The 144179-nt window shown below is 39.3% G+C and overlaps 6 protein-coding genes across 11 annotated transcripts in view; 2 read left to right on the top strand and 4 right to left on the bottom strand.

The window, feature by feature from the left end:
• The window catches only part of LOC308703324 (uncharacterized protein), a 40041-nt gene extending 8033 nt beyond the window's left edge, over window positions 1-32008 (top strand). Inside the window, exons 1-4 of one of the 4 annotated variants that reach the window (XM_081386713.1) lie at window positions 18176-18283; window positions 19576-19937; window positions 26807-27552; window positions 31296-32008. In XM_081386713.1, the coding sequence (XP_081242839.1) occupies window positions 19880-19937; window positions 26807-27552; window positions 31296-31415 (924 nt within the window). In that variant the 5' untranslated portion in view covers window positions 18176-18283; window positions 19576-19879 and the 3' untranslated portion in view covers window positions 31416-32008. Of the gene's footprint in view, window positions 1-13036; window positions 13247-18175; window positions 18303-19575; window positions 19938-26806; window positions 27553-31295 lie in introns of those variants that run through there. The other 3 variants (XM_081386714.1, XM_081386715.1, XR_014031700.1) reach the window with 3 other exon arrangements.
• LOC308703298 (uncharacterized protein) overlaps window positions 1-35393 on the bottom strand; it is a 320767-nt gene extending 285374 nt beyond the window's left edge. Inside the window, exon 1 of the mRNA XM_081386646.1 lies at window positions 35374-35393. The gene's annotated coding sequence lies outside the window, so the exon portion shown is untranslated. The remainder of the gene's footprint in view (window positions 1-35373) is intronic.
• A 28824-nt stretch (window positions 35394-64217) lies between these two features.
• LOC308703136 (uncharacterized protein) lies at window positions 64218-85939 on the top strand. The gene is made up of 4 exons (XM_081386444.1): window positions 64218-64533; window positions 73479-75057; window positions 84521-84615; window positions 84738-85939. The coding sequence occupies exons 1-3, from the start codon at window positions 64476-64478 to the stop codon at window positions 84567-84569; spliced, it is 1686 nt and encodes a 561-aa protein (XP_081242570.1). The 5' UTR covers window positions 64218-64475; the 3' UTR covers window positions 84570-84615; window positions 84738-85939.
• A 2786-nt stretch (window positions 85940-88725) lies between these two features.
• Window positions 88726-91256, bottom strand: LOC308694882 (piggyBac transposable element-derived protein 4-like; the record flags this gene model as incomplete). Its single annotated transcript, XM_081372692.1, has 2 exons — window positions 88726-90114; window positions 90700-91256. The coding sequence occupies 2 exons, from the start codon at window positions 91254-91256 to the stop codon at window positions 88989-88991; spliced, it is 1683 nt and encodes a 560-aa protein (XP_081228818.1). The 3' UTR covers window positions 88726-88988.
• Window positions 91257-97005: 5749 nt separating this feature from the next.
• On the bottom strand, window positions 97006-114009 carry LOC308688854 (uncharacterized protein). Of its 3 annotated transcripts, none has more exons than XM_081362289.1 (3): window positions 113881-113950; window positions 112702-112833; window positions 97006-98580 (listed from the first exon to the last, which is right to left on the bottom strand). In XM_081362289.1, exons 2-3 carry the CDS (start codon window positions 112757-112759, stop codon window positions 97436-97438), a joined length of 1203 nt encoding a protein of 400 aa, XP_081218415.1. In that variant the 5' UTR covers window positions 112760-112833; window positions 113881-113950; the 3' UTR covers window positions 97006-97435. The 3 variants fall into 3 exon arrangements, with proteins under 3 accessions (XP_081218415.1, XP_081218416.1, XP_081218417.1); XM_081362290.1 differs by having other exon boundaries at window positions 97129-98580; window positions 113895-114009; XM_081362291.1 differs by having other exon boundaries at window positions 97129-98580; window positions 113858-113900.
• Window positions 114010-128124: 14115 nt separating this feature from the next.
• On the bottom strand, window positions 128125-143917 carry LOC308703181 (uncharacterized protein). Its single transcript, XM_081386502.1, has 3 exons — window positions 143668-143917; window positions 141258-141543; window positions 128125-130657 (listed from the first exon to the last, which is right to left on the bottom strand). Exons 2-3 carry the CDS (start codon window positions 141313-141315, stop codon window positions 129327-129329), a joined length of 1389 nt encoding a protein of 462 aa, XP_081242628.1. The 5' UTR covers window positions 141316-141543; window positions 143668-143917; the 3' UTR covers window positions 128125-129326.
• Window positions 143918-144179: the final 262 nt, after the last annotated feature.

Raw genomic sequence — 144179 nt, 5'->3', positions numbered from 1 at the left:
CTGCAGCAATGAGCAATTAAAGACATTTAAAGACGATTATAGGCGAAATGGCTGAAAAATCATAGAAACGGTAATTTAAAAATATGATTTAATTGATTATCACTTTTGACCAATTGGTGGCGCAGTTACAAAACTGATGTGATGTGGTCATAGTGAAGTGACAATGACACATACAAAGTTTGGTGTCAATATGTCAAGGCATTGCAGAGATAAAGCCTGAATAGTGCTTTTGGCATCATGCCTCAACTTTGCTGCTGCGCTATACGAAAACGGTTTTGTGTATCGACACAAAATCCATAACTTTTAGTCGGCAAAGTCTGGAGATGATACGATTCGATTTTTGTGAAAATCGGACAAACGGTCTAGGAGGAGTTCGAAAAAGTAGGTTTTGAATGAAAATCAAGATGGCGGACAGGAAGTTCGGCCTAACAAGGCAAACTTGGTTTCTATGTTCTCAGCTTGACCCAAGGAATCTATTAAGACCAGTGGCATTTCAATAGGCAGATATATTCAAAAGTTATTAGCCTTTTTAGAAATTTTGTTATAACTTTTGACCAAAAGGTGGCGCTGTCTCGAAATTTGTTTGGTACTTTCAGGGGATGGTGCTGATGGCACATTCTGAGTTTCGTAATATTACACCAATGCATTTGTTTAGTATAGCATTTTATTTCACAAAACTTTATTGAAGTCAATGGGAATTTCATGTTTTGTTCTATTATAGCGCCACCAAGAGGCTCAGTCCCACCATTTTTTTTATGCGTCCTCAGAGTGAGCCCATACATAGGTGTGTCAATTTTGGTGAAAATATCTCAATTTGCTTCGGAGTTAGATATTTATGTGAAAAACACGTAAAAAAATGACTGACACATGACTTTGATTGGATGTTACTACCCCTTACTATCAATATTTTTGCATTTGGGCATTGGTGTTTAGCTATCGACCTATGTTTCCAAACTTCTGACGGTGGTTTCGTCTCGATTGGACTAGCGGTTTCGAAGATATAGCCAAATGTTTAAGCGCTAAATCACAACGCTACACAAATCATAAGGCGAAACCTAGCATGTTTGGTATCGTAGGACTCAGCAAGTATTCAGGAGTCTAATTAGATGAGTCTTGTGAAAATAAGTCAACCACACCCAAAGTTATAAGCATTTGGAGAAAAAAAATTCACCACTAGGTGGCGCTGTTTCGAAACTTCTCACGCTCCTTCAGGACATCATATTAATGACCCATACCAAGTTTCGTAACAATCCATTCATGTGTTCTTAAAATACAGCATTTTTGCACAAAATTAAAAATGGCCGATGGTCAAAATGGCCGATATGGTAAAATTGGATATCAGTCGACTCGGTATGTTGCCTTGAATCAAACAAGACCAATTTTATGATTTTTGGACAAACTGTTCAGAAGTTGTAAGCAAAAAAATAGCCATTTTTCATATCTCCGGACCAGTAGATGGCGCTGCGCCCAAACGCAGCATGTTGCCTCAGGTCATGCTTGTGATGACATGTACCAAGTTTGGTCTGAATATGATAAAGCGTTGCGGAGATAGATACAGCCTTATGACTGTTTTCGTAAGCGCTACGCAAAATTTGTTCGAGCGTTTATCAAAAACGGTTTGACGAATCAACTTGAATTTAATAAGTTTTTGTCACCACTGCCTGCAGATGATCTGGTTCAATTTTCGTGCAAATCGGACAAACCGTCTAGGACGCGTTTGAAAAAGTAGCTTTTTTGGAAGCTTCAAAATGGCGGCCATGTTTTATGACGGAAAATGACGACATATGGTGCAGTCGAATCGGAATGAGCTCTGGAATCAGAGGGAAAAAAATAATTTTGTTGATCGCCTTACGGTTCAAAAGTTATTAGCGAAGTAAAAGTGAAACTTTGGACTGGTGGTGGCGCTAGAGGGAATGACTTAGACACACCAAAATTGGTGTATTTAAAGCTGCCGTCGGCAAAAATTTTTTGTTCATATTCAGTGAAATCGACACTATAATCTGACAGAACAACATAGATAAGGTGGTTTTAGAAAAAAACTGAGCTTCTAACTCCACCTGGAGCGAAATATTTGTTTTGCAAAAATCCACCGCTCTCGGATCATCGGGTCCAATCAGCGCAGGGGGGTGTGAGATCTGACTGTCAATCACAGTTTGTGCACACGCCGCAGATCCCACTCCCCCCTCGCTCACGTTACAATCACATGCACACGCCTGAAGTTCGTGCAGTAACTGACGAGCACGAACTCGATGGGAGGGTATTCGTTGATAGTGGGGGAGGGGCATGAGAGTTGTAAATATTCAAAAGTCACCTCAATCTTCCAGGGTTGCCGACGGCAGCTTTAAAGGAGCCGTATGTAAGATTGTGGCCAAAACTGGTACTGCAATCACTTTCAAATTACTGTATAGAGCGGTGTATCCTCCCCCTGACTCCAGGTTGCCAGATCGGCTGCAGGATCCAGCAGGAACGTAGGCTGCCGTTTGTAGCTGCAGCTGTGGTAACTAGAGCAGAGCTGGCAACCCGGATGCCGAAACACTACTGACTTTGTGATTGGTAGATAGGTGGAGGGTGGCGCTTCAAGCCAAAACACAAGATGACAACATCAACATCAGTTGAGGGCTGCAAACACTTTTTAAATGACAATATCCTGGTCGGACTACTGTTGTCAGTGATATAAGTATTTGAAATGAACATGATTTCTTAATGGCTAGTGTCATATTAGGGCAATTTTATGATTAATTGAAATACATTTCTTACATACAGCTCCTTTAATGTTGGGAGTGGCATCTGTCAGAATGTCAAACCATTACAACTTTCCCACAATTGGTTCTATGGGCTGCCATAGACGCCCAGTCAGAAGAAATAACAGAATAATAATAAGAAGAACCGGAACAAATGCAATAGGTGCCTCCGCACCTTCGGTGCTTGTCCCCTAATTAAATTAATAAACAAAAAATTGAATAAGATTAAAAAAAAAAATTCTGCCCTTTTCAATTATTTAATCAATACATTAATTTAAACAAAAAACTAGTAATAAAGTGTACAATAAAAGTACAATCACAACCTTATATTATGATCACATTGCACTTCATTACTCTGTCTTCTTACGATGCACTTGGGGATTTACGATTACTCCAGAGCACTCGTAGATCTATGATGATTTTCAAGTGCTACTTATGTCACGATGCTTTTGGGAAACAGACCGTAATATTAAGAGCAGTCGTACGATCGTTTTTACGAACTTACAAATCGATGAGTGCCGGCTGGTGAAAACTATCTTAGGTGGGGCTGTGCCATATTCAGTAGGGGTGCACGATTCTGAAAATGTCACGATTCGATTCGATACCGATTTTTAGGCTCAAGATTCGATTCAAAATCGATTTTCGATTCAAAAACGATTCTCGATTCAAATAAACGATTCACAGTATGTAAATGTTAGGGGTGGGAATCTTTAGTCACCTCACGATCCGATTCCAGAACGATTCTTTATCTACTCCTCCCCCCTCCCCTCCCTATTAATTAATTAGTTTACATAGGTAATTAAGTATTTTCTTTAAAAAATTACAAATAAAAAAAAATAAAACAGTTGTATGTTAAGAATTTTAAACTAATATAACTTCAAAACATACAAGTAAGTAGCAAATAATAAAGAGGAGCATAGAAACTTCACAAACAAACAAATAGTGCTTTCAGTAGCCTATAGATTATCTGAACGTTTTCCATTCAAACGAGTGATCTTTACTGTTGTTTTTTACTATGACATCATAGACTGCGGGAGATCTATTAAGCTGAATCCACGCACTGATCTCTTTTGAAATATAAGAAGTAAAGTGGTTTGTCCTGTCCGTTTAATCCCTTAAAGTGTAAGTTGCAGGTTAACCACCACAGCCAATTAATGTGTAAATTAAAGTGCTCTATATGTATATATATTTAATTATTTCTGTCTTAAAATGTGTTGAAATAACATTTATTGGGGTTTCTTTGAAGGTAGCGTGTTTTTTCAGTTACTGGGTGATGACGTCACAAGAGGAACTCGCAACCCATACTCTGCTAGATTACTACTGTATTATGGCTATTTGGAGAACGACTGAGGAAGTGGGAAACCATAAAATTAACCGGTCAGGCGTGAGAGAGGGGAGCCATGGCACTCAAATAGTTATTAATGCTTGGTGTGAGGAGAATGAGTGGAGGGTTGGCCACGTTAGAGCTAGTCTAAGCTGGTGCAAACTTAACCCGGATAATATAACGGAACAAGCAAGTCTTTTCAAAATATTGCAATAATATTAAATAATAGCAAGGAGGGACAACGACTGAACACATTTACTTACAGTAAGTCAGTCCAAATCAGAGCTGTAACGTTAGAGATGCACACACTGCACAGGCATCAATCGCTAGTCTCATCGACGCCTTAAACGTCATGTAATACCCTTCCTCAATCCACGCGTTATCAATTTCTCACGATTTAATTAGCGATGTTTATTGTCAGAAAAGAAAAAGAGAGATCGATGTCCCCATCACTGTGTTTGTGTGGGCTATGCCACCCAATTGAATCAGCAGTGGAGAGTGTGTGCTGCCGTGAGGTGAACGCGTTTAGGCGTTTTAGTGGAACAGCTCGACCCGCGACCGGCTGGTCTGACGTGCCTGAACCCGTTTGTTTTGCGAATAGCTTATTATTCTCATTTCAGGCATGATCACGGTACCCTTGAAGTCAGCACACACGAGTATGTTTACAATTGAGTTATTTTATCCATATTTTTTTTATCAAATAAAACATACAACCAACTTTTCTGAAGTTATGTAAGGCGAATATAGCTGCTAGCGTACGGCAACTCTACTAGTGAGTTCCTCATATGACGTCACGCCCCATCTAGTGGAAGGGAGCGGGAGCGGTTAAAACCACTGTTAAAAGTGCCAATTTTTCATATTATATCAGCATTTTGGTATAAAAAAACAATGGTGGGCGGTTCTTATCTTTATGTTTAATAAACACATTGCATTATCTTCGTGAAAATTTTAACCTGCGACTTACACTTGTAAGGACCACCCATTGGCCCAACGACGGAATCCAACGGCCTGGCGAAGGTTTAAAGCGTGTATGTCTTTTCAGCGCTCCAGTGAAGTTCACTTAATCTATTGGAACTTAGTTTTAGTATTACTTTAGCTCTACGTTTGATCTGACTCCAATTTCAAATGATAATCAAATTTAGATCGTATTTCTGATTAGAAATTAATCATAAACATCGATTATGAATTAATTTAGATCTTTGATTATCCTGATTATCCCATACTTTCAGTTATTAATACGTTATGGACCCGAATGCCGCACAGAGATCACGTCGGCCAATTCGTGTTTCTCACGGACACAAACTTGTTAATTCTGATTTGAGTCAGAGGATGTAGGGTTTGCTAATATACCCCTAAAGTCAGTCGCCTACTGCTTACGGACTAGAGAGTGTAGTTTATTTTAGCCATTTCCATACAACTTGCTAAACCAGTGATAGACAGAAATCAACAGGTCTCCAAGATGACGTGCCTACTGCTCCGTTCATTCATGTGCCTGTAGTTTGACCTACCTTAACTAAGTTTGCGGTAGCACCAGCCTCCTTAAATATATTAAAATAATGATTTCAGAATACTTCAGAATAAATCAAGATGTAACATTTATTTGTCAGGTAAAAATGTATTATGCCAATTACAGAAGTAATTTATTAAAAGCCAATTCAAATATACATTTACTCAAAGATGAATCTAAAAGTAAGCAATGTTCTCCTGACAAAGACACACAGTAATGTGTCAGGATTTTCCAACAGGAAAATACTGCCATGCATTACTGTGTGGGGGATGATCCCGGTAAAAGATTCCCAATGATTGCTCTGTCCCCTCACCTTAAATACCAGACCAGAACAAAAGGGGTTAAACAAATGTTGTTTAGAGTTGGTTGGGCCAATCCATGTACCCCAGGGGGGTAGCACCTGGTTTCTTGAGATATCGTAAAGAGATATCAGCCAGAGAGGAGATACAGGATTCTCCTAAGTTCTTCAATCTTTTTCATTAAACCAATGACTGCAATGAAATTAAGACCATTTTACCAATCGCACTGAGACACTTAAAATGATACCAAACATGAAAAGAAAAAAAAACAACACATTCACAAGATACACCATATGCGATATATAGACATTCTTAATTTAACTTTCAGTGACTTGAGGAGGGAGAAGAGGAGGGAGAGGGGGGATGAGTTGAAGTCAAACAAAGCGACAAGGAGATAAGTTTGGGCAGGACAAGGTTCTGTGCTCTGTCTTTGCTATCTGCTGTCCAGAAAATCAGTTCTTACAGACGGCCCCTGGCCCCTTGGGACAGATTTAGATCAGGCCAAAGGGGACATTTTTTGGACATTTTCCTGTTTCCACATTTTCAGTGTTATTCTCTGAGTGTTCATAGGGCTGACCACTGTAGTTTGCAGCGTTCGTCGATTGGTGCAGGAATCCAGTCGTCACCTGAAATAACAGCATTAAGACAGGTTGAATATTAAAATGAAAGCATGGCAGAATGCGGGGATTCTGCAGCAGCTGGACAGGGTGTCACATGACCCTCTTGGCCGGGTTTGCTTCCACCTGCACTTGGCTGCGTTGGTGTTCAGTCTGTAGAATGATCACGTTGTATCAAGTCTGTTTGCTTTGGTCAGCATGATCAGAAAGTGTCAGTGGAAAGTGTCATTATAACGCTTTGCGGAAACATCTTTGTCCTCCCTAGGATGTTTTAACTGACCCTTTGAGAAGTCCTCGGTCACCTTCAAGCAGAAGGTTTCATTTGCCGGGTAGATCAGAACTCCATTGTTGAAGGAATCATTTCACTGATGACGCTCCACTGCGTGTAAGACACCTGAACAACTTTTGAATGACCATGCAATAATTGAACACTGATGTATTTGTGGTTATTGTAAGATGAGGAAAAGTTATTGGATAAACACAAGAACACAAGATAACAAAACATGATGTACTCAAAAATATGAAACCCAAAAGTCAAAGGTGCGAGTGGTAAATATGGTCTCTTTTTCAAAATCATATATTTAATGAACGTGTAATTTGATCACCAAATTCTTCACTACCGCAGTGATCTGGTAGTGGGATTTAGACTTGGTCTGGATGAATCAAGGACGGGTAGCAGAAAGTCACCATAACTAGTATATTTACTAGTTGTATGCATAATTAGAGTAATTAGAGTATATCACATAATTAACCATGGAAATACACAATTTCATAATTATAAAATTGTCTACATTAGTTGTTATAAGTGCAAATCATCAATGAAACTTAATGTTTTAATAGATTCAATTAGAGAATGAAATGTATAGAAACAGAGATTTAAATTCTCTGGTTTAACTTTTGTAATTATCCTCTGTGCATTTGATGTACAGACTAGGTCACACTCAATAGTGCAGGTCTGACTGGGAATCGTTTAGTTGACAGATATAAATGCCTGCATTTTAGATTTAGCTGTTTAGATTGTCATTAGTCATTTGTTGGAAACTAGGGGGCCCTCCTGGTTTTCAACAATTGCCAACGACTGGACATAATAAATATTTTGTCCAAAGACCAGCTGTATTAATGGGTCTCAATTAGATTTTTTATGTGGATTTAAATCAATTGATGTGTGACCACAGCCATGCATGTCCTATGCACAGCACAATATTTACATACAGGAAGTTGACAAGAATGTAATGCTGAAAAGAAATTATTAAAATAATTTCCCTTGTCCTATATGTATGAAGGTGAATGATGTATTGCATGATGTGAATAATTTTGGCCTGGATAGTCTTATGATCTATGCCAGGTAGAGATGTTCTAAGATTGTCATAGTGATGGTGTGTATTGTGTATGTTTGTGTATAGGAGATGGGTGGTGTTTTATCCTACCATAATTTGTGTTGCATAATTTAGTTCCAGTGCTACACCGGGAGGCCACATACAGGAGCTGCTTCTGTAGTGTTGTGAGGTGTGAGCGGCCCCTTGAAGTTTCTCCACCCCCATCTCCTAATGTAAAGTTGTGTGTCCTGCTTAAGGCAGGCAGAACCAGACCCTTGTGGAATCTGGTTCTAAAGAAAGTCATTTGTCAGCCTGTAAGGAAATAGACCTAGAGAGGAAAACACAGTTAAATATTGAGCCTTTATACAAATTGCATTAAGATAGATGGTCGATCTCATTATTTATTTGATGGCCTTAGCCAGACAGTTGTTACTGATGGCTTTGATCTGTTAAGATTTTATGCCATTAGAAGAAAATTTGTTTTTGTTTACAAAGACATGTATCATTCTCATGATCATGTGTTTGCAAAGAAAAGGTCAATTAAACAGTGATAATGGTCAGATCTTACTGCTATTGCATCTAAACTCACACAGTCTGCTGTGTTGTGAGCATTAAGACCCTCAGGTCTGCCAGGGAAATCTCTTTACATGTTGCTGTTTATTTACACTAGCCAGATCTGTGTTTAGAGCAATTAGATCACCAGGTGTGGTGCTGTGCTTGTTTGTTTTAGCCTTTGGAATTTATGGTGCCATTCAACTCTTGACCATTTGGATCTCTGTGGTCCATAAAGACTGTAGATTTTCTGCCTGATGTTTACATTTCACACAACTGTTCTTACATGTCCAGTAAAATACCTTCCCTGATCAGATTCCATGTGAGCTGAAGCTCCCAGAGAGGAGTTTTTTTTTTAACACTTGCACCACTTCGTTTGTGGTTTTGTTGCAAGAGAAAATTTAAATTTGTACCTCCCCTTGTTACTGGGTTAAAGATCTGTTAGATCAAAATTAAATCATCCTGTGGCTTTGGATGAATATTTAAGACATGGTAATCAGGTTGATCATTTTAGTTGGTATATACTGGGCATTGTAATTTCTCTCATTAAAGATTTTTGCACAAATAGAAGGTAAAGAAGTTCTTTCTGATTAATTCTTCCTTTCAGTTTCCTTTCTTACCAATACTTTCTCTAACCATTTATTATCTCATTCCTCCCAACACTAGTAGTGTTCCTCCTTCTTGTTCCCTACATACACGTACCATCTTTCTACATTCTGATTCTTTTAATTCTCATTAAACATTCTTTTTTCTTCTAACCCAATGCTGAATCATCACGAGATTAAAGCCATTCTTGGCCATTACAATATAATATATATTACAATCTGGTCATAATATAAATTATATTTTATAAAATTGTATAAATCAAACCAATTTTATTTACTGGTCTCGGGGGTTTCTACTGAGTAATTTGTCCAAACTGACTTGTTATCTTCTCACTGATCTTTTAGAAGGTGATTGGCCCTGCAGCTCCAGCTGTGCTGGCATTAGCATTGTGTACACAGCAACAACCCAAACTGGAAACCAGTTACAGCTGCTTCGATGCTGTGAACATTCAATGGACTGCAGGCATTGAGAAACATGGGTCAAATCATTGCTCAATTTAAAGATTTTTGTGACTACAATTTAGAATTGGACACAATTATCTTGTTTTAGGCTGAGATGTTATCAGTTGCATTCTTTTAAGAATCTTATTTGAATATGAAAGAAAGGTTGGACAAACAGGTCTCATGGAGGGCGCCAAGATTGTTTTATGGTTTGTTACTTTTGTCAGTCTCTTTTGAGACCTCAAAAACATACAAGAAATCAGTGATTGCAAAGTCTTATATAAGCTATGCTTTATAAGACTGAGCCTTAAATGGTGTTGTTTAAACCATATATGGGGCATCAGTCATGAACTTTTTGACACTATTAAAAGATTTTCAAAGAACCATGATTACTTTGATGTAATTCATATAGGTCTTTGTCTAAATTATCTCATAAGATAAGGACAAGCTGTGCATGTCCTCTGACACTATCAGGCCTGGTTACAAGCCTCTAGTAACACAATAATTGTCATTATATGCATCAGTTTTAAAATTTAGCGTATTTTTCCAAATTTCAGCCTAGGACTCCTGCATAGCAGCTGTTCTCTAGGACTGGAATCATTTTCCCAGATAATTTCTTTTGAAATATTCTAATTGCATTGCACTGTTTTGTCCAACTTTACACTTCACACACAAAGGATTCAAGTGAGACAATTTTACTTGTTATCTTTTAGCTCATCAAATCACAAGATTTTTTCACAAGTTAGCGTGACCATTTTCTTATTTCCAGTGTTGCAATGTTGTTGCAACAAAGCAAATAATTAAATGTAACAACATTATTTACCTCAGAATTTAAGTTTTTAGTTTTCAACCCTCTGTTGAGTACCAGAATAAAATTTGGATGATGTTATTCCAATTTAGGTTTCATCACTTGTTGCTTTGGCAAACAAGGAGGTAAAGTTAAAGCAAGGGATATCTTTTCTCATCTACACTGCCGCTATCATGTCCCTGATATGTGGTTTTATCTAATTCTCAAGCCCCACCGGATTTTGCGTTCTCCGGTCTAACTGGGTATGCCGACCCATTCTACAAATGTGTCTATATGAGGTGCGTCTGAATTTTCCCTCAACACTTCTAAAAGGCAAAAGAGAATTGACTTACCAAACGGCTGAAGAAAGAGAAGGACATCTTATTTCTCTTACTTGTTGCAAGTCCCAATATTTCGCTGAAAAGACACTCGCAACCTGGAGAATCACGGAGGGACTGTCACCACTTTGTAAGGACCACCCATTGGCCCAACGACGGAATCCAACGGCCTGGCGAAGGTTTAAAGCGTGTATGTCTTTTCAGCGCTCCAGTGAAGTTCACTTAATCTATTGGAACTTAGTTTTAGTATTACTTTAGCTCTACGTTTGATCTGACTCCAATTTCAAATGATAATCAAATTTAGATCGTATTTCTGATTAGAAATTAATCATAAACATCGATTATGAATTAATTTAGATCTTTGATTATCCTGATTATCCCATACTTTCAGTTATTAATACGTTATGGACCCGAATGCCGCACAGAGATCACGTCGGCCAATTCGTGTTTCTCACGGACACAAACTTGTTAATTCTGATTTGAGTCAGAGGATGTAGGGTTTGCTAATATACCCCTAAAGTCAGTCGCCTACTGCTTACGGACTAGAGAGTGTAGTTTATTTTAGCCATTTCCATACAACTTGCTAAACCAGTGATAGACAGAAATCAACAGGTCTCCAAGATGACGTGCCTACTGCTCCGTTCATTCATGTGCCTGTAGTTTGACCTACCTTAACTAAGTTTGCGGTAGCACCAGCCTCCTTAAATATATTAAAATAATGATTTCAGAATACTTCAGAATAAATCAAGATGTAACATTTATTTGTCAGGTAAAAATGTATTATGCCAATTACAGAAGTAATTTATTAAAAGCCAATTCAAATATACATTTACTCAAAGATGAATCTAAAAGTAAGCAATGTTCTCCTGACAAAGACACACAGTAATGTGTCAGGATTTTCCAACAGGAAAATACTGCCATGCATTACTGTGTGGGGGATGATCCCGGTAAAAGATTCCCAATGATTGCTCTGTCCCCTCACCTTAAATACCAGACCAGAACAAAAGGGGTTAAACAAATGTTGTTTAGAGTTGGTTGGGCCAATCCATGTACCCCAGGGGGGTAGCACCTGGTTTCTTGAGATATCGTAAAGAGATATCAGCCAGAGAGGAGATACAGGATTCTCCTAAGTTCTTCAATCTTTTTCATTAAACCAATGACTGCAATGAAATTAAGACCATTTTACCAATCGCACTGAGACACTTAAAATGATACCAAACATGAAAAGAAAAAAAAACAACACATTCACAAGATACACCATATGCGATATATAGACATTCTTAATTTAACTTTCAGTGACTTGAGGAGGGAGAAGAGGAGGGAGAGGGGGGATGAGTTGAAGTCAAACAAAGCGACAAGGAGATAAGTTTGGGCAGGACAAGGTTCTGTGCTCTGTCTTTGCTATCTGCTGTCCAGAAAATCAGTTCTTACACACTTTAAGACATAACTGGCTGTGTTTACGTTAATTTTGCATGGAGTCGCGCAGCCGAAAGCGCGAGCATTCTACACAAACAAAGCGCGCGTCAGCATTTAAAATTGAAAGCAGCCTTCTGTTAGTGAGGTTCATATTTTAAATATACAAGTCCACCGCATTCCTAGCCACATAAATGATGACTTCGTAGAGCATTTGTAAGGAAAATAGCCTACCGAAAGGCGAGACAGCACACTTCAAGTGTAACGTAACATCAAACAAAGCGCGCGTCTCTCACAGCGCATCCTGTGCAATGAAGCCTGTGTGAATGTCCTTGTAATTCGCTTCTACCTTTCCGAATTTCTGAAAGATTATTTTACGGATAGTTTGATTGGTGTATGTATGTGTGTGAGGAATTGGAAGAAAGCATATTAGGGGTGTTTCTGAAGCAAACTCAGCGTCATCGCATATCTGGTTAAAAACTAAGCTCAGAATCGATTCTGAAATTCTCAGAATCGATCCAGAATCGTTGGAGAGAGAATCGCGATTCATTGATGAATCGATTTTTTCTCCCACCCCTAATATTCAGTCAGTTTCAATAGTCTGGTAAACATAGGAGCCATCAGGTCTTTTAGCATTGTGGCTCTTCCTCATCCGTCAAGCATCCACCCTTCTCTCATTCAAAAACCTCTTCAAAAACACATTTTCTTCTCTGAATATTACTCTTCAGCTCACAGTCTGTACATTCTACCTTATTATATGTTGTTTGTTTGAATCCCTCTTTGTTTGTATCTTTAACCTAACGTTGACCTCTGTATTACTTTCTGCAGTCACTCCTTTTTCAGTAAGGGGCAATATTTGTCCCCTTAAATCGATATAGTTCCAGTGCATTTTTTTACCTTAACAAATACCTTTATAAAATAAATAATGCTAATTAAATAAATAACACTCTAGCGCCCTCTATTGGCCAGCCGCCCCTGCTGAGCTGATGAATATATAATGCACTGAAGATATTCACGAATGATATCCCGGAGAATACAATACAGTCGAGTCTGCCTTATTTATATATTCATAATCCATATTTTCTGTCTCTTTCAGAGATGTTAAGAAGAAACAAGAAGCTTAAGTGGATTCTCCAGATCTACTGGATCCATATCTGAATCTGGAGATGATGATGAGAGAACAGCTCGTCTCTCGACACACCTGCACTTATGAATGAACTAATGAACTCAGTAAAGTGGAGATTGTAGCTGAAATAGTAAAGTTTATTATATTCTTGTCTCCTGGACTAAACACTTAAAGTGGATTGAAAAAAAACATACCTATGGACTAAACACTTGATGCGCATGTGCACGGCGTCTGCATTTTCGCGGGGTTTGCGTTTTTGAGGTTTGCGCAGAGATAACTTTTTTTTCAGCATTTTTCAGGGCTTGCAGCTTGAACCTATTTCAGGGTTTGCGTTCTCGATCCTCAGGCACTGTTTGGTGCGGATTACTTCATGTAATTATTGATTAAACTTAGTGCTGGGCGGTTTACCGGTTCAAACCGAATACCGGTGTTTATTTTTGTTACGATATGAATTTTTAATATACCGCAATACCGGTGTATGTCGCTTTAATCGGAACGCGGCGCTGCGCGGAGCGCGACACAGTCTCACCCCTCATTTACAACACACGTCTGCGGCGCATTACAGCTGCGACAAGGTTTTAGCCTATTCCGTCCTCCACGCGGTGCGTCAAAATAGACTAAGCGCCTATATTTAGCGAAGCGGCGCGGAGATACAAGCATTGACTAGAATGGGCACGAGACGTATGGGGGTGAGAGTGTCTTTTTTTCTCGCGGCGCGCGTGTTTTTATACTGTATTAACGTATCTGAAGTGAACTGACGGTCTTTAGAAAAGTTTCTTTGGTATTACGATTGAATCTTTCTTTATCTTTCCTGATAAAGCAGTGTTTATGAGCGTTGCTGCTTTGTGTACAGCCGTTACCGGGGAAACCACTGTTTCTGCCGCTCCTAAAGCGCGTCCTGCTGGCACCTCTTTGTAAACAGCCTTGCAAACCTGTATTATTAATATTAGTGTGGATTTTTTCTATAATATTCACTCATGACAATAAAATAGGGCATTATAAGTAAATCTACTCCAGTATTTCCTCTCTCACTCAGTAGAAAATGTGGTTAACACCCATCATGCTTAAAAAAAAAAAAACCCGGTAAAAACCGTGAAACCGGTATAATTTTGAAAAAAACCGTGATGATGATTTTTGGTCAAACCGCCCAGCACTAATTAAACTCTTTATTTTTATTGATTTTATTAACATCTCATTGTTATTGTCCATTTTCTTATTTTCTGCTGATTCTGCTTTAATTAGGAATAATTTTAGTTCTTAAAGTCATGAAGTATCCTGATATGATTGCTTTTTGAGCTTTCCATGTTTTCATTTTCTCAATAGAGCTTTTAAATGCCTAATAAATGATATTTAACGGGTGAAATGAGAAATGGCGACACCGTCGGCGGATGGAAGAAACACGTGAAAGTGTGTGAAACTGTAGACCGTTGTGTAAAAGAAATGGCAATACTGCCTCTCATAAATAACACGAAGACTTCACAAAGCAAAACTTAAAATTAACAGCCTACACGAACACACGTTTGATCGATCTGCAGTGTAAAACAAACAAAATCAAACGAAAATTACAACAGAAATGCAAATTAACACATATTTGCAAAAAGAAAAGTGAAATATGTTCTGCAATAATATTGGCATGTTATGCAATTCATCCTCATAACACATCTGTAGCTTGTCAGATGCAGTCAAATGGATGGTAATAAAATGCCATGATGCCGTCACAATGCGTAATGACGTGAGTGAAGTTACGTTTCTTGGTTTTCCTCTGTGTTTGCCATGATTTCGCAATCGATGAATATTAACTTGTGGGCATTTCACAGACTATTTATGGGCAACTATGGGCGTGACATGAAGCCGCAAAAGCTGCGCTACATTTAGAACTGATTGTAATTTATTAAAGGTGCCATAGAATGAATTATTTTATTATTTTATAATGTTTCCTGGGGTGCCCTTATAATGTTAGTATGTTTTTTAGATCAAAATGTGTTATAATTTAGAAATAAAAGGCATATTTCCTAGCCTGATTTCATCCATTGATTTGAACACTCTGTTTGAAGGGGCGTGTCTGCTGTGAGACTTCAGTGTTGTTGCCCACTGCTGTGATTGGCTGCTGTGAGACTTCAGTGTTGTTGCCCACTGCTGTGATTGGCTGACATGCTTGCATATGAAATATCTGGCATTACATGTAGAGCTATCTGGAAAACTTTTACTATCGGGATTAGCTATCGGGATTAACGAATCATGAGAAGTTTTTTTTAAGTATTTAGATCTATTCCCATCACATAAAAGGTTTCAGTGATGAGCACTGAGCAGATGACAGCATGTTGATCGCGTGAATGAAGATCTTATCACTGCAACGCGATTTACTGATGCATAAACAGTGTTGAACGACTTTGAAAGAAAGATTATCTGTCTGAATTTGAACAATTACACATCAGAAATTCACATAACCCACTGGTTCTCCAGAGGCTCGGATGAAGAAGCTAAAAAAATATTTTTGTGTTCATTTGTACAACCAAACACTGAGCAACTGCCATGCTTCGTTCGCTCGTTTGCAAGCCATGATGTCTCTCGAGGAAAAAACAATATCGCGCTGGATCTAGATAACACAATGTAAATTATCGTTAATAAAATCACTACTTACCGCTTGCGGGAATATAACGTTAGTTGAAATTGCCCCCTTCGTCCGTTTGAGACGCCGAGAGAAGCCTGGCTGCTTGATATTGTTGAACAGTCCAACAACTTCGAATTAAACTGTAGCGGTATCCGATTATAGATAGATAGATAGATTATGGATAGATCTGCCATTTTCCCTATGATCCTCCTCCTGCTTGTTTCTTCACCTGCAGAACTTCTGATGATTCGGCTGTGCAGTTTCGCCTGGCACTGAGCATGGGCTGGCATATGCAAATTTAGAGGCGTACATATTAATGATCCCGACTGTTGCGTCACAGTCGGTGTTATGTAGAGATTCGCCTGTTTTTCAGGGGTGTTTTTCAAAAACGAGATTTAAATAAGAAAGAGAAAACAATGGTGTTTGAGACTCACTGTATGTCATGTCCATGTACTGAACTCTTGTTATTTAACTATGCTAAGATAAATTCAATTTCACATTCTATGGCACCTTTAAAGGTGCCATGTGTAAAAATTGAGGTAAAAATATCCCAAAAATGAGCTACACGCATCAAAAGAATGAGAAGAAATAAGGGCGATGATGTCATTAAAAAAATGTCAAGTTATAGTGCTGCAGAGATATCAACCTTAATTAGCATTAGCATTAATAGCCACGGCCCGACAGGTGTCGTAATACCAGTTTCAGCCATGGGAGGCGGTATACGGGCAACATAACCACCAGCCAAACATGCAATACACGAATAACTTGCACGGCTTGTGGGCGTACTTGAACCTGATGTCAATCGTGTGGACAGTACAGCCCACTACTACATTTCAGTTCAGGGAAGAGAGCGGAAGGATGGCTGAAGCCCTTGGCAAGAGACCCCTACCACCACCCGCTGCAGGGAAAAAAACGCGCTCTGAAGCACAAATAAAATCTCAAAAGGCTATCCGCCACACTGGCGGGTGAACGACCATACCAAAATATGACATTTTAAGCGAGCACGCTCTCTTCTGCCTCTAAGAACTAGCAGAGAGAGAGAGAGCGAGAGCGAGCCCCGGCCGCGCGCGTGCACTCACTCACTATATTCAGAGCGGTTAAGTTTCCCCGTACTTTTTGACAAGCGTCCTTGACAGGGCGGCCAGAGCTTCTTTGCAGCTCAAGTCGGCGGCGGTGTATACAGTTTTAGTAACGCTCTATCTGTTGACGGCGCTGAGGAAAAAGCTCCCGCCACTGGAAGAAGCTGTCGCCGCCCATTTGTGTCCTCCTGCGCACCCATCAAAGCCGTGCAGAATGTCTTCAGCACTCACGGATCGCGCATACTCCGCCGCTGGCCAGGCTGCTTCTGCTTTACACACCCTGGACGCACGAAACGTAACGGAAAACATTGTAAGGTGTAATGAGACCGAATGTTTTTTGGTGACTAATGATAACTTAGCTAGAAGTGGTATTGCTAATGAAAATCAAACTTGATATGCTGCTAAATTAGCTTCAGGCGGGCAGCCACGGAGGTATACTTTCTGGAATGTGGAGTATGACTTGATTTTTTTTTGCCAGACATGACACATGGCACCTTTAAGGGAAAACTGCGTAGGATGTGCGTGCGCACGGTTTTAAAAATCCAAATATTTCTGTGCGTACGCATGTCCTATGTTTCATCCGTACGCCACTTCTGACGCAAATCCTACGCAAAGTTTTGTAAATGAGGCCCCAAGTCAGGTCTGGGGCCCCTGGGCTTGAGTTTATGTTCGGGCCCTACATATGCTGCGAATGACCTTAACTGGAACATCATTATAGAGTAGCACAACATACACAACAATTAAATTTTAACCTATTTGAGGTTCCTAGAACAATTAATATGCAACATGCCAAGCCTAGTCAAAGTTTAGAGGTAATATTAAATAGTCTTTAATATACAGTACAAAACAGGATGTGCTCTATCAGCATAATTGCGTAATCAGTGTTGTGTAATACAGTACTAACTAATTAATGAATTACTGTAATTTAATTATTTTTTATTCTAAAATTAAAATAAGGAATTTCTCTTTAAAAATAGTACAGTAATCTTATTACACTGTTGAAGATGTAATTAGTAGCTTTTAATAGAATAAAGTAAAAGTTACGAGAATACAGACTTCTGTAGAAGTGTTTTTATTTCAGTGTTTTTTCTTTAGTAAGGAAATGCGCTAGTTGAACTGCCTCATGGATCTAAACATAATAGAAGCTTTCTACTTTTATCTGGGGTTTCAACAAAAGGAAATTCTACAGGTGCTAATCTACCAACATGCCCTTACTATTTGTCTTAGGACGCTACAGAATAAACTGAGCCGGACTTTACAGGCCAAATCACTTTTCAGACTGGATGGAGGCGATCCTCCTCTGCTTATTCTTAATATTTTGTGCTTCACTTGAAAAAGTTCCTTTCACCTTTAGTAACTGGAGTCACTTCAGTTCTAAAATAATAATAATGGAAGGCTACTAGTAAAGCTGAAAGCCCTGATTGGCTGCGGGGGTGTCCCGTACGCAGGCCGATGACGTCACCGCTCGCTCGCGCCCGACGCGCCGTCTCTTCCTTCATTGAGAGATTCGGCGTCGAGTCTTCTGAGGTGAGGAGAGCAGTTCACGGTATTTCTCATATTTACACAACCATCACACACACTTTATACAGTTTGATTAAGCGACAGGCTCATTTCTGTATTGTTTTCATCGATCACAGCGATACTCGTGCGTCTTTTCTGGCGTCTTCCTTCTGAAATAAACATTTAGTGCAGCAGCAGCGAGCATGAGGAGAATATGTTGAGTTCATTCAGACCTGAGCGAGTTTGTGTTCGTTTGTGTGATTGTCTCGATGTTTGGAGTGAGAACTGTTACTGAATGCCCAAGTTAAAGTTTGAAAGGGGAATCGATCTCAAGTGTTTCTGTTGCCGTTTTCATGTTTACCTTTATTTATTATTGTCGACATTTATCTTTGGCAGATTACATTTTTGATGTAGGTCTATATTGCCCCTGTATGAGTAGCCTAATGGACGTGGGAAATATCAAATCTATACATGCGAATGTGGATATTAAGTTTGACGCAGTAAACGTTACATTTTCTTTATTTTTTTTTTGAGTTTTATGATCATTGTCAGTTTCTGTACATATGTAACATGTTAATGATGGAATTACTTTATTGCAAATATTTATTATAAAGTCAAACTATATTTAGATTCACATATTATGTGTTGTAGTTTTTTGCCTTAAGAGGTTCTTTATTTAATTATTTTGTTTTATTATTGATGATTTATCCATGTTAGCCTATATTGTGAGAAATAACAGTATTGTCTTTCAGTAGAGCAGTTTTACAGGCTTTTATCATGTATCCTGACTCAAATAATGTGTTTAATAACAGCAAACACTCAGAATAAAGTGAGATGATCTGCTGATGACCCTGAATGGCTTGTTGAATGAGTGTTGATAGTCTGAGGGTCATCAATATTAACAGATCTGCTGAAAACACTATTTCATGACAATAGTTCCTGTTTTCACCTCATTTATTATGCTGATGTCTTCAGATCTCCTGTAAATTGTCACTTAAAGCTCATTTCATTGGTGTCAGCAGACTGAGGGAATTTGTTGGCTACTTTATGTACCTTTTATACTGTTTTTATGATTTTAACTGTTTTTCTTACCATTATTTATATTTGGAAGAATTAAAATTATTTATATTATTTTCTATATTTCTAGATACCTGTATTTTAATGAAGAAGCAGAATAATGTAAGGATTAGCAATAAAATAATTAAAATAATGAATTGGCATCAGTTACTGTACGATTAATAGATAGACAGACATAAATGCTTAGAAGTGTCATTTATTCTAAAAACAAACTCAGTGATTTATATTTTTGATTTTGGCAGATAAGCTCCTCCCACTGTAATCACATCATCAGTAAAGCTCCTCCCACTGCAGCACATCAACAGTGAAGCTCCTCCCATAGTAATTCATCATCAGTGAAGCTCCTCCCACTGTAATCCCATCATCAGTGAAGCTCCTCCCAATGCAGCACATCAACAGTGAAGCTCCTCCCATAGTAATTCATCATCAGTGAAGCTCCTCCCACTGTTATCACATCATCAGTGAAGCTCCTCCCACAGTAATTCAGCAATAAATGCTGTAAATTCCCATCAGCTACAAGTGAAGATTAAAGAGGACAGAGAGAACATGAGTGATCCAGAACCCTGCAGAATGAAACACACTGAAGATCCTGAAGAACAAAGAGGTTGGTTTTTATTAGGGATGTCCCGATACCACTTTTTCACTTCCGATACCGATACCGATGCTGCAGCTTTGGCTATTTGCCGATACCGATATCAATCCGATATTTTTATTTTATTCTTGAACTAATACTAATAATAATAAAATATAATGGAAGCACTTTGCTCAATTAGCCACATAAAAACATCTCACTCAAATGGAGAACAAATACTTCTCCAGTATATAGTCCACAACAACAGTTGATAATGAAAGACTGCCAGCCTTTATTCAAAAGACCTTGAGATATGTTTGGTAACCTGAATGAATTTAAAATTCATTTTCTATATTTCAGATCAATATATTTGTTTCCTTAAAATTTTAATTAACTTTAACTTTATTCTCATCTGAATTATAAATAATTTATTTCTGTATAAAATAATACTACTTTTCTTTTTTATTCAAAGTAGAATGTGTAACTTACAAATAAACAGATTAGTGCTCTGTTTTAGGACAAGAAATGAAAACCAATGCAATGATGAATGTCCAAAAGATGAGATAATTTTTGCTTTTAAACAGCGTGTGTGTGTGTGTGTGTGTGTGTGATTTTGGTTGGGTGACAGTTACAGTTTGACGAGAGTTTACACTTTGACAAAAGTACAATGTTATGTTTTACACAAATATAAGTAGGCTAAACACCTTTTGCAGTTTTAATGATGTCCTGTATGAAAATGACGGAGTATGTGTTTATGTTTCCACTGTTCGATCGCGCCCGTGCCTCTCTCTCTCTCTCTGACACACACACACACACACACACACACACACACACACACACACACACACACCAGCTTTGCAATCTTGACATCGCAGCCTGTTCATTTTGCTGTGTTCACACCAAACGCGAATAGAGCTGTATCCATTTGCGCGTCCAAAGCGAATAGGACGCGCCGCGCGCGTATAATGATAAAGTGAGCGTTTGAAGCGATATAGACGCGCGTTCAGAGCTAAGGCGGGCTACAGATTAGGTGTCCCTAAAGAACCCGCATATGCGCGTATATAACAGTAACGTTAGTTCCGTATTACATTAATTAATGTGCACGCGAGATTTATTTATTTTTATACCGTGTATTCTCTGTGTAAATCCATGCACCGAACGTACATTCAGTACGAATACGTACCGTTCCACCCCTAATGGGTATCGGATTATAGGTATTGGATAATTTTTTTTCTCCCCTCCGATATCCGATCTAGCATTTTGGGCCAGTATCGGCACGATACCGATGCCGTGGATCGGATCGGGACATCCCTAGTTTTTATTCTTCATTCATTCATGATGCTGAAGAACATTCATGTTAGAAACATTCAAGCACTTCATCACATTTAGATAAACAGTTCAACTATGAAACGGTTCAGAATGTTCTGGGTTTTCTTCAACAAATGGTCAGTAAAGGGAGGTTTGAGACATTTTTATATTGATTGTCAACATCAGATCAGGCTAAATACTGTTTTAACTGTTTTATTTTACATTCATTTTATATCTGGTTCCCAAGTAGCAACAACGTTACCAGAATTTTTGTCATTTTCAACAAAGTTTACAAAATATATATTTTTAGGAATAGTCAGTACACACCAAGTTACTGATAAAGTTGTATTTGTAAAATATCACACAAGTTATTCATAGTTGTAGAGATTCTTCTTACAGTAACTTTGGGGGTTTTCGAATGCGCTTGCGTCGCGTCTGAGCGCGTTGTTGTCTTTGGAGCTCCATTGATTGATTTATAATTCTTGATTTCTCTTTAAACTCACTTACAACGAACATTTTCTACTTTTCCTCACCTCATAGTTACAACGCGGACTGTTGAGCAGACGCGTCTCAAGCCTAGTGATCCAACGCTGGATACTCTTATAGGTTACGTCCGTGGATCACGGCTGAACGCGTCTTCTCCGCACTCATTTACAAACAAACATTTTTTTTGCCTATCGTGCGTCTACTCTACACCCGTACCACTAAAAAGACGGATTATATCCAAGACTTGAGCCATAAATTAGTATTAATATTGATAGCATCACTGGTAGCGTCGTTGCTAACTTAACTTACTGTCCACCTGTTAAAATGGCGAATATATCAGATGTAAGTAGTCTACCTTTTGGTGCAGGTGAGGACACATTTGAGCTGCACGCGGTGCAGTCTGAGCTGGAGGCTGTTGAGAAACAGATCCACGACCTTTTAGTGAGAAAAGCCGAGCTGATAGACCGGCGGTTAGCTCTTGAAACATCACGCGCCGAGGCACACAAATCAGAGATTAACGTTACTAACCCGCTGACTCCGACCTCGTCTACTCCGTGCGTTCCTCAACATCGGTCCCGAACGTCGAGGTCGCGATCAGCCATGGTCTCGTTCACTCCGGCTCCAACATGCCATCACGAAGCCTGGATTTTTCCGCAGCGGAAGACGCGAGCCAGGTCTACACGCTACGTTAAATAAAAGTAAGGTGCATAGTCACTGCTTTCCTGGTGCTCGTGTTTCTGAAATCGCTGCTCACGTTCCCGAGATTCTGAATGAGCGCGTCGGAACCGTGGTCCTGCACGCGGGAGGGGCCGACATCAGACTGCGCCAGACGGAGGTTCTGAAGAAAGACTTCAGGAATCTGATCGATACGGTACGCAGCACATCGCCTGATATAACGATCATTGTGTCAGGACTGCTTCCCACGTACCGACTAGGTCATGAAAAGTTTAGTAGATTATTCGTGGTTAATGTCATGGTGCAATGAGCAGAAACTGCTCTTTGTAAATAATTGGAATCTGTTTTGGGAGCGTCCTAGGCTTTACCGTGCTGATGGCTTACACCCAAGCAGATTCGGATCGGATCTTCTGTCAGATAACATCTCCAAAATGTTAAATACCTTTTGACTAGTAACCAAAAGTCCAAATCATAGTCTCTGCTGCACCAATTTAACTGATATAAATAGTGTAGAACATTGCATAGAAACTGTGTCTATTCCTCGTTTAGTGAGATCAAATAATAAATCTATTGCAGGATCTAGAAAAAATCTAATTGTTATTAAACCAGAAAATGTTGCTATTAGTGAACAAAAACAATTTCTAAAGCTAGGTCTTCTAAACATTAGATCACTCACACCTAAGGCAGTTATTGTAAATGAAATAGTCACAGATAATAACTTCGATGTACTTTGCCTTACTGAAACCTGGCTTAAACCAAATGATTATTTCGGTCTAAATGAGTCTACTCCATCAGGATACTCCTATAAGGACGAGCCCCGTCTGAATGGTCGTGGCGGCGGTGTTGCAACAATCTATAGAGATTTTCTCAATGTTACTCAGAAAACGGGTTATAAGTTTATTTCATTTGAAGTACTTGTACTAAATGTTACGCTCTTAGATGTTCGAAAAACATCCCTATTATCTTTAGCCTTGGCCACCGTATATAGACCGCCTGGGCCTTACGCTGATTTCCTAAAAGAGTTTGCAGATTTTCTCTCAGACCTATTAGTTAACTTCGATAAAGCATTAATTGTTGGGGACTTTAATATCCATGTAGATAATCAAAATGATGCGTTAGGGGCTGCGTTTACAGATTTATTAAACTCCTTTGGGGTCAAGCAAAACGTTACCGGACCAACTCATCGATTTAATCATACACTAGATTTAATTATATCACATGGAACCGATCCAACCGATATAGATATCATTCCACAAAGTGATGATGTCACTGACCATTATATGGTAACTTGCATATTACGTACTCCTGTAATATATCATGCTGCGCCGCGTTATCGATTAGGCAGAACAATCCTTCCATCCACCATAGATAATTTTTCAAACAGCTTATTGGATCTGTCTCAGCTGCTCAGTGAACCCAAACAAACAGATGAACTTGAGGAATTAACTAGCACTATGAGCACCGTTCTCTCTGGATCATTGGATATTGTTGCGCCCATTAGATTAAAAAAGGTCAGAGAGAAAAGTAAAGCACCATGGTACAACAATACTACGCGTGTTCTAAAGAGAGAAACTCGTAATTTAGAGCGTAAATGGAAACAAACTAACTTAGAGGTCTTTAGAATCGCATGGAAAGACAGTATGTCACGTTATAAAAAGGCCCTAAAAGCTGCCAGGGCTGAGCATCTCCGCAAACTAATAGAAAACAACCATGACAATCCTAAGTTCTTATTTAACACCGTGGCGAGACTAACAAATAAACAGATGTCTCCTGAACAAAATATTCCATTACAGTTTAGTAGTAATGATTTCATGAAGTTCTTCACTGAGAAAATAGAAAACATCAGAACCACAATTGTAAACGTTCAATCCTCAATCGCGCCTTATAATTCAGCCTCAATTATCACCCCGCAAGAACAATTACAGTGCTTTACAACTATAGAACAAAAAGAGTTAAATAAACTTTTTACTTCATCTAAAACAACAACATGTTTACTAGATCCTATACCAACTAAACTATTGAAAGAAGTGTTACCTGTAGTGGAAGAGCCTCTCCTCAATATTATTAACTCGTCTTTATCTTTAGGTTATGTTCCAAAAACATTTAAACTGGCAGTTATAAAACCTCTCATTAAGAAACCACAATTAGATCCGAATAATCTAGTAAATTATAGACCCATTTCAAATCTACCTTTTATGTCTAAAATACTAGAAAAAGTTGTGTCCGCTCAACTGGGCTCTTTCTTACAAGAAAATGACACCTATGAAAAGTTTCAGTCTGGGTTCAGGCCGCATCATAGCACTGAAACTGCGCTCGTTAAAATCACAAATGATTTACTTTTAGCTTCTGACCAAGGCTGTTTCTCAATATTAGTTTTACTTGATCTTAGTGCTGCGTTCGATACTATAGATCATACAATACTCTTAGATCGATTACAAAATTATACTGGTGTTCAAGGACAAGCATTAAGCTGGTTTAGATCGTATTTATCTGACCGCTACCATTTTGTTTATTTAAATGGAGAAAAATCTATCATAACTCCAGTAAACTATGGAGTGCCGCAGGGATCTGTGTTAGGCCCTCTATTATTCTCAATATATATGCTGCCACTTGGAAATATTATAAGGAAACATGGAATTAGTTTCCATTGTTATGCTGATGACACTCAAATCTATATTTCATCACGGCCGGATGAAAACGCTAAATTATCCAAATTGACAGAGTGTGTTAAAGATATAAAAGATTGGATGACGCGTAATTTTCTTTTATTAAATCCAGACAAGACAGAGGTACTACTTATCGGTTCAAAAAACCACCCACAAAACCTCTCACAATACAACTTTAACATAGTAGGATGTCCTGTTACTTCATCCTCTACAGTAAAAGACCTGGGTGTTATATTAGACTGCAACCTGCCTTTTGAAAATCATATTTCATATGTTACAAGAACAGCCTTTTTCCACCTTAGAAACATTGCTAAGCTACGTAATATGCTATCTGTTTCTGATGCAGAAAAGTTAGTTCATGCATTCATGACCTCGAGACTAGATTACTGTAATGCGTTATTAGCCGGTTGTCCTGCATCGTCAATAAACAAGCTACAGTTAGTCCAAAATGCCGCCGCTAGAGTTCTAACTAGATCAAGAAAATATGATCATATAACACCGATTTTATCATCACTACATTGGTTACCTATAAAGTCCCGTATTAATTACAAGGTATTGCTATTGACTTATAAAGCCCTAAACGGCTTAGCTCCAGTCTATTTAACGGATCTTCTATCGCCCTATAATGCATCGCGCTCTTTAAGGTCACTAAATTCGAGGCTTTTGGTCATACCTAGGATATCCAGATCCACCAAAGGAGGGAGAGCATTTTCACATTTAGCACCAAAACTCTGGAATAGTCTTCCGGATACTGTTCGTTGCTCAGACTCGCTCTCCCTGTTTAAAACTAGATTAAAGACGCATCTCTTCAGCCAGGCATTCATATAATACTTTTAATCTTACAGTTAAATCCGACCTCTAGTTCATAAACGCCAGAGGAGAACTGGCCCCCGACTGAGCCCGGGTTCTCCCAAGTTTTTTTTTTCTCCATTAGGTCACCTGATGGAGTTTTTCGGTTCCTTGCCACTGTTGCCTTTGGCTTGCTCAGTTGGGGATATTTGGGGATATTTAATTTAATTAATCAATCAACGATACTATTGATCAGCATTACCAAACGTAGACGTTCCACTAGAAACAAACATTGATGTATTGTTCTAATTTATTACTGTGAAGCTGCTTTGATACAACCTATGTTGTGAAAAGTGCTATATAAATAAACTTGACTTGACTTTGGTAACAGGGTTGATGAACACAGGCAATGCTACAGTTTGTGTAAAAACTGAGAGAATGGATTGAGATTATTTTCTTGTCTTCCCATCATGATGTAGAAAGAGCCCAGATGATGTCACTTCCTGTGTGAATTTTATTTTTAAGAAATACTGTATTTTAAATACAGTCAGTGAAGTCATTGCAAGGAAAAGTCTAGTGTGAACTGCCATTAATTAAAACGTTTTAGTCAAATAAATATCAATCTCAATGTTGGTGTGGAAACATGGCAGTATTGTATATTTTAATGTTAATATCATGTTAGATAATTGTGTCATTGATCAAATATATGCAATAGTTCTCACTACAGAAACATGGGATTCGTGCCTATAATGTTTTAAATAATAATTGGAAGATGAATTTTCCTCATTTATGGAAAGTTTCAAGGACATATAATCAATTTATAAAAAGGCATCAAATTATCATTATATTTTATAACAGTTGTTTACTTTCTACTATTACATCAGAGCTCACTTTCATGCCCTTTCACTTTATATTTCTCTCGGTTAATTATGTTGATGTACTGAAAATTAAATGTGATATTTGTTTCTTTCCTGTCAGACCTGATGGAAGTGAAGGAGGAGAGAGAAGAACTGAGTGAAGTGAAGGAGGAGACTGAAGAACTGAGTGAAGTGAAGGAGGAGACTGAAGAACTGAGTGAAGTGGAGGAACATCATGTCAAACCTGGAGAAAAACCTTTGAGTCGCTCAAAGACTAAAAAGACTTTTTTAAAGAAAAGACGAGCCAAGAAATCTTTCACCTGCACTCAGTGTGGAAAGAGTTTCACAACCAAACAAAGTCTTGATGTTCACATGATGATCCACACCGGAGAGAAGCCGTTCTCATGTGATCAATGTGGAAAGAGTTTCAGTCGATCATCAAATCTTAATGTTCACATGAGGATCCACACTGGAGAGAAGCCATTCTCATGTGATCAGTGTGGCAGAACATTTCTCTGGGCATCAAATCTGAAGTCACACCTGACAGTTCATATGAAGGAGAAGCCACATAAACATCAGAAAATTCACACTGGTGTGAGAGAGTACATGTGCTTTGAGTGTGGGAAGACTTTCACTACAGCGGACGGTTTAAAACTGCACCAGAGAATTCACACTGGAGAAAAACCTTACAAGTGTTCTCACTGTGACAAGAGATTCAGTCGATCAGAACATCTGAAAACACATGAGAGGATCCACAGCACAGAGAAGTCGAACACGTGTGATCAGTGTGGGAAGAGTTTCTCTAATAAAGCTAACCATGAAGATCCATGCAGTGGAGAAACCACATCACCTCAGTCTGAGATCACGGTAAGTAGTTTATTGTCATGTGCTGAGCAACAAAGTCTCTTCTTTGTAAGTTAGACACACATCACCCTAGGCCTAAATTTTTTTTTGTTTGGTTCTGGTTTCTGACCGACCCTGTCAGAGCAGGGTCAGAGTTGCTGTTCGCAATGCGGCGCGCGCTCCGAAACAGACGGAGACAAGCAAATTATACTTTGGGTTTCATGTGCGCATCTAAACGATCAAATGTACACAAAAGTATGTCTAAATGACTGGCTTGGAGATTCACTAAAAACAGTTTTTCTTAAATGGACGTAGTTATGGCAATAGTCGGGAGAATATGGTGCATCAGCAGCCTATTAGATGTGCACTCGGTCTTAAAGGGGCCGCGGTCTAATAAACATGCTCTGACGATTGTGCCATTAGAGAACAAGAGAAAAATCACTCCCAGAATAACTTCAGCTTTAATAAGCATTAATCTATTTATGATAAATTATGTGTTATTTTACATTTGATTTTGCATTTACTTGATTAGATTCTGTTTAGACCATACCAGAACAGTAATGTTGGTTGACCTTCCTGAAATTAAAGCCTATATAATGTGTATCTTTAATTGTTTATCTTTTGTTTATCTATTGTTTATCTTTGTTTATATATACACTCACCTAAAGGATTATTAGGAACACCGTACTAATACTGTGACCTCCTTTCGCCTTCAGAACTGCCTTAATTCTACGTGGCATTGATTCAACAAGGTGCTGAAAGCATTCTTTAGAAATGTTGGCCCATATTGATAGGATAGCATCTTGCAGTTGATGGAGATTTGTGGGATGCACATCCAGGGCACGAAGCTCCCGTTCCACCACATCCCAAAGATGCTCTATTGGGTTGAGATCTGGTGACTGTGGGGGCCATTTTAGTACAGTGAACTCATTGTCATGTTCAAGAAACCAATTTGAAATGATTCGAGCTTTGTGACATGGTGCATTATCCTGCTGGAAGTAGCCATCAGAGGATGGGTACATGGTGGTCATAAAGGGATGGACATGGTCAGAAACAATGCTCAGATAGGCCGTGGCATTTAATCAAGGCCCAATTGGCACTAAGGGGCCTAAAGTGTGCCAAGAAAACATCCCCCACACCATTACACCACCACCACCAGCCTGCACAGTGGTAACAAGGCATGATGGATCCATGTTCTCATTCTGTTTACACCAAATTCTGACTCTACCATCTGAATGTCTCAACAGAAATCGAGACTCATCAGACCAGGCAACATTTTTCCAGTCTTCAACTGTCCAATTTTGGTGAGCTTGTGCAAATTGTAGCCTCTTTTTCCTATTTGTAGTGGAGATGAGTGGTACCCGGTGGGGTCTTCTGCTGTTGTAGCCCATCCGCCTCAAGGTTGAGCGTGTTGTGGCTTTACAAATGCTTTGCTGCATACCTCGGTTGTAACGAGTGGTTATTTCAGTCAAAGTTGCTCTTCTATCAGCTTGAATCAGTCAGCCCATTCTCCTCTGACCTCTAACAAGGCATTTTCGCCCACAGGGCTGCCGCATATTGGATGTTTTTCCCTTTTCACACCATTCTTTGTAAACCCTAGAAATGGTTGTGCGTGAAAATCCCAGGAACTGAGCAGATTGTGAAATACTCAGACCGGCCCGTCTGGCACCAACAACCATGCCACGCTCAAAATTGCTTAAAATCACCTTTCTTTCCCATTCTGACATTCAGTTTGGAGTTCAGGAGATTGTCTTGACCAGGACCACACCCCTAAATGCATTGAAGCAACTGCCATGTGATTGGTTGATTAGATAATTTCATTAATGAGAAATTGAACAGGTGTTCCTAATAATCCTTTAGGTGCATGTATATGTATATATATATATATATATATATATATATATATATATATATATATATATATATATATATATATACCTACACCTTATTCTTGGCGTTACTCATTTGCCCCAGCTGAAAGTTGTACAGACCAAAAAAGACGAGGTGAACAATGTGTGTGTAACATGCTGGGACACACAAGGTGGTAGAGTACATCCATGTGGTACAGGAAGGCTATTTTATGAAAAAAAAAATAGAGAATCCATCGTTACTGTAAAGTACAATTAAAAAATGATAATAATTTTCTACCTAGGGGTTGGCTAACCGTGAGACGTTATAGTTGAACACTGTCATTAGAACTCTCTAACCGACAAAACCGTGTAATTAAAAAAAATAGAATGTTTAAATACTAATTAAAAACAATTGTTAACAGATCTATGTCGTTTCCAACTGAATTTGATTCTTTGCCAAGTACCCCCTGACTGACCACCAATCATTTGAGATTAGCTATGACTAAAAAACTTAAAAGCTATGACTATGATATAGTGATGTGCCATCATTATGAGATTTATTAAAGGAAAACATTTGCAATAATAAACATTAGCAATAAACATTATCGTTCAGTTTAATTACCCCTTGACTGCCCCCCCCCCCCAAGCGAATTTCGTTTTGTACAAATTGTATCTTAATTTTAATAAATGTTTTATCAACCAATTGTATGTATTTAATAAATAAAAAACAAATACAGCAGAAAATATAATAACCGTGACTTGGAGGCGCCGGCGCGCCGCGTTCACTTGCATTGCATTGTGAACTAGAGCGCATCTCATCGTAAATGAATGAAACTCAGCGTAGGCCTAGCCCTCGCGTCAGCAGAGCATTGCATCGTCCATAGGCTGCAAAACAATCAGCGGTTGGCGGGCGGGTGTGGCTTTGAAATTTGGTCAGAAAACGTTGGTGCGGATGATGAGTTTTGTGATGCAGTTGCGTATGAAATAATACCCCATCCGCGGATCTCTATATATAACAACATTGAACACTACACAAATATTAATTTTATTTTTTTAATTTAGGCGATCAAGTAGCTAATCAGTGTCTGCTCGTTTATTCAAATTAAGTTGTCCTATAACAGACGAACGTCACAACGCAATCGTCACATTTGACTCATGTCATAACCGTCATCACCAATTCTGAAACCGGCACACCCCTATTCCTACCAATCCCTTGCTGCCACTGGGGGAAAAAAAAATTATAAATAAAAAAATTCCTTACCGACCCATGACCTCAACTCACAACCAACCGGAACCAAGCTTTTTTTTTTTCTATGCCCTATAGCCAAATCTCTCCTCTCCACCTATAGCCAGTGTGTGGTGATCACAGGACACTTTGTTGATTGATTGATATCTATTAACTCTGTTCAACCATCAGGAATGTCTAATTTGTCAGTTCAGATTGACAAATTCGCTCTCTGACAGTAGGTGGCGCTCATGTAAAGCAGAAATACAGCACTATACAGGGCTCTAGACTTCGAGTAAATGGTCACATTTTGCGACCTTTTTATAAGAGAGAGCTGCCATTTCTGCTGCATACGAGAAACATCACACTGCAAACGAAAGCAGAATGAAACCACACTACTCGTCTGAGCTGCACAGCACAAACAGTTTATCCGCTCGGAGCAATACTAGACAGCGGTTTACTCGTGGGCCGAACTCAATCATGCAACAACATTACTACACAGAGCTGGCAGATCCATTGAGAAAGGCTTTACAATAAGGTTTTATTAATGTTCCTGGGACCAGTTTACTCCACAAAAGAAAGTAGTTCTGGAAATATTTGAAAATGATGAAGCCTGCAGTTGAAATACATTTTACTTTTTTTTATGACTATCAGTGTGCATTGAAACAAATCTTTATGTATTTAATTTGCAGGAAGACCTACACTTCGGGTATTTAAGGAGGAACTGGCAGACATTTGACCAAGCGACCCATGGCCTTGGGCTTGGTTTAATGGGAAGCACATTCAAGTTCAACGTCTCCTGTCTAAAATAAAAAAAAGAAAGCACCTAAAAAACCTCTGAGAATGATGAAATGAACTAGTTAAAAGTACAGCAGTTTAATGATACATCGGTAACACTTTAAAATAATGGTTCATTAGTTAACATTAGTTAACTACCTTAGTTAACATGAACTAAGAATGAACAATACTTATTCAGCATTTATTAATCTTAGTTAATATTAATTTCAACATTTACTAATACGTTATTAAAATCAAAGGTTGTATGTGTTAGCATTAGTTAATGCACTGTGAAATAACATGAACAAACAATGAACAGCTGAATTTCTATTAACTAACATTAACAAAGATTAATAAATACTGCTATAAATGTATTGCTCATTGTTAGTTCATGTTAGTTAATATGTTACCTAATGTTAACTAATGAAGCATTATTTTAAAGTGTTACCGATACATCTTTGCTCTGAATTTTTTGTGATAGGTTGCTGTTTTATAAATTTAATTCACTGGAAATGTTTTGTAATAGTATAAAAAAGGAAAGTCCTAGTTACACTTGAATTGAGTATTTTATTGTAATATTGGACTAATATTAAAAGATTGTTCAATAAAAAATATAGTTTGTGAACTGATTATTTAATCAACGTTTGTTCTTTCATGTCCATACAAAGAATCTCCACAACAGTCATTGAATGAAAAGACAGTAACAGCAAGGTAAAACAGGGTTCCAACTTCCTACGCATTTTTCATTTCAAAATGCCCTACTGTTGTAAGGGTGGATTAGGGTTCAGGCTGTTGGACTACTGAATGACTGAAGAAACACTTCTGTCAGGACCACTGATGCTACACTTGATTATCAGTAAGATAGTAGAAAACTATAAATCTTGTCTATTACCATCCTCTTCTACCAAAGAAGGAAATAAGCACAGTTACAATAGCTAAATATGTGGGAGTGTTGCTATTAGTGTGATGATATTGTATTGCAATAGGTAGCCCGTCAAAATCAATACCAAATCAAAACTAGTTCTCTTTCATCATCTCGTGTTCGAGATCCACCTATGGGAAGGGCATCCGTACCTGACCTCTGCAGAAGCATCCAATTTCACCAAGTCTGGCTAGACAGACAGAAGTGCGCAGCCAATGCCAGATAAGGCTCCGCCCCCTTACCTAGGGGCATATAACAGCTGCAAGCACTGCTGTTCTCCAGTTGACATTTGCTTCTCGCGATCTCTGCACTGACACAGTTAGGTTGTATGTACGCTGCTCACTTACGTGTCTTCAGGAGGACAGTCGTCTTTTCAGCCTTTCTGCTGTGTTCTGCATCCGGAGCCGCCCGCGCTCTCGCCGTTTCTCACCTGCTCCTCCTTCCATGGCTGCCCGCCACGGATTTTTCCTAGTTCTTCAATGGAATGTCGCTGTCTAAATCTGCCGTTTCTCTGGGGAACAGCCTATCACGGGCCTGCCCGGCTGTGTGTGGTGCACTCATTGCCACTAAGGACCTTCACTCAGTCTGCGTGGTCAGGGGACATCAGAGCTCATTCCACGAGGGGCTTAGCCGCCACTTGGGCTTTGTTTAGGGGAGTGTCACTGCAGGACATCTGCTTCGCTGCCCATTGGGCTTCTCCTCATACCTTTGTGCGTTACTACCGGCTGGATGTCACCAGAATCTCGGTTGCACATTCAGTTTTAGGGGTGGGGTTGTAACAATATTACAGGGAACGACAACTGGCGGCCCGCCAGCAATATTTTCTGGCCCGCCGGATTATTTTGGAAGTCCTAAATGCTGCTCAAAACTCTTCCACTACTCGAGAAAAGCCGTAGTCGTGCGGCGATTTCACCGCCGCATACTGTGTGAAACGCCCATAGGGAATCATGCGGCATGGGATTATATTTTAAAATATAACTGTGCGTTCACACCGGACGCGAATAGCGCGTCAAATTTGCGCCTGCCGCGTCTAGTTATCGTTATAGTTATGATGGTAGCGGTCAGAACTCTGGTGTACTTTGGACGGAGCGAGCGGTCTGACTGACAATAGCCCACTCCCGACATCTTTTGATAGCGTATCCGCACTTATTTCTGACCACCTGTACACCTCTGAGGAGCTGTTTGGTACTGAAACCATTGCCAGTCAACAACATTCTTTTTTTGCAAGGATGTTTGAAATAGTTCGGCAGAAAATAGCCTAGGCTACTTCATTTGTCAGTAGGGCAATATGATTTTCGTTTATGTTGCTTAGAAATTTCATAATTGTTTTCTGTGGCATTTTTTTTCTCTGTTGACAGTAGCCTATGTTAAAATAGCCTACTGGTAATATTTATATTGACACGAACACAATTTTTGTATAGCATTTATAATTATTATAGGCTCCTTAATCTCCTTCTTTCCGTTAGAGACATTTGAATGTGAGATTATGGAAACGAGATCTAAATTTTGCGGACCCGTCAGGCCGGGAATTAAAGCGGGTGAACAGAGAGTGTATTTTTAGCGGTTGCTGAATAGAACCTTGTGGGAGCGGGACGGGGAAAAAAAAAGTTTTACAACGCTGTCCCAAGCCCTCTTTTCTGTTCATTAATACTCCGATAGATATAACAAATCCACACTGCATTCTAAGAGAAAGTGATGTACCTCAAAGTGTGAGTCATTAAATGAGGATTATTTAGATAGTAGACATGATACAGGTAAGGTTACATTGACCATTGGTGGTATAATAAAATGCATTGTATCAAAAGATCATAGTATCAACAGATAATAGTATTAAAAGAAACAACACACGACAGTAAATCATTCCCAAAATGTTCTGGAATGCATGATCATTTCATGTTAGTCAGTTCATCAATGAATGAATGCAGGAGAGTCGGTTCTAGTATTGCAGCAGAGGCTCTGTCCACATTGCTAAACGTCATAAAACTCCTTATCTGATCGTTGCTAAGGTCTTCTTGCCCTGTTTTGGGGGGATGGAGTCACATTCCCAGAGTGAGTTCTAGATATCAGTTGTTAAACTATAGCAAAGACTTGTGTCTGACTTGTCTCAGTCAATACAGATTTCCCCCCTTTCGATCGTTGTTGTCCCTGTCAAGGACAACCATGAAAGACGTTGAAAGTGTAGAAAGATCAAAAGTAATTCCATTAACAGGTTACATATTTCTACAGAAACTTACAAAGATTATTAAATCTTTAAAAACGTTTCATGTGTCAAACTTCATTATTAGGAATCTATATTCCCATGCATGTATAGTTTTGATATTTCCCATGTTCATTACTCATACAGGGGAAATATAAAGTGTCTACATCAATTTTAATAAGTAAATGTAATCTGCCAAAGATAAATGTCGACAAAGAAATAAAGGTAAACATGAAAACTGCAACAGAAGGCAAGGCAAGTTTATTTATATAGCACATTTCATACACAATGGCAATTCAAAGTGCTTTACATAGAAGAAATTAAAAATAATAAAAAGAAATAAGAATATTAAAAATACAGTACAGTACAGTCGGACGAACATTGGCACAGTGCTCATTCAGTAACAGTTCTCACTCCAAACATCGAAACAATCACACAAAGGAACACAACATCGCTCAGGTCTGAATGAACTCCACATATTCTCCTCATGCTCGCTGCTGCTGCACTAAATGTTTATTTCAGAAGGAAGACGCCAGAAAAGACGCACAGGTATCGCTGTGATCGATTTTACACAGGTATCGCTGTGATCGACCGAAAACAATACAGAAATGAGCCTGTCGCTTAATCAAACCATATGAAGCAGTGGTTCTCAACTCCAGTCCTCGGGACCCGCTGCTCTGCACATTTTGTATGTCTCTCTTATCTGACACGTTCAGTTCAGTTCATGGAGTCTCTCCTGGCGAGCTGATTATCTGGTTCAGGTGTGTTAAATAAGGGAGACATACAAAATGTACAGAGCAGCGGGTCCCGAGGACTGGAGTTGAGAACCACTGGTATAAAGTGTGTGTGATGGTTGTGTAAATATGATAAATACCGTGAACTGCTCTCCTCACCTCAGAAGACTCTGAAACTCTCAATGAGGGAAGAGACGGCGCGAGCGAGCGGTGACGTCATCGGCTTCCAGCGCACGTGTTCACTCTCACTACACTTCTTGCTTCTGAACTGGTTGCAGTTCCACTCTGATTCCATATGAGGGCGCTCGCAGGCGAGTGCAGAATGAATGGAGGTCTATGGCGCTATACCAATCAATATCCACTTTTCTCAGGATATAATTTTTTTCTAGTAATTTGAATGTTGTATTCGAAAGGAGATGCAAATAAATTACACCCTGCTGGGTGTTAGATTTTTTAGAGTTACTTATTTGCTTTTAAAGTGTCAATGACGTCATACACATGTACGACCAGAGATACTGCTTTACGGCAATCCTTCGGTCACTTTGGTGCTTTCGCACTCTGCACTTTCTTTTCTCTCGAGGCTTCGACAACACAGCTAACACAGGTAAATACACGTGCTAAAAGAGTTTTTGTTTTGTTTGCTTCTGGTCCCGCTTCGGATGCCCACGATGCCATCAAGCGGTATCTCTGGTCGTAATCAGTCCTTCAATGACTACTCAGAGTTCATTAGCAGAATGCTAGCGTGTTATGGGCAACAACAAATCAACCTGTAAGAAATCAAAAGGACATATACTTTTTCATTCAACTTTCGACCTAAAACCCATGTTGAACTTGCAAAACCTACAATCAAATCTGAGATTTCTCAACAGCAATCGGGTGAAAGAGACAAAATTAGCCATCTAGCCCCATTGACTCCCATTCATTTTGCACTCATGGGCGATCGCCCGCAGTGGAACTCTGGTTTTACTACAACCAAAATTCAGTACAATTGGGCTTAATAGGGAGTGGGCGGGCTCTCCGTAGAAGGGCTCTGTTATTATTATTTTAGAACTGAAGTGACTCCAGTTACTAAAGGTGAAAGGAACTTTTTCAAGTGAAGCCCAAAATAGGCAGAATAGGCAGAGGAGGATTATGGGGTTAGGATTGTTGCATTATTCCAGATAAATAGATTAATATTCACAAATAAATGTAAAGAGATTCACAAAAATATATCAAATTCACAAATAAATAGATTAACCTGTTAACCGTTGCCAGAGCGCGGGCGCACTGAAGCGGTTTTATTTATATATAGTTCAAAGTTACTATCAGATTTAATGTTATACCTTGACAAACTATACATCATTAAAAAGATATAAGACTCAAGTTTCAGAATTTGACCACTATTGTATTCTGAGAAACTTATAGCGACAGTTATTTCTTAATTTGTGTCAGGAGTTATGAAATGAAAAAATGAGTCGATACCTTTGATATGAATTATGCGCGTCAGCCGCTTTCATTCATAAAAAAACTCCCGTGCCGTCGTCATGACAGCGATACACAAAACAACGTCATTCTTGGCTTTAGCTCAAAAATGTGCAGATTTGGAGAAATATTGATATATTCTCATAGGTTTACATCAGATTTCTATAGACAGGAATAATATTTATTGAATTTATACCCAAATGCGTCGATGTAATCATTATGAGCGTTTGCACACTGTTAATGTGTTTTCAATTCATACCAATAGCCTGAGGGCGCCCTCGCCGCCCTGTGCACAGTTTCAGTCCATATATAAAACATGAAGGAGTGCCATAATCATGTGACAATCCAGGAAGCCTCGAACACACACACACAGCCATAGACAGTATATAAACTGGACACAGCGACCCCATAGGTTTCAACGGAGAGAAGTTGAAGCACATTAGAAGCAGTTACTTCCTGATTGCCAGGCGTACTGCGCAGACTCAAACTGAGCTTGACGACGGGGATGTGACGTGAGCAGCCTGCCTGACAGTTGTAAGTTGTCTAGCAGCTGTGCCAGACGAAATCGGAACCATTCCCTTCCGAATCTCGCAGAGACGGAGAGTGTGAGAAGGAGCTGTCCATGAGCTAGGAGCAGGAGCAACGTCATGACTCTCTATGGGCTTCTCCTTTGACTTTATCGGACTTTATGCCTCCGAGTACCCCCAATTGCCCACGAGCTTCTCTTCCTGTCTCTACGGTAATTTCCAGAGAGTCGCGTGGTTTTGACGCAATCGTTAGCCTACTTTTACAAAAACTGCTTCTACGGGGCCATAACGTAAGATACAAGGTAATGGAGCCTTTTATACATTGTCGTGTTTCTTTAGAAATAAACCATGGACAAATGGAGTCTTTAAACGCTTCAGATGTAAAGTTATTCGCTGTCAAAGTGACGCCAAAATGAATGGAAGTCAATGGGATGCTAACAGCAGGTGAAGGCTTGTTAGCCAATGGCGGCTCCCGGGGGTACCTTCAAACTAATATGAAACGCTTACCCACTGCACACAGCTAACAAGAGATCGCGCTGTAATTATGGCTGTAACATGCAGATACAGACATTTTAAAGACAATAAACATGTTTGCTATGATATTTGAGTTACCTGTGTTTTTCAATCCATGCCAGGTATTTCCATAATAATAGATCATATTTATAATGTAATGCTAATCTATAGAGAATCGTTGTGCAGAACACTATCCAATAGTATATTTTCTGTCTGATTTTTTATCTGAAGCCAAATTAGATCACAGAAAATTATTTAAAATACTCGATTTGCTTTATAAAGTAAGTTTATAAGCACAAACATGGCTTTAATCTCATAAATTGTCGTGTATTGATGGTGTGCTAAGCTAACATGCTAGCTAGCCCTAGGTGCACCTGCCACCTAGAAGTTATATTTTTATTATTTTTTGAATGCTTACTGAAATGTTTCTTTATTCAAGAAATGCATTTGATACAGTTTAAAATGTAAGGGTGAACTTTGAGAAAAGAAATTAGTGACTGAAACCATATGAATAGCCTGTGAATAGCCAGTCGTTAGTAACTATAATGCAGACAAAAGAAATGCATATTTACAGCCATAACCAGGCTGGAGAGGTGTGAATGTGTGCAGGGGGAGACTGAGACTGAATGGGGCTCGTTTGCACCACAAAACAATAAAGACAATATACTGGATAGATGGTTAGAAGATGACAATAAACATCAGTAGCATTTTAGCGTCAAATCAAAATAAAGTCACATGACATGGTCTTGAAAAACATTTCACTAAATACAGTGTTTTGGACTTATTATCTTAAGATTTTAAACATAAAATGTTTAGACATGTGGCATTAGCTATAGTGCATTTCTAGATTGCTCCAGTGCCAACTTCAATTTTATTTTCATGAGGATATTTCATAAAAAATAATTTCTAATAACTTTACAAAACTTTGAAGCTATTTATAACAATTTTTGTCATTATGACAATAATTAATTCTACATTGACAATAAACTGCCAGGTGTCAGCTTTCAAATGAGATCATACTTGTGCTTTTAGTACAAATGGTTCATGAACTGTATCTGTTTCAGTTTGGGTATGTCATTTCTTGGGATTTTTCAAAAGTGGGGTTGCAGCTTAACAGGTTAAGATCTGCAAATAAATGTAAAGAGATTCACAAAAAATATCAAATTCACAAATAAATATGAGATTTGCAAATAAAAAGATATTTACAAATGTTTTATTATTTAACAAACACAACTTTGCCTGGCATTTATTTGTGAACAGCTTTCTGTGCATTTGTAAATCGCTGCACACATTTGTGAATCTTTTCTTGTGCATTTGTAAATCGCTGCACACAATTGTGAATCTTTTCTTGTGCATTTGTAAATCCCCTCACGCATTTGTGGATTTTGAAACACTTCTAGCGTCGACCTAGCCTGGTCCTACCAGACGCTTGTACATTTCATTTGTACAGAGAGTCTGGCCACTCTCCATTGACAAGTGCTAACTTCCTTGAAGGCGGGTACTCTGTTGAAGTTTAAAACTATTGGATCTGCCCAGAGCCACTCTGGATCTGCCATAACCAATCGCTAATGTTTGGTCGTGACGTATGTCAACTCAAACTAGCACACAACCTCAATGTCATCGTTCTCAGCCACTCCCTCTGTTCGCTGATTGGACCGGTTAAAAATCGACCGGAGAAAACTATGGGTTACTTAACGTAATCACGGGTTCTTTGATAACAGAGTGATGTGTTTCACTATGGGAATCGCTTTGGGCGTGACCAACTACGTAAGCTCCTAAGCCACCACGTCTGTCTTTGACAGACAGGTCGACCTGAGATCAGGCTCCGCCCCCACCTATAACACTCAGGTCGACCCCCAACGAAGTCATTATAGAGAGATTTCTTCCCGTTCCTGTGCAAGGAGGGAAGTGTTGGTGAAACACCTCACTCTGTAATCAAAGAACCCGGGATTACGTTAAGTAACCCATCTGCAGCACAGATCTCCTGGACCGAAACTCCCTTAAGTAAGGCCCATGATGTGGCCATGCCCCTAGTGGAGTGGGCCCTTAAGCCCTCGGGAGGTTGAGAACTTCTGCATTTATATGCTAGAGAAATAGCTTCTACAATCCATTGGGACAGTCACTGACGTGACAATGGCTTCCCTTTGTGAGGAGTAGCCCATGACCTGCTGTCCTTTCCACATACACACGAAGCGCCCGAACAGGACACAAGGAATTCAACCTCCTATCCTCCGGAGAAGAGAACGGAGGAGGGTGAAAAGCTGTGAGTTCTGTAGTTTGACATCTATACGACGAGTCCACTACTTTAGGTACGAAAGCAGGGTTAGGCCTAAAGGAAACCTTTGAAAGCCCTGGAGAAAACTGCAGACAAGACGGGCTGACCGACAGAGCCTGTAAGTCACTCACCCTCTTAGCTGACACCAGCGCTAACAACAGTGCTGTCTTAAGAAAGAGAAACTTTAACCCTACAGCTTCCAATGGCTCAAAATGGTGTTGAGAAAGGGCCTCGAAAACCATAGACAAATCCCACAATGGGACCATCCGCCTGGCTACTGGCCTCTTACGTCATGCACCCTTCATAAAACGACTTATTAAAGGGTGCTGACCTGCTGTCTTGTCACCAAAACCCACATGACAAGCAGATATAGCCACAAAGTATACCTTTAACGTAGAAAAGGCTTTCCCTTTATCTAGCAGATCCTGGAGGAAACATAATATGTACATCACTTGAACAATGAAAAGGGACAATATGACTCCGTCCACACCATTCTTCAAAGACTCGCCATTTATTACTATAAAGTGAGCGAGTGGAAGAGGCCCTTGCACTCTGTATAGTGTGTACGACTGATGGGGGTAGACCTGCTGCACCTAAATTTCACCTCTCACAGGCCAGACCCAAAGAGCTATCCTGTCTGGGTGAGGATGGTAGATTTCTCCCCCCGCTTGTGAAAGGAGGTCCCTCCGGGGAGGGAGGGGCCAAGGCTGACCCGACAGTAGTTGAGCTATCTCGGCCACCCAATGCTGGATGGCCAACATGGAGCTATCAGTATCAGTGACAATCCCATTTCCCTCACCCTGGCCAGAGTGGGTGAAATCCGGCTCAGCGGGGGGAATGCATACAGCAGAACATTTGGCCATGGGTGGGCTAAAGCATCCACACCCAATGGTGCATTTTCGTCCGCCAGAGAAAAATACAGAGGACATTGAACGTTTTTCTACGGCCGCCTGGCCGTATTTCTGCCATATCTGCTTCACCACCTGGGGATGAAGCTTCCACTCTCCGTACAGGGGATTTCCCCTGGACAATAATCCGCCCCCCTGTTCAGTATCCCTGGAACATGGGTTGCCCTGATGGATAAAAGCCTTGTGTCGCACCACACAATCAGCTCCTTTGTTAACTGGTGTAGTTGAAGAGAGCGTGTGCCTCCCTGTCGGTTGATATAAGCAACCACTGTGGAATTGTCTGTTTTCACTAAAACGTGCTGGCCCCTGATGAAGCTCAGAAAATGTTTCAGTGCTAGAAACACTGCCAACAATTCCAGGTAATTTATGTGCTTGTGAATCAGCTGTGGAGGCCACACACCGTTCACAATTCTGGCCATCAGAGTGGCTCCCCAGCCCTTTAATGACGCGTCCGTCGTCATAGTGACCCTCGACGACACTGTCCCCAAGGGAATCCCCGTTCTGAGAGACGCGGGGCTCTTCCAGTGTCTGAGCGCTCTGACGTACACATAAGTTACTCTCACCAGACGGTTGAGATGATGGCGAGAACACAGACGCAGATGCGCGACCCAGCGCTGAAAGTCTCTCATTATGAGTAACCCCAGCCATACTACAGATAGAGCCAGCCCCAGCTCTCCCATTCCTTGGATCTCGAGCTTAGAGCATCCCTTGGTTGGGAGCTTGCTCTTAAAGGCTACCCCAATGGCGGGACATCTCCTTCATGCACGCCGGCACGGCGGGTAGGAGTTGTCTTATTGTGGTTTGAGCAGGCGGTAGCCTTTTCCCGTCATAAAGGTCCTTCTCTGCTCCTACCGAATCCTGGGCCGCGGGCCATGCTAAGCCCAGCTTTGCCGTGGCTCGTTTGCACACCTCGTGCAAGTTACCGTCTGCCTCAGAGCCCGAATCAGTCGCGCTTGGGGGTCTAGATTGTTGGAAAGGGAAGAGAGAGTTGTCTTCCTCCTCCTCTTCGTCCATGTCCAAGTCGAGGAGGTCAGAGTTAGCGTCGCCCTCGTCCCCCGGCTCCTCCTCCTCGTGTGCGAGAAGGCCATCGAACAGAGGAGGCATATCCGGGGATTCAGCTTCCATCATATCAGCCCAGCTCATCGTGGTAGCTCGCTGATGGTCAGTAGCCTTAGGTTTCGCAGTGGCTCTGGCCAGACATGGGTCCTGCTGGCTAGCCACCGCCACTCTCAGCTTTCTCTCCATAATTTTCATCGGCAGTGACGCACAGTGAACGCACATTTGAGGGTCCGCAAAGCGACGTTTGAGCGCGCTTAGCACCCATGCACACAATGCACATGGGATGGGGGTCCCTGCCCGAGACGGTTGCTCCACATGATGATGGACACGGTCGGGTTGCAGGCTCCCTGCTTTTCGACTCATTCCCTTTGGCGGGAGTAATGACTGTCGACATAACGGCTGGAGAGAGGAGTGGATTGAACTCAAAGACTGGTCACAACACGTCAGTCCGATGGTTCCTTTCCACGGCTCGCGTGATGCGTAAAGCCTACGGTGGCTTGACACCACAGAAAATTCTACCGTCGTAATAACACGCGATAGTCCAACAGAATAGCTCGCCTTGACGCATACACTATTCAGTGTGACACTCAACACAGTCCAATCCACTGATGTCGCGTTCGGTGGCGTAATCCAATGACGGTCTGCCCGTTGAACAGTTAAGTGAAATCAGCGATGAAGTCGGACGTGTTGAGGGAGCTTATTGTAGTCCCTCAAGGGAAGAAAGCGAGAATGACTTCGTTGGGAGTGTTATAGGTGGGGGCGGAGCCTGATCTCAGGTCGACCTGTCTGTCAAAGACAGACGTGGTGGCATAGGAGCTTCCGTACTTGCTTTCCGTACATGCCCAAAGCAATTCCCATAGTGAAACACAGAGCGAAGTTAGAAAAAGAACGCAAGAATACACCACAATGCCAGACGTAGTTACTAAAGGAAAATGAAAATTGAACGGAACTACATAGGAGGGCGGATCCAGGCTAGCGTCGATGTGCAGAGAAGGTGACTCCACCCACCGTTTACTCAAGCCAATCAGATAATGGCCACATTGAGCTGGCCAAATCACGTTTGGCTTTACACTCGGGGCGGGAACTGATTCTTGCACCCTTGAAATAACAGTAAACAGTAATCTTTGGGTGCTTCGTTCAAATTGAGCTGAATTGTTTGTGTAGTTAAAAAAACACTCTGGGCCCTATTTTAACGATCTGAAACGCAAGTGTCAAAGCGCAAAGCGCAAGTAACTTTGTGGGCGGGTCTTGGGCACTGTTGCTATTTTCCCGGCGGGATAAATGACTCTTGCGCCCGGCGCAAATCTAAAAGGGGTTGGTCTGAAGTAGCTTCAAATATTCATAGGTGTGGTTTGGGCGTAACGTGAAATAAACCAATCAGAGCGTCATCTCACATTCCCTTTAAGAGTAGGAGCGCTTGTTCTATAGCGGATTCCTATTATGATCTTTACAGATCCCGAGCATCATGATCCTCTTTACACCGTCACGAGGTGCGCAACACAGCGTGTCAAATCAAAAGCAAATAGTGCCCCATTACCTTTTCACTGCTGCCGTAGCAGTTTTAAATAATGTAAAACTAGCACGTTTGAAATGTTAACACATTTTTCCCTATGTGACGATTGTTTTCTTAGCTGCAGATATGAACTGTCTGCATAATTGTACTTATATTGACTAGTGCTGGCTACTTTGCAAGAGAAGGTGCTTTAAGCACTGCAATGTATAATGCACTAACAAATACATCTCCATTTCCGGACTTATACTCAATAAACATAATAACAATGAATTTTACACATTTTGCAGCCTGTCTAAACTCGTAGAACAGATTAAAGGGATAGTTTACCCAAAAACCCACCCTCATTCCAAACGCGAATCATCTCAATCATGGTGTCTCTATTTTCACGTGTGATCGAATCACCAATTATTAGGCCACAATCAACAGAATTCACAGTGGGTGTTTCATTGAGCGGGGAGAATCTGTTTTTTAATTACAGGACAAGACATTACTCACCGTGTTTGTTTACTGATTCTTACTCACCTGGGCTTTTTATGAACTCAAAGGCGTGGGCGCGCGCAAGAGAAAATAATAATAAATAACTGAGCGCATGGGTGGCGTGTTAACAGGCTAGCAAATAACAAGTGTGCTGTGCTAATAATAACGGAAGCTAGCGATGTCAGGTTAATCTGAGATATGTTAGGTAAGCAGTATTTAGTAGTATAAATAACTAGAAATGATAGTAAATGATGGTTCAAAACAGAGAGAATTACGAGGCTATACAGAGCTTATAGCACTGAAGCAAACAAACTCACAGCAGGCAGCGTGGCAGACAGGAGCAATCCTTTCAAGTGTATTTTACAATAAGAGTTTTACTGTCGTTTCAGACCCGATGGAAGAGAGCGAGGAGAGTGAAGAACTGAGTAAAGTGGAGGAGGAACATCATCTCCAACCTGGAGGAAAACCTTTGAGTCGCTTAAAAACTAAACAGACATTTTTAAAGAAAAGAAGAGCCAAGAAATCTTTTACCTGCACTCAGTGTGGAAAGAGTTTCACAAACAAACGACGTCTTGAGATTCACATGAGGATCCACACAGGAGAGAAGCCGTTCTCATGTGATCAGTGTGAAAAGAGATTTTCAGACAAACAAGATCTTAAGATTCACATGAGAGTTCATACAGGAGAGAAGCCACATGAATGCAATCAATGTGGGAATAGTTTCAGTCAATCATCATCCCTTAAGAAACACATGATGATCCACACCGGAGAGAAGCCGTTCTCATGTGATCAGTGTGGAAAAACATTTCTTAGTGCATCACACCTGAAGGCACACCTGACAGTTCATATGAAGGAGAAGCCGCATTCATGTTCTGTGTGTGGAAAGAGTTTTTCACTGCTGTCTAATTTACATAAACATGAGAAAACTCACACTGGTGTGAGAGAGTACATGTGCTTTGAGTGTGAGAAGACTTTTGCTACAAGGATACATTTAAAACAGCACGACAGAATTCACAATGGAGAAAAACCTTACAAGTGTTCACACTGTGACAAGAGATTCAGTCACTCATCATCTCTGAAAACACATGAGAGGATCCACAGCAGAGAGAAACCGCACATGTGTGATCAGTGTGGAAACAGTTTCTCTTTTAAAAGTCACCTGAAGCGACACATGAAGATCCATGCAGTGGAGAAAGCTCATCAACACAGTCTGAGATCACGGTAAGTAGTTCATCTTTATGTGATGAGAAACAAAAGCTGCTTTTCCACCTTCAGAAAAGGTTCCAGTTGTGTTTCCACTTGAGCCTGGTCCGGCACGGCACAATTACAAACCGTTCTCGGCCCTGAACTCTGGGCACACTTGGCTAACCGTGCCGAACCGTTATGGGTGAATGTGTTTACTAGTGGTGGAAATTTGGATTCTTTCCAGAGATTCGTTCATTTTCAGTTCGTTCACCAAAATGATTCATACATTGATTTGTTCAGTGACAATTTCTTCATATTACATAAATACGCCAGCAGGGGGCGAAAAAGCGTCTCTTATGTGTTGTCTTAAGTCCACGAACGTATTAACTTGTAACAAAAAAAATTATTTGGCTTTATTAAAATGTGTTTCTCATTTACTTATTAAATGAATAAAATAAGTCAAAATCAGTGGTTCAGATGACCAAAGCACAAAGGTTTTCTTGCGTTTAACATTTTAATTGTTTGGTCAGACATTTACATATTCATCAATCTGGGATTATGTTAAACGTTGAGTAATGTTCTATGTTAAATATGAATATATAAACAGTCGTATGAGCACAGTACCTATGACTGTGTTTTGCATCCGCTTTCTGCTGATTGCTGAATGAGATTGACTCGCATGCTAATGACTGACCTACTCGGTACTCTTCTGGTTTTACATGCCCCTTCACAGCCTGAACTGGAATGCTATTGGCTGACACTACACAAATGAGACCTAACCAATACTGCCAATTTTTGAAATCCACTGCTGCTTCAATGTATATGTAATGAGTGATTATAATCAAGGTATTAATCAATGTTTTTCCTTCTTAATATCACATGGGTTGAATTACTTCACTGGAGATTTTACTTTGTTATGGAAGTTACCAGTGTGATTACTGAAATGTTCTTTTCATGTATTTTTTAATGTCTGTATTTGATATCTGAATGCATTAACAGTGCTTGCCTATTTATCCCGGCTTCCAGAAATGAAATAGGGACTGGTTTTATGTTTGAGAAAGGTCTTCAACGTGTTAAAACATATAGGGGTCATTAAAGACTATAGTTTAAGGGACCATTTCTCAGTTAAAGCCTTATTTTACATTTAGACTAAAGTGTCCAATATCCTTGAGAAAAATAACTTGTTATCTTGATGTTTTGAGACGAGACTCCTGTTTATAGTTAGAGCCTGGCCAAATCCAACATTGGAAAAGCTGTGTGTCGGTGTGTGTGTTAGTCTTCTTGCTTACAGGTTAAGGAACCACTGGCATTGTTGGAGATTGACTGAGTTGTTGTTCGGGACATGCTGGCACCCAGCAACCCAAATCTGCGACCTGGAAGGTTACGATGTGCCTGACTTTATTTTTCCCCACCACAACAGCTTGTGAAGGTCTAATGTTTTTACCTTTAAAATATAAGAAAAAGTTGTAAACATAGTCTCAAAGTAGTTTCATGCTATGTAAGTCAATGGGACTCCATTAGGTTGAATGCACCAGGACGTTTCCATATTTGCATATAGTTGCCATTTGGCAACAAATGTATTTTAGCATATTACAAAAAACTTATAAAATCAAAACTGAATTTAATGTTAAAAAATTAAAGTTTACTTACCCCAGATAGTGATTTAAAAAAAAAAATCTGATGAAAATTTTCCAAAATTCTTAATAAAAGGCTATCTTCGGGAGCCCCAGATAGTGATGTTTGCATGTCAATGTCCATGAGCAAAAAGGACTGGCAAACAGGATATCCTGTTCATGTGACCTCATAAATTGTATTTTCTTAAAAGTTAAAGCCCCCTTTTCACAACTAACTGTAAAAACATAGATTTTATATCACAGCTTTTTAGAAAATTAAGATAAAATAATTGTTGCCATATGGCAACGCTATGCAATAGAGGGTTAAGATGGAAAAATGCGGTTTTACAAATACTAGACATGTGACTTTCAAATGAAAGATTGGTATCAAAGAGCACACCCAGGTTCCTAACCGACAAAAAAGACTTAACAGAGCAGCCATCAAGTGTTTGACAGTACTCTAGGTTATTACGTGTGGGAGTTTTTTGTCCAATATTTAGAATCTCTGGGTTTTTTTTTCCAGAATTTAGAAGTAGGAAATTACTAGTCATCCAATTTTTTATATCATCTATGCATTCTGTTAATTTTGTGAATTGGTAAGTTTCGTTAGGTTTTGAAGAAATATACAGTATCATCAGCATAACAGTGGAAGCTAATGCCATGTTTCCTAATGATTTCTCCTAATGGTAGCATGTACAGAGTGAACAGCAGTGGTCCTATTACTGAGCCTTGTGGTTCGCCATACTGAACTTGTGATCGATAAGACATCTCGGTAACACTTTAGAATACTGTATCTTACTTACTGCATAACTAATAAGGCATTATTGAGGAACTAATAGATAATTATTTATTAACACTTAAGTCACTACTGTTAACTACTAAGGAAGATGTGTTAACTAATTAGTATGTAATAGAATTGTATGATTGTGTTAAGTTTAAGTTAGTTAATCAATAACTAATGAATTATGTCATAACTCTTGAAGAACTATTATTAATTATCTATTAATTAATGTGCAAGAAAAATAACTAAGAAGTAACTACTAATGAACAGTCATACACAGTGGTTACTACAATAAACCGTTTTATTTTAGCAGTGGAGTGGTGGATGAAGTACACAAATCAAGTACTTGAGTAAAAGTACAGATAACCCAATCAAATATTACTCCAGTAAAATGATAAACTATTGGCCTATTCATTTTCAAAATTACCTTAGTAAAAGTATAAGGTAATTACTTGAAAAGTAAAAAGCACTGATCAATGTTTTTTATTTTATTTTCTAGCCAGTTTTAGTCATTCTTCAGCACTAATAAGAAAGATAAGGGCAGACATTAACTAGGCTATATATTGATCTGCAAATAAGCAAAATTTTTATTTAATTAGCAAAATGTATCATAATGTATGATAACTTATCTATTTTACAAAGGTTTAGATAATACCGTTAATAATGTGTTTTTTACAGTAAGTTTGATTTGAGTCAGAAGTATGTGACAATTCTGTATTAATTACTAATGAGTTCCCTGTATTCTCACTTTAGAATACTGTTCCAGGTTCCAAGTAATTCCTGAAGAATTATCTAATAATTATTTGTTAATTACCAATTAATTTCCTTATATGTTCACTTTAGAATACAGTTTCAGGTTATAAGTAGCCTAATTCCTGGATAATTATTTGATAATTATTTATTAATTACTAAGGAGTTCCCTATATTCTCACTTTAGAATACTGTTCCAGGTTCTAAGTAATTCCTGCAGAGTTATTTGATAATTATTTATGAATTACTAATAAGTTCCCTATATTTTCAGTTTCCCTCAGTCATGAATTTACTCAATGGCATTCTATGCTGAGGAAAACAGACACACACAGTACTGTATATAAAATATAAAAACTAATCTGAGGTTAGTTTTGTATGACTGTTCATTAGTAGTTACTTCTTAGTTATTTTTCTTGAACCTTAATTAGTAGATAATTAGTAGTAGTTCTTCAAGAGTTATGACAGAATTCATTATTTATTGATTAACTAACTGTTACTGAACACAATCATAAAAATATATTACATACTGATTAGTTAACACAAATTCCTTAGTAGTTAACAGTTGTGAAGAAGTAGTTAATGAATAATTACCTATTAGTTCTTCAATAATTACTTATTAGTTATGCAGTAAGTAAGATACAGTATTCTAAAGTGTTACCGACATCTCTTCATTTACTGCTACAAACTGAAGTATGATTTAAACCATGCTAATGCAATTCCACTAATGCCAACATAATTTTCGAAACTATTTAAAGGGCACCTATTATGCAAAATTCACTTTTACATGGTGTTTGAACATAAATGTGTTTTGACACAGAATTGGGCAGAATTGCACAGGCCCCTCCCACGACTGTTGATTGACACTGGAGTTTGAGCATAGACCCGCCCTGAGTGAGCTGGACACAGAAGCCGTTTCTCAATATGCGTTCTTGTCTGTACTTGTGTTCTTGTGGACTTGTGAAATGTCATCAGTCACTGCCCAAGAACTGTTCCAATTCAAAGTTCACATCTAGCCAAGTCCAGTTCAAATCCCCAGATGTGTTCTTGATCCGCCCCTTTTACCGAGGATGCATCGAGAGCTGACTTGTGCGAACTTGAGACAGCCAGGTATCCCAGAATGCATCTCACACCAACCAGCAAGCATCAATAGCAGAGGAGAAACCCCGCGTAATTTAAAAATACTGCTGTAATTGTGTCACGAAATGTAGTTTTAAGAGTATTTCAGGCGAGAATGTAGTTGTTTAAAGATCAAATCTTTGGTTTATTTATAAAGATGGCGCCTATTTGAAAATTTGATCTGACGTTTTCCGTGTTGTGAGAACCAGGCAATCGGACGCTCGGCACTCGTACCCCGCCGAGAACAGCCTTTCCTCGGCTAGTGCTGCTGACTTGCCGCTGTCTCGGATGTCTCTAGTCTAGTGGTTTAACATGAGATATAAATCGTCTTGTGTATATCTAACGGCCGATTTATTTATTTTATTTGTCTCATTAATCTATAATTTGTTCCCTGGCAAAACTTTAAGCTGAGGGGAAAGTGAAGTTTCATAACTTTATTTAGTCTATTTAACTTTAACGTTGTAGCCTAGAGAGCTGACTTATGTTTGACTGAATCGTTGGCTTTATTATTGTATAGCTTCTTATACCTTTTAGGCTACTTATACTTTTATAATGGCTATTATTGATCATTAAAACTGACATTTAACAAAAACAGGTTATGTAATTTTATTTTATATATTTAAAACATATAAAATGTTTTATTATAGCCTACATGTTGCCTACATTCTCTTCACTGTATGTACATATATAATAAAATAAAATGACACAACCCTGTCTCTTTTTGCTAAATGTTAGTTTTAATGATCAATTTTATAATGTTTTTTATTCATCATTCATCAAGAGTCAGGGTTGTGCTTTACATTTCAGAATTATCGGACTTGCGTCCTCCCGTCCTCGGGAGTTCGTTCTCCTGAGTCGAACTTGTCAAGTCCGAACTACCAAGGACTCAAGTCCAAACTTTGCTTTAGTAAAACTAACGCTTCATCTTTTGTGTGATGTACAATAAACTTAACTTGAACTCATCAGTATATTTTGGTCATTCAGACAGGGTCTGCCACAGCAGGCTTGTATTAATAGTGGATAAAAGCAGATGACAAATAAGTTATAACCGTAATTAAACTAAACTATACCTATTCTATCTCCATTCTCCATACAGCAAATATTCTCTGGCTCTGTGGGCATTATTGTTCGAATCCGAATGAAATGAACACCGCAACTGAGAGTTTCTGTTCTGACATTATCAGATGAGATCGTCCTAGCTCTGAGCGCGAGCTCGTGAGGCTCAGCCCCTGTGTGGACAGCAGCAGTTCATTTGCATTTAAAGGGATACACACTAAAAAAGCGCGTTTTTCTGAGCCCCAAAATATGACAATTTAAACATGCTCTAAAAAATAATCTGTAGGGTATTTTGAGCTAAAACTTCACATACACACTCTGGGGCCATCAGAGACTTATTTTACATCTTGTGAAAAGAGTCATAATAGGTGCCCTTTAAAAGAATGTTGTGGTCAATGGTGTCAAATGCAGCACTAAGATCGAGTAACACTAATAGAGAGACACAACCACGATCGGATGATAAGAGCAAATCATTTGTGACTCTAACGAGAGCTGTCTCAGTACTATGGTACGGTCTAAATCCTGACTGAAAATCCTCGCAGATATCATTTCTTTCAAGAAAGGAACACAGTTGTGAAGATACTGCTTTTTCTAATATCTTTGACAAAAAAGGCAGATTCGAGATCGGCCTGTAATTGACTAATTCTGTAGGATCAAGTTGCGTTTTTTTAACAAGCGGTTTAATCATAGCCAGCTTAAAGGTTTTTGGTACGTATCCTAGTGAAGGGTTGGGGTCAGAATCCCTTGTCTCTTCAATTTAAATTTACATATATCCTTTTGAATGATTACTTTATTCTTATTAACAGTTCAATAAACAAGTATATGCATGTTATTATAATCATTTCTATATTCATTGAATGAATCAAATATATACCCATATGATTTCTGTGAATGTTTAACAATTTTCTTTGCATTCCAATGGATGCCCTTGATTTGTGTTCGCATGCAAGGGCCCTTTTGATAATAATTCTCGTGAGATACAGAGAGCGGCGAGAAGGACTTTGTACTCATGTGTTGCTTATACCTTCATAGATCTGCATCTATATATATATCTTTTTTGGTTGACTTGTATAAGTTCAAGGGTCAATTTATAATACATAAATTTACCTGACTTTTAATTAAGTGTACATCCTCATGTGCATTTCTCTAAGGAGTAAAGGGGGATATTATCGTTCCTGCTTTCCGAGGAGTGAAATGTTTTATCAGCCTGTTATGGTGGACTGCTCTTCTGATAATGAGCTCAGGCCTTCTTCAGCCTTGAAGAGAACTGTTGTTCGTTGGTGCCGTGTGTGTGTGTGTGTGTGTGTGTGTGTGTGTGTGTGTGTGTGTGTGTGTGTGTGTGTGTGTGTGTGTGTGTGTTGATATTCTTCGGACCCTGAAAGGTCACCATGGACTTAAATCTTGGAATTGGGCAACAACTGTTTTGATTAACGATGATATGCGGATGAATGCGGATCTGACATATCACAGTACTGTTTGTGTTTGAATAGACTCTGCTGCACGCCGGAGTGTTTTTGTGTGTAACACAATGTAGCGTCAGGTTAGAAAGCGAATGCGAATGGTCATTTACTGTGTCTGTCAGATGTCTGCTTCACTTCTGAGTGGCTTGTCTTACGGTGCTGGGCGGAGCAGAACGAGTGTATTCAGTTCATTCACGCTCACTCTGTTGGTGTCAGTGGAAAAAAGCGCTAGCTAATGCACCTTCACAAACTGGTTTGAAATATATCGGCCAAACGGAAAGATTTATCGGCCGATTCCGATATCTAAAAAACTCCAAATATCGGCTGATATATCGGCCTCAGCAATATATCGGTCGACCACTACTCTGGAAGCATCTCTTCCAGTAGCTTAGTCGGAATAGGGTCTAACACACATTTAGATGAATTAACGAGTTTAGTGAATTCTTCCTCTCCTATAGCAACGAATGAATCAAATTTTTCCTCAGGGAGACTAAAATGCACTCCCTGATGTGATACTGTAGTAGACGGTTGCATAGTTATAATTTTGTCCCTAATATTATCAATCTTATAAGTGAAGAAGTTCATAAAGTCATTACTGCTGTGCTGCTTGGAAACTTCTGGGTTTGAAGCTTTTTATTTCGTTAGTTTAGCCACTGTTTCAAATAAATACCTGGGATTATGTTTATTTTCTTCTAATGGGTTAGAAAGGCTCAACCCAGGGTTTGGGTAGAAAAAATAACACAAGATTTGAATGTAGTGATGGGAAAAAACAAGTTTTTATTATTCAATGTTTTGAAACGTTTAAAATGCCACACGCTGGTCAGAATAGTGTAAATGCAACAAAAACTCAGCCCAAACATGCATAAAAACACCTTTTACAAACCATTGCATTCGATTAAATCTATTAAATGCAATCAACAAATCATTTAATATCATAAATATTAAGGATCTGTAACGTGGGTTTTTAATACTCAGCTAAACAGGCCAATAAGAGACTATTAACTACTATTATTCCTTTTAATTATGCAAATGTCTCATTAAAACATCTGCAAATGTTTAAAACTGATCAGAGATCAGGCAAAACCCATAGACACTTGTTCAGTAGTTCGCTGCATGATGGGAAAACCAGAAGCCAATAAATTTGTCTCCTGCCCTCAGTGTAAAAAACGCTTCACATGTAAATCAAGTCTGAAGATTCACATGAGAGTTCACACTGGGAAGAAGCGGCTCAGGATTTCTCTCTGAAATCACATCTTCTCATTCTGAAGAAAGAGCATTTAACTGTGTGCGGTAAACTGTTTCATTGGGCTTCAGTCCTGAAGAAACACCTGAAGATTCACACAAAGGAGAAGATTCATCATTAATATTACAGCAGAAAAGACACGGCGGTGTGTGTTTCAGTGCAGAAGGCCTTTACTACAGAAGATGAACTGAAAGACCATCAGAAAATTCACACTGGAGAAGAAGGCCATAACACTTTTAAGAGAGATGTGAATCTGATATTAATTTTGAACTCGTTTTTCATTAGAACATCTAGTTTCTCTTCCACTTCTACTCTTCCATGCAAACGCAAGATATTCTTTCATGTATCTTTGAAACTGGACACTTCTCTTCCAGTGGCGTTTTCTTGCGGAGGCCAAGGGAAGCCAGGCTTCCTCACTTTTTCAGAATATAATCGTCATTTAATAAACACTTTTGTTTTCACAGTTTACGCAATCCTTCTGTCATCTCCTCATCGTCTCTCTTCATTCATTACTGAGTGTTTTATGATGTGTAAAACAGCGCCCCTATAAAAGTGACATGGTGAATGCGCGTTGAAAACATGGTACTGCACCCTGTGTCTGTGAGGAGGCCAGGCTGAGTTGGCATCCCTTGATAGAAAAAAAAAAGAATTATTAACCAATCAGGTGACGCTATTGTCACGACACTGCTCCCCTGTGATTGGTCAGGACAGTGTCAAGGGAAGCCATGAACTTGTTGGCATCAGGCCAATCACATCACGTTATCATCGTCAATGAATGAATGAATGAAATAGCGGAAGATTTGTGGTTTTGTGCCCATCTTTTTAATTCCTTTATTTATTGACCATACACTCAAAACAAAACAAAGACACATTTAAATGTAAGCCTTACAAACAACCTTTTCACACATAAGTTTTTCAAGGCGACCGTTATTGATCGTAGTATCACTTTATGGTTCCCATGGAGACGCGTCTTTCATTGCTTGTCACACCACAGCCACAATAGCGCTGAATGATCAGCTTTTATTTCCTTTTTTATTCAAAATTTCACAAATTTATTAGCTATAGCAGGATATATCTGATATTCCGATTGTCAAATATGTGCAAGAGGATGTGTTTTGTTGTTCAAACACCTTTATAACAATCGCGTTAGTTGAGCTGTATGCGCAACATATTTTAGGTATCTTATCTTATTAAAATACTTTAATAATTTTTTTATAAAAAATAAAATATTTTAATAAATAAAAAACTTGAAAATTCAAGTTCAATAAATAAATAAATTAAATAAATATGCCGCGAGTTTACCCCCCCCCCCCCCCAATGGTAGACCCAAAGTTACGCCCTTGATTTGTGTTGACATCTTGTTTAGCTAGTAGTTAGCTAAAATTATTAATTGTAATTATGGAGGGTGGAGATTTGGAGTATTTGATAAAAAAATCTTTTACTAAACTGCCTCTACAGCAGCAACTCAGAATTAAATCCGATGGCAGGCCAACACCAAAACTAATGCTCCGCACTGAGAGGAAGAAAGGGTTTCGGACTTTCAATGAGGAGAATTACGTCCGTACTGAGTGGCTAGCTGGTAGGGCCAATCTGCAGCGGCTATTTTGCTGGCCCTGTCTTCTATTTGACAAAGATTCCTGCTCCCTGAATAATCCCTGGGTTACCACAGGATTCACCGATCTAGCCAACCTGTCTCGGGCAATTGAAAGACACGGCAAATCAAAAAATCACATCGACTGTGCTGTGAAACTGAAGCTGTTTGGACGTGTCAGGATTGATGAGGCTCTGGATCTCGCAAAAAGTGTGAGCACAAAGAAGCACAATGAGCAGGTGAAGAAAAACCGGGATATTTTAATGAGACTCATTGTTGCAGCCCTCTACCTTGCGCGGCAAGAGCAAGCATTCAGGGGGCACAATGAGGCCGCTGGCAGCGCAAACCGGGGCAATTTTGTGGAGTTGGTGCATGCTTTTGCAGAAATTGACAACACTCTTGGAGAGCACTTGTGCTCATCAACAGTCTTCAGCGGTATGTCAAACACCATACAAAATGACATCATCGAAAGTATTGCTCACATTATCCAGGATGAGACTGAGAAAGAAATATGCAAGTCCCCTTTCATTGCTGTACAAGTGGATGACACATCAGACATATCCAACAAGTGCCAACTCACCGTAATAATAAGATATGTAAATGAGAAAGGCAATGTGTGTGAACGTTTTCTAGGCTTTTATGATGTCAGCGCAGATAGAGATGCAAAAGCCATAACATCAGTTGTGATGACAGCCATTGAAAACTACAGCCCAAGAAACAAACTAGTCTGTCAGACTTATGATGGCGCAAGCTGTATGAGTGGACAGCACGGCGGCGTGCAGGCTTTAGTGAAAGCGCACTGCCCCAACGCGTTATTCATCCACTGCTATGCACACAAGCTAAATTTGGTTTTAGCACAAGGCACAAATAACATCCAACCAGCCAAACTGTTTTTTGCCGGTCTTGATGCCTTTCACAATTTTTTCTCACGATCATGCAAAAGATCAGCATTGCTGTGTGAGGTGGACCGGGCTGTGCGTGTACCAGGAGGTTCTGCTGTGAGATGGAACTTTAAAAGCCGCGCGGTACATGCCATCCATGAGGGGCGCACATCGCTCTGTGTGGCTTTTGACAGGATCATGACAGAACCGGGATGGGACAAGGACACTCTTGCACAAAGTGTGGCTTTGAAACAAAAACTTGAGGACTTTGATTTCTCCTTCCTGCTCGGGGTCTTTCAGTCCATTTTCGGCCTCACAGAACCACTTTTCCAGGTTCTGCAAAGCAAGACGGTAGACATAAAAAAATGCCAGGATCGGATCAACAGCACGATCAGTGCTCTCAAAGCCACGAGAACAAGCGAGACGTTTACTGGCATTTATGAGGAAACAGTCCAGGCAGTAGGAGAACCCATGCCCCGACGTAAACGCCGTCGCCGCGGCTGGGAGGATCTGGAACAGGGAGTTAAAGGGCACCAAGAAAGAGACGAGGACACTGTTTCATCTTTCCGACGTCTTTACTTCGAGATTGTCGACAGTATAGTACTGCACATGACCCAGAGATTCGCCGACATGGAGCACCTGAGTTTTTTTCGGGTACTGGACCACACATCATTTGCAATGTTCTGCAAGCCTGCTGCATTCCCCAGCCGTGAGTTGGCCCAGCTGATCAGCACTTATCCAGTCTTTGATGAGCAAAAGTTGAGAAATGAGCTACACACCGTCTACAACAACAAGTTGTTTCACAGGCCACCAACAGAGCTGCTGCAGCTGCTCATTGAGTATGACCTACAGGACACACTCTCCGAGGTCTGCAAACTCCTGCAACTTATGCTCACGATACCGGCTACCAGCACATCAGCAGAGCGCTCATTCTCCTGTCTAAAAAGGATCAAAACATATTTGAGGAACACATGTGGACAGGACAGGCTTGTCAACCTGGCCAAGATATCCATCGACTCTGTTGTTGTCCAGGACCTAAAGGCCAGTGGGAAGTTCTACGACATGGTCATTGATCACTTTGCCACTATGAAAGACAGGAGAATGGCCTTCCTCTTCAAATAGGGTGAGCAACCCCCCCTCCCCCCCCGTGCGCAGCTTAATAGTCCATTTAGCAATATGTATGTTTTTTTTTTTTTTACGTGATTAGTTCTTACTGTGTCTTGCGTGCTTTGATTAAGCAGCATGAGTGCACTTTGTTGTTTATTGTTGTGAATAACCGCTATTAATCAATACTCGCATGAGCGTCACTCCGATTTAAGGGTGTAAAAGAAATGAAAAAGGTTATCTTCTTGTTGCTTACCGTCCGTTTCCTATCTATCTGCGAATGTTTTAATGAAAAGACCATAAGATGTTTAAGAGGACTGACTGTGTGTGTGTGTGTGTGTGTGTGAGTGAGAGAGAGAGAGAGCGAGAGAGAGAGAGAGCGCGTCTGGTCTGAACTGCCCAGTTAGCGATGTGTTATTTTTTTAATGTGATTATAGTTCTTCTTACTGTTTCTTGCGTGCTTTGATTAAGCAGCATGTGAGTGCACTTTGTTGTTTATTGTTGTGATTGTTTGTGAATAACCGCTATTGTAGCCTATATCCTCCTTACATGAGCGTCACACCGATTTAAGGGTGTATTAAATGAAAAAGGTTATCTTCTTGTTGCTTAGGCTACCGTTGGCGTTTCCTATCTGCGAATGTTTTAATAAAAAACACCATGAAAGATGTTTAAGAGGACTGACTGTGTGTGTGTGTGTGTGTGTGTGTGTGTGAGAGAGAGAGAGAGAGAGAGAGAGAGAGAGAGAGAGAGAGAGAGAGAGAGAGAGAGAGAGCGCGCGCGCGTCCGTGCTGGATCGTAACAAGCGTTAGTGTAAGTGTTGGATTGTAACAAGCGTAAGTCCCGGTAAGATGATGCTGGGCGCTCTAATAGTTCATCCAAATAGCAACATATAAATGGTAACGTATGATTTTCTGCCCCCACCCCTTAAAACACACAGCTTAGAGGTTGTGTCTTAATTGGCTTCCTCAGAAATTTTCCCCACGCCACGCCACTGTTCTCTTCTTCTCTTGAGATGCTTTGGCTCTTATAAGTCAGTAAAGAGAGAGATCTGTCTCATTCACTTTTACTTAATGTTTGTATTTGCAATGTAATGATTGATTAAACTCTTTACTCATTTTATCAACATCTCATTGTTATTGTCCATTTTCTTATTTTCTGCAGATTCTGCTTGAATTAGTTATAATTTTAGTTCTTAAAGTCATGACGTATCCTCATATGATTGCTTTTTGAGCTTTCCTTGTTTTCATTTTCTCAATAGAGCTTTTAAATGCCTAATACATGATATTTCACTGCACACATGACTGACACTGAATGAGATTGCTGTCTACATTATTAACAGTTTCATATCCAGTATCATACAGTATATATATTTCAAAGAGTTTGTTCTAGTCAGTTTGAAGTTCATTCACACCATGAGGCTTCATGAAGTCAGAACAATCACTATGAACTTTAAACAACACCAGACCCGGCTCCAGCTTTGAGATGTAGGGTGGGCCAAGTGAAACTCCTAGTTTTAACATTATTTTTTACCCGTAACAAAACTATTTTATAACAAAAGAGGATAATCTGCAATAATCTTCACTGGACCATCACACACACACACACACACAAAAAGTATTTTAATAAAGACAAGTAAACAGTGCAAATAAAAAGAACAAAGATCAGGCCCCCTTTTATTAAAATATAGCCTATCTGAGGTTCCTAGAACAATTATGCAACATGCCAAGCCTAGTCAAAGTTTAGAGGTAATATTAAATAGTCATTAAAATACAATACAGGATGTGCTCTATCAGCATAATTGCATAATCAGTGTTGGGTGTAATACAGTACTAACTAATTAATTAATTACTGTAATTTAATAACTTTTTATTCTAAAAGTAAGAAAAGAAAATACTCTTTAAAAATAGTACAGTAATCTTATTACACTGTTGAAGATGTAATTAGTAGCTTTTAGTAGAATAAAGTAGAAGTTACGAGAATACAGTCTTCTGTAGAAGTGTTTTTATTTCAGTGTTTTTTCTTTAGTAAGGAAATGCGCTAGTCAAACTGCCTCATGGATCCAAACATAATAGTAGGTTTCTACTTTCATCTGGGGTTTCAACAAAAGGAAATTCTACAGGTGCTAATCTACCAACATGCCCTTACTATTTGTCTTAGGACGCTACAGAATAAACTGAGCCGGACTTTACAGGCCAAAACACTTTTCAGACTGGATGGAGGTGATCCTCCTCTGCTTATTTTGACTATTTTGTGCTTCACTTGAAAAAGTTCCTTTCATCTTTAGTAACTGGAGTCACTTCAGTTCTAAAATAAATAATAATGGAAGGCTACGACTACTAGTAAAGCTGAATCTGCGTGGCCCTGATTGGCTGCGGGGGTGTCCCGTACGCGAGTGCTTTGGATGCCGATGACGTCACCGCTCGCTCGCGCCATCTCTCTTCAGTGAGAGTTTCAGTGTCGAGTCTTCTGAGGTGAGGAGAGCAGTTCACGGTATTTTTCATATTTACACAACAATCACACACACTTTATACAGTTTGATTAAGCGACAGGCTCATTTCTGTATTGTTTTCATCGATCACAGCGATACAGTTTGTGCGTCTTTTCTGGCGTCTTCCTTCTGAAATAAACATTTAGTGCAGCAGCAGCGAGCATGAGGAGAATATGTTGAGTTCATTCAGACCTGAGCGATGTTGTGTTCGTTTGTGTGATTGTCTCGATGTTTGGAGTGAGAACTGTTACTGAATGTCAAGTTAAAGTTTGAGATCTGTGAGGGGAATCGATCCCAAGTGTTGCTGTTGCCGTTTTCATGTGTTTCTAATATGGAGCTTATAATATGACAAAATTATTTGAATTTGCTTATAATATGACAAAATAATATAAAGAAGGCGTCATACTTCAGTCAAGTCCCAGAATACACGTATAGGCTAAATCTGCGTCTTCACAGCAAGGGAAATGTTTGGAATAACAAGTAGGACTGTGTGCGGCACAGCTTGCCCTTTATATTGTACAACAGACCAATTAAATTAGGCAGAATAACTTTTTATATGTTTGGTTGACTGTTTCATTTTGATAATGAGCAGTCTGCGATAGCAACGCCAGAACTGATACTATGTTGTGTGAGAGCGCGATGCGCCTGCGCCATCACTTGGATTTGTTCCACTGCTGGGAAATAACTTAATACTCTGTTATTTATAGTCATACAGATAATATGACATCATTCGAAACAGTAAAATGTATATTTTTATTTGTGTACATTCAAAATGACTACAAAATATCATGCCATTGAAAAATAAATAAAACAACATGATGCGCTGCTTTAGCTTGTCTCGATCTCTTTAGATCTTTCTGGCTTGATCTTGTACCGAGCCATTCGTTAGTCTAGTTGTTTGATGAGAAAATTAAATGTAGCCTACAATACACACGTTAAGTTTTGTAAGCTCCGTGCTTCTGCTGCAGCGGACTATTATTACTAGAATATTAGAAATCTAATACTCAAGCTGTTTTCTCATTTTTCTACTCTTAATATTAAATAAAAAAACGACTGAACTAAAGATACACAGATTCTCTTGAACCACCACTGCATTTGCGGCAGAAAACTAATGCAGTGCAGCCAAAATGCTCTGTTCGACTTATCTGAGATCCTTTACTCTTCCCCTGTGGATGACCTGTGACCTACTTTCTGTAAGATCTGAATTTTTGAGATTGAATTTTAAAAAACTGAATTTGAAGTTCCGAATTTCTTCATCTTGAAAACTTTAATCTGTATTTTTTAAACTGAATATTTGAAGTATAAGAATTCAGAACAAAAAAACTAGCTGTTTGAAAATACATGTCTATAAAATTCAGCCATAAAAACATTTCAATTTGTTAAATTTCAATATTCGTTTAAAAAAAATCTAATTCAGAACTATTTAACTACCACCTAAAATTCTATTTTGTTAGATTACACTTGCAAATAATTCAAATTTACACAATTCAAATTCAAATCATTTTGTCATATTATAAGCTCTAAAAACTAGGGCTGTTGCGATAACCTCAAAATTGTAAAACTGCGCTACTGAGAAGCCAACCGCAGAGGAATGGAAGTAACCGTTGCAACCGCGATATTCGCATGTTTTCTTTTTTCATAAGGCTATACCCTTCTTGTTTTGAACTTTGTGCATGTGTATTGAATGTTAAATAAGTTAATAATGATAACAAGACTGTTTTTATCATGGTGACTTGTACAGAGGCTTCATTGATTTGCACTTAAGACTTAACAGACAGTGAATGAAAGAGATCGACTGAGCGCGTGCGATTACCTGCGTCTGTCTTTGAGGTCAAGTCAAGCCATTTAAGCGTCAGCTTCAGCGTTACCCATGTGACGCATTGCTGGTCAGCTCAGCCTTGAAAAGTGGAGCTTAACAACTTGTTTCATTACTATCTTTTAAAGAATCAGCGTTTTTGAACGTGTTCGTCGTTGAATGAACGGTTTAATGATTTACTCAAAGACAGTCCATTGCCGTAACAATGTAATGCGCGCTGATTGACAGCCTCTCAATGTGCCGAGACGCTGTTTAGTTTAAGTTACATTGGTTACTGAAAATGTAGGCTACTCGTCTTTGTTCATGCTGACCACATGGTAAAATCTATTAATATAGCAACAAATAAATATAAATATATCTAAATAAATAAATAAATGGCGATAATACCGCATACCGCGCTATTGAGACACTCAAAATTACTGCAAGGGAAATTCCTTCACCGCGACAGCCCTAATTCTAACAGCAAACACTCAGAATAAAGTGAGATGATCTGCTTATGATCCTGAATGGCTTGTTGAATGAGTGTTGATATCTGAGGCTCATCAATATTAAAGGGTAACTAAACCCTAAACCAACTTTTTTTAGTTAATGATCTGTAAGAATGGGGCTTTATTAGTGCTGTTCATTGATTCGAGTAACTTTTTTGACATTTGGGTATAAAGTGTTTTAATTTTACAATATATGGTGTAAAAACGTCTGAGTGCTGCCCTCTTCAGGTTGAACGGTGGCTACTGCAGTTGAATTTTCCTATTGGATGTTTGCGGTACTGCGTGACGTAAGCGGTACAACGCTACGTAAGCAGGTTCCAGCTCACCACGCCCTTGGTAGGAGCTCACCACACCCTTTTGGTATGAGCTAGCGTAGATTTATCAGTACAGTGGGCAGGAGGGTAGCAGCTATAGGTGAACGTGAAGTGTTGCTGGTTGCAACAGAACTGCTGTGCTGGACTGCATAGCTTTCCAGCAGATTTGGAAATTAGACGCCCGTGGTTGCATGCACTTGGCCTGGAAGACCGTGAGTGTGAAACTTGCATTTTACGAGGGATTGCTTCTCCAACGCAATAGAGGTGGAAATGGGCTTCTTCACACATCTCGCGCTGAAAAGCGACGCAGTGCCAAACGCTGCTCCTCCTGCATGGACTCTACCACCGCCGCGGCGTCTCGATGTGAGTGATCATATATATTTTAATGACAATATATGGTTAGGCTAAAGTTAATCCTCTGGGGTCGACAAACGCGCCAGCGCATTTAGCTGTTTTTTTTTTCACATAGCGGCAAAATATGAATAAGCCTAACGTTATAGTATAGAGACCGCACGCTATTGACATCCACTCGATAAAACTCATCAGAGGCATGTACTTTACGTCGTCTTGAGACCCTGTGAGTGAGTCACTCTCCATTTTAGAGTGTCTGACAGCAGCTGTCAATTAATCCGTCACTGCGGGTCTCATGCAGCACGCCCCTCTATCTCCGCTGGGGTCTGCCCACTTTTCTAGCATTTTTCAAATATTGCCAGTAGTGGTGGGAGAAAAAATCGATCCATCGATGCATCGCGATTCTCTCTCCAACGATTCTGGATCGATTCTGAGAATTTCAGAATCGATTCTGAGCTTAGTTTATAACCAGATGTGCGATGACGCAGAGTTTGCTTTAGAAACACCCGTCTTCTGCTTGCCAACAATTCCCCACACACGTACCTTCAGTAAAATAATATTTAATAAAGTTCGGAAAGGTTGAAACGAATTAAAAGGACATTCACAGGCTTCATTGTACAGGATGCGCTGTGAGAGACGCGCGCGCGCTCTGTTTGATGTTACACTTGAAGTGTGCTGTCTCGCGCGTCGATATTCTCCTTAAAAATGCTCTACGAAGTCATCGTTTATGTGGTTTTGAATGCAGTGGACTTATATATTTAAAATATGAACCTCGCTAACAGAAGGCTGCTTTCAGTTTCAAATGCTGATGCGCGCTTTGTTTGTGTTGACTGCTCGCGCATGCGGCTGTGCGACTCCGTGTAAGTGGTTTAATATACTTGTGCAAAATGAACGTAAACACAGCAAGTTATGTCTTAAGGGATTAAACGGTGAGGACAAACCACATTACTACTTGTATTTAAAAAGAGATCCGAGCGTGAATGCAGCTAAATAGATATCTAAGATATCTCAGTCTAATAAGATGTCAAAGTAAAAAACAAAAGTATGATGAAAATAAATCACTCACAGTTCTTGAATGGAAAATGTTCAGATAATCTTAAATACTGAAAGCACTCTTCTGTTTTTTTTGTCATTTGTTTCTATGCTTCTCTTTATTATTTGCTATTTATATGGTTTGAAGTTATATTAGTTTAAAATTCTTAAAATAAAACTGTTTTAATGTTTTATTTATTTTATTTGTAATTATAAAAAAATAGACTACTTAATTACTTATGTAAACTAATGAATTAATGGGGGGGGGGGGGGGTAGATAAAGAATCGTTCTGGAATCGAATCGTGACTCCCAGAATCGGAATCGGATCGGATCGTGAGGTGACTGAAGATTCCCACCTCTAATTGCCAGTGGGTGGAGTCAGGCTCTGAGCAGGGGTTTAGTTACCCTTTAACAGATCTGCTGAAAATACTCTTTATTTCATGACAATAGTTCCTGTTTTCACCTCATTTATTATGCTGATGTCTTCAGATCTCCTGTAAATTGTCACTTAAAGCTCATTTCATCAGCAGACTGAGGGGATTTGTTGCCTACTATATGTAGCTTTAAGAAATTCTACTATGGTAGTCTCCGCATATAAGAGGGATTTCTTTGTTCTGTAAGAAGGAACTGGCAACATCTGTTCTTCATTATGTGGACCTCTATGTTCGAATGCGGGAATGGTCTCCTGTTCTCTCTACTATGAACACAGTATAAGAGTCCTCCGGGCTACAAATATACATGTGGTAGGATAGCCAGAAACTGACCATATGGCCTTGTTATTCAATGTAGCCTATCATATTCATATATGATGTAAGGTATTCGCTAACAGTCTATCTAACAGTAGCCTATGTTTATTTCTGTTTATGCTTTCAACTGTTTTTCTTACCATTATTTATATTTGGAAGAATTTACATTATTATATTCTGATGTCCATGAGCATAAAAACAAACTCAGTAACTTATACATTTTTGATTTTGGCAGATAAACTCTTCACACTACATTCACATCATCAATGAAGCTCCTCCCACTGTAATTCATCATCAGTGAAGCTCCTCCCACTGCAGCACATCATCAGTGAAGCTCCTCCCACTGCAGCACATCATCAGTGAAGCTCCTCCCACTGCAATTCTCAAATAAATGCTGTAAATTCCCATCAGCTACAAGTGAAGACGAGCATCAGAGCATCAGGAAGAGCTGAAATCTGCAAAAACTGAGTTTATTAAAGAGGACAGAGAGAACATGAGTGATCCAGAACCCTGCAGAATGAAACACACTGAAGATCCTGAAGAACAAAGAGGTTGGTGTTTATTCTTCATTCATTCATGATGCTGAAGAACATTCATGTTAGAAACATTCAAGCACTTCATCACATTTAGATAAACAGTTCAACTATGAAATGGCTGCAAAAAAAGTTTCTTTTTTAAAGCTACACTGTGTAATTTTTTTAGTTGATTCTTAGCAAAAAACACTTCTTTCAAAAATATATGTGCTCATTAATGTATATTTACTTCTTTCAAGTAATAAAGTATTCTCGTAAATTTATAATCTGCCATTGAAAGTACATACGGGTGAGGGGTTCGAATGCCGGTCGCCATGTTGCCCCTCCATCTTGAAACTACATTAGCCAAAGAGGGACATACCTGTAAATTCAAGCTTCGCCTTTCGCGCTTTACACTCAGTGACACAGAGACGAATGTGATACTGGAGTAACTTTTCCCAGATGGAAAGAGCTCATGAGGAACAAAGATTTTAAAACGGACGCAGAAGTTGCCTGCTTTCTTCTCGACAGGTAATTCAGCCTATTTGTGTAAATTCAAAGTTTAATAGTTGCTTGTCTAACCATAGCAGGGTTGTGCATAATGCCAGAACGACCTCTAGTATAACTTGCGTTACTTTTCCTCACGTCAATGGTGAAAAAGTATTGTTTACCTTGTAACATAAATCTGTGCTGCGACGGATCAAGGTGATCAATAGTTGTAAAGGCGCAATTGGACGAAGCTGAACTGGAAGCCATGTTAATCTTGGTAGTCATATACAATTTCACCGCTAGATGGGGGAAATTATCACACAGTGTAGCTTTAACAAATGGTCAGTAAAGGAAGGTTTCATATTTGTCAACATCAGGTCAAACTAAGTTTAAATATTTAAAGTTTTATTTTACATTTATTTAATATATGGTTTACAATTTGTAACAATGTTACCAGAATTTTGACCTGCATTTTGTACGTATCATTACAAACATACAACAAATAATAATCATTCCAAAATGTACAAATTTACAATATACAATATATACAATATACAATATATAAAGTCTTTCTTTTGTCCCAGATGCATGTAAAGTCAACGGAAGAAGAAATTTAGTGTGAACGGCCCTTAATTAAAACGTTTTAGTAGTTTTTAACATAATTAAATATCAATTTAAAAGTTGGTTTCAAAATATGTCAGTAATTGTGTATTTTAATGTTCATATCATGTTATGTAATTGTGTCATTGATTAAACATATTTAATAGTTCTCACTACAGAAACATGGGTTTTGTGCCCAGGGCCGTCGCTAGTGGGGTGAAAGGTGGTGACAATTATAGGGGCCACCACTGCCCAGGGGGCCCACTAAATCAAGTGGTTATGCTATATTTTTCCGTACTCTTATGAATCGTTATAGTACACATAACTAGTACACTGTATGCTTGATAGTTCAATGAAAACCACAAAAACATTCAATTTATTTAAGACGTTTTCCAAATCTGCACTCTCTCCCCTCCCTAAAAATAGTTTAGTCCAATGGCTATTAATTATTTCAGCTCAAACAGCAGAGAGACCCAATCAAGTCCCACCCCAGCTAGTGAACAGAACCAATCAGAGTTGAGGCTGCACTGAGAACAGTTGAAGTTAAAAGTTATAAATGCCAGGGAAAATATCTGGGTACCAGTAACGTCATGAAAAGGAAAGGAAGGGAGAAATGAAAGGGAGGCCAGGAAAATTGCTTAATCAGTCTATCAAAAAAGTTTTTAAAGGGGTCATATAATGGTACTTGCACTTTTACAAGTTGATTGTACTGAAATGTGTGTTGGCAGTGCCTGTACACAACCATCATATAATGATAAAAATCCATCCAGTGGTCTTTTTTTAATCTCCTTATACAGTACAGGCCAAAAGTTTGGACACATTACTATTTTTAATGTTTTTGAAAGAAGTTTCTTCTGCTCATCAAGCCTACATTTATTTGATCAAAAATACAGAAAAAAAATATATATTGTGATATATTATTACAATTTAAAATAATTGGATTTCAAATTATTATACTTTAAATTATCGTTTATTGCTGTGATGCAAAGCTGAATTTTCAGGATCAATTATTTTAAATTGTAATAATATATCACAATATTTCATTTTTTTCTGTATATTTTCCCCCATCTCAAATCGAGCCGTCTGACCATGTGACCATGTGACGTCACGGCGCCCCTCCCACAATTGTTAATTGACAGCAGCGTTTCAACACAGACCCGCCCTGAGCGAGCTGTCATCATAGTCCGCCATTGTTGATACGCTGGAGCGGAATGGCGTCTAAGCGATTGTGGTGTTCTGTTCTTGGGTGTAATAAGGAACACAGCAGTCATTTTGATGTTCCTAAATCCCAACCGCTGAAGACGCAGTGGCTGAGTTTTGTTCTCGAAGGGAAATATTCCACACGATCAACGTCAAGCATGTTTTCTATGTACGACGTTCTCAATATAATTAATAATCCCGCGTTTATAATGAACAACGCATTATGGTTATTGTGTTATTACAAACTGTGTACGCAGGTGTTAAAGTTAACGTGGTAACACTTCTTGTTCCAGGTCCGACTCCGGTTCAAATTGATAAGGTTGCACAGATGTGTCCTCAGAGACTCCCGCTGCTATTCTTTCTCCAAAATATACCCTCAACTGTTGTCAAGGCAGCACTCCACGTGTGAACCCTGCCCCACAGAACAGAGGGGCTGGGTGAGCAAAGCTCATTATCATGTAATGACACATGCACTTAACCCTCTGGGGTCTGAGGTGTTTTCTGGCCCTGGAGGTGTTCTGACATGCTCTGGCATTTGTGCTTATTTCTGTTACTTGTGACATTTTCATGGCTAAAGTCTGATTACGCTGTATTTAGCACAAACTCTGCTACAATAATATGTCAGCAGCATGTATGTAAAAGTTTGTAGTTTTGAGATACTGACATTTATGCGTGGTTTGTGAAAATACAAAAAAAAAAAATTGTCACTGAAATAAGGCCATGAAACCCATACTGATTATTTCTTCACAAGACTTTTGAAAATTGTATCACATAGCCTAGAATATTTGCTCCAAAACTATGTGAAAATCATCCTGACAACTCATTCAGATAAGAAAATATATTGATTTAAAATTTTTTGATAAGAAGAAATTTGTTTTGTGTAAGAAAGCTTTATGCGGGGAGGCGTAAACACATCATTAATATGTATGGTTTTCACACCTGAGAAAGACAAAGACCCTCCCTAATGGCCCTATTAGGAGCTATCAGGCCCTATCATTCTGAGCAACCTTGCACAAAGAATGAGGAGATTTAAAAAAGAATGGCTTTTTGATTGTTTGGATTTATTTACAACACAACATAATCTAAAGATACACAACATGACAAAAAAGCACATTATTGAAAACAATGATCCAAAGACAGAGACCTTTGTGCCATTCCTAAAAACATTGTACATACCTTTAATTTCCAAGGTGTTTGATTTTCACTTTACCATGTTCATGTACAGAGACTCATGTGAATGTTGAATACACAGAATAATTGAATAATACAGAACACACACACACACAAATGTTTCCAACAATAATGAACACCAGATTTGTTGTGCCTTGTAGGCACAGGCTATGCGCAGTGCTGCATAAAATAATAATAACAATAAATTAAATCTTCCAAAAGATTTCAGTAATAACTACGCTAGAGAAAAAAAAAACTGATTACAGTATAAAAAAAAATGAAGCCTATTGTTTGGTGCGTTTTGCTTTTCAAATGCAGAATGCACTCCAAAATATGAAACATTCAAACGCAGAGCGCGCTCCAAAATATGATACATTCAAACGCAGAGCTCGTTCCAAAATATGAAACATTCAAACGCAGAGCTCGCTCCAAAATATGATACATTCAAACGCAGAGTGCGCTCCAAAATATGATACATTCAAACACAGAGCGCGCTCCAAAATATGAAACATTCAAACACAGATCTCACTCCTAAATTTGGTACATTTCATGGGTTTTTCCGGCCTAAAAATGAGGCGGAGGTGGTAAAATCCTAATAATGTATTTTAATAATAAGGTAATAAAATTAGTATTTTTCTTAGATCACCATATAGCCTAATGTGTTTCCCACATTATTTTTGTGGGTGGAGCTTGTTACCTCTAGGGGGGTCCGGGGGCATGGCCCCCCGGAAGAAAATTTTGTACATTTTAAAGATAAATTCATTAATCTGGTGCACTTTGAGTCACACAAATCCTCTGTTAAAAATAAATAATCCACCTGCAAACCACCCATATTCTCTGATTTAGATATCTGCATCTGATCATCACATTACAATTATTCAAATTCTCAGTGGTAAGCATGATGGTAACATATCACACTGAAGTAGGCTAATTTAAAAAATGAACATTTATTTAAAATAAAAGTTCGTCTTTTCGCAAAATTACATTTCCTTTTTTTAAATTTTTTTGTACCTTTATAAAGGGCATTTCCCCCCTAATTTTATTAAATGTATGCTCCATCTTTCATTTCATTTTATTAAATTTGATAAATTTTTTTAAAATGATAAGACACTATGCTGTTACCAATCAAATTAAAACATTTACAGTTACAATTTTAACTGTATTAAATGAGATTATTTAAAAAAAAAATTAATATACAAATAAGGAATGTTGAAAAGAATGATACTTTATGAAACTAAACCGCCAGTAGGAGGCGGCAGGCGACCGTCTTAATGGGCGAGTCATTGAGTCATTCATTCAAACGATTCGTTCAAACGGCTGATTTATTCAGAAAGATGCAGTTTATGAATGGGTAACTGAATCTTTGACTCAATCGATTCGTTCAAAACGCTGAATCATTCATTCAGTAATGAAACATCGCTGAGTGTTGCTGTGAGATGCGCTATGGTTCTGCTGTGATCTTTGGAACTATTTTCGCTGCTAAAACAGAACAAAAACAGTCATTGCGTCTAAAATGTAAGTGACTTAATTTTAACTATTTGTTTGAACTGTTATGAAGTCAGTCTCGGTTTCAATCTTGATGGCATTCAGGAAAACAGCTCTCTGGTCGTGTGTAGCCTAGGCTATATATTGTTTCTTAACTATAATATGTTATAAATAACTGCGTGAGCCTCAACAGCGCAACTTTGTTACCGTCAGTACATTAGGTAGGCCTATATTATTATCAACTATAGGCTATCAATCGCCACTTACATTAAGTGAAATAAAACAGAATCATCCTCACGTTTTCTGTGATTCCCTGGTTATTTTTTTATTTTTAAATAAAAAATTGTTTTAATCAGGGCATTTGTCCGGTTGGGCAAGTAGTAAAAAAACATACGTGTCACACAAGCATCGAGCTCTGATATGTTTTCCTTGATTGGTTTTCCCTGAAGAGAATTATGTTGTTGAAAACGAAAGAAAAAGTGACGCACGTTCATTGCGTTTTACCGTGATGAACCCTTGTGAGTTGTCTTTATTAAACTCATTCGCTCATCCGCGCAGCACTAAACAGTTTGAGAATGGACACAAGCAGTAACTGCAACAGAACCATCACGGACGGTGGAAAACTGTAAGTTATCTGGCCATGTGACTGTCTGTTCGAGTTTTGTCGAGAGCCGGAGGCGGCACGAAATTTGACGGAGGCGGCCGCCTCATAATTCTCTATGCAGGAAAAACCCTGCATTCAAACGCAGAGCTCACTCCAAAATATGAAACATTCAAACGCAGAGCGCAGTCCAAAATTTGATACATTCAGCACGCTCCAAAATATGATACATTCAAACACAGAGCTCGCTCCAAAATATGATGCATTGAAACGCAGAGCTCGCTCCAAAATATGAAACATTCAAAGGCAGAGCGTGCTCCAAAATATGATACATTTAAACGCAGAGCGCGCTCCAAAATATGATACATTATGGTTACCATATTATACATATCTACGTTTGAGCAGATATCCACAAACACAGTAACAGTTCAACTGCAATGTGAAGTTTATGCAACAATAACATAAACTAATAATTAATAATTCCTTACCTTAAATCTTTCTTGTTTCCAATCATGTTCTTCTTCTTCTGAGGTAAATCCAATGTAAGTTCACGATGTGTCTTCCAAACTCGACGAAAAGCAGAGAATTTGGTGAAGTTTGGTGCTTTGTTTTTGAGGTAACGAGCGCGTTCATATGAGGCGTGGACGATTTGCATGTCAATCTCTTTTTGCGCGTGTGGGCGTGGTCAAATTAAAAATAATGAGCAAGCGCTTGAGAAACTGGACATTTTGTTGGTTTTATACAAATTACTTAAGCAGAGAATATTTGTTTTCAGTTTGAATCCGATCATTTAAAAGTACACACTTAAATGTTTATAAAGGTATATGGCTCATAAATGTGACAAGTATAGACGTGCTCAAGAAAAAAAGTGAGGCAGAACGCACACCCTGTTTATTTTCTTTATTTTACAAAAGCACGATATTTTGATTTGATTGTAAGTGGACACATACAAAAGTAGAAATATCACAGAATCTTTTTTTATATTTCTTTTTTCTGTATGACCATAAATGACGGAGTAATTGAAGTTTATTGTGCTACAATGTGAAGAAAATCGAGCAAAACGCACAGGCGCGTTTGCCGACCCCAGAGGGTTAAATGGCGTGCTGAAAACAGAGCTGTTTTTGACCAGGTAGAATAAGTGTTTTCTTACAATACTAATGAGAATTTTTAATTAAAAGTACATTACAAACTTGTCATTTAGACCCTAAAGAATCATATTAACTTGTACAAAAATGGCATTATATGACCCCTTTAACAAGACAGCTTAGTACACTGTAGGGAGTCAATGTAAAGAGCCGCCATCCGCGCTTTCCGGTACCGTCACATCTCTGTGTACCGGCGAGCACCGCCCAAACGATTACGCGCTCAAAGTCCCCATCTTTTTGCGCTATTATGTGTAGTCTGTTTTATAACATGCAGAAAAATAGATGTGGATTACAGACTTGCCATTTGCTGATTTGATATTTTTAACAATAGCCTCCTGTCAAGAAAACGCGAATACAACTCACTGCTATTGATTAATACATTTATTAGCTTTATTAAAGGAGTCATAACCTGCAATTTTCACTTTTCCACGAGAATCAATGTATGTTATGATTGCCTAACGATTATACACTGGCCGGGAAGCCGATATTTAAAAGTGAAGCGTTTGTTTACCTCAGGGTAAATAAACCAGCGCGCGTGCACGCGCAATCAAATCAAATTTCAGCTCCGTCTTGACGTCATGGCGGTGCAGGATATACCATATATGGACACCGCAAACCTATGCCGCGGGAAGCCCGCCCCGCTCCCCCTCATATTCAGTTAAGTCGAGAAAGATGGAGAAACATACCTGATAGTACATACCTGAGTTGCTCTGTGGTTGACTGCCACAAACAACATGTAAATGTGTTTTCTCTACCAAAAACGGACCAAACTATCAGGGACCAGTGGATGAAATTCATTTTTAATGACGCTGTCCCAACAACCCTTTCAACTGGCTTATCGTTAGGAGTCTGCGCTAAACATTTCACACAGGAATCATACACAAATTTGGGGCAATATCAGGCGAAGTTGGCCTCGAAGCTCTGTTTGGAAAAAGGTGCAATTCCAACCATCAGAGACTTGCCTGAAATTGAAACGGTAATACTGAGTTTATATTGCTCTACTGTGTGTAACGTTAACAAACAGCAGCAAACTGCTAATGCGGCTATTGTATGCTATCGGGAGTATTAGCTTCGAGGTAAACATGGGGAATGGCTGCTAACGTTACTTTGCAAACAACAAATGACTGAGATCATCATGAATTCGGCTATTGTATATTGATTGCCTAACGCTTATATGAGGCGCCGTCTAGTTTGTGTGTGTGTGTGTGCTCGCGTCTTATATGCGTATGTGCGCGAGTTTGTGTGTGTGTGCTCGCGTCTCATATGAGTATGTGCGTAGAGAGTTCATATACATGTATGTGTGACTACTTAGTATGTATGCAAGCGTGTTTCATATATGTGTGCGTGAATGAAGTTTGATTTAAGCCCTAAACGGCGCCTCATACTTATACACTGGCCGGGAAGCCGGTCGCGGCCATGTTGGGTTCATTCATAACTTGGCGCCATGATGTCATTTTGGAAATGATATGCTAAAGCGTTACCTGCGGTGTCAACCCCCCTCCTTCCTGCCACCAATCAACGCGCCCCACATTTGCATTATTAAAATGACCGTCCACGACAGCCAAAATATCGCATCAGATCTCGCGAGACAATAATGCCTTCAGAAATAAGGGTCTGAGGAGCTCTGTGTTTATTTTTTTTCCACTTTTCTTTTTTAGAAGGGCCTGAAAGACTATAATACAGCAGTAGGTATCCAATGTAATACTAGGTTATGACTCCTTTAAACAAAGCAGCACATGATCTTCATTAAAAATGAAGACAGTGAGAAACTTAAGCAGGTTTATTTTACATTAGACTGCATCCTTTTGAATTAGCTACAACTACAACTTTGTATATTAAATAAGTAAAAGCAATAACCTTTATTTGCATTTATTTATTTGTCTGTTTTGTTATTTTGTAAGAAATACATATTAAGTGCATGGCACCAGAGTTGGGCCTCCATGCCCATATCTTATAGGCCTACCATATATATATATATATAATATATATATGATTTGATTGGAAGGCGTTGGGGGCCCACATCAATGTTTTGTCAGGGGGCCCAGAATTCCCTCGCTATGGCCCTGTTTGTGCCTATAATGTTTTTAAAAAATAACTGGAAGATCAGTGTACCTCATTCATGGAAAGTTTCAGGGACGTATAATTAATGTATAAAAAGACATAAATTATTGTAATATTTTATAGCATTTGTTACATCTGCGATAAATGTAATCTCCATTCACTCCATATTTCTCTCTTTGAACTATTTGGATTATTTAGAAAAAATTTTAATTAGAGTTTTTCTTTCATGACAGACTCGATGGAAGAGAGTGAAGAACTGAGTGAAGTGGAGGAGGAACATCATGTCAAACCTGGAGAAAAACCTTTGAGTCGCTCAAAGACTAAAAAGACATTTTTAAAGAAAAGAAGAGCCAAGAAATCTTTCACCTGCACTCAGTGTGGAAAGAGTTTCAAAACCAAACCAATTCTTAATCAACACCTGAGAATCCACACTGGAGAGAAGCCGTTCATGTGTGATCAGTGTGGAAAGAGTTTCGCATACAGACAAAATCTTAAAGTTCACATGAGTGTTCACACTGGAGAGAAGCCACATGTATGCCATCAATGTGGGAAGAGTTTCACCCACTCAGAACGGCTTACGACACACATGAGGATCCACACTGGAGAGAAGCCATTCACATGTCATCAGTGTGGGAATAGATTTATACACAAAAGAAATCTTAAAGAACACATGAGGATCCACACCGGAAAGAAGCCGTTCACATGTCATCACTGCTGCAGAACATTTCTTACTGTATCACACCTGAAGAGACACCTGAGAATTCATACAAAGGAGAAGCCCCATTCATGTTCTGTGTGTGGAAAGAGTTTTTCACTGCTGGAAAATTTACATAGACATGAGAAAATTCATACTGGTGTGAGAGAGTACATGTGCTTTGAGTGTGAGAAGACTTTTACTACAGCGATAGAATTAAAACAACACGAGAGGATCCACACTGGAGAGAAACCTTACAAGTGTTCACACTGTGACAAGAGATTCAGTGTGTCAGCAAATCTGAAAAGACATGAGAGGATCCACAGTGGAGAAAAACCTTACAAGTGTTCACAGTGTGACAAGAGATTCAATCTGTCAGCAAATCTGAAAACACATGAGAGGATCCACAGTGGAGAAAAACCTTACAAGTGTTCACAGTGTGACAAGAGATTCAGTGTGTTAGCAAGTCTGAAAAGACATGAGATGATCCACACTGGAGAAAAACCTTACAAGTGTTCACATTGTGACAAGAGATTCAGTCAGTCAGCAGATCTGAGATCACATGAGAGGATCCACACCGGAGAAAAACCTTACAAGTGTTGCCACTGTGACAAGAGATTCAGTCAGTCTTCATCTCTGAAAACACATGAGAGGATCCACACTGGAGAAAAACCTTACAAGTGTTCACACTGTGACAAGAGATTCAAACACTTAACAGGTCTGATAACACATGAGAGGATCCACACTGGAGAAAAACCTTACAAGTGTTCACACTGTGACAAGAGATTCAAAGACTCATCATCTATGAGATCACATGAGAGGATCCACACTGGAGAAAAACCTTACAAGTGTTCACACTGTGACAAGAGATTCAGTCTGTCAGCACATCAGAGATCACATGAGAGGATCCACACTGGAGAAAAACCGTACAAGTGTTCACACTGTGACAAGAGATTCAGTCACTCATCACATTTGAGATCACATGAGAGGATCCACAGCAGAGAGAAGTCGCACACGTGTGATCAGTGTGGAAAGAGTTTCTCTTTTAAAAGTGACCTGGAGCTACACATGAAGATCCATGCAGTGGAGAAACCACATCAACACAGCCTGAGGTCACGGTAAGTAGTTTATCTTTTTGTGCTGAGCAACAAAAGCTTATTTTCTATTGTCGGGCTGAACGGTTCATAGAATGGTAAGCAACGTTTCCAGTTGTGTTTTCACTTGAGCCTGGTACGGCACGATTACAAACCGTTCTCGTCACAGAAATTTCAGCTCGCTACCAGTCTCTCTGCAGCTGGCTAAGCAAAGTTAAAGCGATTTGAGCAGTGTAAACTCAAATTAATAATAAAATTAAAAGAAATATGTGATCATCCTCCATAACATGGTCACTATTTACATCTCATATCATCAGTAAACCGTTGCGTCACCAAGCGAACAACTGACGTATTTGTATTACATTACAAAGAGCTCCGCTATCAGCCCACGGTGGAGAATGAAACCATAGCTGTACTGGCTGGACCATATCGACAAGGACTGGAATGGTTCAGCAAAGAGAATGGTTTGGCCCGGCGGTGGAAAAGCGGCTAAAGTCTTTTCTGTGTCAGTTAGTTTCCTGACAGCCACGATGAGTGGCAGGACAGTTTGTTGGTTGCTTTGTATCTGCTTGAAAAGTTTCTCATTATTTAAAAGTGTCTGATTATTATTATTCTTTAGATCTAAGTCATTACAAGGAGAAAGTCATAATTATGAGAAAGTTTCAGATTATTTTTTACTTGCATATTTAAATTTTTGTACTTTGTCCCATTGACATCACATGAAATAGATTAATACGAAGTCAAGTCACTTTACCTTCATTTATATAGCCCTTTTACCAATATAGATTGTTTCAGACACTTTACAGTGATAATAGGAAATTACAGTAACATTGTTTTGTTTTTAGTCTAGATTTGAACTGACAGATTGTGTCTGCTTCCCGGACAATGCTGTTCCAATGTTTTGGTGCTAAAAAGGAAAAGGATCTTCCGCCAGCAGTCAATTTGATATTCTAGGTATTATCAACTGGCTGGTAGATTCGAGATCGGCCTGTAACTGACGAATTCTGTAGGATCAAGTTGCATTTTTTTAACCATAGTTTCTTTTCCAATGACTTTTTCCAATCATAGACCAGTGCTCAAGCATGGTCTAGAATCCAGCGCTGACAAGAATCAGCATTCACGTGCTCAAAAATGTGTTTCGCACTGACAACAATTCAGTGGTGGTTAGAATCACACAGTGGAGGAATGGAAAGTTGACAAGCCATTAAAAAGTAATTTTTAATATAAAATAATGAAAAAGAACCTTGTATATTTTCAAATATTTTCAATAAATAATTTTCCCATTCACTCCGGTGACGTTTTTTCGAATTAAACTAAATTCTATTTATAAGGTAAACTTTTACATTTTTGGCATTAACTAATGTTAATGCCAAATGCCATAATGTTTTCTTTGTTCTAGGGCTGGACCCGAATATTCGTTCGGTGGGTTGGTATTCGATTTTCAAATTTGACCTTCGATTTTTTCACACCTGCCATCCTCCTAGAAACGGTTCTCATTTGTGCTTGAATGGGGCTGTTTACACCTGGCCACTTCTTGCTTTTTCTCAGATCGGATAGTTATCTGATTTACCAAAGCGATTCCATTTACACCTGGTCACATAAATGCCATCCATCCAGCTGTTCCCTTCTGTTAACCATTGCGCGGACGCAATGCTGCGTGGTCCATCCATCCATCCATCCATCCATCCATCCATCCATCCATCCATCTTCTTCCGCTTATCCAGGGCCGGGTCGCGGGGGCAATCTAAGCAGGGATGCCCAGTCTTCCCTCTCCCTAGACACTTTCTCCAGCTCTTCCGGGGGGACACCGAGGCGTTCCCAGGCCAGCCGAGAGACATAGTCCCTCCAGCGTGTCCTAGGTCTTCCCCGGGGCCTCCTCCCGGTGGGACATGCCCGGAGCACCTTCCCGGGAAGGTGTCCAGGAGGCATCTGGAAAAGATGCCCAAGCCACCTCAGCTGACCCCTCTCGATGTGGAGGAGTAGCGGCTCTACTCTGAGCTCCTCCCAAGTGGCCGAGCTTCTTACCCTATCTTTAACCCTCTGAGGTCGGCAAACGCGCCGGCGCGTTTTGCTGGATTTTCTCGACATTGTAGCACTATAAACTTAAATTACTCCGTCATTTATGGTCATACAGAAAAAAGAAATATAAAAAAAGAATCTGTGATATTTCTACTTTTGTATGTGTCCACTTACAATCAAATCAAAACATTGTGCTTTTGTAAAATAAAGAATATAAACAGGGTGTGCGTTCTGCCTCTCCGTCGCGGTGAACTTTTTTTTCTTGAGCACGTCTATAAACTGAAACAAAACTCAGCGAATACTTGTCACACATTTATGAGCCATACACCTTTATAAACATTTAAGTGTGTACTTTTGATGATCGGGTTCAAAACGAAAACAAATATTTTCTGTTTAAGTAATTTGTATAAAACCAACAAGATGTCCAGCTTCTCAAACGCTTGCTCATTACAGTTAATTTGGCCACGCCCACTCGCGCAAAAGATATTCACATGCAAATCTCCACATGGAACGCGAACGCGCTCGTTACCTCAACAACAAAACACCAAAACACTTCACTTCACTTTTCGTCGAGTTTGAAAGACGCGCCTGAGCTTACATTGGATTTAGGCTACCTCAGAAGAAGAAGAACGCAATTTGAAGACAAGAAAGATTTAAGGTAAGAAATTCTTACATGTTTGTTATTGTTGCATAAATGTCACGTTGCAGTTGAACTGTTGCTAGATATATGGGGAATATTATAATATTTAGACCCGTGTTTACTGTTAGGCCTACTGTGTTTGTGGCTATCTGGTCAAACGTAGATATGTATATGGTAACCATAATGTTTTATATTTGAGCGCGATCGCGTTCGAATGTATCAGATTTTGCAGCGCGATCGCGTTTGAATGTATCATTTGAAAATTTGAAAAGCAAAACACACCAAACGGCTTCATGTTTTTACTATTATCTCATTTCATATCATCATAACGAATGGAAACATTTAAAGTAACATGATAATCAATATATTTTTCTCTAGCTTGGTTGTTACTGAAATATTTTTATTATTATTTTACCCAGCACTGCGCATAGCCTATGCCTACAAGGCACAACAAACCTGGTGTTCATTTACTATATATTGTTGGAAACATTTGTGTGTGTGTGTGTGTGTGTGTGTATTTTGTGAACTTTAAAAAGCAATTTTAACCAGAAAAATCTAATATTTATTTCCAAAATCGTGCAGACCTTTCTCTTGATATCAGTATGTTTACTTTTTTTTCAGGGCCCAGATGAGTCCTGCCGACTTCAACATTCACATGAGTCTCTGGAACATGAACATGGTAAAGTGAAAATCAAACACCTTGGAAATTGAAGGTATGTACAATGTTTTTAGGAATGGCACAAAGGTCTCTGTCTTTCAATAAGTGCTTTTTTGCCATTTGTTGTGTCTATTTGGATTATGTTGTGTAAATAAATCCAAACAATTTAAAAGCCATTCTTTTTTAAATCTCCTCATTTACAGTATTGTGCAAGGTTGCTCAGAATGATGGGCCCTGATAAGCTCCTAATAGGGCCATTAGGGAGGTTCTTTGTCTTTCTCAGGTGAGAAAAGCCTTACATATTAATGAGGTTATCCGCCCCTTCGCATAAGGCTTATTCACACAAAACACGTCGTAAAAATTTTAAATCAATATATTGTCTTCTCTGAATGAGCAGTCAGGGTGATTTTCACATAGTTTTGCAGCAAATATTCTAGGCTACGTCATACAATTTTCAAAAGTCTTGTGAAGAAATAATCAGTAGGGGTTTCATGGCCTTATTTCAGTGAGAATTTTTTTTTGTATTTTCACAAACCACGCATAAATGTCATTATCTCAAAACTACAAACTTTTACATACATGCTGTTGATATATTATTGTAGCAGAGTTTGTGCTGAATACAGTGTAATTAGACTTTAGCCATGAAAATGTCACAAGTAACAGAAATAACCAGAAATGTCAGAGCATGTCAGAACACCTCCAGGGCCCAGAAAACAGCTCAGACCTCAGAGGGTTAAGGGATCACCCAGCCACCCTGTGGAGAAATCTCATTTCGGCCACCTGTATCCGGGATCTTGTCCTTTCGGTCATAACCCACAGCTTATGACCATAGGTGAGAGTAGGAATGTAGATTGACCGGTAAATCGAGAGCTTTGCGAGCTTGCGGTTTAGCTCTTTCTTCACCACGACAGACTTGTACATCGACTGCATTACTGCAGAAGCTGCACCGATCCATCTGTCAATCTTCCGTTCCATCCTTCCCTCACTTGTGAACAAGACCCCAAGATAATTGAACTTCTCCACTTGAGGCAGGAACTCTCCACCAATCTGAAGTGGACAAGCCACCCTTTTCCGACTGAGAACCATGGCCTCGTATTTGGAAGCGCTGATTCTGATCCCAGCTGCAAAACGTCCCTGTGCGTGCTGAAGGTCCTGGTCTGATGGGGCCAGCATGACAACATCATCCGCAAAGAGCAGAGATGAAATCGTGTGGTCTCAAAACCTTACACCCTCTGGCCCCTGGCTGTGCCTAGACATTCTGTCCATAAAAATTGTGAACAGAACCGGCGACAAAGGGCAGACCTGCCGGAGTCCAACATGCACCGGGAACAAGTCTGACTTAATGCCGGCAATACGAACCAAGCTCCTGCTCCGGTCGTACAGGGACTTAGCAAAGGGCCCCGGACACCATACTCCCTGTGCACACTCCACAGGATGCAAAGACAGCCCCACAACATCCAGAGACTTGAGGTATTCGGGGCAGATCTCATCCACCCCCGGTGCCTTGCCACCGAGGAGTTTCTTATCTTCACCAAGGTAGACTTCAGCTTGGGTGATGGACAAGTCCACCTCAGAGCCCTCAGCCTCTGCTTCCTCAGTGGAAGACGTGTCGGTGGGATAGAGGAGATCCTCAAAGTATTCCTTCCAATGTCATCCCCAGTTGAGGTCAACAGCTGCCCACCTCCGCTGAAAAGAGCGTTGGTAGGGCACTGCTTCCCTCTCCTGAGGCGCCATATGGTTTGCCAGAATCTCTTTGAGGCCAACTGGTAGCCCTTTTCCATGGCCTCACTGAACTCCGCCCAAGCCTGATTTTTTGCCTCCACAACCACCCAGGCTGCAGTCCTCTTGGCCTGTCGATATCCGTCAGCTGCCTCAGGTGTCCCACAAGCCAGCCAGGCCCAATAGGAATCCTTTTCAGCTTTACGGCATCCCTTACTTCAGGTGTCCACCACCGGGTTCGGGGATTGCCTCCTCGACAGGCACCGGAGACCTTACGGCCACAGCTCAGAGTGGCCGCGTTGACAATGGAGGTGGAGAACATGGTCCACTTGGACTCAGTATCTCCAGACTCCCTCAGGATCCAGTCGAAGCTCTGCTGGAGGTGGAAGTTGAAGATCACTCTGACAGGGGATTCGACCAAACGTTCCCAACAGACCCTCACAGTACGTTTGGGTCTGCCGAGTCTGTCCAGCTTCCTCCCCTGCCATCGGATCCAATTCACCACCAGATGGTGATCAGTTGACAGCTCCGCCCCTCTCTTTACCCGAGTGTCCAAGACATATGGCCGGAGGTCAGATGAAACGACCACAAAGTCGAACATTGACCTCCGGCCTAGGGTGTCCTGGTGCCATGTGCACTGATGGACACCCTTATGCTTGAACATGGTGTTCGTTATGGACAAGATGTAACTAGCACCGAAGTCCAAAAACAGAACACCACTCGGGTTCAGATCAGGGGGGCTGTTCCTCCCAATCACGCCCCTCCAGGTGTCACTGTCGCTGCCCACATGGGCTTTGAAGTCCCCCAGTAGAACGACGGATTCCCCAGTTAGAGCACTTTCCAGCACCCCTCCCAGAGACCCCATGAAGGCCGGGTACTCTACACTGCCGTTTGGCCCATAGGCGCACACGACAGTGAGAGACCTATCCCCGACCCTCTCGTTCACTGGGGTGAACTCCAACACATGGTGGCTGAGCTGGGAGGCTATAAGCAAACCCAAAGCAGCCCGCCGCCTCTCACCATGGGCAACTCCAGAGTAGCAAAGAGTCCATCCTCTCTCTAGGAGTGTGGTTCCAGAGCCCAAGCTGTGCGTGGCGGTGATCCCGACTATCTTTAGTCGGAACCTCTGAACCTCACACACAATCTCAGGCTCCTTCCCCGCCAGAGAGGCGATGTTCCACGTCCTCAGAGCTAGTCTCCGTGTCCCGGGATCGGGTTGTCGAAGCCCCCGCCTTCGACTGCAGACCAATCCACTATTCACCGGCCCCTTACGGACCCTCCTGTAGGTGGTGAGCCCACGGGAAGGCGGTCCCACGTTGCTCCTTCGGGCTGAGCCCGGCCGGACCCCGTGGGGGGAAGCCTGGCCACCAGACGCTCGCATACGAGCCCCAACCCCGGGCCTGGCTCCAGGGTCGGGTCCCGGCTGCGCCATACCGGGTGACGTCATGGTCCTCGATTTAATATTACTCATAAAGGGCTTTTTGAACCACTCTTAGTCTGACCCGTCGCTTAGGACCTGTTTGCCTTGGGAGACCCTACCAGGGGCATATAGCCCCGGACAACATAGCTCCTAGGGTCATTCGGGTACTCAAACCCCTCCACCACGTTAAGGTGACAGTTCAAGGAGGGGGTTATTATGGTACCTTAAGTGATAATTTAAACTTATAAATATTCAAAGTAAAGACAGCTAAAGAAGTTAGTAATAGGTCTAAACATAATATGAATTAAAACATACCTTGAGCATGTGCATGTTTCACTTTGATGTGGCCAATCAAAATATTCATTGGTTTCCCTTCGTTTAGGATACTTGCGTATATGATTTTGCATTCCTTTGTTGAAACGTCGGTGTCCCCATCGATCATAATTGATAAATACGGAGTATCCTTGATTTTTGTGTAAGTCTTCCCCTTCAGAGTATCTGCAGTTACTCCAACTAATTGTGCGCATGCTGTATCATTGTTGTATGTTTCGTTAAGTTTTAAAGGTCCCATGACATGCTACTTTGTGTAGGCTTTAATATAGGCCTTAGGGGTCCCTAGTACTGTATCTGAAATCTCTTTCCAAAAATTCAGCCTCAGTGCAGAATTATAGCCACTACAAGCCAGTCCCAGAATGAGCTTCCTTCAGACAGGCCGTTTCGGTGTCTGTAGCTTTAAATACTAATAAGGGGGAGAAAGGCGGCGCAAGGTGGAGGGTGGGTGTGGCCTTGACCATCGTGCGCAACTGTACCATGGCGTGCATGTTTACGTTGGATATAGCAATGGCACGAAGACACGCAGTCTTTCAAGCATTTCAGTTTGACCCAGAATCTGATCCGGATGGAGAAGCAACGGATGAAGAAGTTGCAACTCAGCGGCTCCAGCAGGACGTTTCCGAATGGTTAGTTTAAAATATTATGTCTGGATACGGTACTTTATTCGGATGGTTTACAGTTATTATCATGTAGCTAACGCGAACCTACTGTTGCCTTTTCATGAGAGATCTGTAACGTCTGTATTTATCTTATTACAATTACATCAAGCTCTGCGATCTTGAAATGCGGATATAGCGCGCGCCATATAACCAACAGGAAAACGGTTATCCAAATAACAGTGTAAAACACTCGCGTACAGTGTGTGTATTCACACACATAAACTGCATAGCTGCATAGCTAATGTTACAGCCACATTCTACTTGTAACAATCTAGGTAACCATAAACAGTAAAGCAACACACTTATATATCATTAGTTGACTTACTTGTCCGAGGTGTGTAGCTGAGCCAAAGAGAGTGATCCAGACTTTAGTTTCAGACGTTCAGCAAGCCCAGCTCTGTATTGACGCTTCGGTGTTCATTTGTACATCCAATTATTGAGCAATTGTTATGCTTCGCTCGCTCAAAAGCCATGTTATCTCTCGTAGATAAACTAAAATCGCGCGCGCGCTCCTACTTCCTAGCTTATTTTCTCATGGGCGGAAAATATTCTCTGGGCGCCTGGGCGGGCAAAGCAGAGAAATGGGAGGTAACATTCCTCCTTATAACGTCACAAGGAGGAGATTCAAGATCAGCGCGATTGAGCTTCCATTTTCTCAAAGGCAGAGAAAGATAGCAAAAGCTCGATTTACACCGATTGAAATTTCTAGAAAATTGGGGACCATATACAGGCTAGGGGAACTCATATTAATGTTAAAAAACCTCAGAAAGTGAGAATTTCATGTCATGGGACCTTTAAACCATTCTTCCTTTGAAGGTCGAGCTGGCTTTTGTATTTGGTGAAGGGTAGTTCCTCCTTAGCAACGAAGTAGGCCGTGTTAAATTTCAACATCATCTCTGCCTCATCTGCGCTCTTATTTACAGTCATTTGTCTTCTAAAAGCAACCGGCAGTGGCGTTGCTTTTTGATTTATAAACATGTCACGGCATACTTTGTGCTTTAGGCTGAAATATCTAGGCCCCTCCCCTCTCCACACATTTTAGCCACTTACAGTGGCCATTCCCTATTCTTCTCACACTCATTGGCCTGCCACACATTCTGGACTCATTGACGCGCCCCTTCCATGTTTAACGTGTAAAAAATGTGCGACTGGATGTAAAATTCAGTCGCGCACTCTCAAATTTTGGTCCTTTTGGTCGTTGTCTGGAGCCCTGCTTTCTTTCTTTCTGCAACTCGTATGAATGTGTGTGTTTGTTAGATATTAATTCTATGTAATAGAATAATCCAGTCTTGTTTGTATTTTAAAGAGAAGTGTTCTTGTGTTATGTGCTTAGATCAGCAGTTTAAGACATTACATTCCTAAGTTACCTTGCTCATAAATAGTGTTTTCACTAGTTTGGATATTTATATCCGCTGCAGAGCTGATAGTTATGGCCTGTTCAAATGAACGCTGGACGAGTCATTGGCTCGGCTGTAATAAGTGATTTTTTCGAATTCCCTATAAATTAATAAATAATTCCCTTTGGGCTCAATTGACCTGTTTGACCATTACACCCTTTAAGGGGGTGCTTAATAAACTGGTAAGCTTTATATCCGTAAAACAACTCTGATGTAATAAACGACTCTGACTCTAATAAAGTGTGCACTCTCCCTTCCATTACTGTCATGATCAGTAACGTTAGGCCTATCACTCCGGAGACTGTAAGCTGGATCACGGTCAGTTGGTACAGATCCATCCTTGAGTAATAACCAGAGTAAATGAAGACTGCCATGTTCATTCTTACATCCAACAACAAAACACCTCAATTGCTTAGGAGACATTCGTGTGTACAGCTGCTCCGGCGTCGAAACACTGGCGGACTGTGTTTAGCTCAGTGTCCATCAAACACCATGTAAAAGTGAATTTTGCATAACAGGTGCCCTTTAAGTCACATGATCAATGTCACTTTTTTAAAACGTGATTAGCCTAGTTCAGAGTCTGAAATATTAATTATTCCTCTCGCATCATGTCTGTTAGAAATTAAACTTGTTTGTTTTTAGCAGAACTACCAGAAAGCATCTGGAAGGAGAGGACAGAGAACGCCAGTGATCCAAAACCTGCAGAATGAAACATCATGATACTGAATAACAAAGAGGTTAGTGTTTATTCTTGATTCCTCATTCATTCATCATGATGAAGAACATGCTCAACAAATTTACATTGTTTCATGACCAAACTAGTGATTTATAACACAAATCATCGTCATGACATTCACAGGTGACAGCAGGCAGGAAATGGTTCATTCCAGTGGAGGTGCGGCAGGGGATTTAAGGGAAAATCTTGTAAGGATCGGAAAATGATCAGAGAGTGTGAGACCTGGGTCCACGCCTCTCACCTTAGACTACACCAACCAACCTTAGCAACTCCACACGCCGACACAGAGGGTAGTGAGGGATCAAGGGACGTGCTGGTAACTTACCTCCCTTGCCTACGAGGGAAATCCTCTCTACGGCACGCAAAGTGTCATATTGGTGAAGACGGAATGTCCATGGGGCGAACGAGATGGTCGACACACCTGGAGGAGGATGTGGACCAACTAATGGTTTAAGTTTAGCAGAAGAATCTGTTTTGTGATGATTTTGATGATTTTATTTGATTAAATCAAACTGGGGCGTAGTATTGATATAGATCTAATGATTTGATTGGTGCAAATGTTTTCAGGAAAAGTAGAAAATCTATTCAATGATGTGAACTACGGTCATAAGAATAAAAGACAGCCGGTCTCTAATGGAAAAGTCAGAATTAATTTTTAACAACCACATTGGATAGAATGGATAAAATCATAAAACTCTTCTGGTTAGATTTTATTAAATAGGGTATTAAATAGAGCTTACTAAAACCATTGCCCAATTGGATTAAAAATGAACAAAATATGGTTAGGAAATATGTAGATGGGCGTGGATTAATGGAAAAGGCTGAATGTATAGTAGTTATTATTGTATGTGTTATTCTGATAATTTGTTATTCATGGGTGAATACGAGAAAACTGGAATGTCTGTTCAATTGGTAAAAATGACAGCCTATCCCAAGGATGAACAAAATTAGGCAGACGGTGGAAGTAGCGGAAGCTACATTAACATGTGTTAAATTGGGGGGTGTTTTTCATTTTCTTATTCTTTCTTTCTAAGGATGATGAGAATGTGTAAAGAGGGTGAAAAGCAGTAGCCATCCATGTCACGAGGTGGCGTACAAGGACAGTGTTTGAAAATAAGGGATTTTTAATCTACTTTTGATCTTTTTATGGTTTGTTTTTCCTACTAAATATAATCTACATTATTTCTTGTTTATATTGAGGTGACTGCATTCACAACACTATAGGTCGGACCTTCAATGGCAGTGCCAGTTCATTTAGCCCGGCTTCAGAATAAACTTTTACTTGCTTGCTATAAAATTAAGGGCCTATCCTTACAAAAAAAAAAAAAAAAAGCAGCCTAAGCTTACTTTCTTTTAATCTTTTTTTCCTACAAGTTTAAAGAAGAGCAATCAGTTATATGAAAATCAGAAATGAGAAGTATAAGTGTGATGTAAGACTTAAACTTGGTGCATTATTATTATGGTTTGATAGTGTCTGATTAATCAATTATCAGTAAATGATAAAAAGAGGGAATTGTAATGGGAAAAAATAATTTTCATTGATTTACAGTGTTGATTATCATTTATTTTCAGTGAGACATTGAAATGACCCTTTGCTGGACTGTCCGTGGTCTGCCAACTTCAGCTGACTGATGTGTGTGTTTTGTTTTAAACACTGGGAAGCAGCTGAGACGTTAGGAGGAGACAGATTGAAAGGGAGGTCATCCAATTTATAATTTGTGAGCTTGTAAGAATAAACTCAGCAGGATTAGATCACTAGCAGAGAAACCTTCCCTTCTTTAGATAAGAAAGCCTGTAAGCAGAAACTTTGAGAAGTGATATAAAAGCTGCTCTGCCCTCCCTTCCTTGTCACACTTGCTCCATAGTGTACTTTGGGTCACTTCTGTGTGGGCCTATTCTTGCAAGAATAAATACTCTTTAAAAGACAATTGGATTCAGATTGTCTCTTACGCATGATGATGATGATGTTCAAGACATTTTTGCCACAACAACTCTGAAAATGTAGAGCATACAAGCAAAGTTCATTTACTCCTGTGCTCCTCAGATTCAATTGCCCGCCCCCTCCTGAGAAAAAGAAAACAGTTCAATGGCAAATATGGGTGTGACTTCTGCCTTCACACTGGTGGTGGTCCATATGTCTGGGAAACGCCAGAACCACCTTTACAGACAGAAAGGGGATAATTTTCTGCATGCTATGCTGGCAACACCTGCTAATCCAGTAATGGGTGTGAAAGGCCCATCCCCTTTGATGGAACTTGAGAGGTTCAAGATGATCACTGGATTCATTCCTGAGTACCAACACAGTGTCTGCCTGGGTGTCACAAAACAGATTACATCTATGTGGCTAGACAGTAAGCACCATAATGAAGACTGGTACTTGGGCGGCAAGGTCAGTGATATAGACCAGGAATTGCTGGCCATTAACCCACCTGTGGAGGTCACAAGGGCACCAAGATGCATTTATGCATTGCCTGTTTAGAATGGCATTCTGAAAAAGAAGTCTTGTGGAATAATCTTTTTTATTCGTTTTTGCGATACACGCTCTTCTTCAGAATGCCATCAAAGTGAGACATGTGGATGTGGCAGAACAAGCTCTGTGAAAATTTGTGCTCAACTTTGAGAAACTGTATGGTGCTGCAAATGCTTATTTTAATGTGCATTTATTAATGCACTTGGCAGCAGGCATGCGTAACTGGGGACCACTGTGGGCAACATCCACATTTCCATTTGAATCATTTAATGGGACTTTGCTTAGGTTTTTCAGTGGAACAACACAAGTGCCAACACAAATAGTGAAAAGATTCCTTCGGTGGAGGGGTCTCTCAAAAAAAGAAGGGACTACAATGGCAAATGCTAATGATAGCATAAAGACATTATTTGACAAACTTCAAAGTACATATAGCATAAGAAAGAAATCAACGGAGTTTCAACAATGTCAGAGGTTTTGGCTGCCCAAAGAAACAGTTAATTTAGGTATATTTTATGACCATTTCATTTGTAGCAGTGTGGTTTATCATTCATATAATAACACAACTCTTAAAAAGAGAAATAATTCAGTTGTACAGTTAAATGATGGAACATTCTGCGAAGTTATGACCCTGGTGGCTTTTTACATCTGATGATGGGGCCTCATCCACATTAACCAACTTCTGTATTTTAGTAAAAGAGCTTGCCAAGAGTGGAGGAAAGGTGTGTAGAGATGCTCAGTTAAATATATTTTCCACATTTATAAATTAGGTGTCTCACACCCATAATGTATTTGCCGTGCATCCCCAATCACTTGAGCGTAAATGTGTAATGGTTAAGTCCAAGGACAAAATGTGTCATTCCACATCCAAACAATGTTGAAAGAGACTAAAATTCTTGGGTAGCTTCTACTTTAAAGACATCAACGCCAAACCGACCTCTATATCAGTCCAATACGCATGAACACGGTCAGCGACTATTGGTCTGTACACTCTTCAATTGGTCTTGTTTGCAGTAGCCCTGCTTTTTCTCCTTTAAACAATACCATGAAATGTTCTTTTTTGAACACTTGTTAACAATGTTAACAGTGTGAATGAATTTCAAATTTTTTTGCTTATAATTTAGCCAGTATTAACTTGTCTGTTGCAATATGGGTGTTGCAAGATGGTTTAAACCAATTGCTTTTCAGCATAACACATTTTTTGTGCATCTGTATTTTTGAAGTGTGCATTTAATGTTTTATTTAATGTCATTTTGTGTGTAAGATGTATCCTATTTGTCTGCAAAACTGATTAAACATTACAGAACAGCTGCAATAATTGCTATCTGTGTACTTTACACACATCACAAAATTTCATAAATGGTGGAAAAGTGCATTTTTATAGAAATACTATTGAACGCTTTCTAAAAGAATGTCCTGAAGTACTAGCATGAATAACTGCACTTCATAAGACTCAAATCTAACTTAACCCATTTACTCCTAAAACGCCTGCTAAAAACGCCTATAAAAACCTATGTTATTCTAGGATAAATACCCTTATCTCCTGAGGGTTTTCAGAAAAAATACTAAGAATTGTCAACGCCTACCAAAACCTTAATATCTAAGCCTCTGTAGCACTTAGAAACATGAAATAAAGTGCATTTTAAAGGTAAGAATCTCAGTTTTTATTAAAACATGGCAACATTGGCACTAACATAACACATTTTTCTAAAAATTCTCAAAATCATATGGGAAAAAATAAATACATTAATCATATAAAATATAACAAATGACATTTAAACATGCCAACACATTGAACAATGCATCTTGTTATGAGAGAGAGGTGGGGAAAGTCCTGAGGTGGAACTGGGAACAGTCTCAGTCTCTGAGCTCATGGCTCACATCTCCTCCTCACATAGACAGACAAATCATTTGTGGCGAACGACGTGGTACATGAAGCACTCGCGGTGAAGGGGAAGGTTACACTGCCTGCACCCCATCAGAGTTGATCCAGGACGCACATCGGTGCCGCAGTGCTTCAGAGAACACTCCCTGCAGGTCTTCCTCTTTTTGTTGATCTGGACCAGGTCATGCTCAGCAGAAGCTCCAGTTGGGCTGGTGGGGAGCACATTAGGAGCACTTCTTGCAGTGACGGGGACGATCAGCTCCTGGGTCAGATCCTCCAGCCAGTCCTTGTAGCCGCCCCTCCTGTACTTCCACTCCGCTCCTCCCGCAGACCTGGCAGCCACAAAGGCATTGTAGCACGCCACCGTAACAAAATAAAAGAAAAGCCTCCTCCACCACTTCGTAGACCGATGATGGATCTGATAGTAGCCCACCATCTGGTCCAGAAGATCGACTCCTTTAATATGTTGCTGATAGTCAGCAAGGCATGCTGGCACCCGGACCTCTGTCTGGCGTTGACCATTGGCCTTCCTCCTCACGAACCCATGAGCTGTTGGGTCATGATAGTTGGAGAGGACCATCACAGCCTTGGTGTCTTGCCAGATGCAGAAAGTCAAGTCATCCCGCTGCGCCACATTGAAATCATGCTTGTTCAACTCAGCCTTCTTTGTGAGCTGCTTAATCTTGGGGAGGTCCTTCCTGTTGGCACGAACCGTTCCACAAGCTTGCACCCCCCTGACCTTGAGGTCCTCCATCAACTTCACACTGGTGTAAAAGTTGTCCATGTATACGGACAGGTTGGACCCGTAATAAGGGGCCACCAGGTCTGACACTATCCGGTGAGCCAGGTCTTTCTCCGTCTTACCCTGAATGGCACCCGTGTACACCTGAAAATGTGTGACGTAGCCTGTTTTGCTCTCCGCCATGACCCACACCTTTATTCCCCACTTCACCGGCTTCATGGGGAGGTACTGCCGGAAGCCCAGGCGTCCCTTGTACTTTACCATGGACTCATCCACAGTCACAAAGCCATTGACCTCATAGAGCGCCTGGAATCTAACCAGGAGGAGGTCCATCCACTGCCGGATCTTCCAGAGCTTGTCCGTTTTGTCCACAGCAGGGTCCATGTTGTCTTGGAGATGGAGATATCTGAAAATGCATATGATAAGATTAATTTATAACATAACATTTATTGTCATCATTGTATTTATTTATATGTACTGTCGTATGTATATTTATAGTATTTATATGTATTGTTATTTATTTATTATGCTATTTATTCATTATGACATTATTGTATTAATATTTATTGTGCTATTTATTCAATGTGACATTATTGTATTAATATTTATTGTGCTATTTATTCAATATGACATTATTGTATTAATATTTATTATGCTATTTATTCATTATGCCAGTATTTATATATTAACGTTTTTGTTTTTATTATTATCATTATCAACCATCATCACCATAATTATATAATTTATTGTGCTACTTATTCATTATGCCATTATTGTATTTCTAGTTATGCTATTTATTCATTATGCTATTTATTCATTATGCCATTTTTGTATTACTAGTTATGCTATTTATTCATTATGTCAGTATTTATATATTAACAATATTTTATTTATTATTATCATTATAAACCATCATCACATTATTATATTATTATATTATTATGTTATTTATTATGCTAGTTATTCATAAAAAAAAAAAAAAAATCATTACCTCCAGATCATGTCGAAGCGGTCCCTTGCCATTGCCTTGGGGACGTTGGTCTGGTACAACCATTTAGTCTGCCTCCAGAAATCCCTGCGTGCTGGCAGCTTCATAATACCGAAGGCGAGACACAGCCCGACAAATGTCTTCATCTCCGTTTTGGAGACAGGTTTCCACTTCGAGTTGGTGGGGGTCTGACCGCGCGTCTGTTCGGCATACCGATTAGTTTCCATCACCAACATTTCCCAAAGCTCATCGGTAAAAATACGCAAAAAGACATCCAGGGGGCTAGCATCCACGGGGATCGGCTGTTTCACCCCCGGTTTGCGGGTGAACTGCTTCGCCTTGCGCGGCTGGTAACCCTCAGTTCTCCAGTCTACCTGGAATCCGTAAAAGCCGTCTTCCTCCTCTCCGTCTGTGTCCCACAAATCCCACTCCTGTGCTCTATCTAAAGGATCGTCGTTTTCATCATAATCCTCTACCACCTCCTCTCTCTCAAACTCTTCACTATCATCCAACTCAATGTCACTGCCCTCGCTGTCAAAATCATCTTCAGTCGCTGCCATTTTCCCGCTCGCGTTTAAAAAAAAACCCAAAACAAGTGCACGTGTATGTCTGATTGATTGACATGATTTTCAGCGAACCACAGTACAATTTGGGGGTCACGTGGTCTTTAAAAAACCAACAAGACCCACCACATGTGCATTTGAACCAATGACAGTGCGTTATATGCTGCGCGCGTCGTGAAAAGTATGACGAGTACAAAATGCTGCGCCACGCAGCAGCCGGCAGGAGGTTTAAAGTTGCGCAATGCAGTAACCGGCAGCAGATGTAATGTTGCGGCGCGCAGCATCCGGCACAAATGGGTTAAAATACACTCAAACTTAATATTACAGTGTTGGTATTAAAATGTGCACTTTTAAAATATTTATGCTTTCAGTATGAATATTAGTATTATTCAGTATTAAAGTTTATATTAATACTTTATATTAATATTAAATATATAGTATATTCAGTATTAAAATATGCTTTTTATGTTACAATGACAATTTTGAGCATACAATTTAAAATATATAAAAAATATGCTTACATTTTCTTTCAAATAAGTACACTTTAGAAAGTGCACATAACTTTCACTTAAAGTATATTTTAGTATAATATATTTCTATAAAGTGTAATATAGTATATATTATAGTATAGTATTATTTTAAAGTGTGTTAAAAGTGTTAGGATGAAAGCATAATGCCAGTATACTTTTTATATCCTGTCTGGGATCGATTGCTCCTGTCTGATCGATTGCTCCTGTCTGCCTCGCTGCCTGCTGTGAGTGTGTTTGTTTGATTCGGTGCGATAAGCTCCGTCTTAGCCATATATTTCTTTGTTTTGAACCATCATTTTACTACCATTTCTAGTTGTTTATACTACTACATTTTACCCAACATCTCAGATTAACCTGACATCGCTAGCTTTTGTTATTAGTACTACTAGCACAAAACGCTAGTAATTCGCTAGCCTGTTAACGCGCCACCCGTGCGCTCAGCTATTTTATTTATTTATTTTTCTCTCGCGCGTCCGCGCCTTTGAGTTCATAAAAAGCTCAGGTGAGTAAGAATCACTCAACAAACACGGTGAGTAATGTCTTGTCCTGTTATTGTCACTTGCACTTCATGTCACATGTTTAGTATAGGCTTCTCTGTCGACAATATAGGATTTATATGTGATAAATGTAAGGAGACAGTTAGGTTGACAGAGAAGATTTCAGAATTAGAAACACGCATCCAAACTTTAATTGAGGATAGTAAGAGTGCTAGTGCTTTAGATGTTTTGGATGCGCATAGAATAGTGCACACTTTACATGAGTCGGTTCTGGCTGAAGTAGAGCCCGTGCAGCCGGGCAAATGGGTGACAGTGAGGGATCGCTCTAGTCGCGGATCTAAAAACCACTCTTCCGTTCCGATTACCATAACAAATCGATTTGCCCCGCTCAGTGAAACACCCACTGAGAATGATTGTGCCCTAGTTATTGGCGATTCTATTACACGGAACATGAAAATAGAGACACCAACCACCATAGTCACATGTTTGCCGGGAGCCAGAGCGCCTGACATCAAAGCAAATTTAAAAGTGCTGGCTAATGCTAATCGTAAATTCTCTAAGATCATTATTCATGTCGGCACTAATGATGTTCGACTCCGCCAGTCGGAGATCACCAAAATTAATATTAAAGAGGTGTGTGAACTTGCAAGTACGATGTCAAGGACTGTAATTTGCTCTGGCCCCCTTCCTGTTCGCAGGAGTGATGAGATAGTTAGTAGATTGTGTTCGCTTAACGGTTGGCTGTCTAAGTGGTGTCCGCTTAATAATATAGAATTCATAGACAATTGGAAAAGTTTTTGGGGCAAACCTGACCTGTTGAAAAGAGATGGTATTCATCCCTCCTGGGATGGTGCTGCTCTTCTCTCTAGTAATATGGCTCATAGTCTTAGAGCTCAAACATGACAATCTGGGGCTCAGGTCAGGAAGCAGACAGACTGGCTAAACCGACTGTCTGCTAGCGGCCTCTCGTCACCAAGGTCAGATAAATCCCATCACATAGAGCCTCTTTCACCTAGATATCATCATATAGAGACTGTGTCTGTTCCCCGAATTTGGAAATCCAAAAAACGTTTAAACCCAACTAAGGTTAAAAATTTAATTGATGTTCAACAAATAAAAAACAGCTATAATACAGATGAGCAAATGCTAAAGCTTGGGTTGCTGAATATTCGATCGCTTACTTCAAAAGCACTCGTTGTTAACGATATGATTTCAGATAATAACCTAGATGTGCTGTGTTTGACAGAAACCTGGCTAAAACCAAACGATTACATTACTTTAAATGAATCAACCCCGCAAGATTACTGTTATAAACATGAGCCTCGTCTGAAACGCAAAGGGGGTGGTGTTGCTGTAATCTATAGTAATAGTTTCAAAACCACTAAGAAATCAAGTTTTAAATATAATTCTTTTGAAGCATTGGTGCTTAATGTAAAAATATATAGTGTAAACGATAAATCACGTTTGAGATTTGTGCTGGCTACTGTATACAGGCCACCAGGGCACCATACAGACTTTATCAAAGAATTTGCGGACTTTCTATCAGAATTAATATTGAATGCAGATAAAGTACTAATTGTTGGTGATTTTAATATACACATCGATAATGAAAAAGATGCATTGGGATTGGCATTTAAAGACATTGTAAATTCAATTGGAGTTAGACAACACGTGTCAGGACCTACTCATCGTCGTAATCATACTCTAGATCTAATATTATCACACGGAATAGATGTGGATGCCGTTGAAATTCTGCAGCAGAGCGATGACATCTCAGATCATTATCTAGTCTCGTGTAATTTGCATTTAGCCAAGGCTGCAAAGCCGACTCCGTGTTTCAAATATGTGAGACCTATCACTTCTGCTACTAAAGATTGCTTTATTAATAATCTTCCTAATCAGTTTCATCATCTCAGCATCTCAGATAGCTTAGAAGAACTAGATATTACAACAGAAACGTTTAACTCTCTCTTTTCCAGCACTTTAGACACAGTTGCTCCGTTGCGCTTAAAGAAGATTAAAGAAAATAGTCCAACGCCGTGGTACAACGAGCACACTCGGGCCCTTAAGAGAGCAGCCAGAAAAATGGAGCGCAACTGGAAGAAAACAAAACTAGAGGTATTTCGCATTTCATGGAAAGAGAGCTCAATTACTTACAGAGAGGCTTTAAAAGCTGCTAGATCTGCTTATTTTTCAACCCTATTAGAAGAAAATAAACATAATCCTAGGTATTTATTTGAAACGGTGGCTAAACTAACGAAAAATAAAGCTTCAAGCACCGAAGTTTCCAAGCAACACAGCAGTAATGACTTTATGAACTTCTTCACTTATAAGATTGATAATATCAGGGACAAAATTATAACTATGCAACCGTCTACTACAGTATCGCATCAGGCAGTGCATTGTAGTCTCCCTGAGGAAAAATTTGATTCATTCGTTGCTATAGGAGAGGAAGAATTTACTAAACTCATTAAATCATCTAAATCTACAACATGTATGTTAGACCCTATACCGACTAAACTACTGAAAGAAATACTTCCAGAGGTCATAGATCCTCTTCTTAATATCATTAATTCGTCTTTGTCTCTAGGATACGTACCAAAAAACTTTAAGCTGGCTTTGATTAAACCGCTTGTTAAAAAAACGCAACTTGATCCTTCAGAATTAGTCAATTACAGGCCGATCTCGAATCTACCTTTTCTGTCAAAGATATTAGAAAAGGCAGTATCCTCACAACTGTGTTCCTTTCTTGAAAGAAATGATATCTGCGAGGATTTCCAGTCCGGATTTAGACCGTACCATAGTACCGAAACAGCTCTCGTTAGAGTCACAAATGATTTGCTCTTATCATCCGATCGTGGTTGTATCTCTCTATTAGTGTTACTCGATCTTAGCGCTGCATTTGACACCATCGACCACAACGTTCTTTTAAATAGATTAGAACATTATGTTGGCATTACAGGAAATGCACTAGCATGGTTTAAATCATACTTATCTGACCGTTATCAGTTTGTAGCAGTAAATGATGAGATGTCTCATCGATCACAGGTTAAGTATGGCGTACCACAAGGCTCAGTATTAGGACCGCTGCTGTTCACTCTGTACATGCTACCCTTAGGAGATATCATTAGGAAACATGGAATTAGCTTTCACTGTTATGCTGACGATACTCAGCTCTATATTTCTTCAAAACCTAACGAAACTTATCAATTCACAAAATTAACGGAATGCATAGCGGATATAAAAAATTGGATGACTTGTAATTTCCTACTTCTAAATTCTGAAAAAACAGAGTTTCTAATTATTGGACAAAAAACTTCCTCACGTAATAATCTACAATACTGTCTAACACTTGATGGCTGCTCTGTTAAGTCTTCGTCGTCGGTTAGGAACCTGGGTGTGCTCTTTGATACCAATCTTTCATTTGAAAGTCACGTGTCTAGTATCTGTAAAACTGCATTTTTCCATCTTAAAAATATATCTAAATTACGTCATATGCTCTCATTGACAAATGCGGAACAATTAGTTCATGCGTTCATGACCTCAAGGCTAGATTATTGTAATGCTCTACTGGGTGGTTGCCCTGCACGCTTAATAAACAAACTACAGCTGGTCCAAAACGCAGCAGCTCGAGTTCTTACCAGAACCAGGAAGTATGACCATATTAGCCCGGTTCTGTCAAAACTGCACTGGCTCCCTATTAAACATCGCATAAATTTTAAAATATTGCTGATTACTTACAAAGCACTGAATGGTTTAGCTCCGCAGTACTTGAGCGAGCTCTTAACGCATTATAGTCCGTCACGTCTATTACGATCTCAAAATTCCGGCCAGTTGATTATACCTAGAATATCAAAATCGACTGCTGGCGGTAGATCCTTTTCCTATTTAGCACCAAAACTCTGGAACAGTCTTCCTACCATTGTCCGGGAAGCAGACACACTCTGTCAGTTCAAAGCCAGATTAAAGACACATCTCTTTGACCTAGCTTTCACATAATACATTATAGACTTCTATAATTTAATGTTATGCTGCATAGATTAGGTCAGCCGGAACCGGGAACACTTCCCAAAAATCCTGATGTACTCGTTACATCACGAGAAGAATGGCATCTACGCTAATTTTAGTGTCTGTGTTTATCCCAAGGTTTTTCCTGCAGCCTGCCGGATCCAGGCCGTATCCAGATCTGACGAAGGACCTTCACCTGGACCGATGACAACGCAGTGCTGAAGTGCCAACTAGTCTCTCCCTATGGAGGATCCCACTACCACTCTACAGATAAGGCGTTGTCGGGAAAATTCGTCTTGCGGTCCTACCCCAAAGCAACAAATAAAATAAAATTCCTTATCAAAATTTATAAGGAAAGACAAGTATTTTGTTTAGGCTTGGCTTGTAGGGAATTCCAAACCTGCGTATATTCTAACGCACATAACTATAGAACCCATTCTAAATGCGCATGTGAACGCCATCAGCGTTTCTCACAGGTTCGCGTTTAAAGTCTGTGTAGAGAGAATGGTGTCGTCTTAGCGGCCCCTAATTTAATAACAAATGATCATTGCGACGGAACCAAATCAATTAAAACTAACTTTAGATGGAAATAACTTAACTCTGCTGTAAAGCCGAAACAATCTCTGTTACCTTAAATTATACGCTTATCTCTGTAAAGCTGCTTTGAGACAATCTACATTGTTAAAAGCGCTATATAAATGAAGATGACTTGACTTGACTTGATATATTTACAAAAAGTACAATTTGTGTAAGTACATTTTCAACATACAATCGGAAATATAAATATACTTGAAATACAATGAAGTACTTTTTTTTTTTTTTTTTTTTCGCTTGGGGCTTTTGGAGATTAACTGGGACCGTCTATAAAATTACATAAGATTATTGGCATACACATTTCTAACTTCAATAACATTTGAAAAGAATGTCAGTCACAAAACCAAAAGTGTTAATGTAGGGGTCAGGCATGATGCACTCCTTTTATATTTTAGGTATTTATTTACAAGTAAACTGTCAAATCATATGTAAATATTACATTTTTTTACGGGAGAGCGGGGTATTCTCATCGCTTGATAAACACAAATAGCTAGTATTCTCGTCGCTTGATAAACTTGGTTGAGCCACTGTAGTCTGTTGGACTATTTTAAGGATGCATGCGGTGATGTGGTTTCTCCACTGCATGGATCTTCAAGTGTCGCTTCAGGTTAGCATTAATAGAGAAAAATTTCCCGCACTGATCACACGTGTGCGGCTTGTCTCCAGTGTGGATCATCTCATGTGTTTTCAGATGTGCTGACAGACTGAATCGCTTGTCACAGCGTGAACACTTGTGAAGTTTTTCTCCAGTATGTGTCTTTTCATGTGTTTTCAGATTTGATGACAGACTGAATGTCTTGTCACAGTGTGAACACTTGTAAGGTTTTTCTCCAGTGTGGATCCTCTCATGTTTTTTCAGATGTGATGACTGATTGAATCTCTTGTCACAGTGTGAACACTTGTAAGGTTTTTCTCCAGTGTGGATCCTCTGATGTGATCTCAGAGATGATGACTCACTGAATCTCTTGTCACAGTGTGAACATTTGTAAGGTTTTTCTCCAGTGTGGATCCTCTCATGTGTTTTCAAATGTGATGACTGACTGAATCTCTTGTCACAGTGTGAACACTTGTATGGTTTTTCTCCAGTGTGAATTCTCTGGTGCAGTTTTAAATTGTCCGCTGTAATAAAAGTCTTGTCACACTCAAAGCACATGTACTCTCTCACACCAGTGTGTATTTTCTGATGTGCGTGTAAATTTTGCAGCTGTGAAAAACTCTTCCCACACACAGAACATGAATAGGGCTTCTCCTTCGTATGAACTCTCAGGTGTTTCTTCAGGTGTGATGCAGTTAGAAATGCTCTGCCGCATTGATCACATGTGAAAGGCTTCACTCCAGTGTGGATCTTCATGTGTTCTTTAAGATATTGTTTGCATGAGAATCTCTTTCCACATTGATCACATGTGAATGGCTTCTCTCCAGTGTGGATCCTCATGTGATGCTTAAAATGTTGTTTTGTTGTCAAACTCTTTCCACACTGAACACATGTGAACGGCTTCACGCTTTTCTGTTGGACATGATGTTCCTCCTCCACTTCACTCAGTTCTTCACTCTCCTCCGTCACTTCACTCAGTTCTTCACTCTCCTTCACTTCACTCAGTTCTTCACTCTCCTCCTCCACTTCACTCAGTTCTTCACTCTCCTCCTCCACTTTACTCAGTTCTTCACTCTCCTCCTTCACTTCCATCAGGTCTGACATGAAAGAAACAAATGTTACAGTTAATTTTCAGTACATCAAAATAATTCCAAGATAAACAATATAGCTGCGAGCAGCGATTACGGGCCCAAGCCGGAGGCACCGCAACCCCGGTGCCTTACCTAAAGGCACCAGGGTGGCGGTGCCGCCGGCTTTGGCCCTTCATCGCTGCTCGCAGCTATATTTATATATTAGGGATCTACCGATTTGGATTTTTTAGTGCCGATGCCGATACCGATTTTTTTTCATCAGCCTTAGCCGATGACCGATACGGGCTGCCGATTTTCTTGACCCGATATTTGGAGCCGATACTGCTTTTGCTCCCTCAATTTACATCATAAAAATGACACAATGATCATGATGATAAATGTTACAAGTCTCAATTTAAAAAATGATCATTTATTGAACTTAAAAAAAACAACTATATTTAACAAATAGTAAAAACAGGTGAGGTAGAACAAGTAAAAGAAGAGTTCAGTGCTGTAAATACTGAAAATAATTGCAAAAAATGAGCAAAAGGTACATTTGTTACTGTATTATTTATTAATCTTAGTTAATAAAAATACAGCTGTTCATTCAGCTGTTCATTTGTTCATGTTATTCACAGTGCATTAGGCTAACTAATGTTAACAAATACAACTTTTGATTTCAATAAGGCTACTATAAATGGTGAAATTAACATTATCAAAGATTAACAAATGCTGTAGAAGTGCATCCTGATAAAGTATTGAGAGCAATGCAAATCAAACTAGCTATTAGGCTAACTGAAATAAAAACCATGCCAATCTCAAGGTATGGTGAAGGCTATGTGATGATGTGGGGCTATTTTAATTCCAAAGGCCAAGGGAACTTTATCAGGATGCATAGTATCCTAAAAAAAAAAAAAAAAAAAAAAAAAAAAAATACTTAAAAATAAAAATCTGCCTGCCTCTATGGGAATTTAACAGGGGTGTCCAAACTTATGCACCCTGTATTTTAAGGAAGAACATTTATTTATTTACGATACATTGTTCATTCACAAAGAAAATTGGTGTCCTTAAAGGTTGGATTTTTCCTAATTTTTTAAATTAAGGCATTAAGTTCAATTTCCAAAAGATGATTTTTTATTCCTCTTTTTAGTCAACTTTAGCATGGGTGCCTAAACTTATGCATAGCACTGTATATATATATATATATATATATATATATATATATTACATTTTTAGAAGATATGAGGCTTTTAGTGTTTCCTTTTTTGACATTCCTTTAATCCCTCGCCATAGCAAAACCGTTTGAGATATTTAATATCCGTTCACAATTTAGCATCTTTAATGTATTTTCATCATGTTGAAAAAGTTTGGTGTGAATAAAATAAACCACTTAGGAGGAGTAGCTAAAAACGCAGAGTCTGAAATATATAAAAAAATCTACATTCAAACCAAAACATCTGACTTCCTGTTGGTTGGAGCTAATGACTGAAAATTAGAAAGTTGTCCGGCTCGAGATATCAAAGTCTGGTCAACAAAGTCAACAGGGTGCAAATTTTAAAAAGAGGATAACACGGTGTAGGCAACACCGATTTTTGTCGTTGTTCTCTGTACTGACAGCACTCCAAATTTACAAAAAAATTAGCTCAATGTTAAAATTGACCGGAGTTCTCCTTTAAGACACATCTCTTTGACCTAGCATACACATAACACATAATAGACTTCTATAATTAAGCTAGGCTGCATAGATTAGGTCAGCCGGAACCGGGAACACTTCCCATAAATCCTGATGTACTCCTTACATCATAAGAAGAATGGCATCTACGTTAATTTTAGTGTCTTTGTTTATCCCAAGGTTTTCCTGCAGCCTGCCGGATCCAGGCCGTATCCAGATCTGACGAAGGACCTTCGCCTGGACCCGATGTCAACGCAATGCTGAAGTGCCAACTAGTCTCTCCCTATGGAGGATCCCTTTACCACTCTACAGATAAAGCATCGTCGGGAAAATTCATTTCGCGTACCTACCCCGAAGTGACGAAAAAAAAAAAAAATTCTGTATCTAAATTTATAAGGAAAGAGCAGTACTTTGTTTAGGCTTGGTTTGTAAGGAATTACAACCGTGCGCATATATATTCAAACACACATAACTATAGAACCAATTCTTAATGCGCATGTGAGCGCCATCAGCGTTTATCACAGGTTCACGTTTAAAGTCTGTGTAGAGAGAATGGTGTCGTCTTAGCGGCCCCTAATTTAATAACAAATGATCGTTGCGACGGAAGCAAATCAATCAAAACTAACTTTAGCTGGAAAATAACTTATTAACCCTCTGGGGTCTGAGGTGTTTTCTGGCCCTGGAGGTGTTCTGACATGCTCTGACATTTATGCTTGTTTCTGTTACTTGTGACATTTTCATGGCTAAAGTCTGATGACACTGTATTCAGCACAAACTCTGCTACAATAATATATCAGCAGCATCAGGGCTTGCCATTAACACCCACCAACCCACCAAATGCAGGTGGATTTTGCTTGTGGCAGGTAACACAGTCACTCCAACTAGCCACTTTGGCGGGTTGATTAATTGTAGAAAGGCATCTGAAATAAGCCATATTGCAGCGTGACACTACGACTCCCATGAGTATTACATGCACACAGTGTTGCCTTTTTTTTACAAAGAAAGAGTACACTTGAAATATTGTTGAAATTGTAATTATTGTTGTAATTGTAACCTTTTTAATAAAATAGCTAAACATATTTACAAGATAGGTGTAAGCAAAATCTTAAATGGTCAATATAAGTCTTCTAAATATATCTTTTGTCCTTGCATTCATTCTTGGCTCAGTCAGTGTCACACCTGAATGAATGGCTCATTATGCAGAGTGGGTGGGACATTGTATTCTCAGGTGTAAACCACTCCTCGTTCACGCCCCCCTCGCATATTGGCTTTTCAAGCAAAACCTGTTTTACACAATTTAAATCAATGTATTGTTTTATGTGAACGATAAAGCAAGACTATTGTCACATAATTTTAAAGCCAGAACTCGAAGCGACAACATCCATTAGTCAAAAGTCTCGTGGACATATATGTGACCCCGCCTGTGAAACCCCGGCTAAAGTCGTAGAATCAAATTATGAGTTAACGAGCGTCAAAGTAGTCATAGCCATAAAAATGACAAAAATAGTCCATGTGTGTTTATTGCTGTAAATGATAGATTATAGCAATGGTTTTGAGATGCAATACTTACATTTTCATTTATAACATGATAAATACTGAAATTAATGATTTTACTGACACTACGTTATACTTTTGCGCAAAAAAAAACGGAGGTGGCGCTTCCTATACATTGATTTCAATTAGGGGTGCAACGGATCAAAAAACTCACGGTTCGGATCGTTTCTCGGATCAGAGTCACGGATCGGATCATTTTTCGGATCAGCAAAAAAAAAATTTTTTTTTGTTTAACAACACTTTTAAATTATTAAATTCAAATATATAAAATCAACTTAAAGTGCACAAGGCATAATATCTTCTTTTTAACATAATTAATGAAAAACAACTTAAAGTGCAACATAAAAAGGCATATCTCCTTCCTTTAAACATGGACCAATGCTTGACGTGTTTCCACTGTCATATAGGGCTGTCAAAATTGCTCAAAAATGACGTTCGAATATTCCCTCTAAAAAAACACATATTCGAACTATTCGAACATCTGGTTGCGCATTTTGTCAATGACGCGCATTATGTCAATAACAGGACACATTAATACAAAGAGACATAACTACTTGTATAGGTAGTTTATTTAAGTTTAAACATATTTGACAACATATTACCTACACAAAAACAAGTAAATCAAGTAATGGCCAAGACCGCAGACCTCACTCTCGCTCGCTCACTCGCACTCGCAGGCACTCTTTCTCTCTCTTGCCCTCGCCCTCGTGCTGCGTTCACACAAAACGCGAATAGAGCGTCTGGCGCGAGTGATTTCAATGTTAAGTCAATGTAAAGACGCGTTTACGCACGTCTGGAGATCTTGGGGCGCGAATGAGGCGTCACGCTCTCTGCAGTTCATAACGGTTTAAATGAACAACAAATATAAGCAAATGTTGAGTGCTTTTTTTTTTTTCATAAATCAATCCGCGGATCACGTGTGTGCCGAACCGAAGATATTGATCCGAACGGATCACGGATCAATGTTGATCCGTTGCACCACTAATTTCAATCGTCTCTGGGTTTATTTCGCGCAACAACACTGCTGATTCGTATATCATTCGGTTCAGGAACTTCTTTTCTGTGTCTTTTCTATTAGAGAGAGTAAAAACAGACTTTAATATCAATCCGCGAGCGCCGGTAATCAGGTCAACACAATGAAAAAAAAGAGAGATGTCAGCCGCGTTTAGATGTCTGTGGTGATTTTTTTCTTGTCATAGCCAATATTTTAAGAACTGCTTATTTGTTTTGTAGCTCAGTATTCTGCCAATAGTATTAAACTTATTTTAAGGACATTTTTGGCCTACTAAGTGTTATTTGCTGGATGATGGTAACGTAATGCGTTGTTTTGACATCTGACATGGCCATGGCTTCGCCGGTGACACCGAAGTATGAGCAGGAACGGAAAATAGCTGCTTCCTTAAACAGCTTGCTTGATATTAATCTCGGTGGAATTGCCCCAAATTACGATTTAACCGGTTTTATTGCGGATTATTTTCTGGAGGATGATTGTGATGATGAACAGGACACATTCTTTGACGAAACTGACGAGGAAGTTGACGGTAAGTTTTTGTTATTTTTTTTTATGCTAAATATGTAAATGTATACTGTCAGTGTCCATCCAATGTAATGTTAACACATATCTGTGATGCAAAAATAGTGGATTTAAATGTTTTGGCTATTACATTTGTTGATGGGGATTGAGTCAGTTTAAATTCATTACGTTTATGGCTAGGGCTGGGTACCGAGTTCGATACTTTTTAGAAACCGACCGAATTGCCTCGATACTATCGAGTATCGAAAAATGACTTCTTGTTCGGTACCAGATTTCAATACCTAAAGGGTTAACTCGTCAACGTCAGTGCTCAAACAAATACATATAAAATACACAATGACACACCTAAAGTCGCTCACGCACATACACGCAAACTCTACATACACGAGAAGCGCGGAACTCTCCGCGCACATACTCATATGAGAGGCGCGCGCTCACACTCAATGAGACGTGAGCACACACACACAAACTCTCCACGCACATACATACTCCTATGAGACGCGAGCGCGCGCGCACACACACAATACCCTAAAGATGTGGATAAGTCGATCAAAAGTGTGGCTACATTTCTCCAGGCTCGATGCCAACAGCGCGCGATGCAGTATTTGCGGTAAAATAATTGCTGCAAAGACCGGTACCACGACAGATATGATGAAGACCTTGAAAGTGGAGTAAACATAAGAGCAGAAAGTTGCTTCGCCTTCGACTGTGAAGGGATCCAAATTTAAGAATCTATTTCAGATATGTTTCCTTACATAACATCACGGTGAAGAATACTGATTTTAGCATTTGAGGTTTTAATTTAGATAGTATATAAACTGAGAAAGTGATTATTGAGTCTCTAGCAAGAGTCTCCTATTCCTACCAGACCTGTTTTCTCTATTGTGTTTTAAATGAGTCTTTAATGGCTCTAGCCAGTAGCTCCAAGACGCACCCTTTGTCTTAAATGGCTCTGGGATGGCCCGTGGAACCAGAGTTTCCTGGCCAGTATCAGCATTTGAATAGGTATGCTGATTAAATTGATACTGGTAAACACGCTGGGGTCTGGGGCAGGTTACCTTAACCTGTATACCTCATTTACATGCTTTGTTTGTATTTGTCTCCACCTTCAAAAAGTCCCTCCTCCTAAAATGCCTATAAGATAACATGTAAAGTTATGTTAGATCAGATCATGTTGGAAGTTTCTACAGCCGTGTACAGAGGAGTTCTCAATAAAGAATAACTTCCGTTGAACGCGATCCCAACTGTCTCCTGGTCTCTGCTTTGAAGAAAGAAAAACTTTACAACAGATGGTGCCTTGTGACCCGGATGGAGAAAAAGGAAACTCAAAGAACTGCATCTTGAAACTTCAAGCTCAAAGATCTCAACGAAGCTGACTGAGTTCCAGACTGAATCTTCTGAATCCAGATTGAAAACTTCAAGCTCCAAAAAGATCTCAAAGACTGATTTTTTTCCAGACGGAATCTTTCTCTACAAATGAAAGACTCGGTGAGTTTCACTCCATTAAAAGAACCAATGCAGACCAGTACAAATGTTTTCCTCTGCGCCGTTCAGAGAAGAAGTTAACAAACAGCTGTAGAGTTTGGTTAACTAAAGATAAGCCTCTAAAAAAGTTTTTCTTTTAGAGATGAAATTTACCCCCTGTTGTTGGCAGGGAAGATTAACAGTTACATGTTAATATTGTGTGTATGCTCTTGCTAGAGAAGACCTATCTGTAAGCTAGAGAATTAGCTTTAGAATTAGATTTAGCTTCTTGTGCTAATAAGATTGTACCCTATGTTTGCAAGACAGTAGAGAGAAGTTTTTTTAGTGTTTGTTTGTGGTAACAAAAAAATTCACAAAATGTTTAGGAAAAGTACTAGACAGATTACACCTTTTTGGACAGATAGTGAATTCAAGTCTTTGTTATCAGAGCACATGGACTCCATCGTGACTAAGCCAGTCAGATTGAATTTAACCAAGAAATTTGGCATTGATCCAGAGAAAGTGTGGTCAATTGAAGATTGCAAGAAAGTGTTGAGTGCATGTATCAGGAAGAAAAATCTGAAAGGCATCATCGGTTGTCACCGAGAATTTAGCTTATCCATTGCACAAGAACAAGCGCAGTGTATTGCTAAGTTGAAAGAACAGATCAAACAATTGCAGACTCAGGTGTCCTGTCTCAAGACAAACGTGGGCCATAACAAAGCCTCAACCAAATGTGATTTAGAAGACCAACAGTCAGAGGAAAGCTATCCTGATTTACAGTCTTTTGATAGTATAGAGGACAATGTCAATACAGATGTAAATGCAGTTGAAGTGTGCGTAGCTAGACAAAAGCCTCAGGGAAAAGGTGTTGATACAGTTCCATTTGCAACCCCCATATTGCAGCCACAAGCAATCAAAACATCTTTAGGTCCTAAAGAGATTGAGAGAATTGCTGAAAGTTTGCCATCAGTGCAAAGAAATTTTTCTGAGTTTAGAAGAGCATTGATCAGCAAAATGCGGCTCTATGATATGACTCTAGCTGAAGTCACCCAGCTAATATCACAGATCTTGACTGAGTCAGAATTCAATGATTTTGAAAGTGCTGTAAATAATTCTGAACTGCAACAGGCCAGTAAAGATGAATTGAGAGAGGAAGTTGTTAAAGTGTTAAAAAACATTGTTGGACCGAAGGTGGACTGGTCAAAGCTCACTAATTGTGTACAGAAGGAGGATGAAACTGTTTGTGAGTACACAGAAAGATTTTGCCAGACCGCTGCCGCTTACAGCGGAATTGCCGACACTTCAGAGAAAGTGTTAGGTCATAATGGTCCTCTAGTTCGTGCATGGTCCGATGGTCTTTTGTCAGAACATAGAAATGCATTGCCTTTCTTAGATCTTACATGGTCAAATAGAACCCTGCAAGACAACTTGGACAGTTTAGCTATTTGGGAAAGAGACTTTGATGTCAAGGCAAGAGTAAAAATTGCAGCAGCATCCTTTAAGGTTAACTCAGAGAAGCCAAAGAAACGCAAAAGTCCTAGAGAAGCCAGTTGTTCTTACTGTGGCAAGCACGGACATTTTGGAAAAGAATGTCGAAAAAATTAAAATAACTTAAGACAAGTTAACAATGTTATGCAGCGCTTGCTACATTTGTTTGCTACTTTGAAGCAACCCCTCCCCTCGTCACTGGACTCGTGGGTAAGCTTTTTGAGGTGTTAACAATTTGGGCTGTGATTGCTTAATCTCCCCAGTAACTTACAACAAAGATGAAAGACTTATTTTTTTTTGTTTAATAGAACAAAAGGAAAGTGACTGTCACAGCCTTTGTTTGGGGGACATTCAGAAAACTCACAGCCATAAATGTTACACTGCAGAACACTACAGTCAGACCTCCATGCTCTATATGATGTCTATTAAGACTGATGTTTCACTGGAGAATGAAAATGTGCCAATTTTCTCACACACTGTACAGTGTGTGCACAACACAGGGACAGAATAGGACACGGTTCAGTGAGGGCCCTGGAAAGAACTGACGCAACAGGCGTCGGGGGCCAATCCAGGGTGAAGACACTACCTCATAGGCCTTTCCTCATTTAGTCCATCCTTACCTCACTGGTCCATAGGTGTCAAATCAATTAAGAAATAGGGAAAGAATGAAACGACAACAGTACACTCTGAAAACGATAGAACCATTGTGTTTAAACTGCTACAACCGTAGTGTTTTGAAGAAATACTGCTCTCTGTTTTTCTGTTTTCTGTCTTACAGTGTGCAGATAAAACTTGATGGCTTTTTCAAGATCCATATGCAGCGACCGTCTCATCTGCGTATGAAGCCCCAACCTCAAGAAGACAACCAGACCCACTGCTGAACGAACTATCACAAAAGAAAATGAAAAATACACAACGCAGAAAATTCACGGACCCTAAATTGCATGTTTGTTTCTGTGTCAGCATGCAATTACAGATGAACAACACAGAGCAAGTTATATGTGCCTGTAACTTACACCAGTTACAAGAATGAACTTTATGTGTCTAAATTTGTATTTTTGTGAGAGTTTGTAAGAACTCTCAAAGAGGGGACTGAAGGGATCCAAATTTAAGAATCTATTTCAGATATGTTTCCTTACATAACATCACGGTGAAGAATACTGATTTTAGCATTTGAGGTTTTAATTTAGATAGTATATAAACTGAGAAAGTGATTATTGAGTCTCTAGCAAGAGTCTCCTATTCCTACCAGACCTGTTTTCTCTATTGTGTTTTAAATGAGTCTTTAATGGCTCTAGCCAGTAGCTCCAAGACGCACCCTTTGTCTTAAATGGCTCTGGGATGGCCCGTGGAACCAGAGTTTCCTGGCCAGTATCAGCATTTGAATAGGTATGCTGATTAAATTGATACTGGTTGGTCTTCAACCAACTCCATGGACTGGAGAGAGCACTGTTGGAAGAATGTAATAAGATATTTTAAGACCCCATGTCAAGAGAAATACAAGAACACTAATGTAACCTGTTGGAGACAATGTGGTTCACCAGAGGCAAACCATTTCCATGTATTTTGGGGCTGCCCCAAACTGAACCAGTATTGGAGCGGCATTCACAACACATTAAATACAGTGTTCAAGTGTCAAATACCCCTTAATTTTGAAAATTTATATCTGGGTCATGTAGAGTGCTTGAAACTTAGGAGGGACATAAAGCTGCTTCAGGCACTTCTAGCTGCAAGTAAAAAATCCATTACCAGAAAGTGGTTAAATGTAACACCACCCACAATTGAGGACTGGCACGGAATAATTCTTGAAATATTTAAAATGGAAAAGCTGACCTTTTGTCTGAGAACCCAAAAGGTTAAGTTCTATCAAATTTGGGAAAAATGGATTGAATTTATAAACCCGATTAGAGCAGACTTTGTATGATCCCTCTGGAGTTTAAAATATATATATATATATACATTATTTATTACTTTATGTGATTATTATTTTTCGTCAGTTTACCATCCCGGATGGAAACAACAATAAGCAAGTTCCTTCACGCCAATGTATATAGTTTTTTTTTTTTTTTTTTTAAGATAGTTAATATGTTGATGCATAAAACGCAACTTTACAGGTTGAAAGCAAGTGGGCTGAAGAGAGAATTTAATGAGAGCAAATGTGATGAACCTTTTATATTTAGCGGAATATATAAGGATATGTTCTCAGAAAAGTGACAAGGGATGCCCATGATGGAACAGGACTGTACCTTACCGCACAAAATATGTCTTTCAAATGTCTGTTATTACTCACCTGTAAATGGTTGTATAAACAGGAAAAGGACTTATGTAAACACCAATTCTGTATTTTTGTACTGTTGATTTTGATGGAAAATGCCTTTTTCAAACAAAAAAAAAAATAAAAAAAAAAAAAATAATTGATACTGGTAAACACGCTGGGGTCTGGGGCAGGTTACCTTAACCTGTATACCTCATTTACATGCTTTGTTTGTATTTGTCTCCACCTTCAAAAAGTCCCTCCTCCTAAAATGCCTATAAGATAACATGTAAAGTTATGTTAGATCAGATCATGTTGGAAGTTTCTACAGCCGTGTACAGAGGAGTTCTCAATAAAGAATAACTTCCGTTGAACGCGATCCCAACTGTCTCCTGGTCTCTGCTTTGAAGAAAGAAAAACTTTACAACAACTGGTAAATGAAGAGATACCTTGTTGATCACTCTGACAGTATTTATATGACAATAATGACCTACTGAACGTACACTGCCGTTCAAAAAATTGTTGGTTGTTTTTCAGTAAGGATGCATTAAAGTGATCAAAAATTACCTTAAAACATGTGTAATGTTACAAAAGTTTTCTGTTTCAAATAAATGCTGTTCTTTTGAAAATTTTATTCATCAAAGAAACATGAAAAAAATTATCTTAGTTTCCAAAATATTAAGCAGCACATTGTTTTCATATTTCTGAAGGATCCTGTGACACTGAAGTAATGATTTAGAAAATTTAGCTTTGACATCACAGGGATAAATTACATTTTGAAATATATTCAAATAAGACTTTAAATTGTAATACTATTTCACAGTGTTACAAGTTTTACTGTATTTTTTATCAAACAAATTCAGCTTTGGTGAGCATGAGCTCTTTATATTAAAAAAAATGTTGATCCTTTGTGCACTGGCTAAGGAGCATGAGTCAAATTGAAAAAATAAAACCAAAGTTTTTCTGAGGTAATGTGTTATGTATTGTTAAAATGGATTTCATAAAATTGGTATAGAAAAAAGCATCGTTCAGGAACCGGTATCGAAATCAAGGTATCGGTATCGGTATCGAAATTTTTGGAACGATACCCAGCCCTACCGCTGAGGGCTTTTAAATCGCTAACTTAAAAGCAAAAGTAAAATACAGACGTCCGCACAGACATTGATAATGGTGCGGAGTAGAGCGAGCATTTTCAATGTATTCCTATGGAAGTAGGAATGAACTAAAACATTTTATTTATGTTTTATGTGTCCACTGTTCAACCGCAACCACGTCACACACACACACACACACATTCCAAAATTGCAATCTTGACATCGCAGCCTGTTCATTATAGCCCTAATACAATATAATAATAAAAATAGTCAACCTAACATATATGAATTACACTGCTCTGTTTAAATAGTCAGTAGTACAATTTGTACCATTCACAGTAAGCAGAGCTCCACTGTGATGTTTCCAAGCACATTTTTGCACGTGTGAAGAGGATGATTTTTTCCATCGATATTGGAACATGACTAAAGTACAAAGCCTATAATAAAGAATAGTTTAGCATCCAAATACATTGCAAATATTGAAACATTTTGATTCTAATGAGAGGGTTACGTGAGACCAACACGGCTTACTTTCTTTTTTATTTTTACATTAAATTTAAAGGATTTGTTGTGGAATATGTGTGTGTGTGTGTGTGTATATAGAAAATGGACGTAATCGATTAAAATTGAGAAATCGATATTTTTTACCCAGCCCTAATATATATGTATGTGTGTGTATATATATATATATATATATATATATATATATATATATATATATATATATATATATATATATATATATATATATATATATATATATATATATATATATATATATATATATATTAGGGCTGGGTAAAAAATATCGATTTCTCGATTTTAATCGATTCTCATTTTTATGAAACAATATCGATTCTTAAATCCCAAGAATCGATTAATCATCCTGTTTTCAGTTGATGAATGAATGGATCATTGTTGCGCACATCCTATCCAATAAATCGCAATAATCTTTGTTCTTTGTTATTATTGATATGAAACAAAGTCTCAGATTTCAAATTACGTCCATTTTCTTACGAAATTCAAAAACATAATTACCGTTTTGGCACTGTGGCGTGAGATCGCTCCGACGCAGCTCAGCTCAAGAGAAGCAGAAGCAACGGAAGCAACTCTTCCGCCTTAACGCCAGTTACAGTGCGAAATAAACATGAATGAGCAACTGAAAGTGTGTTAAAAGATAGAGTACAACTTATCGAAGTCCGTATCATGTCTCATGGAATCGCTCAATCAGTGTTTCAACCGTGGAAAGACGTTAGTAAACAATGTCATGTAATGTCACATTTACCTCAGAAAAAAACATATCCAGTGACCATAACGTTAGTCAGCTAGAAAAGTTAACTCTAGAGAGGAGCATTTTGTTAAATATATGCACCATATTATATATTCATTATCATTTTTAATGTTCTTCAATATTTAATGCATGTTTGAATAAATCTGGAAAGTTTTTTATGACAGCCATCATTTAAAATTTTATTTAATTTCATATAACTTTATTATAAAAATAAATAAGTGTATTTTAAGTGTTTGTATACAAATCAGTTATTTTTTACCTTCAATATTATAGTAGGCTACAACTGACTCCCATGGTTTACAGCATTAGTTAAGAGATTTGTTTTCCTTGAGAAAATTTGCAATGTATTGTACCTGATCTCCAAAATAATCGATATTGAATTTAATCGAATCGTAATCGAAATCGAAATCGAATTGCAAGCTTGTGAATGGAAATCGAATCGAATTGTGAAATTTGTGTCAATACCCAGCCCTAATATATATATATATATATATATATATATATATATATATATATATATATATATATATATATATATATATATATATATATATATAGATAGATATTCATAGATATACATTCTTACATATATGGCCTTTCTTTATTTTATTTACTTTTTTCAGAAATTATGGCAGGTCTCCTCAAGTTGAGGCTTCGCTCCATGGAGCGTCCTGGAGGAGAGAGAAACCTGCCAAAGAATGAGAATGGTCCAGATGTGGTTTCAAGAACAAGTAAAGCTGCTGCTGGAATGCGGAGGTACCGGGCTAAGTTAAAGCAGAACCCTGAATTATATGCACTGCATAGATTGGAAGAGCAACAGAGATTGAAGGAGTACAGGAAAAATCTATCAGATGGAAAGAAGGAAATTCAGAAATTCATTTCTGTGGAAGAATTTTTGAGAAGACCTGATGTATCAACCACACTGCCTCACAAGAAAACAGTCAGCAAACGAACTGGCTTACAGAAGCAAATCCTGCAGAAAAGCATGAAATCCACATACTCTGCCTGGCAAAATGAGAATCTCAACATGAAGTTGTGCTTCAGTAAGTTTTGCACACTCCAACCAAGCCACATTTAGCCCCAAAAAATCTGGACTGCAAAATCAGAGATCGATACCATGCAAGTGACATCACCGTCTGTCCACTGTTTTCTATAGATATGTTTGTATTGGCTAACATTTCTTCAGCTAATTGTGTCCTGTTTAAAATGTGCAACGTTCAAACACAAAGACAGCACATCACAAATAGAAGCCAAATATCATATTTTGATATTGGAATAATAAATTAAGTAGCTAATCTTAAGTGTACACAATGTTTTTTTTTTTTGTTTTACTGTTTTCTAGGGGTTTCTTAATTTTAGACAAGTTGACCAGCACACATTATATGCAATGCAATGTAATGCATGTGTGTCATCGTGCATTATATTATAAAAATATGTGTTTTGGAAAATATCTCTTTAGGCCTATTTGATTATCATAAAAATGTGTTTTCTATACAGAGATATCGACATCGTTAAATATCGGTATCGGGCATAACAGCAATATTAATATCGGTTATGGGTATAGGCCTCAATTTTCACATCGGTGCATCACTAGTTAGTATTTAGCCTGATCTGATATTGACAATCAATATAAAAATGTCTCAAACCTCCCTTTACTGACCATTTGTTGAAGAAAAACCCAGAACATTCTGTACCGTTTCATAGTTGAACTGTTTCTAAATCTGATGAAGTGCTTGAATGTTTCTAACATGAATGTTCTTCAGCATCATGAATGAATGAAAAATAAACACCAACCTCTTTGTTCTTCAGGATCTTCAGTGTGTTTCATTCTGCAGGGTTCTGGATCACTCATGTTCTCACTGTCCTTATCATCAGTGAATCTCCTCCCACTGTAATTCTCCAATAAATGCTGTAAATTCCCATCAGCTACAAGTGAAGACAAGCATCAGAGCATCAGGAAGAGCTGAAATCTGCTAAATCTGGGTTTATTAAGTGTCAATTTACAGGAGATCTGAAGACATCATCATAATAAATTAGGTGAAAACAGGAACTATTGTCATGAAATAAAGAGTGTTTTCAGCTGATCTGTTAATATTGATGAGCCTCAGACTATCAACACTCATTCAACAAGCCATTCAGGATCATCAGCAGATCATCTCACTTTATTTTTGTTGTGTTTGCTGTTAGAAACACATTATTTGAGTCAGGATACATGATAAAAGCCTGGAAAACTGCTATATTGAAATATATCTCAAAATATAACATAAAGCATCAATACAAAAACAAAATAATTAAATAACCTCTTTATGAACCTCTTCAGGCAAATAACTACAACACCATAATATGCAAATCTAAATATAGTTAGACTTTATAATAACTATTAATTGCAATAAAGTAATTCCATCATTAACATGTTACGCATATACGTACAGAAACTGACAAGGGTCATACAACTCTAAAACATAAAGAAAATGTAACGTTTCCTGTGTTGAACTTAACATTTATTCCCATGCATGTATAGATTTGATATTTCCCACATCAATTACTCAAGGGGCAATATAAAGTGTCTACATAAATTTTAATAAGTAAATGTAATCTGCCAAAGATAAATGTCGACAAAGAAATAAAGGTAAACATGAAAACGGCAAAAGAAACACTTGAGCTCGATTCCCATCACAGATCTCAAACTTTAACTGGACATTCAGTAAAAGTTCTCACTCCAAACATCGAGTCAATCACACAAACGAACACAAACGCGCTCAGGTCTGAATGAACTCAACATATTCTCCTCATGCTCGCTGCTGCTGCACTAAATGTTTATTTCAGAAGGAAGACGCCAGAAAAGACGCACAAGTTTTGCTGTGATCGACGAAAACAATACAGAAATGAGCCTGTCGCTTAATCAAACTGTATAAAGTGTGTGTGGTGGTTGTGTAAATATGAGAAATACCGTGAACTGCTCTCAGTCCTCACCTCAGAAAACTCACCTCACCTCGACGCTAAAACTCTCGTTGACGGAAGAGACGGTGTGATGAACAATCGGGTCCGGCTGAAGAAATGGGTCCGGGCTGAGGACCCCATTAGTATGCCAGTAGTATGCCTGATCTAAATCTGTTCTCGCGATAACTTGTAGCTAACGTGAGCTGTTTTAGTGTTATTATGTGGTAGCTTTATGTAGAATGCTAAATCCCGCTGCTATATGCAAGGTAAGATTGAATTAAATTTTATATTGTATATGTAAATCGTGTATATTCTATAGCTAATATTTAAAATCTCAAGTTGCGTCAATAGCAGGAGAAAGACCGCGAAATTTAAAAATACTACTGTTATTGTGTCACGAAATGTAGTTTTAAGAGTTTTTCAGTCGATAATGTAGTTGTTTAAAGCTCAAATATGTTGTTTGTTTATACAGATAGCGCCTATTTAAAAATTTGATCTGACGTTTTCGGAGATGTGAGATCCAAGGGATCACCGGTTGCTCAGCGCTCATGTATCCCGCTTGGAACAGCCTTACCTCGGCTAGAGCTGCTGCTGCTCTCTAGTCTAGTGGAGTGGTTAAACATGAGATATAATTCGTCTTGTGGGACGATCTTTGAAATCATTAATCTATATTTTGTTCCCTGGCAAATCGTTTTGGCTGAGGGCAAAGTTTTAGTTTCATAACTTTATATAACGTTAAATTATTTAGGCTTTTTATCTTTAACGTTGTAGCCTGCTGACTTATGTTTGACTGAATCGTTTAATTACTTTATTTCTTGACTTGTATGGCTACTTATACTTTCATAATTGCTATTATTGATCAATAAAACTGAAATTTAACAAAAAGAGACAGGGTTGTGTCATTTTATTTTATATAGCCTATGTAAGAATATTTATATATATATATATATATATATATATATATATATATATATATATATATATATATATATATATATATATATGATATGATATCACCAACATGGCATGTATTTTTTTCATGTATGGGATGGGAAGTATTTCAGAGTATCACTGACAAAGGCTCAAAAGAGTCCATGACTTTCTAAAAGATCTTTTAAATACAGATTGTTTGTGTTTTTGTTTTACTTTTAGGACTGGAGAACATCTGGTAATGAGATGTCACTTTTTTCTGTTTGTTAAATGCTTAGTTACGGTTGGGATCTCTGCAAAGGAATACCTTCTCACAACATAGCGACACTTTTTAGTTAACTTAATGAATTACTAACGTAATGATAGCAGTAACACCAAAACGTACTTTGCAAGATTAATCGCTGTTTTATATGGATTAACCCTTTCATGCATAGTGGTCACTACAGTGGACAGCTATTAAAAAAAAAATTCTTAAATTTGCACGGGTTTTGATGGCATAGTTGCACATCATCCTCTTCAGTGGACCCACCCTGGTGCATCATCCTATATATTTAAACCAAGTAGCAAGCCGTTGTGCTTCGATTTTTTTCCCCCTCCAAACCAAGATGGCAAATGGTCAGTCAGAAATGCCAAGTTGCTCCGGAATATCCACCCATTCCTTCTATCCTAGGAGACTCTTGTAGGTAAAAAAAAATATTGCAGCATCAAGCAATATCTAATGCAGGGTTCACCAATCTCGGTCCTGGAGGGCCGCTGTCCTGCAGAGTTTAGCTCCAACCCCAATTAAACACACCTGAACCAGCTAATCAAGGTCTCACTAGGCATACTAGAAACTTTCAAACAGGTGTGTTGGAGATGGTTGGAGCTAAACTCTGCAGGACAGCGGCCCTCCAGGACCGAGATTGGTGAACCCTGATCTAATGAGTCCTATCAAAGTTGGGTCATTATACGTAAACGTGCCATTTTGTGTCCCTTAGAAAAAAAAGCTCTGTAAATCTTAATAAACCATAAAACAAATAAAATATTTTATAATTTAGTTTCCATAATATGTCTAATAATATAAGAATAAATTAATTTCTGTTTCTTTTGTTTTTAAAGGATTTTAATCACATTTTTGTGCACAGCATCTTGCAGAAATGTTGAAAATGGCATGTCCCTCAGTATGATTTTTCTACTTCTCCTTGCATCATCTGCCTTTCATGAAGTTGATGGTAGAAGACAAGTGTTCTCTTCTTTTCTTTGAGTTCATGTAATATCTGAAAGACAGGGACACGCTCATTGTGTCAGCCCTGTTACCAGAAAAGCATATGTTAAAAAGTTATTTGTACATATTTAAAAAGGGATCTCCATATCTCAGCTCAGGAGAGGTGTAGAGAGCCAGGACTTGCACTCATCTCTACGCCTCATCGCCCTCTATCAGAATCCAAGGTTTCAAGAAGATCCGAGAAACTTTATTTTTCGACCCAAAAAAACTATAAGGCCTACCCCCTGTCGTTTTTTTTGGGTCGAAAAATAAAGTTTCTTGGATCTTCTTGAAACCTTGGATTCGGATAGAGGGTGCTGTGTGTGTTTTTGCAGAGTTCCTCAAGCCAGTCCATCCACGGCACCCAGGTTCAACGAGCTATCTACGTCTGCTGCTGCGTTGCACCTTTGAGTTTGCTTATCAAAGCAAAAACAGTGAGTGATGTTCCACAGCACTAAAGACTGCAAGTGTACAGTTGCATGTGACGTGTTGTTTGTGTGTTTTTGCAGAGTTCCTCAAGTCAGTCCATGACACCTAGTCCAGCCTCCTCACCTACCAGGTCACGACCGCACCATCTAAAGGGGAAACTGACTGACTGCATCATCTAGGCCTTAGGATGGTTCCACAAAGAATTGACTGCACATACAACATGAATTTACTTCAAACTAAAGATCTGACTTTACATACAGCAAAAGACACTGCATCTATTTGTGTCTCATTAGCTCTCAAAAAACTTTAACCTTACAGTTCATTAAATATTTTAACACAGCTAACTCAACATTAATTGTTTTTAAATCTCCACAATGTATAGCCAGAGGACTATCACAAAAGTGTTTAGGAAAGTAAATACATACTAGAGTATGTTTGTTTAAAGCTGCTTTGTATTGTTGTGTATTTTAAAAAGCTCTATAAATGTCCTAAAACGATGTGCATTTTGCTTGTAGTTTTGTGTTAATAAAAATGTAATATATTACATCTCATAATTCAGTTGAATTCATTATGTATTGTATTGTGTAATTTAATTAAATTTTTATATAAGTTTTGGTTCTCTCATTTTATTACATTAAATGTTATTGTGTTGTATGATGTTCTGTATTAAGAATTAATTCTGACATAAATCATATGCATTAGTACACAAATGACATGCTTGTAATAAAAAAGCATTTTATGCCCCATTGCTTAATAACAAATAACTTTGTCACAAAACATACTTTAAAAATGTTATTTCTTTCAAATAAAAGATTATTATATGAATTAAGGGGTTTGATTAATTACATTAAAAATTGTGATTCCATAATTTTATTATACTGTTCTTTAGTCAAGGCTAGATTTAATATTTATACCCACAAAACATAGCTAGCATTCTGTAATTTATTTAAATGTCTAAACTGGTAATACGAAAAATAGTAATATACACAAATAAGCATTATTTTAAGAATATTTTAATAAATAAAAGTGTACAAAATAATTACATAATTATAATTGCATTACGAATGGCTGTGAATATGGTAAGGCAGTATCAGTGCAGTATAAGCTCAGGAAAAGCTCATAGCACGAATCACGATCATCGGATAACGTTAGCTGTATGCTATGCTATTATCTAAGCTAACTAAAAAACACTACCAACGAGAAATGTTTAATTTCACAATCTATAGCTTCGGTTAAATACTAGTATATGAAACGTATACTTTAGAATACATTAAATACATTAATGATTCGTTATAACGTAGTACAAACGTCTTCTATAATAAAGTGATTTTGTATGATTTGTAACCAGGCACTAAAGCGATTACCCATAAAACGGGCTTTGAACCAATCGGATTGCTTGGGTCCTCAGCCCGGACCCATTTCTTCAGCCGGACCCGATTATTCACCACAACGGCGCGAGCGAACGGTGACGTCATCGGCATCCAACGCACGCGCGTACGGGACACCCCCGCAGCCAATCAGGGCCACGCAGATTCAGCTTTATTAGTAGCCTTCCATTGTTATTATTTTAGAACTGAAGTGACTCCAGCTCCTTTTTCGCCAGTTCCTTATTCGTCGAACTATTCGTTCCACCTTAAAAATGTTGGATGGTTGTAAACCCCTCCCCCTCAGTGCTTTTGGCTGTATTTTTTAAAGGAACAGTTGTACGGGAATTATATGAGGCTGTGGACCAGGCAGCAATTTTCATTTAACAGTAAAAATACTCCTCTAAAAATTATCTTGTCTGCTTCTATAAATGGTGTAAGCTACGTGGTAAATTCAACCAGAGTACTTATTTTGTATTTAAGTTCCTTTTCTTACTAAATGTATTTTTAAACCTATAAACCTAAATTTTTAACGTCTATTACGATCTCAAAATTCCGGCCAGTTGATTATACCTAGAATATCAAAATCCACTGCTGGCGGTAGATCCTTTTCCTATTTAGCACCAAAACTCTGGAACAGTCTTCCTACCATTGTCCGGGAAGCAGACACACTCTGTCAGTTCAAATCTAGATTAAAGACACATCTCTTTGACCTAGCTTTCACATAATACATTATAGACTTCTATAATTTAATGTTATGCTGCATAGATTAGGTCAGCCGGAACCGGGAACACTTCCCATAAATCCTGATGTACTCGTTACATCATGAGAAGAATGGCATCTACGCTAATTTTAGTGTCTGTGTTTATCCCAAGGTTTTCCCGCAGCCTGCCGGATCCAGGCCGTATCCAGATCTGACGAAGGACCTTCGCCTGGACCGATGACAACGCAGTGCTGAAGTGCCAACTAGTCTCTCCCTATGGAGGATCCCACTACCACTCTACAGATAAGGCGTTGTCGGGAAAATTCGTCTCGCGGTCCTACCCCAAAGCAACAAATAAAATAAAATTCCTTATCAAAATTTATAAGGAAAGACAAGTATTTTGTTTAGGCTTGGCTTGTAGGGAATTCCAAACCTGCATATATTCTAACGCACATAACTATAGAACCCATTCTAAATGCGCATGTGACTGCCATCAGCGTTTCTCACAGGTTCGCGTTTAAAGTCTGTGTAGAGGGAATGGTGTCGTCTTAGCGGCCCCTAGTTTAATGACAAGTGATCGTTGCGACGGAACCAAATCAATTAAAACTAAGTTTGGATGGAAATAACTTAACTCTGCTGTAAAGCCGAAACAATCTCTGTTACCTTAAATTATACGCTTATCTCTGTAAAGCTGCTTTGAGACAATCTACATTGTTAAAAGCGCTATATAAATGAAGATGACTTGACTTGACTTGACTTAAAAGTATGGAGAAATTGAATGAGATTTAATGTTATGTGATTTTTGATATATACACACACACAAAAAATCACCTGCCTGTAACTTTCTAGTAATCCTGACAGGAGTTCAGGAGTTTTCCCGGGAGAAATAACAGGAGATGAAAATTTATTTTTTACTTTGTTTTTGCAAAAGCAGTATCAAAACATTTATTTTCCAAAAATCACACATAGAAAACTAAGAAATTCCCTCCAAAATAGTTAGTCAGTTTAAAAGAAAAATCAGTCCAATTATTTCACTTAAGATGCTTGCTCGCACCACCTGTCCCTGCTCAGCCGCAGCCAGTTTCTCACGGTCATCTCTACGTCATCCTCAGTGGAATTTTGTTGGGCAGGATTTCTTAACACAGCACCTAAAAAAAAGAAAAAAAAAGAAGGAAAAAAGCAACAGGGTGAAAAAAATAAGACAGTAGCACAAAAGTCTATATCTTCGTTTGATTGTTTCTATAAAGACAATTCAGAAAAGTCAGAGCATTTTACAAAATAACAAAAAAAATTAAAAGACATTTGGTTGAGAATAGTGTGAGGACAGTATATAAATAGAGAACAACTGATATAAATACAGACACCACATATGGGTTGAATAGTGACAGAATGTTGCTTCAACACACTGTAGGACTTACCCAGGAGTACCTGATGAATAGGCCATGATTTAAGGCCTGTCTTCTGACCCCTACCGCACCAGTTCTGCTGGGTTGACAGATTCTGATCAAATATTTTTGTGCAGACTCTCCAAACTGTTTCCTTTAAGTTCTTGCCACCAGAAAATGACAGTTTATTTATCTGTGAAGTAAAAGATAAATCTGACTAATCCCATTACATAAGAGTGTAATTTGTATTTAGAGGTAGAGGTTTTGGCTGCCCAAAGAAAGTTAGCACATCTGTTGCAGAGGATGGCTATTGAAAGTTTAATAGGAGTGACAGTTAATTCAGGTTTATTTTATGACCTTTTCATTTGTAGCAGTGTGGTTTATCATTCATATAATAACACAACTCTTAAAAAGAGAAATATTTCAGTTGTACAGTTAAATGATGGAACATTCTGCAAAGTTATGACCCTGGTGGCTTTTACATCTGATGATGGGCCCCATCATATGTCATTCCACTTCCCAAAAATGTTGAAATAGACTCAAATTCTTGGGGAGATTCTACTTTACAGACATCAATGCTAAACCGACCTCTATATCAGTCTAATACGCATGAATACTGTCAGCGACTTCTTGATCTGTACACTCTTCAATTGGTCTTGTTTGCAGTAGCCCTGCTTTTTCTCCATTAAACAAAACCAATGAAATGTTCTTTTTTGAACACTTGTGACAATGTTAACACAGTGTGAGTGAATTTAAAAAAAAAATTGCTTATAATTTAGCCAGTATTAACTTGTCTGTTGCAATATGGGTGATGCAAGATGGTTTAAACCACTTGCTTTTCAGCATAACACACATTTTTTGTGCACCTGTACTTTTGAAGTGTGCATTTAATTTTTTATTTAATGTAATTTTGTGTGTAAGATGTATCATATTTGTCTACCAAACTGATTAAACATTACAGAACAGCTGCAATAATTGCTATCTGTGTATTTACACACATCACAAAATTTCATAAGTGCATTTTCATAGTAATACTATTGAACACGTTCTAAAAGAATGACCTTAAAGTCCCTGTAAAGTCAAAATTAAGTATGTGTTCTGAGTTTGTCACACCACAGAAAAATGTGTTATTAGCCACCCAGACAAATTTAATTCACCCAGACAATGATAAAAAAGCCGGCAAGTACATGAAATAAGCGATCAAAATCTTGAAAAAATGAGCAGTAGTCTCTGCTCTCAAACGCTGGGGGCGTGTCCGCTGGCTGCGCTGAAACCACGCCCACTCGCGGGAAAGCACGCTGCCGCCGACTCACAACAACACTCAACTGTCACCGCTACAGCCGGAATGGATGCTCCTAGCAGCTTAATTTGTTTTACAAAGCCATACATGTTCGAGCCTGGACTACCTACTATAATTATAACATAAGCACACAAGGCAACTTACACTCATTGGTGGGCACGCACTGCCGACGATGGCACCAGTTGTCGGCGCGACGGGAGGATGAAGGCCGAGGCGGGAGATAGTCGGTTCGGCCACATTCACCAGTAACAGCGGATTATCAGTGAATGAATCCCAGTTGTCTCCGACTAAAGTTTATAAAACTATCCCATGTAAAATGATCACTACAGAGGCGGGTTTTGGCGGTGATCCTCAGCTCTCCATCGAGGTGGCTCTTCACAAAATTAATCCACCTCTTGTTGATATGATAGTTTTTCGGAAATTTAAATAAGGACACCGATCTGTTTTGTACGTGATCGCATCCAGGTAATACGCATTTCCGTGACGAAGGCATAGCTAGCTAGCAAACTGTAGGATCAGTGACGTGCGGTCTGGGTAGGCAAACTAGGCACTGCCTACCCTGCCAAAATTCAAAAATAAAATGGTTTATTAAATAATAAACTTGTATTTGTATTTTTACTGTTTATTCTTGTGATTTATATATGCAATATGTGTGTTATTCCAATTATTTAGACGTTATGATGACAAATGTAGCAGTTACGCATAATCAAATAAAAAACAAATCGTAGAATAAGCAGTGCTTTTACTGTCCATTCATTGCAGACGGCAAGCGAAAAACCCATGTTGCGCATGCGCACTTCGATCCTGTATTCTTTAACATGTACGTCAAAAAGCACATCTCTGCTGTGCCTTTGGACGTAAATATGGTATGCCCGTAACATCTCCGTAACATATCAGACATGGACCAATTAAAATCAAGATATTACTGGACATTTGCGCAGCTAACGTGATTAACGTTACACACCACAGATAGCCTACATGCCTAATCCCCGCGGCAAATTCAAAGCCAAAATGACAGCACCAGAGTTAAAAGGCTGTCATCAGAGAGTTAAATGTTTTAAATTGAGAGCCAGAGACTGTGCAAACTTGACTGGGCAAAGGCCCGTAAAGATGAGTTTTACAAAGCTGTGATCGACGTCTTCATGAGGAAATGGCGGCGGATGAATTTGATGTAGGCTACAAATAATCTACCGATTGGTGAGTCAAAAACTATTTTGGGCTTAATATTGAATTGATAAATATGGTTGAATTAATGCAAGCCATTTGACTTCATATTCAATTGAGCGGTGTGTGATTTTACTTTTACTTTTGGCCGCTGTGCAACAATAAGGATTAATGGTTGCATTCTAATGCTGAAGTGGAGTGGACATAAACTACTGTTACTCGCGGTGTGTGCCTGTGCCGCTCTTGTGTGTGTGCGACGTGCGTGTGTGTGTGTGTGTGTGAGAGAGAGAGAGAGAGAGAGAGAGAGAGAGAGAGAGAGAGAGAGAGAGAGAGAGAGAGAGAGAGAGAGAGAGAGAGAGAGAGAGAGAGAACACGCGATATACATCCTGATTTGTACATTTCTTGATATGCCGCGCTTGTGCGTAATGTTTACTGGTATTATTAGCCTTTAAACAATAAATCAGGTAATCAGGTAATATTTCATAACTCAGTGCCTAGCCTCTTTAAGACATCACCGCACGTCACTGTGTAGGATGTAGTAAATAATAGTACTGACAGTACTATTATTAGTACTGACGCGGACTGTTGAGCAGACGTGTCTCAAGCCTGTTAGTGATCCAACGCTGGATACTCTTATAGGTTACTCCCGGGGATCACGGCTGAACGCGTCTTCTCAACACTCACTTACAAACATTTTTCACCTATCGTGCGTCTACTCTACACCCGTACCACTTAAAAGACGGATTATATCTAAGACGCTTGTCAGAAATTAGTATTAATTGATAGCATCACTGGTAGTGTCGTTGCTAACTTACTGTCCATCTGTTAAAATGGCGAATATATCAGCTGCAAGTAGTCTACCTTTTGGTGCAGGTGAGGACACATTTGAGCTGCACGCGGTGCAGTCTGAGCTGGAAGCTGTTGAGAAACAGATCCACGACCTTTTAGTGAGACAGGCCGAGCTGATAGACCGGCGTTTGGCTCTTGAAACATCACGCGCTGATGCTCACAAATCAGAGATTAATGTTACTAACCCGCTGACTCCGACCTCGTCTACTCCGTGCGTTACTCGGCATCGGTCCCGAGCGCCAAGGTCGCGATCAGCCATGGTCTCGTTCACTCCGGCTCCAACACGCCACCACGAAGCCTGGATATTTCCGCAGCGGAAGACGCGAGTCAGGTCTAGACCAAGACCCTCTCCGACCCTCCCGGTTTTCGAGTTATCCACACAAAACCGCTTCTCCCCTCTTCGCGAAACAGAACGCGATGCTGTGATCATCGGTGATTCCATTGTTCGGCACGTCCATGCTACATCAGGTAAAAATAAGGTGCAGAGTCACTGCTTTCCTGGTGCTCGTGTTTCTGAAATCGCTGCTCGCGTTCCCGAGATTCTGAACGATAACGAGCGCGTCGGAACTTTGGTATTGCACGCGGGAGTGAACGACATCAGGCTGCGCCAGACGGAAGTTCTGAAGAAAGACTTCAGGAATCTGATCGATACGGTACGCAGCACATCGCCTGATATAACGATCATTGTGTCAGGACCGCTTCCCACGTACCGTCTAGGACATGACAAGTTTAGTAGATTATTCGCGCTAAATGAATGGTTAACGTCATGGTGCAATGAGCAGAAACTGCTCTTTGTAAATAATTGGAATCTGTTTTGGGAGCGTCCTAGGCTTTTCCGTGCTGATGGCTTACACCCAAACAGATTCGGATCGGATCTTCTGTCAGATAACATCTCCAAAATGTTAAATACCTTTTGACTAGTAACCAAAAGTCCAAATCATAGTCTCTGCTGCACCAAATTAACTGATATAAATACTAGTGTAGAACATTGCATAGAAACTGTGTCTATTCCTCGTTTAGTGCGATCAAATAATAAATCTACTGCAGGATCTAGGAAAAATCTAATTGTTATTAAAACAGAAAATTTTGCTATTAGTAAACAAAAACAATTTCTAAAGCTAGGTCTTTTAAACATTAGATCACTCACACCTAAGGCAGTTATTGTAAATGAAATAGTCACAGATAATAGCATAGATGTACTTTGCCTTACTGAAACCTGGCTTAAACCAAATGATTATTTCGGTCTAAATGAGTCTACTCCAGCAGGATACTCCTATAAGCACGAGCCCCGTCTGATTGGTCGTGGCGGCGGTATTGCAACAATCTATAGAGATATTCTCAATGTTACTCAGAAAACGGGTTATAAGTTTATTTCATTTGAAGTACTTGTACTAAATGTTACGCTCTTAGATGATAGAAAAACATCCCTATTATCTTTAGCCTTGGCTACCGTATATAGACCACCAGGGCCTTACGCTGATTTCCTAAAAGAATTTGCAAATTTTCTCTCAGATCTATTGGTCAATGTCGATAAAATATTAATTGTTGGAGATTTTAACATACACGTAGATAATCAAAATGATACGTTAGGGGCTGCGTTTATAGACTTATTAAACTCCTTTGGGGTTAAGCAAAACGTTACCGGACCAACTCATCGTTTTAATCATACACTCGATTTAATTATATCACATGGAACCGATCCAACCGATATAGATATCATTCCGCAAAGTGATGATGTAACTGACCATTACATGGTAACTTGCATATTACGTACCCCGGTAATATATCATGCTGCGCCGCGTTATCGATTAGGCAGAACAATCCTTCCATCCACCATAGATAATTTTTCAAATTGCTTATCGGATCTGTCTCAGCTGCTGCCTGAACCTAAACAAACAGATGAACTAGACGAACTAACCAGCACTATGAGCACCGTTCTCTCTGGAAAATGGGATATTGTTGCACCTATGAGACTAAAAAAGGTCAGAGAGAAAATTAAAGCACCATGGTACAACAATACTACTCGTGTGCTAAAGAGAGAAACCCGTAATTTAGAGCGTAAATGGAAACAAACTAATTTAGAGGTTTTTAGAATCGCTTGGAAAGACAGTACATCACGCTATAAAAAGGCCCTAAAAGCGGCCAGGGCTGAGCATCTCCGCAAACTAATAGAAAATAACCAAAACAATCCTAGGTTCTTATTTAACACCGTGGCTAGACTAACAAATAAACAAGCGTCACCTGAACAAAATATTCCGTTACAGTTTAGTAGTAATGATTTCATGAATTTTTTCACTGAGAAAATAGAAAACATCAGATCCACAATTGTAAACGTTCAATCTTCAATCGCGCCTTATAATTCAGCCTCGATTATCACCCCGCAAGAACAATTACAGTGCTTTACAACTATAGAACAAAAAGAGTTAAATAAATTTATCATTTCCTCTAAAACAACAACATGTTTATTAGATCCCATACCAACTAAACTATTGAAAGAAGTGTTACCTATAGTGGAAGAGCCTCTCCTCAATATTATTAACTCGTCTTTATCTTTAGGTCATGTTCCAAGAACATTTAAATTGGCAGTTATAAAACCTCTCATTAAGAAACCACAATTAGACCCAAATAACCTAGCAAATTATAGACCCATTTCAAATCTTCCTTTTATGTCCAAAATATTAGAAAAAGTTGTGTCTGCCCAACTGGGCTCTTTCTTGCAAGAAAATGACACCTATGAAAAGTTTCAGTCTGGGTTCAGGCCGCATCATAGCACTGAAACTGCGCTCGTTAAAATCACAAATGATTTACTCTTAGCTTCTGACCAAGGCTGTATCTCAATACTAGTTTTACTTGATCTTAGTGCTGCGTTCGATACTATAGATCACACAATACTCTTAGATCGGCTACAAAACTATACCGGTGTTCAAGGACAAGCATTAAGCTGGTTCAGATCATACCTATCTGACCGCTACCATTTTGTCTATTTAAACGGAGAAAAATCGATCATAACTCCAGTAAACTATGGAGTGCCGCAAGGATCTGTGTTAGGCCCTCTATTATTCTCAATATATATGCTGCCACTTGGAAATATTATAAGGAAACATGGAATTAGTTTCCATTGTTATGCTGATGACACTCAACTATATATTTCATCACGGCCGGATGAAAACGCTAAATTATCCAAATTGACAGAGTGTGTTAAAGATATAAAAGATTGGATGACGCACAATTTTCTTTTATTAAATCCAGATAAGACAGAGGTAATACTTATCGGTTCAAAAAACCGCCCACAAAACCTCTTACAATACAACTTTAACATAGTAGGGTGTCCTGTTACTTTATCCTCTACAGTAAAAGACCTGGGTGTTATATTAGATTGTAACTTGTCTTTTGAAAATCATATTTCATATGTTACAAAAACAGCATTTTTTCACCTTAGAAATATTGCTAAATTACGTAACATGCTATCTGTTTCTGATGCAGAAAAGCTAGTTCATGCATTCATGACCTCGAGACTAGATTACTGTAATGCTTTATTAGCTGGTTGTCCTGCATCCTCAATAAACAAGCTACAGTTAGTCCAAAATGCCGCCGCTAGAGTTCTTACTAGATCAAGAAAGTTTGACCATATAACACCAATTTTATCATCACTACATTGGTTACCTATAAAGTTCCGTATTAATTACAAGGTATTGCTACTGACTTATAAAGCCCTAAACGGCTTAGCTCCAGTCTATTTAACGGATCTTCTATCGCCCTATAATCCATCGCGCTCTTTAAGATCACTAAATTCGAGGCTTCTGGTCATACCTAGGATATCCAGATCCACCAAAGGAGGGAGAGCATTTTCACATTTAGCACCAAAACTCTGGAATAGCCTTCCTGATACTGTTCGTTGCTCAGATTCGCTCTCCCAGTTTAAAACTAGATTAAAGACGCATCTCTTCAGCCAGGCATTCATATAATATTTTAATCTTACAGTTAAATCCGGTCTCTACTTCATAAACGCCAGAGGAGAACTGGCCCCCGACTGAGCCTGGGTTCTCCCAAGGTTTTTTTTTCTCCATTGGGTCACCTAATGGAGTTTTTCGGTTCCTTGCCACTGTTGCCTTTGGCTTGCTCAGTTGGGGATGCTTAAATTGATTAATCGATTCACCAGTGCTATTGATCTGCATTACCAAACGTGGATGTTTTACACCAGAAACAAACACTGATGTACTATTTTATTTAATACTGTGAAGCTGCTTTGATACAATCTGTATTGTGAAAAGCGCTATATAAATAAAGTTGACTTGACTTGACAGTAACTCGCGATTGAGTTGCAAACTGATGTGAATGGGGCTCCAGTGCGTCATCAAGTAGGGGCGTGTCCAATAGCTCAGGGGGCCTCAGTGCGTCATCGAACCCCCGTTTTAGCCCCGCCAAAAAATCCGGAACACAGCAACGGTGAAAAACTGTTTAACGGTCTAACTCCACAATACAGTACTTCACAGTGCACAGTCTTTGTAATATGATTTAGCAATACATTTCTAACATTTATAATGTGTTTAGAACTTTTTTTTAGAATTGCCTTTACAGGGACTTTAAGTACTAGCGTGAATATAACTTCAATTCATAATTAGACTAAAATATAACTTAAATACACTCAAACTTAATATTAGTGTTGATATTAAAATGTGTACTTTTAAAATATGCTTTCAGTGTATGTTACAATGACAATTTTGAGCAGACAATTTAAAATATCAAAAATGTTTACACTTTTTTTTTCAAATAAGTACACTTTAGAAAGTGCACATAACTTTTACTTAAAGTATATTTTAATATAATATATTTCTATAAAGTGTAATATAGTATATATTATAGTATAGTATAGTATTATTTTAAACTGTGTTAAAAGTGTTAGGGTGAAAGCATAATGCCAGTATACTTTTTATATATTTACAAAAAGTACAATTTATGTAAGGACATTTTCAACATACTATCGGAAATATAAATATACTTGAAATACAATGAAGTACTTTTTTTTTTTTTTTCGCTTGGGGCTTTTGTAGATTAACTGGGACCGTCTACATAAGATTATTGGCATACACATTTCTAACTTCAATAACATTTGAAGAGAATGACTTAGGCCCAATCCCAATTCTATTTTATACCCCTTCGCCTACCCCTTACCCTTGCCCCTTGAAACAGAGTGTCTAGGCGTATGGGTGAAAATATTCCCCAAAGAAATGGGACACCACTACTACACCGTTGCATGTCATTATACATCGTCGCTAGCGCCTACGTCAGAGGAGATGCGCCAATGTTATCACAAACTTCGTCGTCAGCTGTAGTCTTGCGTGAGTTACAGCTATTATTTTGCATTTTTCTTCTGAAGTTTGAAGAAAACAACGGAGATGACAATATCTTCAACGCCTAATGCTGCGTTCACACCAAATGCGAATATAGTGTCTGGTGAGTGATTTCAAAGTTAAGACGCGTTTACGCGAGTCTGGAGGTCTTGCTGCGCGAATGAGGTATTTAGCGCGGTGTTCGCGAATTCCCCTCATTCGTGCATCCACTTCACTTCAAACTTTTGCTTTTTACGCGTCATATTGTAACTTTAACGATTTTTTTGCAACAGTTTCTTTGAAGAACATGAACGTAAATATGAACACATGATTGAATGTGACAAAGAAAATGATTATTGGCAGTCATGTTGCCTCTGTAGCCAGTGTATGAAGGTACATTTCTCATACCCCTTCGTTTGAAGTGTGGTCCCGAAAAATCGTTTCAAGGGCTATCTGGCCCTTCCCCTTACCCCTCCAACCAAAAGATAATTAAGACAGCCCTACCCCTCCGTTTTGAGCGTTCCCGTGAAGGGGTAGGGCTGTCTCAATTCTCTACCCAAGGGGTAGGGGCAAGGGGTGAATTGGAATTGAGCCCTACAGTCACAAAACCAAAAGTGTTCATGTAGGGGTCAGGCATGATGCACTCCTTTTATATTTTAGGTATTTATTTACAAGTAAACTGTCAAATCATATGTAAATATTACATTTTTTTTTACGGGAGAATGGGGTATTCTCATCGCTTGATAAACACAAATAGCTAGTATTCTCGTCGCTTGATAAACTTAAGCTTGAGCCACTGTAGTCTGTTGGACTATTTTAACGATGCATCCGCGGTGATGTGGTTTCTCCACTGCATGGATCTTCAAGTGTCGCTTCAGGTTAGCTTTAATAGAGAAACTCTTCCCGCACTGATCACACGTGTGCGGCTTCTCACTGCTGTGGATCATCTCATGTGTTTTCAGATATGATGACAGACTGAATCGCTTGTCACAGTGTGAACACTTGTAAGGTTTTTCTCCAGTATGTGTCTTTTCATGTGTTTTCAGATGTGATGACAGACTGAATCTCTTGTCACAGTGTGAACACTTGTAATGTTTTTCTCCAGTGTGGATCCTCTCATGTGTTTTCAGAGATGATGACTCACTGAATCTCTTGTCACAGTGTGAACACTTGTAAGGTTTTTCTCCAGTGTGGATCCTCTCATGTTTTTTCAGATGTGATGACTGACTGAATCTCTTGTCACAGTGTGAACAATTGTAAGGTTTCTCTCCAGTGTGAATTCTCTGGTGCAGTTTTAAATTGTCCGCTGTAATAAAAGTCTTCTCACACTCAAAGCACATATACTCTCTCACACCAGTGTGTATTTTCTGATGTGTGTGTAAATTTTGCACCTGTGAAAAACTCTTCCCACACACAGAACACGAATATGGCTTCTCCTTCGTATGAACTCTCAGGTGATTCTTCAGGTATGATGCAGTAAGAAATGCTCTGCCGCATTGAACACATGTGAACGGCTTCTCTCCGGTGTGGATCTTCATGTGTTCTTTAAGATATCGTTTGCATGAGAATCTCTTTCCACACTGATCACATGTGAATGGCTTCTCTCCAGTGTGGATCCTCATGTGATGCTCAAAATGTTGTTTTGTTGTGAAACTCTTTCCACACTGATCACATTTGAACAGATCTCCGGTGTGGATTCTCATGTGACGCTCAAAACGATATTTGTTTGTAAAGCTATTTCCACATTGAACACATGTGAACGGCTTCATGCTTTTCAGTTGGACATGATGTTCCTCCTCCACTTCACTCAGTTCTTCACTCTCCTCCTTCACTTCACTCAGTTCTTCACTCTCCTCCGTCACTTCACTCAGTTCTTCTCTCTCCTCCTTCACTTCACGCAGTTCTTCTCTCTCCTCCTTCACTTCACTCAGTTCTTCACTCTCCTCCTTCACTTCACTCAGTTCTTCACTCTCCTCCTTCACTTCACTCAGTTCTTCTCTCTCCTCCTTCACTTCACTCAGTTCTTCACTCTCCTCCTCCACTTCACTCAGTTCTTCTCTCTCCTCCTTCACTTCACTCAGTTCTTCACTCTCCTCCTTCACTTCCATCAGGTCTGACATGAAAGAAACAAATGTTACAGTTAATTTTCAGTACATCAAAATAATTCAAAGAGAAATAATATAGCTGCGAGCAGCGATTACGGGCCCGAGCCGGAGGCACCGCCACCCCGGTGCCTTACCTAAAGGCACCAGGATGGCGGTGCCGCCGGCTTTGGCCCTTCATCGCTGCTCGCAGCTATATTTATATATTAGGGATTTTTTTTCATCAGCCTTAGCCGATGACCGATACGGGCTGCCGATTTTCTTGACCCGATATTTGGAGCCGATACTGCTTTTGCTCCCTCAATTTATATCATAAAAATGACACAATGATCATGATGATAAATGTTACAAGTCTATATTTAAAAAAGGATAATTTATTGAACTTAAAAAAACAACAACTACATTTAACAAATAATAAAAACAGGTGAGGTAGAACAAGTAAAAGAAAAGTTCAGTGCTGAAAATACAGAAAATAATTATTTAAGCATAATTAAAAATGAAACAAAAGGTACATTTGTTACTGTATTATTTATTAATCTTAGTTAATAAAATACAGCTGTTCATTCAGCTGTTCATTTGTTCATGTTATTCACAGTGCATTAGGCTAACTAATGTTAACAAATACAACTTTTGATTTCAATAAGGCTACTATAAATGGTGAAATTAACATTATCAAAGATTAACAAATGCTGTAGAAGTGCAGTTTATTAATAGTTAATGTTAACTAATGAAGTTAACTAAAGTTTCATAAATTTAACTTTATTAAAAAAGTGTTACCGATTTGTTAAACACCAATTCAGGCTTCTGGTGAGTTCAGTGTTGGATAGATCAGTTGTTATAATGTATTGCCATACATTAAATAGAATCGGTTCAAAGGAGTCATTAGTGCGTGAATCAGAGGTGTCATTAGCGGACGTGTACGTGTTTGTGTGATTATCCTGGCAGTTTAGGACATCGCACAAGATTTGTGTCAACAGAAAGCATTTCATTACTGGATAGGTTTTTGGGTTTATTGAAAGCGTGGTTTCTGTCAGCTGAATGCGGAACGCTTTTCAGAGAAGATAAGGAAACTTTTTATTTATTTATTTATTTTAGCACAATTCACACCCAGCGGTAATTCAGGAAAAAAAATATCCCAATCCTCCACATGAAACTTCGCTCTTCCGACCTTTTACCATCATGTCAATTCTCAATTGATTTTGATAAATATGCGCGAGGGAAGGAGTGCAAGACAGTTGAAGACGGTGAGTGTGCGCGCGCACGGCCAGAGGAGGGGTGCTCTCTCTCTCTCTCTGCTCGTTCTTTCAGCAACATGTGACCCGTCACAAGCGCATTTTTCAGTCATCTACATCACTCAACGATCAAATATGGCTTTAGCGGGATAAAAATTCGCTTTGGCGACCGCAAAAAACGCAATATGCTTCCTGCTCAGCTACTGTTCGGACGCTCTTGCTTACTGCTCCGCGCTTTGCTCTATCGCTTTTACATTTTATCTATATTTTATTTCCTTTTATCACCTAATTTTAACTTCAGCAAACAGCACAGTGCTCAGACAACAAAGTTTGAATTACTACAAAAACGCAGAATTCTTTAACCCGACCAGCTTACATTCCGGGAAAGGAAAACAAAACTGCCTACATTCATACGGATAAGAGAGAAAATGCCTCTTCAGGTTCAAGAATCTACTTGCTGCACTAACTGCCACAGACTTTTACAAAGGATTGCAGTTCTCGAAACAAAGTTACTTACGGGACCATTAAACCAGACGGAACACACAACAATCAGCATACCGGTGAGTCCCATGAAACTAGTGCTCCTCGACAGAGAGAAACAAGCCGATCGACTTACTAATCGATGGCACAAACAGGGAGCGAGACCCAAAGGCACTCGAGACATCAGATTGTCACGAGCATCACATATTGCCACAGTAGCATCCTCTACCCCAGATACAGCTCTGACAAGGATTGCAAACACCGGTCTTCTACCACCGCCTATACATCTTGAGAACAGATTTGAAGTACTAATGAATGTAAATGAGGAATCCCCAAATGTGATGAATGTGATCGAACACAGACTGAATGGGCCAGTAGCGAACAGACAGCGGCACTCAGCTCAGAGCGCAGCCGAGCCCAGGACTCTGATAGTGGGGGACTCCATAATCAGAAACATTAGCGGCAGGGATACAACTACATTCTGCCTTCCACAAGCAACAACTTCTGATATAAACAGGGAACTTTGGAACATTCTGATGAAACATAAGACTGCAAATCGACTCATCATACATGTGGGGAAGAATGATATTCACAAAGAGCAGTCAGAACTCCTTAAGAAGGATTTCAATGAACTTTTTGAAACACTTGAAAGACTGAAAGTTCAAACATTCATCAGTGGACCTCTCCTAGCAAGAGGAACAAACAGGTTTTCACGGTTGCTTGGGCTAAATACATGGCTGCAAAAAACCTGTAATATAAAAGGAGTAAACTTCATTGACAATTTCAATCTTTTCTGGAGTCAGAGACAACTGTTTCATCGGGATGGCCATCACCCAAACAAACTTGGTTCAAGAGTGTTAAAGGACAATTTCTAATTCTCCCTCAATCATCCTTCTGCAGTTTGTGCCAATCCACTCAATCTGAATGGCACACACACACACACACCTGGACACAGTATGAATGACCACAGGACTTCACTTCAGCAGCAAAATGGACATGCGGTTGACATATCACACAAGGACAAAGATAACACCACTCCACCACAACAACCTCTGCTCACGGACACAATCTCAGCTGAGCCCTGCCCACAGAGAGACATATCAGAACTGCTTGAAGATTCAGCACCCAAGGACGACTTCCTGGAAAACAGCCAGGGAAGCCAGGACAGCATATCACAGCCTCCGATAACACCAGAGCAACAGCCCCTTTCACCAGACACTTTTTCCCTCTCTCAAGCATCGCCTCTTCTGTGTTTCTCACAGAAAATGGAAGAACTGGTGTATACTGGAACCAAACTATCCCACTCTTTTGCTGCAAGCCCCCAGATACCAACCAAAAAACGACAGGCACCATTACCACCCGCACCAAAGCCTGCGGGCCCAGCTCGCCCTCCTCCTCCTCCTGTGAGAGCTCTTCGGCCTCTGCCACAACGCCAGGGCCCACACCCACCTCCATACGCTCGAGGTGAACCAAAAATAACTGATACCAGCTCTCAGTGATGTGTTTTGGGTCCCCGCTCTGATAACAGTAACTTTCTCAAATGTTTACAGAACAAGCGGGAACCCAGTGTGCCGGTATCTTTCTCTATTGCTGTTTTATTACAAGATAGAAAGTCTAAGGCCTTCAATAGCCGTGCAGCAAACCCAACTAATCTGGTGCCTATTACACGTCAAAGTAAGATTGATGTGGGGACAAAAAGTAAGACTGTTAAGTTAGCACTTTTAAACCAGGGCCTGAATTTCATTTTGGAAAATGGGGGGGAAATCCCCCCTTAGGTGATTCTTATGGGGGGGAATTTTTTATTTGAGGGGGGAGTTTAGACTTTTTTTTATTACATTTATCTTGCCTTGAAATGTAGCCTATGCTCACTCATTGCATTTTTTCAATGGGGTAATTTTGTTCTTAAGAATTTACACAACACAAGGAAGCTTGATTTCAATCTTTGAATTAAATTGAAAAAAACAAACAAACAAAAAACACAAATAAATACAATAGAATAAAGATAGCAATAAAGAGAAGTCTTTGCTTAGGTCTAACACTATAGTATTCAGAAATACTACAGAGACTGAATAAAGTAATCAAATGTAAAATAACACTGGGTAGTATTTTAGTCCTGACAAAATTAAATACATAGGCTATTAAACAGAAAGCTATGTTTTGTTGTTTTGACAACCAAATTAATCAGACACATACAGCTGCTGTCCCTTTAAGAGCTAGTGCACGGATCCTGTTTTCATTATACGGTCACGTGCGAGATTTATGCTTATTTAAGACATAACCGACCGACTGTGTTTAGAGGATACTCACCAAGACCGAAAATTGACATAATTGTCGCATGTTTTTAACTGTTAAAGCGATATAATCACGAAAAATAACTTTTGTTACCCGCGAGCTGTTTGTGAGGCGGCTTTACTCTATGTATGTGTGCAGAAAAAACAACATCTCTCAGACAGCGCGCAAGTACCGAAAAGTTTAAAATACGCGTGAATGTTTAAACTGGTAAGACTCAAAAAGACGTGCACATGGTAAACTTTAGTTACGTTACTCATGATGCAATGCTGGCCCGATTATGCAAGTGACAATTCCGTGTATCCCGACTCCCGCCTGCTGTGCGCTTAACGATTACCTTGTGCAACACATTTAGAGAGACGAGAGATGGAAGACGCAGCCCCGCTGAATCACTCACGCAGTTTGAGAAATTGCGTCTCGTAGACAGTTTTAAAATGACTGATTTGATTTTATAATCTGTGTGGATTAATTTACCAATACAACCTACATGCTAAAGTGAATCAATGTTTGCAGGAATTTCCCACATTATAAGTGGGAGACCTGCGGGAATGATTCCCTGCGGGAATGATTAAAATTATGCGCAATACCCGCAATCCCGCACCGAAATTCAAGCCCTGTAAACATTCGTTCACTTAAAAATAAATCACTTCCAGTCAACGATTTAATAACCACAAACAACCTGGATTTTATGCTTCTAAATGAAACCTGGCTAGAAGACAGCTACACTGCAACAATCCTCAATGAAGCAGCCCCTCCGAACTTTACTTTTATGAGTGTCTGCAGAGCTGTTAAGAGAGGTGGGGGTGTAGCTGCTCTTTTTAAAGATATCTATCAATGTAAGCAAATATCATTTGGTCATTACCCTTCTTTCGAATATCTGGGTATTGCGTTAAAAGGTGCTCCACGCATTTTACTTATTATTTACAGGCCTCCAAAATACTCTCCAGCCTTTGCTGAGGACTTTACAGAACTGTTATCAGCAATTACCTCAGAGTTTGACTGTTTTGCCATTGCTGGAGATTTTAACATCCACATAGATAGTGCAGAAAACAATATAGCAAAAGAAATCAAAAGTGTTTTAAAAACTTTTGATCTGACTCAGCATACATGGACCCACACACAATCGTGGACACACTCTAGATTTACTTATCAGTAAGGGTCTAAACATTTCACTGATTGTTATTAAGGATGTAGCACTGTCTGATCATTTCTGTATTTTCTTTGATATATTGATCTCTCCTGCCACCGAAGCTAAATCTGTGTCTGTCAAGAAGAGATGCTTAAATGAGAACACTAGTGTACTATTTATGAAGGCTATATCCTTAACACCAAGTATATCTGCCGACTCTGTTGATTTTCTCCTTGATTCTTTTAACTCAAAAGTTAAAGGTGTAATTGATGATATTGCTCCTGTTAAAGTCAGGAAGAAGAGTGGCAGACAAAAAGCACCTTGGAGAAACTCAACAGCAGTGCAAAATATGAAAAGACAATGCAGAAAAGCAGAGCGCATGTGGCGGAAGACTAAACTTGTAGTCCATTATAACATCTACAAAGACTGCATCCATGCTTTCAATATGGAACTAGGCAAAGCTAGACAGACTTTCTTCTCAAATATTATAAACAGTAATTTAAACAACACACGCACTATTTTTGCTACTGTAGAGAGACTGACAAACCCCCCAAGCCAGATTCCCAGTGAAATGCTCTCAGACAACAAGTGCAGTGAGTTTGCTTCTTTCTTCTCTGAGAAAATCAGTAATATCAGAAAGGTGATCAGCACATCCTTGAGTTGCCCTGGGGTCAGACAGATCAAACCACCTGAGAAAGTAGTTACTATGTCTGACTTCAAAGAAATTGATGGCAAAATTTTGGAAGAAACCGTACAACACCTTAAAACATCAACCTGTGCTCTTGACACACTTCCCACATCATTTTTCAAAAGTGTGTTAAACAGTTTAGAAGCAGATCTCCTAGAAGTGGTAAATGTCTCAGTTCTCTCTGGGAGTTTTCCAAACTCCCTGAAAACTGCAGTTGTCAAGCCCCTCCTGAAAAAGAGCAATCTGGATAAGACCATCTTTCATAGGCAAGATCATTGAAAAAGTTGTCTTCAATCAGCTGAACAAATTCTTAAACTCGAATGGATCCTTTGACAATTTTCAATCTGGTTTCCGACCGCACCACAGCACAGAGACAGCGCTCATAAAGATAATAAACGATATTCGCTTAAATACTGATTCAGGGAAATTATCAGTGCTGGTGCTACTCGACCTCAGTGCTGCATTTGACACTGTCGATCATAACATACTTCTTGACAGGCTGGAAAACTGGGTGGGGCTTTCTGGGATAGTCCTAAAATGGTTCAGGTCATACTTAGATGGGAGAGGTTATTATGTGAGTATAGGAGACCATAGGTCTGAGTGGACATCCATGACATGCGGAGTACCTCAAGGCTCAATTCTTGCACCACTCCTGTTCAACCTGTATATGCTCCCAATGAGCCAAATAATGAGAAAGAACCAAATTGCTTACCACAGCTATGCAGACGACACACAGCTCTACTTAGCCCTATCACCTAACGACTACAGCCCCATTGACTCCCTGTGCCAATGCATTGATGAAGTCAACAGTTGGATGTGTCAAAACTTTCTTCAGTTAAACAAAGACAAAACTGAAGTCATTGCATTTGGAAACAAAGATGAAGTTCTCAAGGTGAACGCATACCTTCACTCTAGGGGTCAAACAACTAAAAATCAGGTCAGGAATCTTGGTGTGACACCAGAGTCAGACCTTAGTTTCAGTAGTCATGTCAAAGCAATAACTAAATCAGCATACTATCATCTGAAAAATATTGCAAGAATTAGATGCTTTGTTTCCAGACAAGACTTAGAGAAACTTGTGCATGCTTTCATCACCAGCAGGGTGGATTATTGTAATGGACTCCTCACTGGCCTTCCCAAAAAGACCATAAGACAGTTGCAGCTCATACAGAACGCTGCCGCCAGGATTCTGAGCAGAACCAGAAAATATGAACACATCACACCAGTCCTCAGGTCTTTACACTGGCTCCCAGTTAGATTTAGGATTGATTTTAAAGTATTATTGCTGGTATATAAATCATTCAATGGCCTAGGACCTCAATACATTGCAGATATGCTCACTGAATATAAACCCAACAGATCACTCAGATCACTAGGATCATATCAGCTAGAAATACCAAGGGTTCACTCTAAGCATGGCGAGTCCCCTTTTAGCTATTATGCCAGCCGCAGCTGGAACCAGCTTCCAGAGGAGATCAGATGTGCTCCTACAGTAGTCACTTTCAAATCCAGACTCAAAACACTTCTGTTTAGCTATGCATTTACTGAATGAGCACTGTGCCAATGTTCGTCCGACTGTTTGTACTGTGTTTTATTTTATTTTTCTAAACTGTTTTAATTATTCATATTTCTTTTTATTATTTTAATTTCTTCTATGTAAAGCACTTTGAATAGCCATTGTGTATGAAATGTGCTATATAAAGAAACTTGCCTTGCCTTGCCTATGTGGCGGCCGGTGTTTATTCTGTGGCGCTGCCACGAATTAGTCTCTGGCACTGACACACTAATTCGTGGCACTGCCACGAATTAGTCTAAAGGCTACGTTCACACTGCAGGCTGAAACGACCCAATTCCGGTATCCAAAACAACGGCCCCTATGCGACCTGTATCTGATCTTTTCATGACAGTCTGAACGACACAGATCCGATCTTTTCAAATGCGACCCAGGCCACTTGGGTATGTGGTCCCAAATCCGATACATATCCGATCTTTTGAAATGCGACTTCAGTCTGAACGGCCAGGTCGCATGTATCCGACCCACACGTCATTGATACGCGAAAAACGTCATAATTCTGCATTGAAGTAGTCGTCGGTTTGAAAACGGACTGCATATTCGTCGAGCTGAGGTAAATCTGCCGAACGGGTCGACCTCGACGAGCCCGTTAATTAAAAAAAAAAAAAAAAAAAAAAAAAAGCCCACGGCCATTATACACTGCTCAAAAAAATTAAGGGAACACTTTTTATTCAGAGAATAGCATAAAGTCAGTTAAACTCCTGGGATATTGATCTGGTCAGTTAAGTAACAGAGGGGGTTGGTAATCAGTTTCAGCTGCTTTAGTGTTAATGACATCAACAGCAGGTGCACTAGATGGGCAACAGTGAGACAACCCCCAAAACAGGAATGGTTTTACAGGTGGAGGCCACAGACATTTTTTCCCTACTCATCTTTTTGGACTGTTTTTCACCAGTTTTGCATTTGGCTAGGGTCAGTGTCACTACTGGTAACATGAGGCGATACCTGGACCCTACAGAGGTTGCGCAGGCAGTCCAGCTCCTTCAGGATGGCTCATCAATACGTGCCATTGCCAGAAGGTTTGCTGTGTCTCCCAGCACAGTCTCAAGAGCATGGAGGAGATTCCAGGAAGACAGACAGCTACTCTAGGAGAGCTGGACAGGGCCGTAGAAGGTCCTTAACCCATCAGCAGGACCGGTATCTGCTCCTTTGTGCGAGGAGGAACATGATGAGCACTGCCAGAGCCCTACAAAATGACCTCCAGCAGGCCACTGGTGTGAATGTCTCTGACCAAACAATCAGAAACAGACTTCATGAGGAAGGCCTGAGGGCCCGACGTCCTCTAGTGGGCCCTGTGCTCACTGCCCAGCACCAGGGAGCTCGATTGGCATTTCCCACTGAACACCAGAATTGGCAGGTCCGCCACTGGTGCCCTGTGGTTTTCACAAATGAGAGCAGGTTCACCCTGAGCACGTGACAGACAGGAAAGGGTCTGGAGAAGCCGTGGAGAATGTTATGCTGCCTGTAACATCGTTCAGCATGACCGGTTTGGTGGTGGGTCAGTGATGGTCTGAGGAGGCATATCCATGGAGGGACGCACAGACCTCTGCAGGCTAGACAATGGCACCCTGACTGCCATTAGGTATCGGGATGAAATCCTTGGATCCATTGTCAGACCCTATACTGGTGCAGTGGGTCCTGGGTTCCTCCTGGTGCACAACAATGGCCGGCCTCATGTGGCGAGAGCATGCAGGCAGTTCCTGGAGGATGAAGGAATGATACCATTGAAGGGCCACCACGCTCACCTGACATCCAATAGAACACCTCTGGGACATTGTGTTTCGGTCCATCTGACATCACCTGGTTGCACCTCAGACTGTCCAGGAGCTCAGTGATGCGCTGGTCCAGATCTGGGAGGAAATACCCCAGGACACCATCCGTCGTCTCATTAGGAGCATGCCCCGACGGTGTCAGGCATGCATACAAGCACGTGGGGGCCATACAAACTACTGAGTACCATTTTGAGTTGCTGCAATGAAATTTCAGCAAAATTGACAAGCCTGCTGCATCATTTTTTCACTTAGATTTCTGGGGTGTCTTTGAATTCAATCCTCTGTAGGTTGATCATTTTCATTTCCATCAAACGATGTGGCATCCTTTCGTTCATAACACATTACCCAGTCCATATTAGTATAGATATCCAGCATGATATTTTTCCCCATTGAGATCTGATGTGTTTTCAAAGTGTTCCTTTAATTTTTTTGAGCAGTGTATACGTTATGTTAACTTATTTGTGCTGAATCTGATATTAGATAGGTCAGCGGCTGCTGTCTGGCTCTTGTGTAACGGTCGCTGCGTGCGCTCGTGTGTGTGTGTGTGAGTGAGTGAGAGAATCACAGTTAACGTTAGTTAAAGCAGAGACGGGCTCTGGTTAAAGTTTAGCTACTTCCGCAAACAACAAGTGACGTCGTTGACCGTTGAGTACTCTTCTGCGCATGCGGGTCACATCTGGGTCATTTCACGTTCACACAGGAGATCACAAAAGGTCGCATTTAATTGGAAATGTGAACGGCCTTGCAAAAAAATCGAATTTTTTCCAAAAATCGGAATTGAGCATTAAGCCCTGCAGTGTGAACGTAGCCTATGTGTGGGAGAGACACACTGGAGAGACACACCACACGCGTCCAAACCTCTGTCGGGTGGTCGCTGAATAAAACTCCCAAATAAACAACGTCGCATTACGTAATCCTATGACCAGTGTTCGTAACAACTACCGTATGCTCAGGAATAGCCAACAACTCCCTAAATACAATGGCAAGCAGTTTTATAGAGGTATTCGCGTTTTCCATTTGGACCCACAAACTTGCTTAGCTATAGTTGCAAGTACATATAGAGATACGTGTTTCCACTTTCAAAGTGTATGGCAATATTTCAGCTAAGTCAAACAGTTAAAAGATGCTTTGGAAGTTTAAAACTTATCGTTGTCTTGAAAAGCAGATTCCAGCACTCTGCTAGTAGGGGAGGGGCAGTGCAGCGTCTCCAGCAACACAGAGCTGCCTGTGGACGCCTGTCTGTAAATAATGCCGGGAAAAACTATCGGCGAACGCAGCAGCCTCGTACAATTAATATAAAAATTTTACTGACCATTTGTTGAAGAAAAACCCAGAACATTCTGTAGCGTTTCATAGTTGAACTGTTTATCTAAATGTGATGAAGTGCTTGAATGTTTCTAACATGAATGTTCTTCAGCATCATGAATGAATGAAGAATAAACACCAACCTCTGTGTTCTTCAGGATCTTCAGTGTGTTTCATTCTGCAGGGTTCTGGATCACTCATGTTCTCTCTGTCCTCTTTAATAAACTCAGTCTTTGCAGATTTCAGCTCTTCCTGATGCTCTGATGCTCGTCTTCACTTGTAGCTGATGGGAATTTACAGCATTTATTGCTGAATTGCTGTGGGAGGAGCTTCGCGGATGATGCAATTACAGTGGGAGGAGCTTCACTGATGATGTGATTGCAGTGGGAGGAGCTTCACTGATGATGAATTACAGTGGGAGGAGCTGATCTACCAAAATTAAAAAAATATAAATTACAGAGTTTGTTCTTATAATAAATGACACTTCTAAGCATTTATGCCCGTCTATCTTTTTATCGTACAGTAACTGATGCCAGTTCATTATTTTTCTTTTTTTTATTACTAATCCTAACATTATTCTAATTCTTCATTAAAATACAGGTATCTAGAAATATAGAAAATAATATAAATAATTTAAATTATTTAATTCTTCCAAATATAAATAATGGTAAGGAAACAGATAAAAGCATAAAGGCAGAAATAAACGTACAGTAGCCAACAAATCCCCTCAAGCGTGCTGACACCAATTAAATGAGCTTTAAGTGTCAATTTACAGGAGATCTAAAGACATCAGCATAATAAATGAGGTGAAAATAGGAACTATTGTCATGAAATAAAGAGTGTTTTCAGCAGATCTGTGATGAGCCTCAGACTATCAACACTCATTCAACAAGCCATTCAGGATCATCAGCAGATCATCTCACTTTATGTGTTTGGATAAAACTTTTTGGATAAAACTGCAGTGTATTTTGGCCATGATCAATGTATTGTCACTTTACTTCAGTGTAAGCGGCGCAGCAAAAAATAGACTCAGCGCCGAAACCCCCGCTGCACTGCTGTTCACGCGCTGCTCCTGCTCCCGGTGTGAATGCACTCATTGATTAACATAAACGGCGAAAAAAATACACGCTGCTCACGCGCCAGCCCTGCCCGCGTGAGGTGCACCGCTTCCCGCTCGCGCTGTTCTGTAGTTTACTAAAAGTTTATTAATTCTGAATGTGTGGCGTCTCGAGTGTCCATCTATGCTATTTGCACCAAATGCGACACTCCCTTGTGAAGTCAATTGGATGAACGGTTCTCGAAATAATAAAAATGCAAACGGACATTTGACAGACGCTTTTATCAAAAGCGACTTACATTGCATTTCAAGGTACACATTTACAATATTATCAGTTCTTGCTTTGAACCCATGACCACACACACACACACACACACACACGGAATGACCTTTGTCTTGTTTAATAATAATACAAATGATGATGATAATAATCATCATCATTGATTTTTTTTTAATTATTACTGTCAATATTAAAAATAATAGTTGATTTATTTTTTTGTTCAAAGGTTGTTTTCATATCTTAAGTTTGTATTTTTATATATAATATTTATCAGCATTGTTCACGTTTTGTTACGTGTTTCTGGATTTTTTAAAAATATGTATATCGGCCGATATATCAGAATATCGGATTTTTAAATCACCAAATATTTGTATCGGTATCGGCCTTAAAAATCCTTTATCGGTCGGGCTCTAGTCAGGATACATGACAAAAGCCTGTAAAACTGCTCTACTGAAAGACAATACTGTTATTTCTCACAATATAACCACCAAAATAAGTGATAAATCACCACTAATAAAAAAAAAAAATTAAACAACCTCTTAAGGCAAATAACTACAACGCCATAATATGTGAATTTAAATATAGTTTGACTTTATAATAACTAGTCTATTAATAGAAATAAAGTAATTACAAACATGTTACATATTTGTATGTACAGAAACTAACAATGATCATAAAACTCTAAAAAATGAAGAAAATGTAATGTTTCCAGTCTCAAACTTAATATTCATATTCCCATGCGTGTATAGATTTGAAATTTCCCACGTTCATTACTCATACAGGGGCAATGTAAAGTGTCTACATCAATTTTAATAAGTAAATGTAATCTGCCAAAGATAAATGTCGACAATAACAAATAAAGGTAAACATGAAAACGGCAACAGAAACACTTGAGATCGATTCCCCTCACAGATCTCAAACTTTAAAGTTTAAAAAGTTTTAAAGTTTGAGTCAATTGACTCGACATTCAGTAACAGTTCTCACTCCAAACATCGAGACAATCACACAAACGAACACAAACTCGCTCAGGTCTGAATGAACTCAACATATTCTCCTCATGCTCGCTGCTGCTGCACTAAATGTTTATTTCAGAAGGAAAACGCCAGAAAAGACGGACAAGTATCGCTGTGATCGATGAAAACAACACAAAAATGAGCCTGTCGCTTAATCAAACTGTATAAAGTGTGTGTGATGGTTGAGTAAATATGAGAAATACCGTGAACTGCTCTCCTCGCCTCAGAAGACTCGACGCTAAAACTCTCAATGACGGAAGAGACGGCGCGAGCGAGCGGTGACGTCATCGGCCTCCAAAGCACGCGCGTACGGGACACCCCCGCAGCCAATCAGGGGCACGCAGATTCAGCTTTACTCGTAGCCTTCCATTATTATTATTTTAGAACTGAAGTGACTCTAGTTACTAAAGGGGAAAGACGAGGCCCCTTTTTCGCCAGTTCCTTATTCGTCGAACTATTCGTTACAGCTTAAAAATGTTGGATGGTTGTAAACCCCTCCCCCTCAGTGCTTTTGGCTGTAGTTTTTAAAGGAACAGTTGTACGGGAATTATATGAGGCTGTGGACCGGGCAGCATTTTTCATTTAACAGTAAAAATATATACTCATCTAAAAATTATCTTGTCTGCTTCTATAAATGGTGTAAGCTACGTGGTAAATTCAACCAGAGTACTTATTTTGTATTTAAGTTCCATTTCTTACTAAATGTCTTTTTAAA

Source organism: Scardinius erythrophthalmus (genome assembly GCF_964197995.2).
Source record: "Scardinius erythrophthalmus genome assembly, chromosome: 1".
Classification (NCBI taxonomy): Eukaryota; Metazoa; Chordata; class Actinopteri; order Cypriniformes; family Leuciscidae; genus Scardinius; species Scardinius erythrophthalmus.
The sequence above is the reverse complement of the archived record's forward strand: the minus strand, read 5'-3'. Positions and strand labels throughout refer to the sequence as shown.

Bases quoted from the DNA above. Each gene is read 5' to 3' on its own strand.
- LOC308703136 (XM_081386444.1), top strand. From the start codon at position 64,476: ATGAGTGATCCAGAACCCTGCAGAATGAAACACACTGAAGATCCTGAA. The intron at 64,534-73,478 runs GTTGGTGTTTAT...CTTTCATGACAG, and splicing joins AGATCCTGAAGAACAAAGAG to ACTCGATGGAAGAGAGTGAA. The intron at 75,058-84,520 runs GTAAGTAGTTTA...GTTTGTTTTTAG, and splicing joins CAACACAGCCTGAGGTCACG to CAGAACTACCAGAAAGCATC.
- LOC308688854 (XM_081362290.1), bottom strand. From the start codon at position 112,759: ATGAGTGATCCAGAACCCTGCAGAATGAAACACACTGAAGATCCTGAA. The intron at 98,581-112,701 runs GTTGGTGTTTAT...CTTTCATGTCAG, and splicing joins AGATCCTGAAGAACAAAGAG to ACCTGATGGAAGTGAAGGAG.
- LOC308703181 (XM_081386502.1), bottom strand. From the start codon at position 141,315: ATGAGTGATCCAGAACCCTGCAGAATGAAACACACTGAAGATCCTGAA. The intron at 130,658-141,257 runs GTTGGTGTTTAT...CTTTCATGTCAG, and splicing joins AGATCCTGAAGAACACAGAG to ACCTGATGGAAGTGAAGGAG.